Source organism: Corylus avellana, chromosome 11 (genome assembly GCF_965113065.1).
Source record: "Corylus avellana chromosome 11, dhCorAvel1.hap1.2, whole genome shotgun sequence".
NCBI classification, from domain to species: domain Eukaryota; kingdom Viridiplantae; phylum Streptophyta; class Magnoliopsida; order Fagales; family Betulaceae; genus Corylus; species Corylus avellana.
In genome coordinates this window covers 20,453,394-20,592,654 of record NC_142500.1, presented here as the reverse complement: position 1 = coordinate 20,592,654, position 139,261 = coordinate 20,453,394, and the positions used below count along the sequence as shown (strand labels likewise).

Here is a 139,261-nt window from a genome sequence, read left to right as displayed (position 1 = left end):
TAAGGGTCATCTACCTCTCTTCTTCAAGCTATTTAATGACAACAACCACAATGCTGGCAACAATATGTAGTGACATGATGTTCATGTTACTGGTTCTTACAGAGTTTAACAACAATACCACTCTACTTAAAGAAGCCAATATGCTAATAGTTTGGTCCACCCAAATGAGAAACAAGATTGTGCTAAGCCAATATTTGTCAAGCCCTTTATCACGTTGAAATTCATTTGGTTCCAGAATACAAGGGTGAAGCTTTGGTGGTTCCATATCAGCTCACAGAAAATATGATGAAACTTGCTCAAGATTATAAAATATAGCCAAGCAAAGGTCCAAGAACATTTCCAGCGATATGCTATGATGCGGAACTGCATGAAATTTTTATCATAGAAACAGTTGCAAATTTGAGTTTTGTCTTCTTAAGCACAGTTAACAAATATAAATTGAAAAGTGCCTGCCCCGGATTATACAGTCCATACCAGCTTCGCAAAGGCCATTGAATCAATAACATTCTTTATCACTGGCAATGGCAGATAGTGTCGAGATGTGTCTGCACCAATTTCATCTTCAAGTCAGCAAACATGAATTTAAAATTTCTCTTTCTTACTACAAAATGTCAATAAACAGAAGGAAGTGTCAAATCTACTTATTTCATGTTCTGATAACGTACCCCAACATTCAAATTTGTACATATGTATATCAACTAAGAAGAATACTGGCTTATTCAGAACACAATCTCGTAATAACATTGATTTTGAACCCTAATATTCCAAAAAGGTAAAAATGAAAGCATGTAGAAGGGGTGTGGGAAAGAACAAAAGATCACCTAGCATATGCGAATAACTAAGTGTGATTATAATTTCATGAAACAAAAGCGGATTATATACTAGAATAATTCAATTTGAGGCACACTGGCATTTGTAACTACAAGTCTACAAGCATCAAGTTGTGATTACTGAAATGAAAGTAGAGAAATTTAACGAAATGTTGGAATATTAATTAAATAATTAAATTCACAATTTTTTATAAGCCTAAGTTTTAGGAATATCTAGTGATTTATCTTGGTATCATAAGAGAGGTCTTAAATTCGAACTCTATCTCCATAATTCACAACTCATTTCAATTCAATATTTTGTGTGTTGGGCCTCACTTATTGATTAAAGTTTGAGCCCTCATGTGAAAGTGAGTGTTGGAGTATTAATTAAATGGTTAAATTCATCATTTCCTATAAACTTAAACAATGTGTCCAATGTTGAAAACTATCATATGCGATCAGTGTGTGAATTTGCCAAATATAATGAGGACTCAAAAGGCAAAAACCATACAAGTACACAAATGGAAACAAAGATACAAAACTGGCCAGAAGGAGGAATGATTCACTGCTGAGACTTGTATGCATTAAAACTGCAAGCCAAGCAACCCATCGCAAATAATAGTTACAGCACATGTTTTACAAGGACTTCCACTCTCGTAGCACAGATACTCCCAGAGTATATCCATCTAATCCTGGCCTAAGACATAAAATAATCCTTGATATGAAAAGTTTAATCTTTAAAATTTACAGGAGTCAAAGATTGTTGAATATGCACATTATAATCTTAAAAGAAGAAAGTAGAAAATAGGAATTAAATATTGTTAAATACAAAGATTATATTCTTAAGAAAATTAAAAATTTTTTTAAAAAAATAAAAAATAAAAAAAACAGATCAACAATCAGCAAATTTTGTAAGCTGGCAATTCAGGAGTACACAAGAGCATCTAACCTATTAAAAGCCCCCGATAAGAAAATCTTGGCTGATCAATAACAGTCCATGGGACCATAGGAACTTCAATTACGCTGGTTGTAAAGTTAAATTGGCATAATTGGCTGAATGTCTGCAATATGTCATCCATAAAATTAAAAAAATTTAAAAAAAAAAAAAAAAAAAAAAAAAAAAAAAAAAACTATTTTTACATATGGTCAATAATTAAACTTCAAAAGGAGCAACATTTTGGAGTGTCATTAACGACAGCACATAACCTCAAGCCCATGTAAAGCCCCATAAACTGTCTGTGCCTGCATCATTTCATAATATAACAGAGCTGATCAGAAAACCATACACCAATCAAAAGCTACAGACATGACCTATGCTACAATGTAATATATTGGCTTCCATGTGACATCAAGCACACGAACACATTTCAGAGCATCAGGCATTGACAAACAAATCATGGAATTTTAGTCATCTCATTTGAGGCTACTGAGCAGAGAACATATTTCCATGTTAGACAACAACACCTGTTATGGTGTCCAACTAAAATTTTCCCCCATTTATTTTGTGGAAAATTTAGAAACTATCACACAAGAATTGACAAATTAGAGGTGATTCACTTTATCAAGTATATTCAATGTGGAACAAAATGTCATGACTAGTTCTACAAAATTATTAGCTTAGCTTTCTAAATGAAAAAATGAGTATGCACGTTGACAATACAGATCTGTGGCCAAAATATGCAATATGTTTGAAGATTCTTTCAATAACTGTTAATTTTACATCTTGACATATTAGCTCAATGGGGGGAAATTTTATTTTGGTAACATAAATATTTTAAGCTTTTCTCCTATGTTGAAATGTATCAGCATGTATTTAGAGAGATATGAAATGGCACGGCATAATTGACAAAGAATGACTGATTATTGTCGCTTTCCCTTCTTAAAGAAAGGCACTCCTGTCAATATCCTTAATACATAGGTCAAGGTAATTCTCAATATGTTACAGCTTATCTCAAGAACTCTTTTTGTGAGTCTAATTAAATATGTTAAAAGGTCTAAAACAGAGTTCATTACACATTTTTAAGTGAGGAAGTCTCAAAAGTAGCATGAGAAAACTGCATAATTGTCAAGTTTTTAAGCAGGTGTCAAAAAAGGCTTATAATCATCAACAGCAATGCATATGAGAAATTAAACTTCATATGGAGCTAAGCAGCAGAAAAATGATTAGTTCCGCCCACTTCGAGATGCGCAAAAACAGGCTTCCCAGATGCAGGAACTGATAACTTGTACGACTCATCAATACCATATTGTAACTGCATGGAGAAGAAGAGCATATATTAAACAAGAAATTTCAACAAAGAAAATACGCTTGATGCATTTTAAATTATAAAGACAGGTAAACCAAAACTCAATGAAGCTATGGAAAGAGAGATGAACTTGGATTATGGAAGCTATAATTTGTCTCCCAAATTACTACCCAAAAGAGGAAAAACCAAACAAGTCGAGGAAGTTTGAACCACAAAAATTGTCCAAATTATTCTGATCACTTCCGCTCGAAAAGTTAATTGGGGTTGCTTGTTTTGGAGAAGAGAAAATAAAAGACAGAATCAAAAAAATTAAGACAAATTAGTGTTTTTATGTGGGTTTGCTTTATCGAGAACTTGTGTTCCAATGTTCTTGTACGAGCATTTGGCACGGGATAATGCCTTTTTCTGATTGCTTTCTCTCTCTTTATCTATTTCCTTGAAGTTGCAGATTTGGGCGTGACCATGATTTTCATTTCAATATACTCGTTTTAGATGAGAAATGTGATTAAGCAGGAAAAATAAATTAATCTGTTTGGCAAACTTTTCAAAATCAGTTTTGGCTTCTAAAAGGTCGAAAATTATTCTCAAATATCAGTTATTTAAACTAATTTTCAGATGTCGTTCTCACATTTAACACACATGTGGAGGCTCCTATTTATATGTAAAAATAAAAATAAAAAGACAGTGGGGTGGCCACTACAGGCCGCCTGACCTATGATGGCGGCATCGCGTGGCGGGTGGCCATCGTGTGCAGCCCAGTGGTATGCCGCTAGGGCCATTTAACAGCCCGTGGTAGTTGCTATGGCCGTCAGGCCGTCATATCACCACAACGGTGTAGAAAAAAATAATTACAACATGTTTTTCTTTTATTCTATAATATTATTTCTCAATTTTTTGTTTTTCAAAAATATGTGATCCCTACTAAAAATCAATTCTCAATTTATACGTTTTTCAAAAACTTTTTTTTTTAAATGTCCAAAATCCAAAATACTTCTCAAAGCTTACCAAATTTATAATTTGGATTGGGGTAATAGTTTGCTTTTGGGTGATACAAAATGTCATATCAGAATAAAATGAAAACAAAAAAAAAAAAAAAAAAAAAAAAAAAACACCTTAACAGAAAAAACATAGCTAGCAGTTCCACCAATTCATGAAAAGAAAAGAAACAGTACCTCATCATCCGGTGAGAAAACAAGGACATGGAGACCCTGAAGCAGAAGCGAAGTATCTGCAGCAGAAGAATTGCCATCGACAACATGAGCAACTTGGAGCACATGGAGCAGCCGTGAAAAGCCGTCCTTCAAAATCCCAGAAGCATCATTGTACTTGGTCCCCTCAGTCTTGAGCTCAAAATCCTTATTCATGTACAGACTCCCGTGTCCGTGGCTCACCGACTTGGGCATTGGCCATATCTTCACCCTATCAACCGCATCTACAGCAAGCACTTGGACCAACGACAACAACACAAACACCAGCACCATCTTCCCCATCACAAAACCCCTCTTCCTACACAAACCCACTAAAAGATATTAAGATCAGAATAGAAAAGTGAATATTGAATGTGCAAACTTCCACAATAGTGGCAGTTAGTAACAGCAGGTAGCTACCTTACCTAACCAGCTATATCATATATGAATGGAGTTGGGGAATGCGGGGTGGATGGGGTTTGGATGGGCAAGTGTTCAAGCTTCTCAAGCTTAAACAAAAAACGTGTGTGTCGGCATGTCTGTTGCGTTGATAATGGCTCAAATTGTCAATAAGTGTGAAGATAATTGCTAGAAAATATCAATATTTAAGTTAGTGGACTCAAGTCATATTTATTTATAAGAGGATAAGGTTAGTTTTAAAAGGAGTCAAAGAACAACTGGAATTTGATTTTTGGAGAAAACGTGTGTGGATAAACATGTGGGTTGCAATGCTTATCTTCATCATGAAAAGACTTTGTATTCATGATGGTTTCGTTTTCCCAGTAGCAATTGGATTAAAATTGTTCTCCTATTTTTGTGATTAGCCATTATAAAAGGACATGCAGTCCTTGGTTAAGTGGGGATCCGAAAATTCAAATTGGTGAGAGCACTTTGTGACATTTACAAAGTGTAGAGAGTTTCTCTTTACTGGGTATTTGAGAAGGACAGTTGAGTGGGGTGTACAAGGGGTTAAGGGCTTGGGTTTGGGATATTAAACTTGAGTGGTTCAGGCTTGTACCATTGTACTCAATATTTCTCAATAGTAAAGAAGGAGACCGGATCACGCCCCGTAGACGTAGGCATATTGCCGAACCACGTAAACTATTTGTGTATGTGTGTGATTGGTGTGTGTTCTCGTGTGTTTTTTTTCCAAACTTGTCTTTCGCATAAAGGGTTGGTGGGAAATTGGTAACCAATTAATTATCAATTTTCCCAACAATTGGTATCAGAGCTTGGTTGCGGATTTCTACTCGTTAAGAAGAAATGCAGTCCTTGAAGTTTGGGATTGAAAGGTTCGACGGAAGAATGAACTTTGGCTTGTGGCAAATACAAGTCAAGGACATCCAATCTAGGCTACACAAAACGTTGAGAGGAGCAGGTTTGGCAGATTGCTCCAAAAACGCTAATATTATTTCTCTCGTTACAGAGAGGGATGATGATGTTCTTTGATAAGGGCATGTACATCCTCTGGCATGACCGCTAAAAATGTCAGGATAATGGATGTGTTCTATTAGCGGGTCCACATTTGCATACGAGACATTGGTTTGGTTTTTTGATGTTGGGTATGTGGTGGAAAAGGGTGTCGATGGCTGATGAACTTCCGGGGGAACCAAACATGGAAGTTGCACCATATTTTTCAGCAGGATTTTTTCGACATGTGCCGAAAATGAAAATTCTTAGAATGGTTTAATTCTAAGTGCATGTGCTCTTTATGGTGGAGCATGATAATTCTTGTGGAATTATTACTGTTGGTGTAGACAGTGTTTTGTACCACATCCCAGGGCGTGGGGATGGGCATCGGTCAAGATGCGGACTTGAGGTCTCAAGTGGAGGTTGCCAAATTTTCGCCAAGGTGGAGATTGTTGATAATGGCTCAAATTGTCAGTAAGTGTGAAGATAATTGCTGGAAAATATCAATATTCAAGTTAGTGGGCTCAAGTCATATTTATCTATAAGAGGATAAGGTTAGTTTTAAAAGGAGTCAAAGAACAACTGGAATTTGATTTTTGGAGAAAACGTGTGTGGATAAACATGTGGGTTGCAATGCTTATCTTCATCATGAAAAGACTTTGTATTCATGATAGTTTCGTTTTCCCAGTAGCAATTGGATTAAAATTGTTCTCCTATTTTTGTGATTAGCCATTATAAAAGGACATGCAGTCCTTGGTTAAGTGGGGATCCGAAAATTCAAATTGGTGAGAGCACTTTGTGACATTTACAAAGTGTAGAGAGTTTTTCTTTACTGGGTATTTGAGAAGGACAGTTGAGTGGGGTGTACAAGGGGTTAAGGGCTTGGGTTTGGGATATTAAACTTGAGCGGTTCAGGCTTGTACCATTGTACTCAATATTTCTCAATAGTAAAGAAGAAGACCGGATCACGCCCCGTGGACGTAGGCATATTGCCGAACCACGTAAACTATTTGTGTATGTGTGTGATTGGTGTGTGTTCTCGTGTGTTTTTTTTCCAAACTTGTCTTTCGCATAAAGGGCTGGTGGAAAATTGATAACCAATTAATTATCAATTTTCCCAACATGTTGCGATTGTTTTTAATGCACACAACGATGGAGATCAAGACAGACTGTAAAGGCACCCGAGGTTGGGGTCTTGTTCTGTTGAGTGTTGTCCCTCTTTGGGTCCTATCTTCTGGTTTCCGTATTATTCTTACACTTGTCGAATTTCAATCAGGGCCGTCTGTCCTGGTCGGTCCCGTTTATTTTATGGGCCCCCTCTCCAAAATCACAAAAATACTATGTGCACGTGGCCCATGAAAAATGATAAAGAGCATTATCACTAATCCATGTGCAGGCACAGAAAACCTTACCCAGATCCCAGCGCTTACCTATTTTGATTCATGTAGAAGATTTGGCTTTGTATTTTATTGCATTAATATCTTTCTAAATAAGTGTCTGATTTCATCTCTTTCCTTTTTATTTTCATTCCTTATAAAACAATCGGTGTGAACCACGTCTTATAAAGAGAATGTTATTAATTCGAATCATTTTTCTTCTTTCTCTTGTGTAGACATGTCAAAAATAAATTAACATGGTACTTAGAAAAAAAAAAAAAAGTTAGCATGTCACTTCCTCATGAGTAATTTTATAAATATCACTTTAAAAATAAAGTGATTTTTAAAATTATTATTTAATTAAAATTCAATAGTAATTAATTATAAGCTCAATAATAATTTTAAAATTTACGTAATTTTTTTTTAGTGATAAAAGAAAGACATTAACATTAGTCTACTTATTCCATTTAATTTGAGAAAAAAGAAAGGAAAAGAGAGATATATTAATTTAACTATACTCTTAGCAAGAGATCCCGAAGTTGTTGGTAGGCCCAATACCAAAGCGGAGTATGGCCCGTATGGGGCCTTGGCCATATTATATAACAGCTAAAACAACTTGGTTGCATTGATCTACTCAAAGAACATGGTGCTTGATGACATATAAAGACTATTTGAGTTGGTTGAAATAAATTTAGAAAAATTACATTCATTGAAATATTGAATACCCTGTAAAATATGGTCACGGATTCATTTGGAAACATGGGAATATGGAAACATATATTATTTAAAGCACTTGTCCAACACAAACTCTGCCACCCAAATGGATGGATCGTGGAGAATTTGAATGATGTAACTCATATTTTGTTCCTTTCGGTGGAACAATTGCACTAATGTCTATATTATTATTATTATTATTATTACTGATGTGAATGCAATCTCACTCGTACCTAACTCTACCTACAAACGTCTTCGTATTTGACCAAAATTCACAAGAAAAAAAACTCCTTGGCCCTAAGTGGATGCAAAAGCCTGTTGCAGCTTCAATTGTCCAGTAATCAATCATTGCACTCTTCTTCGCCACCACCATCTCCTGCTAAAAGTCTCTGCCCAAATTTCATAAATCTAAAGCAATAATTACATCTTCTCTAATTTCCTTCTTTCTTTACCATTCACGAATGAAGTCCGTCATCAGCATTTAAAGTTCACAATAAATCCAAATCTCACTCCATGATTCATATGATGTGCTCCTGCTTATATATTATTCTCTCTTGTAACCTTAGCTTTTGTGTTATCTTCTTCTTTCCTTTCTTATTTTCTCTTTACAAAACTTGTCTTCTCTAGATTTTAACAGCAATTCCATTCTAAAAAGACGTGCTGATTTCGAAAAGTATATATATTTTTCAATTGTAAGTAAACAATTGGGCTGCAGGAATATACGGTACAAGCTAGGCCAAAAAGAGGAAAAAAAAAAAAAAAAAAAGAGGTGACTTGGCTCCCAACCACAAGGTGGCTAAACCGCTTATTCGCCATTTGAAGGTTGTTTGGCCACTCCTTATGGCAGGTCTAACCCCAACTAACAACAAAAATAAAATTGAGGGGTGGTTTTGGCCAAATTAGGAGTGGTCAAACACTTCCAAAGGCACGAGGTAGTTCAATTACCCTCAAATGGGTAATAAGAGGCAGTCAAACTATTCCCATTTTTTTTGTTCTCTTTTATTTTTTAAATAATATTAATAACTCATATAGGACAAGTGTCGCGTTTTGAAAGGCATTGAGATGGATCCCATTAATTTGATGGACAGAACATGAATGAAAGTACCATCTACGTTTACCGAATGTATATAAGTAATGAGAAATACTGCACATCTCAAATTTGTTTCCCAAAAGTTGGCTCCCAAATGATGTGTCACAATCTCATGAGTTTGTGACACACTTCTCAAAATAATAAATCTCATGAGATGGTGATACATTATTTGAAAATCAAATTTTGAAAAATAAATTTAAAATGTGTAACACTCCTCATAAGTAACACCGGTGATAGTTTTTGAAATTGAAGGGCCCATATAATAATGAGCTTGCCTACAAGTACCTCAAAGGCATTTAAGTTTTAACAATAGTTTTTTAAAGTGATGAGTTTCATGTGTCTTAGTTGTTACTTTTTATAAATGTGTAATATTAAAAATTATATTTTAAATTTTTTACCTTACAATGCTAATATGACAATTTTAACTAACTATTAAATTATTATTATATAGCATTACATTTACAAATTTTTGTCAAATATTGAATAGCCTGTTGACTCGTGTCATAAGAAGCAAACGCGAATGGCTGAGATGCGTCAACGTAACGGTGTCTGAGTATCATCAAGCGTTAAGACATGACCATCACGTTGTTAAATTTTTTATTTTTATTTAAAAAAAAAAAAAGAGTCACAACCACGTCTCTTCTCGTAACCTCTCGGCCAACTAACCAACCGGTCATCACTCTCTTGTCTGATTGTCTGAATATCTAAATCCCAAACTGAAAGTCGGAGCACAAACGCCAATAACACACTCTCGATTTCTTCGACCTTCTTTCTCTCGCTTCTACTGTCATGGATCCCCCGCTCATCGACCTAGACGACGACGTCTTGTGTACTACTAATTCTTCTTCCCCTCTCAACCCGTCTCCGCCGCCGCCGCCAACATACGTCGACCGGTATTTCCACTCATCCTCCTCGGACAACGAGGAAGACGACGAAACCCTATACGACTCCGTGTCTTCCAAGTCCATTGAATCCACCTCCAAGCGCCTTGACTACATGCTCCAATTCCTCGACCGCAAGCTCTCCAACGACGCCTCCAGCCCCCAAAACGAGCGCTCTTCTCTCCCCGAATTCGTCGCCAAGGGCGGTGGTACTGGGATCTTCAAGCTCCCCGTCCGCTCCGCCGTCCACCCGGGTCGTCCGCCCTGCCTGGAGCTCCGTCCCCACCCTCTTAGAGAATCCCAGATTGCCTGCTTCTTGAGAACCATTACGGCCACGGACTCCCAGTTGTGGGCCGCGAGCGAGAACGGGGTTAGGGTCTGGGACTTCAAGGACTTGTACGAGCCCGGAATTGGAGACCTCAAGACTGGGGATGAGTATACAGCGCCGTTTCGGGAGTCGGCGTCGACTTCGCCTGCCATGTGTTTGGTTGGGGATGAGGCGAGCGGAGTGGTGTGGAGTGGGCACCGGGATGGGAGGATCAGGGGCTGGAAGATGACGATGCTGGACCAGAACGGTGACCGGAGGAGGCGTTTTAAGGAGGGCCTGTCTTGGCAGGCTCATCGGGGGCCGGTCCTTTCGTTGGCCATCACGTCTTGTGGTATGTCTGTGCTCTGTTTGATTAATAGCCCGAGTGAATGTGCTTTTATTATAATTTATAAGAAATGAAATGATTGTATTGGAAATGTTAAATAGGGTAAGAACAGTAACAACTGTGGTGCAAGTGATTAATTTTTTTTTTTTTTTGATAAGTGTGGTGCAAGTGATTAATGTTCGCGCACAACCTACTGAAATAGTTTTAGATTTAACATATTAGAAGGAATTGGATAGTATGCGCCTTTCTTAATGCTAGATTAGAGATCGTTGTGCTTTCTGCTTCCCTCACTTTGTTTTTGTTTCGTCCAGGTGACATGTGGTCGGGTTTAGAAGGCGGTATTATTAAAATATGGCCATGGGAAGCAATTGAAAAAGCTCTTTCTCTAACAAATGAAGAAAGGCACATGGCCTCTCTGATGGTGGAGAGGTCATACATTGACCTGCGGAGCCAACTCAATGTAAACGGTTTCAGTAACATATTCACATCAGATGTTAAGTACTTGTTATCTGATAATTCTAGAGCAAAAGTGTGGAGTGCTGGTTATCAGTCGTTTGCCCTGTGGTATGTTTTAACTTTTAGCATTGTTCCTTTGTTTCAACCTCAATATAGCCCTTGTTTGCTTTTGGGTGTTTTGAATCATCTTTTTTTGTATTTTATCATTGCCAAAAAAAATAAGAGGAAACTGTTTATTGTGGGTTTACCGTAATTGAGTTTGATAAATTGGTTCACTGACTAACATGCTGGATTAAAAATCTACCATCACCATATGATTTCATCTATTAACTTTGGCCACTGTTGGGTTAATTCATAGCACACATGATGTACACTTATAGAGGCAATGATGGTCAGCTGAGATGGAAGAGCATTGATTACTGTCAATATGCCACTTAGCTATTAGCCCTTTACGTCAGTGTGGTGCGCACTCATTTTGTGATGCCATATGTGCATAAAATGAAGGGGATACATGAATGACTAAAGATGATGCTCCCTATGTATCTTTTTATAATTTGTATTTCATGCATTGCATTGGTTCATCTCTTTGAATTTGTTCAAATTTTATAGGTTTATGGATATAACTTATTCTAGGAGTTGTAATTTCACAGGAATGCTCGCACAAGGGAGTTGTTAAAAGTGTTCAATACAGACGGTCAGATTGAGAACCGAGTAGAATTTTCATCAGCACAAGATTTTTCAGTTGAATATATCTCTAGTTCTAAAAAAGAAAAGATGCAGAGTTCCTTTGGTTTCTTTCAGCGCTCACGCAATGCTATAATGGGAGCAGCAGATGCTGTACGCCGAGTTGCAGCAAAGGGGGCCTTTGGAGATGACAATCGGAGAACTGATGCACTGGTGTTGGCTATAGATGGAATCATTTGGACTGGGTGTACAAGTGGTTTACTTGTGCAGTGGGATGGCAATGGCAATCGTATACAAGAGTTTCAGTACCATTCTTTTGCTGTTCAATGTTTTTGTACATATGGGCCGCGAATATGGGTTGGTTATGCAAGTGGAACCGTCCAAGTACTGGACCTCGGTGGTACTCTGCTTGGAGGCTGGGTAGCTCACAGCAGTCCGGTGATAGAAATGACTATTGGAGCTGGTTATATTTTCACCTTGGCTAATCATGGTGGTATACGTGGATGGAACATCACATCTCCGGGACCTCTTGACAGCCCATTGTGTTCAGAATTGGCTGGCAAAGAATTTTTATACACAAGGATAGAAAATGTAAAGATATTGACTGGTACTTGGAATGTTGGACAGGGAAGAGCATCTCATGACTCCCTTATTTCCTGGCTAAGTTTTGTGGGCTCAGATGTTGGGATTGTTGTTGTTGGGTTGCAAGAAGTTGAAATGGGTGCTGGTGTTCTTGCAATGTCTGCAGCTAAAGAGACTGTAAGTATTTATTTTTTTCTCTTGCCAAGTAAGTTGAAAAAAGTGCAACTTGAACAGATTGCATATAGTCTACTCTTTTAACCTTAGGTCACATTGTGCGATATGGATTTGTTGTTAGAAAATATAGACTCTTAAACTCCATACTGTGTCAAAAGTTATCTTGAAACGCTCGTCAAATGTAGATTTTATAATGTTGGAGTATGGATACTTACAACTCAAGAAGCTTGGGTCAAGAATAAATGAATTTGCCAGGATAAAAGCAATACAGCTTTAATAGCTGATAAATAAGACAGTGTTTTGGCTATTTAGATATCATTAGAGAAGTTTTAGATTGCGTACCTATTTGGTTTGGGTTGGGAATGGGCGGGGAATGTTGTTACACACTAGAGATAGTGAGAGAAGATCCAATTTCATGCTTTGTTCAGAGGCATTATAAAGTGGAATTTGGACACGATTGTGTTACGATACCTTTTTTTTTTTTTAAAAAAAAAAAAAAAAAAGAGTAATACAGATTTGTGTTGCTATTCTTTGATAAAGACATCATGTTATGTTGTTATGGCAGACAACTTTTTTTTTTTTTTTTTTTTTTTCAAATTATGCTAATTTAAGGACCTTTAGATTAGTTTTCTTTGATTGGTTTTTTTTTTTTTTTTTTTTTTTTGGCGGCAAGGAATATTTCTTAAAAGTAAATGAAACATACACGACAAAGTGGGTGGCATCTACCCTGTTCAAAAGAAAAGGGCAGAAATAGAAAGAATGATTTATCTCCCTTGTTATCCAGGAAAATTATTCTTATTTTGAACAAAATGAATGGGTTATTGCATTAAATTTTTCTGTGAACTCTTCTTCATTTTTCCTTTTTGTACTATTTTGTGATCTTTGATGAACCTTTCAGTTGGTTCTTATCACCTCTTATTAACCTTTTCCCCCATCAACTGTAGGTTGGACTTGAAGGGAGTTCTGTCGGGCTGTGGTGGTTGGATATGATAGGCAAAACCCTGGATGAAGGATCAACATTTGAACGCGTTGGTTCTAGGCAGCTGGCAGGCTTGCTCATCGCTGTCTGGTGAGTATATGTCTTAGGAAGGCCTTAATTGAGTTCTGATGGAATTTTAGAAATTCAAAAATTAAGCTCTTTTCACATTTTATGGGGGGTTTTCATGTCTGATTTCAATGGTTTCATTTTGTTAAAAAATAATATTTGAAACGAGTTGATCGTGTTGTGTTCTTCATGTTAAATGAGGCTATCTTTTTTTCTTTACACTTGGTAATGATTAGGCCAATTCTGGTTAGCCTTGCCTCCTCTCTGGTGGGCCTGCTTATCTGCGTCCTGAAATTCAATATAAAACAATGGCCTAATTAAATTTCTATGTGCTGTTGAGCTTCTATGTAATGTATGTATATAGTTTGTCTTTCTGTTTCTTTTCTTAGGTGTCTACTTCTTTCTCTTTAATCTTATTTAAGGCCCTTGTCCTCATTGACTTTCTCATTTATGATTGTTGAAGTGTTGTATTTTAGGGTTAGAAACAATCTTAAAGCTCATGTCGGTGATGTAGATGCTGCAGCAGTTCCATGTGGCTTTGGGCGTGCAATTGGTAATAAGGTATCCCTCTCCTAGTCTGTTCTAGTGATTTTTACTTTGTAATACCTAGTAAATGAGTATGTTTCACTTTACTGTCATTTATGTCAGTAAAGCTCCCTATCCCACCCTTGTCACCACCCAAAAGAGGGCGAGGGAAAAAAACAAAGAAAAAATAAAGTCCCCTCAATCCTGATGATGCTAATACTTGAAAGAAATAGAAAAATAAAAATTTAAGATAACTGTAATATTTTTGACTTGGGATGACATCTGTTATCTTTAGCTTGGTGCTGTACCTATCATGTGGTCAAATTTTATTTATGGGATGAGCCGATGAGGAAATTAATGAAAGATCGGTTTTGAATTCTAGTTAATTACATTCTATGCTTTTTTTTGTTTCAAAAGTTGTGTTATCGTTTTAATAAACAGACTTCTTTTATCTGCTATTGAAAATGATGGAAGTGTTGCTAATTGGGTTCTGATATGAAGTGTCAGATAGCGATTCCTGCATCATTTTCCAATAGGTTTCAACTGTTCTCTAGGTTGCATGTGTCTACCTTTTATGCATAGACGTGTAAATGCAAAAACTAGATTCTTTAGTTCATCTGAAACCAGTTTCTTGTTCTTAATAACACGTCATTATTGACTATATATTATTGTTGGTTTTTCTGATGATTGATGTTAACATTGTCTGACTAGGGAGCTGTTGGTTTGAGGCTACGAGTGTATGACCGGATAATGTGCTTTGTTAACTGTCACTTCGCAGCACATTTAGAAGCAGTTAATCGGCGCAATGCAGATTTTGGTCATGTATATCAGACTATGACATTCAGCCGACCAACTCATCTTTTCAATGCTGTGGCTGGTACGGTGCTGTACCTGTTCTTGTTTTGCTCAGTTGCCTTCTCAATGTATTTAGTTTGGCTTGTTTATAGATCTGGCTTGCCATTGGTCCTTTCTGTTGCAGTTGGTTCTTCTTCTGCTGTTCAAATGCTTCGTGGCACAAATGTACGTAATTATATTGATTGCTAAAGCCACCATTTTAATCATTAGATTACTTCTTGTACAATTTTTTTTTTTTTTTTCCATTTTGCGTGATAAAGCATGATGTGTGTACAGGCTATTGGTGCGCAAACTGCTGAAGGGATGCCTGAGTTATCTGAGGCTGACTTGGTCATATTTCTTGGTGATTTCAATTATCGGCTTGATGGTGTCTCTTATGACGAAGCAAGGGACTTTATTTCTCAGAGATGCTTTGATTGGCTTAGAGAAAGGGATCAGCTCCGGGCGGAAATGAAATCTGGTAATGTCTTCCAAGGGATGAGTGAAGCAGTTATTACATTTCCACCCACATACAAGTTTGAAAGGCACCAAGCCGGTTTAGCAGGTTGGTTTTACTAGAACATGTATGCTTTTTTAGATTTAACTGTATTGGCCAGGGACCCAGGACCTTAAAAAGAGTGAGAAAAAAAGACTTCATTGCTTTATTGGTTTGGACTTGCATGCAGATTGAACGGGTTGGACTTATTTGGTAATAATTGAGTTGTTTATGACTCCAATAAGCAATTGTCCTACTTACAAAAGCTTTTTTTAACTACTTGCCTAAAATATTAGCCACTCTTAGAAACTTGGCTCCCGACATTTTTTTTTCTTCTAAAATGGTTAGTAGCTCCTGACCTGAAAGGGAAAAGATTTTTGAAGTGATTGGCATATGGAGTTGATTTCTTAGGTTATATTTTTATAAGGCTTTCTCAAAAGCTTCTGAAATCGTGTGTAAACTGTCTGTAGGGTATGATTCTGGTGAAAAGAAGCGCATTCCTGCCTGGTGTGACAGAATTTTATACCGTGATAGCCGCTCAGCTTTGGTATCTGAGTGCAGCTTAGAGTGTCCTGTAGTCTCTTCAATATTAAGGTAAGTTTTCCTAGCATGATTGCTTTCAGCACATTTATAGGGAGCAAATCACACCCACATATATTTTGTATATGATGTCTCAAATAATTTAACGGAATCTATATATTATTGTCAACTAGCCAAAAATATTCTTATGCAACCAACAAATATTTAATAGAAAACATTCTTTATAAATACTTAGCCAAAAATAAAAGATTATGCAACCCAATTTGTATATTTGTAAATATTATTAAAGAATTATAGAATAATATTTTAAGCAAACATTTGTTCTTCATAAATACTCAGCCAAAAATAAAAGATTATTCAACCCAATTTGTGTATTCATAAATAATATCAAAAAAAAAAAAAAATTAACCTTAATATTCTTTATAAAAATTTTAATAGAAAATGTTCTTCATAAATACTCAACCAAAAATAAAAGATTTTGTTACCTAATTCATGTATCTGTAGTATAAAAAATAATAGAAAAAAAGGGACTTGTCTCAATTTTAGCCAATTCTCTTTAAGGATTTGGCTAATATCAATTTTAGCCAATTCTCTTTAAGGATTTGGCTAATATATATATATATATGATTCCATTTTAGATTTTTAGATGGCATTTTCCCTAATGTCATTCTTGTCATAATTCATTTTGGATGGCAACTAAATCTTTTATAGGTCCATAAAATGCATAGGAGGGGAATGTGATCCAATAGTCTGACAAAAATAACCCTTTTGATTTTATATAAAGCTGTAAGGGTGTTGACTATTATATCTGGTGCATTTTGATCTCTGCACTTGTTCTCGTTCAATCTTCCTCTCTTTGTATATGTATGCAGCTTTCCACAAGTATAATTATATTAATACATCAGCTCGTTTCTTTATTCTTTTCCTTAGAAAAAAAAAAAAAAATTGCTACTAACCTCTCCTGTTCAATAGGTATGAGGCTTGCATGGATGTGACGGACAGTGATCATAAGCCTGTCCGCTGCATATTTAATGTTGATATTGCTCGAGTTGATGAGTCAATAAGGAGGCAAGAGCTTGGCGAGATTCTTGGATCAAATGAGAAAATTAAATATATGCTTGAAGAACTATGCAAAATCCCAGAAACTATTGTCAGTACAAACAACATAATCCTTCAAAACCAGGACATGTCTATTTTGCGTATTGCAAATAGGTGTGGGAAAAATGAGGCTTTATTTGAAATAATTTGTGAAGGTCAGTCTTCTATTAAGGAGGGTGGAGAAGCAGCAGATCATTGTCCAAGAGGTTCTTTTGGCTTTCCACGATGGCTCGAGGTGATTTCTTTTTCCTTGAATAAAAATTTCTACTGCCTTGAGCAGTTGAAACATGCTTCTTCCCGATGTTTCAATTTATGTCAGAAAAACATGGAACTTGAGAAACTTAAGATGTTCTGCTGGATCTAGATTCAAAATTGGGCTTATTTATTAATCTTGCATTTGACCCAGGTAACTCCACTAGCTGGCATAATCAGACCCAATAATATTGCAGAGGTATCAGTCCATCACGATGAATTCCAAACTCTGGAAGAGTTTGTTGATGGTGTTCCACAAAACTTTTGGTGTGAAGACAACAGAGACAAGGAAGTTATATTGGTGGTTAAGGTGCGGGGCTGCAAAACGACTGAGACGAGAAATCACCGTGTTCGTGTGCGACATTGCTTTACAGTCAAGACAAAAGGGATTGAGCCTGCACCCAACAGCTCGCAGCAAATCCAAGGAACCGTTCTTCAGCGGTCTGATAATCAACGCTTCAGCAGTTCTTATGATGTGGTTGATCACTTACGCAATTTGCATAGTCCTTAAAGTAGAAGATAAATAACATGCATTGGTCAATGGAAAAGACACAGACATTGGGTGATCCATCCAATTGGCTTAAGGGATCCTCCTGTGTCAAAATCGTCTAGTCATACAAATATACAATCATCTTGATGTAAATACTTGAGGTGCCTGGTTGCCTTTTCAATCTTTCATTCTTTTTTCCAGTTTATTTGTGTCCATAGCATTTTTATTCAGTTCACCTGGTGCCAATTTTTTTTCAACTGTCATCAGTTTGATATGTAAGGTCTCGGTGCAAGTTGTAATCTCTTGGACTGATTTTCTGGTTTAAAGTGCACAGAAAAAGCAAATACTTCAAGCAGAGGGAGGGGCGTGCATTTTTATTTGGCCCGTTCTGTTTATTTAGTGCGTGAAAAAATATGAGCAGTATTCATTTTTGGACAAGGATCTTCAGCAATTTTCTGTCCAAATTACTAGCAATTTGGTTAGCATGTCTAAGAGAGTCTAGATAAGACCTATTTGCCCAAGTAGTCGGAGTCCGACAATCTAAAATTTATTTAAACATGTGAGTCTTGTTGAAAGCAAACAAGCATCCAATTACAGAAGGATTTAAAAAATAAACACTTGAAAGACCATTAAATGTCCTGTTCATATAAATACTTTTACAACATTACATATCAGTCCATTAGTATGCCCTCCAAAGAAAAAACATAAATAACCTTCAAGGGCATCAGAGCTGAATGCCAAATAATAAAGAGAATAGCGTTTTGATCCAAGTTGACCTCCCATGACTTGAAAGACTTGGGAGATGGATGTAGTCGAAATACCAAATGGAAAGACAGAAGCATATGCTAAAAACTCCAAGATATATAGTATAGCTGCAGCCACTTCTGATTTTGATGTAATTATACTGAAATCAGACGTATATCCTCCTATAATGTCATTTGTTACAATCTCCTATATATGCGGATTTCTCTACATCTTATCCAAGCAGTGATTAAATTATATAAAAAGTATATTCCAATGATAAATATATTCGTGAAATTGCCAAAAAGAGAAAAGGGTTACCAATTAATGGTATGGGCCCTAACCCTAAGGATATTTTGGAATGAATATGCTTATAAGTATAGTGGCCTAGTTAGGGGCTAAATGTAGGTTTCACATCCTATCAACAAATATACTATGCATATACATTAAAAAATAAATAAATAAAGATAGATATTTTAATATGTTCTATTGGTAGAGCTCCTTTCCCATCAAGGCAGCGCCTTGAATTTCCAAAAGTGGCCTCCTTAGACTTAAAAAATGGTGTTTGTATCCCACAAATACAGCTTATGAATATTCCACTTACTCTCTTGTCGCACATTTGGACACCTAAAGAAAAAAACTTCAAAACATGTTATGATGAAGGAAATTAAGTTTGAGATGAACTTTTTGATAGGTCAAAGTGGGTTGGAGCACTCGGTCACTCTCCAAATGAGACAGAAAAGACGACAGAGGAATCTTGCAGGCTTGCTCACTTAATAGCACACCAGAGGTGGGAAACACCCTTGGGTCCACCTTTGCTCGTCTTAAACCATACAATATCATCATCTTCACTCCAAAACAGGGAAGCAACCTGATTGGCTTTCCCACTATATTTAATAATAAGATGCTCATGAAGTATCATCCCGGTCCAACCCTCATCAAACACTGCAAAGAAACCTCATGGAGGAGCAAATTCTATGAATTTGGTTGGAAGTTCCCAAGTAGAAAAAAAAAATCTATATATATATATATATATATATATATGTGGTCCTTTTTTGGCATCTGTCCAGCTGTATCATGCATATTAATTCTTGTTTGTGCTTCATATTAGGTAGTTCACAGTACTGCAATGATTAAATCAACAACTTTAATTGTCTCAATTTTTCATATGATCAATTACATGTTCAATTTCTCATTTGTCCACTTATATATGGTGTACTTATTGGCAGCAATTTATATCCGCATGTCGAAGTATAGATATAAAATTATATAAGTCAACTCTTACACGACTCACTTAATTAACTGAGTAAGACCTTTCAACCATAACTTGCAAATTTCATATTACGTTCATGACTCGTGTTAAAAATTGTCAATCCTAAATGTTACACATCAAGTTTGGGTCGTGTCGAGACATAGTATTAGACTATATAAGTTAACAAAAAACTCAACCTATTTTATTCAATGGGTCAGATGATCTCTCAACCCAAATCCCTTAATTTCATGTTGGATTCGCAGTTGGCAACCTTAGGACCTAGGTAAACCCATAGTAAAATTAACTAAATGCAGTTGCTCTTCAGATTTATTTATTTTCGAATTTCACCAATGTTATGCACCCTGAATTTTTCTTGATCAATTGATGGTTGCTCCCGGTACAATTTGGTATATATGATCTAGGCCTACCTAGGATGTACAAACTCATTGAGTTGGCACCAAAACCTGTCAATTGCTTGCTTGATCTGGAAGTTTCATTTATGATTTAGATCCTGGACAAACATCCTTTATCTTATCTAATTTTAATCCAGGACAAATCCAGATTAAATATTTTTCTCTCTCCCCCTGATCTCTCATAATATTTGCACGGTCTTGATTAAAAAAGCCATTTTGGTTATCGATCGATGCCGGAATGGATATAAGTAATTAAGCTTTCAGCTGCGGAAGAATGATACGTATAGCATTTCTCCGAATTTCAAATAAAAATTATAAAAAGTTACTACATAGATAGAAAAGTGGAAAGAATAATGACCATCAACTGTGAGAAAGAGAAGGATCTTTTCCAAATGGTGCCCTAACTGGATCGGAGCACCTGATGTTGTGTTTCACGTTTGCTTTGCCTGCATGAATCATGTACATAAACCTAAGTTAGAATCCAATTTCCATCACACATAATTTATATTATCATAGATCCACCATATATAGATCGTTATATATATATATAGCATGCCAATTTTTTTAGAACTGAGGAGATTAATATATAAGAAGATAAAAGCAAGCATGTAGGTGTAGCTGATGAAGGGTGTCTGAATTGTTACATAATTTATAGCATGGTTGCTTGAATGCTGGATCATCGGATGAAGCTGGAGGATCCTGGCCGAATATCATCTCGCAGCTCATGTCCTCAAAATCTGCAAATTGGAAGGACTGGCTACTTCATTTTGATTCTGATCAAATTAAGTTGCTAGCTGTTTAATATATATATATATATATATATATATATATAGTACTCATGATCAAAGATGGTCAAAGGTATATATATATGCTTCTCAACAATTGATTGGCACGTAGAAACGTGACGAGTTAAATGTTCTTGAGTGCTTTCGATCAGTGGGTGATTTCGATCGATGATTGTGGTGAATTAATAGGACATATATAAATCATAATTGAGGTTATAGAAGGATAATTGGTTTCATGGGAAATATATATAGCACTAATGATGAGTTTTTTGATTCACGATTAGGAATCTGATCATGAGCAAAAACATGTAATTCGTTTGTTATATTAATCTATGTGCTACAAATTCTCACCCAGCTTAATTGGATGGGTCTCCTTGCATTTTGTTTGCACCCTGGGTGGCTTCTACATGGGGCCCTCCATTGACTGAGCATGGCCTCCACTTTTTTAGTGCAGCTACTATTACAGTTCCAAGTGGAATTCTTTCCTTTTTCTTCATCTTAATTTGGTTTAGCAATTGCGATTTTACTTTAAGAGGAAATATAAGATATTTTTTAATTTGCTGCAGATGGCAATTAGTACTTTTCTATCTAATTAATTTCGATATATATTAACTAATAAATATTAATGCAGATGGGAAGCAAGCCGCATGATCTGAAATAAGTAGGTAGAAGCTGGTAGATGCGGATTCTTACTAGGGACCATGTTGAGTGGCATTCCTAGTGAATCCTTGACAAAGATTTGGGATGGCATCTTACAGAGATTAGTGCAAAGTCCCACACAATTGCTCTCCTCCAAAAACCTGCAATTAAAAAAAAAAAAAAAAAAAACATTATTAATTAGAGGAATATATACAGGGGTGATTTTGATATTAAAAACGAATTGGCCGGAATGGTGATATGATGATGGTGAAAGAGAAGAATACTGATCTGGGGGCCGGGGTGGCTGTGGCACAATCATTGGAGCATATACATTTATTGTTTTACATGGAAGTGTCTTAGGTTGGTGAAGTGCATGGGGGACGTCACAGTTCTTGGTTCAAAATATTTATTATAGTTCAAATACAAGGGTGAAGCTAAAGTTACCTGCATTTTTTTATGTGGACTACATTCATTTCTCTTCTTCCGTTGAGCTCCGATTCCCTCACCTTGTTTTGTACGTGAAAATTTATTAGCCGACTTCGGTTAGATTTGATGAACAATTTTGCATATATACATGCATATATAAGCATCTTAATTATTTGCAGATCATAGCTCTGCATGCATATATATATAATATATGAGTGGACATATATATATGTATATATATTTGAGTCCCAAACAGATGAAATTAATACTAGCTAACACTTTTAAAGCAATGCAAAGGCAACATTTTACAACAACAGACTGCTGTTTTTCATGATGGTGATGAATCACCCCTATATAATATATATACCTCAAACTAATTGCCACTTGCTATATGCATGTACTATAATTTGTGCCCTAAAGTGAGGGCAGGAGCGAATGTGACTGTGGAATGCAATATATGGTGGAATAAGAGGGGCTAATCGATCTGTCAATGTCTTCGGCCGGCCAGTCCAAGTCGACTCCTCGTCTATTCTAATTTCTATGCATTAACGTTCCTATTTAATTATGTCATGAAAATATCCGATTCAACAGTACTACTGTTAGTGTTGGAAATGCATGTCTATATATATGTGTGTGCGCGCGCGCGCTGTGTTTAAGGATGTTCAATTTACTGTAGTTTTATGCTTTCCCTATAAATTTATTAATTAAGCAATCGGCTATCAAAGTAATTTCACAAATAATTAAAGTACAACTCTATCCTTATATACCTCGCATGGTCCGACTAACCAAGCAAAAAACACAGTGGTGAAGACGGCAAAATATTCCCTTGCCAATTTAGATTGCGGTAGCACTGTCTTTATCTGCATGCCCTCGGTCACCAAAACATCAACAATTAATTAATCAGTAATTAAAAAAGAAAAAGGAAAAAAAGCACCATTATTTACAATCCAAGAAATGACTTATATATGTACGTGTGAAAGACACGGGTGGGGCTGGGTTCTTTCAAGCCTACACTTGTTGAAACTCAGTATTACTATCAAACAATGATATATTAATTAATACAAGGCATGCAGTTCTGGCTGTCGTTTTAGCTTTCCTGAGTTTTCTCTAGTCGTCGTGAAGAAAAATATGAAGCTAGCTAGCTAGAGTTGCACGCACGAATGAGAACAATTATATATATATATCTCTGTGTGTGTGTGTGAAAGAAATTAATGGAGGAAGTAAATGGACTTGCCAAAGAGAGGATTGGCCTTGGGAAGGCAATCTGGAGGGCTTGAATGACGATATCACGTTGTTGAATCGGATTAAAGTTGTGCGATGCTGTTTTAGCTGCCTCCACCAAGCTCTCATACCCACTCTTGCTGTTCCTCAATCCTGCATGTCAACTTTCATAATTTCTTTCTCCAGCTCCATAATGAATATATAGTAATGAAGAAGATGTATAAGTTTATATATATAAATATAGAAACCTGATGCTGCTTGAACACTCTGCGATAGATGGTTAATGGCAATTTTATCGAACCAGTTATCGTTATAGATCACGCTAGTCGTCGTCTTTGTTGCTTCTTGGGTTATGGTTTCCGTTGGGCTTGTGAGCACGGCAAGAGTAGGCGGGGAGCGTACCGGCGGCTTACAGGTGTAGCTCCGGTGAGCCAAAGATGAGAAAGGGCTGCTGGTATGCAGAACAAACTTTGCATCCATTTGTTTAGTTTTTGTAAGAGAGAGAGAGAGAGAGAGAGAGAGAGAGAAAGGAAGCCTGTGTCGATGAGTAGTGTTAATGGTATATATATATATATATATATATATGAATAATAATGGAAGTTATTGTTAGAGGAAATTAATAAGAACAAATAGTGCATGTAGAGAATTTAGCGAAAGGCCCATCTTAAAGATCCTCTTAGTTTGGAGTACGTCTTGCACACATCATCCCTGAAAAATATATATATATATATTAGTTTAGTGGGGAGCATTTTACAAGGTTGGTGGCTAACTGCCTCATCATGTAGTTAATACTTAAATAAATCTATACCATTTTCATATTCACTGCCTCCAACATGCACTAGTGTTGAACACTAAAGTTAGGCAAGAGTAATGCTATATAATACAATATATATGTTCAAAAAGATGCATTAAATGGATTTATTTTTTTCATTCTTTTTGCCAAGGAATTGACATAAATGTTTTTCAAACTAAAATGGAGATTCTATAAAATTGTCACGATCATGTGAGAAAGCACTTACTTTTATAATAATTTTACTAAAAAATCATGTATTTCTCACGTGCTTAATTAAGAACACATGACAATTTTATAGTTGTAAGAAAATTTTATGTCCCCAAGAAATATATAGATAGGTCAAGCTCCTCCATGGACAGAATTATTAGTAAATTTCTTTGAATACTTGACCATTAATTTCATTATTTAAATTGAGCACAAATATTCTTCTTTTTCTAGTTTAATTTGCACTTACTATAATAACATATAGTTCCATAGGAAACAGTTAAAATAAATAAACATTGTGATAGGTCTATGTATATATATGTATTGGTGTAGTTGATATATATCAAATATGTGAGAGGACTTTTGGTATCTCTATGATCTTCACTCAAAAAGATAAACATATATAATATGACTTTCACACCATGATATGTATTTTTGCCGACCTATCGAGAGTGCATCAATAAGTCCAATTTGTTTCGCCCTTGGGACCTCAATCAAGAGCGATAAGGATATATGGGCATATACCCACACTAAATTACACGAATGTGTGATTATTTATCTTCATTTCAAACTAGGAATTTTCTTTTCCCAACTTAGTTTTACCACTGTGTTTCCATATCTTTTTTCTCTTTTTTTTTTGGCCAACTACTTGTAGAAAGGGGAGATAAGGATAAGATTTTAGCTAATAAAGTAAGTGACCGCAGCCCGTGTGAATTTCAGATTGTGGGTGACATCCTAAACAGAAGTGACCATCCCTAAACACCCATTTAATTAAGCTCACCACCTGACCTGAGGCTGAAAGCACCCATATTACCTCGTTTAATTTCTTTATAGAAAGAGCAAAAAAAAAAAAAAAAAAAAACAACAGAAACCAGAAACAAATTTAAGGAAAGAGAACAAAACGGAAAATAGAGCAAAAAGCAGAGAATGGGCTGGAGATAATGTGACTTACATATTAAGAGGAAAATTGATTTCAGCCTCCACTGGCCACGCACATGTCATCCCCAAAAGCTTCACATCCCAAGGATTTCTGAAATGACGAGCCCAAGCACGAATAAAGCTACGGTGAGTTTGGAAAATCCTACCTCCTATCTGCACACGTGCGTCTATCCACAATGTAAGCTTGTCTCTTTGAGCGTGTGTGGGTGTGTGTGAGAGACAGAGAGAGAGCCACGCAAGTGAAGTTCCAAGTTCATTACAATTAAACAGATTAATTGACCAAAGAGAAAACCATTCACGTAGAAGGTCATATCAAAACATATATCTAAGATTATATAATTTATTTAATTAAATGAAAATTCATCAATTTTAATATACTAATTTTATTTTATGTTCAAGTCAAGTTTACCAATTGTATAAAAAATTATCAGTCTTGAAAATTAAATATTAAATATTAACTATTTAGTGGTTAATATCTATTCAACTATTTATTTTCTTTAAATATTATTTTTTATTGAAAAGAAAGAAAAAAAATGAGAGAGGGAAGGGAGAGAGAAAAAAGAGAATAAAAAGTTACATATAAAAAATTATATGTTGATGTTTACTATAACAAAATTTTAATTTTGGAGCAATTGTTGAAGACTAAAAATGGTTGATAATAATTAGGGTTAAATACTTAATACCTCTTAGAGTTTAGAAACTTTATTTTTACCTCCTGGGGTTTCATTTTTATCATAAGACCCTCCTAGAGTTTTGATAAATGACCAACTTAATCCATCCGTTACTTGACCGTTAATACCTCTTGGAGTTTAGAAACTTTATTTTTACCTCCTGGGGTTTCATTTTTATCACAAGACCCTCCTAGAGTTTTGATAAATGACCAACTTAATCCATCCGTTAGTTAACCGTTAAGACTAACATGTGAACCAATCAAATATTGACACGTGACACCAATTTAATTTTTTTTTAAAAAAAAAAATGTATTAAAAAAAAAAGGAAAAGAAAAACTTGTTGGTGACTTGCCATGTGTCAATATCTAATTAGTCCACGTGTCAGTCTTAACGGTCAATTAACGAATGGACTAAATTGATCTTTTATCAAAACCCTAGAGAGGTCTTGTGATAAAAATGAAACCCAGGAGGTAAAAATAAAATTCCTAAACCCCAGGGAAGTATGAAATATTTAACTCTAATAATTAAATATAACTATTATCAAGTACACTTTAGATCATCTGCTAATTAAAAACATCAAACTCTACTATCTTAATCTACTATTTCATATTACATAATATCAAGTTATTCAAGCATGTCAAAAATTACAAACCGTTAAAAAAAAAAAAAAAGACCGAAAACGTTTTGATTGCCACATTTGCCCTCCTTTCTCTGTAAAAATGCGAGTACAAGACTACTTTTTGGGTTGGAATGACAGAAATATACCAAGCAGCATAACATCAGCTACCTCATCACCGATCAAACAAATGAAACATCCTGAATTCATCATATTAGTTGCAGAAACCACATTACAGAACCATAGATATTAGTTAAAGATGGCTAAGAGACCATATTAAAAACAATTCAACAAACAACAGCACTCCTACCTTAAACAAAGATACCAGTTTAAAGAAGATGAACACAAAAGATCACCCTTATATACTAACCTACCTAGCTGATCTGAACAGACTTGTACGAGGAAATAAAGTCTACAGTCTACACTACCAAATAAGGAAATGAGTCACAAGTCAAACACGTTGTCCTACAGTTAACAGCCTTTGAGAAATCAGGTACAAACTGCCTAATCTTTGGAGGTTTTGTTGATAAGGGACTTGTGAATGTGAGGGATGACTCCACCTCCAGCAATGGTCCCCTTGATCAGTGTGTCAAGCTCCTCATCTCCCCTAATAGCAAGCTGCAGATGCCTGGGTGTGATTCTCTTCACCTTCAAATCTTTGCTTGCATTTCCAGCCAGCTCAAGCACCTCTGCTGTCAGATACTCGAGAATTGAAGCCAAGTAAACAGCAGCAGTGGCCCCAACTCGTCCATTCGCAGATATCCTTGCTTTCAGGTGCCGATGAATTCGTCCCACAGGAAACTACACAACCCCCATGCACAAGCATATCACAAGCACCGCGAACAAAATCAGAATCATAACCAGTCAGAAAAATATATATATATATATATATATATAATAAAATAAAATTTGAAGTCCCGATACAAATGTTGCAAAATAATTTGCGTTTCATTCGTTCTGGAAAATTCTTTGTGCAGTAAACACCAAATCAAAATGCAAGAACCACAAAAAATATACTAATGCCTGGTCCCAACCAATTTTAGACGCCTTTCATTGGAGTTAACAACAAGTACAAATTAGGGCTAACAACTTTTTACACAACTTGCTAATCCGATATAAATTCAATATATAATTAACAAATTAAAGTTAAAAAATCTAACTCATTTAATAAAATAATTAAATGAATCAAATTATGATTGACTTATATTATCATATACCCATACCTCAACAAACCCAACACGCAATATTTGAAACAACTCACAAGTACAACATAAACTAACAAAATTAACATGGTAATATTGAAGAATCTGGCACATTTAATTAAAGAAGTTGAATGATAATTAACTTATATAATCTTATACTTATATCTCAAAACAATCTAAACATGACCAAACACAAATTGTCACCCAATTACGCGATTTTAAGCTAAACAGATTTTAAAGCAGACCATAGCACTTTCTAAAATAAAACTAAATCCATCTCCTTGCCAAAAACGTCTTTCCCCAGTGTGCATAACTATCCCTCTTAAGAGCAAATACGTCGTCTCCATTTGATTCAAAATTAATTGTTACATGTTTTATATCGTGAAAAAATCTCCCTGAAATAGCATAAAAAGAGAACACACGCCACTCACTCGTGTGTAAATAATGAAAAAGGCACAAATGGCCTAACAAGTTTCTTAGATTTAGTGAGAACAATAACAAGAAATCAGAATTGTTACTGAGAAATATGCCAAAAAATAAAAGGGGAAGGCAAGTGGGGGTTGGGGGTTACCTGGATACCGGCACGAGATGACTTGGAGACGGGCGTCTTCTTGTTCTTGTCCTTGTCCTTGTCCTTGTCCTTGTTAGCCGCCGTGGTCTTCGCCGCCAATAGCCCCTTCCCTCCTTTTCCCGCCATTTCTCACCTATCATTTGTTTTTCATTTTCAAATTTCAGAATAATAACACACCAAATGACCAGAAGACAAACAAAAAATCCGTTAAAATTATTTAGAACAAAACTAGATCTGGTTTGACTTGTGGGTATAACAGATCTGGTTCATTTATCCCTACTAGGGAAATTCAAAACGAAAAGGAGATCGCCTGTCGGTGATTTTCGGGCTTTGGTGAGAGTTTTGTCACCATGTAACCCAACTGAAGCCTGAGAAACCCATCAATTGCAACGCAAAACTCCGATCTAAGACTCTAATAACAGAAGCTTCGATCATAAAACCCACTCACACAAAATCTTCAAAATACTAATTGAGAAAAAATTAAGAGAAACCGAATCTGAAAATTACCCACAAGTGCCAGGAAGCCCCATCAAACAAACAAATCTGACAAGGAGAGAGAGAGGTACCTGAGACGCGCGGAGTGTTAGAGAGCGAAGAGGAAGGAGGGCCTACAGAGAAAGAAAAATGAAAAGAGGTGGGAAAGCTTTGGGGGGGTTTTATTTGTATTTATTAAAGAGGGTATACAAGATTGGAATTTCGATTTTGATTTGAATGAGGTCAGACCAAAGGCGGTTTCTTTTGGGTGGGAAACCACATTTTCGGATTTCAAAATTTTCCCACCCCCGACATTTTTACCGTTTTTTTCCTTTCCTTTTTCTTCAGCCTTCAACGCCAAGTGTTTGTTATATATTATATTATAGCATCTACCAACTAGAAACTACGGCCAATGCTCTTCTTAAACGTGGGGGAATATGGGCTTGTTAAATGTGTTTATGAAAAGAATATTTTAATTGGGTATTTAAGTTTTCAATTTCAACAATAAGGTAATTTAGGTTCTTAAGCTTTCTTTTGAAATCTTAAGTCTTTCTATTATCCTTCATCTATTTGTCATCTTTTCTTTTTTTTACAGAACAAAAAGACAAAAATAATCTTTTTCTTTTTTTTAATAAAACAAAACACTCCTTAAAAAAAGAAACAAGTGATAACCAATGGTCAAGCCACCCCTTTGACCGAATAGAGATGGCCAAACCACATATAGCCATGGGCTGGAAGAATAGAGGCGTATTAAATGATGCAAAGCATAGAGCCAAAAAATGGGGTCGTCGTTACTTGGGGCCTCGATGTTTTAGAGGGTGAGAGTCGAGAGAGACAAGGAAAAAAAATATATAGATGGACCACAAGATCCGTGATACCGAAGGGAAGAAAAAAGGTAAGCAATGGGCAGCCCATGGAAAACATAATGGGCTTCTTTGTCTAAATATTGTGAATCCTCTGCATAAGACAAGAAACTTCTTTGTCTAAAATAGTGACCAAGCTTGTTAAACATGGATAGTGGAGACAGTTTCATCATCACCCTACCAATTTTCAATAATTTCTCATTCAACATTCTTTTGGACAGTTGATGAGAAAATCCATAAAGTCCACATATTCTGTGACGTATTTGGGATGATTATTTCGACTTGATTGTTCATATGTAATCAGATTTAATTTCGGTCAAGGCATTCTTAAGGGGTAGCTCAATTAACTGGTAATCACGCATCTTATGTGGACATGTCAAAAAACAAAAAAAAAACAAAAAATCGGCCAAGGCCCTATGAAAGTTATTATTAATATCGTTAACCTTGATTTTTTTTTTCCCAACCGTTTCTAAAGTTAATTTTGTGGAAACCTAGAACATAGTTTTTTTTTTTTTTTAACATGTCGACACAAGAAGGAGATGAGGATTCGAATTAGTGACCTTCGCTTTATAAATCGATTAAGCTATCCCTCGGAGACAATTCATAACATAATTGATATAAACAGATAAAATATAACTTTTACTGGTACCAAATATAAAAAAAAAGTAATATATAAATAAAGGAGAGATGGAATATAATGATGACATGCATTAATTTAGAGTAAAGTAAATGAATTTAAAACAAAGTTAGTCCAAAGTAAGGAGACACGTTTGGTAATAAATAGTTAGAAACGCGTGAAGCTTTCTTGCATTGCCAATGCGTAATTGAAGTGCTCAAAGAAAGTAGAGAAAGAAGAGGAAAAGTAAGTAAAAAGGTGTCTCACATTGAAGTGCTCAAACAAGGTAAAGCAGAGCTAGTGGAATATTTTAGGGGATTGTGTTTTAGATTAGATGGCTCATACTACTCACATTCATGTTTGGGTCCTTCATGTTTTAGAGAGAGATTTTTGAAACATGCAAAGAAAATCTGGCCTAACCCAACCCTTGGAGAACAAATCAACTTGTTTTCTTTTTTAAGAAGTCAAAAAAGCCAGTTACTATTTTTTTTTTTTTTTCGTTTGCAAGTAAAAAAGCCAGTTACTTTTGTGGCTTGGTAAAGCTGTTTATTTAGCTCTGTTTTTTTTTCTTTAAGAGTCACCCTGATGCATTTTTCTTTTTAAATAAAATAGTACATAAGAGGGCAAATCTCATTCATTATGCATTTTTAGAAGAGAAATACCATTTTAATCATAAATAAAAGCCTTTTTCAGAATCGGGTCGATTGCTAGTGACCTGAGTTTCAATTGCTTAGCAGTCCTTTTTCATTGTGATTGTCTTCCTGTTTTAGATTTTTTTCATTTTTTTATAAACTTCTTGTTGGAAGATTATACATCAATAACCCCTTACACTATATCTATATATAGTTATTAGTTAGGAATAGATACGGCTTTTAATTTGATTTGATTTGATTTTTTTTTGCCCGAGACATGACTTGTAAAAATACACTAAAACATGCTAAATTTCATTATTTTAGCCAGCAGAGTTGCAAACACCATGGGGACCTCCAACTTGAGCTCTACTGAAACTTTAAAGGGCTTGAGACGTTAACAAAGGATTTTCTTTTTCTTTCTCTTTTTTTTTTTAAATTTTTTTTTTAAAGTCTTAATTCTATAAGAGAGAAGATAAGGGCCCTCAAAATCATTCTTTTATCGACCTCAACTGTATTGACTTGACCTACACTTTTTTTGCTTTTTCATGTATATGGTAGGAGAGATTTGCATGAATGAGGGAAAAAGATGGGTGCATAAAATCTTTATGTTCATGGGCCTACACATCTCTAATCACACAGTGACCAGGTGAAATGAATGACTTGGATTTGTATGTTGGGTCTTCTGGGTAAACGGCATTGTTTGATGGCGCGTATCTGGGCCCCATTGATGGTACAAAACATTCATGTCCTTTTCCTTGGAGCCCACAAAAAAGAATCCGGCCCAACTCTGTGTGCCCGGGGGCCCATGTAACGAAAGATATCAATTGGGGTCCCCCCTGCAAAGAAGAGAGAGCCAATCGCCATAAACTGCATAAGAATTACACGTTTGAGTTCCTCCTCCTTTTTCATCTCTCATGACATTTGCATCTCTTGCCTATTATTTTCATGGGTGGTCAAGAACTAAGAGAAGAAAAAAAAAAAAAAAAAAAAATCATTTGAAATAAAGTTCCTTTTAATAGTCCCAAGCAAAAATCATACACCTTTGGAGGAATGTTCTTACAAATCTGTTGCACCGAATTCTTCCACTCCGGTATATTAAATTAATATATATTTTATATGCGTCTTTAAAATTATAATCATTTTTAAAAATTTATGACATATATCAGTTTAATAAAATTAGTCAAAATAATTTTTTTTTCTTAGCGTGAAAACTTTATCTCTATGCAATTGTTGAAGTAAGCCATATTCAAGATTTTTTTTTTCCCCTCTTTTTAGGGGAAGTGTCCTTTTCTAGTTAGGCATCTTTACCACCATATTTCTATGCATATTAACATTCTATTTGATAATCGTATTTCACTTTCTTACAATTGAATTTTATTTTCCATTCATAGGAATGATGAGACAAGGAAAAAGAGTTATGACTAAACTGCCCATAAACCTTGTAAAGAATTACAAAGCCAAATTGTGAAGCCATGAATTAGATGTTGCCAATAAGTTTCATCAACGTCTGGTGACAAAACCCCTATCCAATCAACAATAATTACTCATTAGAAAACTTTATTTATTTCTTTTTAATACAGCTTGAAATAAGAATCACATCTACGGATAACAACGGCAAATGAAATCCCAACAATATAATAAAAATGTTAGGATGATTACAGTTTAGTAGTTTGTTTGAATTAATAATGTATTTAAGATTCCCCTTGGATAACTCTCCTCAAACTTAACTTCTTTCTTCAATTGCAATTTGCAAGGCAAGGGACAATCTCTTTCTTTTATTTGGGTCCCGCTATCCGTTGAAAAAAGTATTAACACTTTTTTTTAATCTTAATTTAGAGCTAGCCATGATGTTATAATTAGAGCAAAAAAAGTTTTTAAGAGATAACTTAATCGGTTGGGACCATGCTTCATAAAGCGAAAATCACTAGTTCGAATCTCTTTCTCCATTTTGTGCGGACATGTAAAAAAATTTGAAAAAATTAAAGCAAAAAAAGCATCCGGTAATTTGAAAAAAAAATATTTTGTGAGTATAGTTCACTAATTAAATATAAAAATAAATATTTTTAAATCTCTAATATTCTGAATAACTAAAATTAAAGGGCAGATTAAGTGATTTAAAAAAGTGAAAATCTAAAAGTGAAAAATATAATTTTAATTAAATAAAGAAAAATATAATTTTGTTTAAATAAAGTGAAAAGTATATTTGTTGTGAATGGGAAGGAAGCTTTTTTTTGGGACTAGTGAGTCATTTTCCTGTCACATCGAGTAATTTCCTAAACTCTTCCTCTGTTTTTTTCCCGAGGTTATGACTTGGAGAAAAAGTAACCACTAAAGAGTGTTAGTGTGTACTGTGTGATGATGTAAATAATGTGAATCCAAAGAGGGGGTGGGAATGTCAATAGTGTGGGGGCCAAGGCCAACGCCAACGCCATCGACATCAAGTCGGTGGGAGATCTGCCTTATCTTATTTTACTTTAGGGCGTATTGGGCTTGACATTTTCCAAGGTCGTATATCATGTATTCATTTAATGGGGGACACTTGTTTCTACCCAAATACCATTTTATCATTAAAAAATACGAATCATTTGTCTACAATTTTATATAATCTTCAAATGAAAAAACCTTCAACGTAGAAAAATTTAAACTCTGTAGTCTCTAGCAATAAAATAAATAAATAAATAAAAAGAAAGAAAGAAAGAAAGAAAAAGATGTGTATGATATTGAAATTGTACAATTGGGATGCTTGACCATGTGACTACCGCTAATTATTTTCCCAAGTTCGGGGGGTTTAGGAATTGAACTTTATGCATATGCTACCCTTAATAGTTAATAGCCATGTCAACATACACTGCCCCACACACACATCCTTTAATTATTCCCGAAGATTAATTATTGTAATTTTTTTGTATAATTAAGTAATTATTGTAATTGGATGTCCTCAATCATTCATATGAGTTACTTATTTTAGAGAAATACCATTTTAGGTCAGTAATTACATTCAATTACTACCCTGTAAATGCATTTGTAGTTATCCATGCCATCAAACCCGCTATTGTACGAAATATTTGAACTTACCAGATGTAATGAGTTACCCCATGGTAAATAGTAAAGAGAAATGGGGATTCTGGACTGGATAAGTTAAAGCCAACCTTATTTTAAATTTTGAATAGGGTTATTTGTCCCTAGCTAACCCAATCCAACGGTTTACCTCACCACGTACTTGACAGGTGTCTGTATCGCATCACCCCAAGGACATAACGCCCCCCTCAACTTGGCGCCGCGTGGCTTTAATAAACGACACAATCAACCGCTTTCACTTCAAAAAATGAAAAATATTGAACTTTCCCAAATAGCCCTCCGTTGCTTTCTGCCTCAAATCAGTACACACCGAGTACTCAACGGTCATTGCCGAATCAAAACAAGACAAGAAAATAGTAATCACCTCTCACCCTCATTTTATCGATTGATGTATTTTGTTTTAAAAGTTTCTTTTATGTTATTCAATTAATAATAAAAAAATTAAAACAAGTCATTAGTATAATTGTATAAATAAATGTTATAGATAAATGTGAAAAAATAATTATTAAAAAATAAAATAAAAAAATAAAGTGTACTCAACTCAACATTCATCAAAACTTGGACCCCTCCGCAGCACATGATGCACATCCTTCTTCTAAAATTACCATATCGTCACTGCATCTGATTAGATAGTACACAAATAAGTTATAATAAGTATTAAATATTTTATTTTAACAAAGGGTAATAAACCTTATCACATCACTTGAGGTTACTTTGTAACTATTTTTGTGTGGTATGTAAAAACAGAAAAACTTTGTAAAGGGTAACAGGGGAAGTGAATTCCGGCCCCGGTTCTCAGATGACGATGCTTACCTTAGACCAAAAAAGCGATAGAAGTGATAGGACGACGCGACGCTGTGTCCAATTCTCCATTTTAGCTTCTCAAACACGACACTCTCGTCTCATCACTTTTTCGTTGGGTCTACAAAGGGACATTTTCGTCCAACCGGCCACTCCAACTACCTCATTCCCCCCAAGGGAATTTCCACTCACCACTCAAAGCTTGGAAGTTAGAGCGCACCAAATGACCATACAACCCTTATTGTCCACTAGCTTCCTGGACAAGATGTTGGCTCTAATTCAGTCTCATCATCCACCCCGTGGAGGGCAATTTCGTCCAATTCGAACCAGATTATGAAACTAACACAAACTTTACCCCTGCCTCCTCATGAGATGGTGGCTCTGAAAGAAGTGACAAACTTCCGTATCAAGACCGGGGCAAAAGAAATGCAGAGGGCCATTTTCGACATTCGAAGCCGGCCTAATCGTCACCACCCATAACGTGGCATCGTCTAACCCGCAACACGAAACGAACCGGCTTCATTCTCGACACGTACCCACCTCTTGCAGCTCGCAACGACCCGCCACGTCGGATATCCACGTGTCAAATCAGTCCTAGGCAGCCAGCATCCCTTATCCTTCCCTTTAAATTCCCCACACCATCCACTCTCCGCTCCTTGTCAGTTGTCACCTAGAGTATATACCATACACAATCGTAATTCTTCTCCCCTCTCTCTCAGTTCCGTTGCCGGCGATTACCTCGCTGGGAAATTCATGTTCTTCGCCGGGAAATGGTGGCTCCGACGGTCGATCGTTTTCCTCGTTACCTAAACGCAAACGTCACGTGCGGTCGCGTATTTCGGGAGCCATAACCGCATTTCGGAAAACCTTAAGCAAAAGCGACTTTTTTTTTTTTTTTTTGACTTAGCAGAGTTTCGAAGTTATTCCATACTTTGTCTCGCAAATTAGAGTCTATAAACTATATGATAACCGCTTTAGCTTAAACGCCTCGAATTTTGGTAAAAAAACCGCTTCGATTTTATAAGTTTCTTCGTCCTCAAATTTTGAATTCGAAGGCGAAGATCCGAGCTCGATCGATGAGTTGTAGGAGTTAGAGACTTGCGTATAGGTAGGCCGTTAAAACTTTTGGAAATGGAGGACAAAATGGTAAATTGAACATCGGAGGTGCTGCGGAGAACTTTCTCGTGATATTGATCACGCTGTTCATGCCTTTCCCAATGAAGATCCAGCCGATCGATTCTCACACGCCTGAAGACTGCAAGCCGGTGAAGCCGGTGGTGAAGTCGCGGTTCAAGCGGCTCTTTGAGCGCCAGTTCCTGAATGTTCTCAGGAATTCCGCCGCGGAGAAGGTCGGTGTCGAGGAGCCGCATTTTTACAAGGACGGCTGCAATGGCTCATCGGTCGAGTTTGAGCCGAGCTCCGTGTGCTTGGCCAAGATGGTGCAAAGCTTCATCGAAGAGAACAATGAGAAGCAATTTGGTGCGTCGAGGTGCGGCCGTAACCGCTGCAACTGTTTCAATCGGAACTCCACCGATAGCTCCGAAGACGATTTTGATTCTCACAACGACTCTAACTATTCTTGTTGCACGGAAGCTTGTGAAATACTAAAGGTAAAAAAGATAATTTAACTTCTAATTTTTGTTTTACGCGTTTTTGAAAAATTGTTTTTGTTTGTGGACACAGGGTCTGGTGCCGTGCGCAAGCGTATGTGAGAGGAATCTGCTAGCGGACACGGCTAAGATCGTAGATAAGAACAAGATCTGCAAGCGTAAAGACGAATTTTGCAGGAAGGTTGTCACTGATGGACTGTCGGCTCTGGGATACGACGCCTCGATCTGCAAATCTCACTGGGAAAAATCTCCCTCCTATCCCGCCGGTACTCTCTCGCTCTCTCTCTCTGAAATTATGTCTCTTTTCATCGCCAAAATATATGTTTCTTCGGTTTGGTTGCTAAGAAACATGTTGAAAATCTCGAAACGGAAAGGAACAATATCTGGTTCCTCTGCTTCCCTTCCGAGAATATTTCGGAAATGAAAAGAAAACCAAACCTGTTTTCTACCGGGAAAAACTTTTTCTATTTCTAAGTTTTAGGTGCATGTTTCTGTTTAATCTCTGTTTGCTTGCCGAGAAATCAACGAACATCAAAGGAAAGGAAATCCAAACGAGCACCAACATCCGAGTCTTTTCAATCAAGAATCTTTCATTCTACAATTTTCTCAGGAAATAATGTATCCTAATGTATTTATTTAGGAGAGTACGAATACATAGACGTGATAATGGAAGGAGATAGATTTCTGATCGATATCGACTTCAGATCAGAATTCGAAATCGTTCGATCAACAAAGGCCTACAAGGCGATCCTGCAGAGCCTTCCGTACATATTTGTCGGCAAGGCGGATCGTCTCCAAAGGATCATCACCATCGTCGCGGAGGCCGCAAAGCAGAGTCTCAAAAAGAAGGATATGCACATTCCACCGTGGAGAAAAGCGGAGTACGTCAAGGCCAAGTGGCTCTCTCCCCACCCGCGCTCCACGCCCACCTCACGGACGGCTGCCAATCATGAAAAGCCTTTGATGATCAGGACCAACCGTGAGCTCGCACCGAGTCGGGGAGAGGGAGACTCTGCGGATGAGACGGAGTTGGGCGAGCCCGTTTTCGCTCTGAGCGAAAGTTCTGGAGAGGAAGATAAGGCGACGGTGGGGAAAGAATGGAAGCCTCCGGAGGTTAAGCCTAAAGGTGCACTGGTTGGGGTTAGGATCGTCACTGGCCTGGCTTCAGTTATCGAAGATGACTGGCCGTGAGAGTTTTGAGTTGTTTTTTTTTTTTTGGAGAGATTTTTACAGATGGTATATGGTTATGACCACTTGATCCCTTTCTGTTTTTTAATGTAAGGGACGGATTTTACTAAACTCTTATCAATAAAATTCTAAAGGAATATAGACTATAGTTAGAGAGAAGAACCTCTGGCCTCACTCCTCAGAAGTTTTTTGTTCTTGATTTATACAATGAGAGTAATCTAATTTTGTTGTTCGTTCTCGCTAATTTCGTTTGAAGTTGAGATTCAATTTTCTCACTCCGTTAAAAGAGCAGTGAACCAATGGGCATCAGAGGAAAAGGAAAAAGGTAGAGGTGTTACTGCATCCGCTCGCGCAGGAATGGCGTACTTTTTTATCATCTTGTTGCTGGTTTTATATTCTTTGCTTGAAGGGGGAGGGGAGAAGGGACTTTGTGCATTCTGGAGCGGCTGTGAGGTGTGGGATAAGCAAGTTTCCTCTAAATGCTTTGAAAGTGTTTCAAGAGGAGAGAATAAAAAAGGCAAAATAGACAGATGTGTGTATTTTTTTCCCTCGGTGCTTTAGATGAGGTTATCTTGGCATAAAGAAGGCACAATTTAAATTTGAAGGAACGTATTACGATTATGCACCTGATTTCTCTAATCAATCCAGAAAGTCATGGTTTTGAATTTTGATCCCCACTAATTTAGGCATCGAGGTTATCTGCTCATCCAATAAGTCTTCAAACCGATTATCTTTTTCTCTCGCAGACGTCAAAAGCGTGCTCAACCTTGAATTCGGCAGAACTGATTTTAGCATATTCAATTAGGAACTTGGTTGGAATTTGAGGTTTGCACTTGTATGAAGTGTGTTTTCCGAAAAGAAAATATTCCAAGCATGCTCAAGAAGGGCTATTTAATATATATATATATATATATTAAAGGGTTTCAGTTGTCATAGAGGCAGCATCTCCCCCAAATGGGTCGCCGACGCAAAGCTGGCCGCTAGAGAATGTCGTAACCTTAAAATCTCTTGTTTGTTCTAATCCTTACCTATATAACTTGTATTATCGAAAAAAAGAATATATATATATATATAGTTCCTGCTAAGATGCGCCAGATTTGTCGTTTGTGTGCCTCCGCCTCGTACTAAACCGGGTCCACGTGATATCTGGGAAATTGCGAATTTAGATGCTGTCATTACTTTGTTTTAGTTTAGTTAGTTTTGTGTGTATTTTTCTCAGGTTACAATGATTGCATTGTAAAATTTGATTAAAATCCCTGAGCTACTTCTGTCCATTTCCCCTTAATTTAATTACCCATCTGAAAAATAAAAGGACACAAATTCTCTTTTAAGAAAAAAAATTTCTTGAACCTATTTGCAACATTCGGTATTTTTGAGTTTCTAAAAAATTAATATTTGAATTCTTAAAAAATTAATATTTAGATTTTTAAATTAGTGAAATGATAATAAATAACTGATAAATATTATAAAAAACATGTGAGAAATAATTTTTAGAGAATCTCATTAATATAAATAATAATAAAATAATATTTATACTTTAAAAATAATTAAAAATTAAAAATATTTTTTTAAAATTAAATGGTAGTCGGCCATCCATAGGAGATGGTCGAACCATCCCCGTTGACTTGGGCCGTGGAGGTGGTCCAGCCATTCCCAACAGCCAAACTAAAAAAAAATAAAAATTTTGTTTGGCCATTGAGGGGTGTCCAGACCACCCCAAGACTAGTCCAAACAGAATTGAGGTGGAAGAGAATGAGATCTGCGAGGAGACCGAGCTCCAGTGGAAGGTAGTCGGCAATATCAACCTGCGACCTCTCTTAGGGAGGCATCAGCACGAGATGGAACACAGTAGACGCCCAAGCTTGGAGGGCAATGGGTTTGAGAAAATGGCTGAAGGGGTGATTTCCAATCTTAGAGGGCAATGGGTTTGAGAAAATGGCTTTTGGCTGATTTCGAAGCCTTGGGTTCTCAAACCTCTGGTGGTACTCAAAGATAAAAATGGTGAGCTTAAACCAGCTTCAGCATCATATTGGTATTAAGATAAAATTTCAGATAATCTTTAGATCATCTTCTAACGGTGCTTTAGGATTCCCAAGTCTTCTCCCACTGTGATGTGTATGCCAAATAAAATTTATTTGGCTGTTGGGGGTGGCCGGACCACCACCAAGGACCATGGGGTGATCCGGCCACCCCTAGTTGGTCATTGGGGTGGCTTGCCACCAGCTAAAATGGGGTGGTCTAGCCACCCTTATAGTTAGATGAGTAGTTAGTCACTCATTTTTTTTATTAATTAATTAATTAATTATTTTTAATTTTAAATAATATTTTATAAATATTTTTTGTTTGTGGGACATGTGTCCTATTTATAGTTTTAGGATTCTAAAAAGAAATCTTAACTATGAACTGGATATCTTTCAGTCTATTATAGACTGGAGAGGATCCTATTCCGAGAGATAACACTCGTCACTTATTAGAATAAGTTGAAGAAAATTTCTTCCAAACTAATTTGAATGATCCAAAATAAAATGGTGGGGTTATAAAGTCGGTTATGGGAGCTAATCTTCATCATATTATATTAGAAAATATGTTAAGCTGTACAAGAAGCATGAGATTAACATATTACTTTGCCAATTGGACCATCCACCTACTTTGATTAACCCTCTTTGCCTCCCCCCCTCCCCTCTCTCTCTCTCTCTCTCTCCGTGGGCTTTTCCATGACACTGGAAATACTTGGCAAATATATATTGGAATGCAGAATTGCTAAAAGATTACACGTTGGATTAAGAGTACTTAGATTCTTTTAAAGATTTTTTGTACTTTGAAGCTTTCGTATTTCTCCCTTTTCATTCAAAATAAATGACTAGACTGATTCTAACTAAAAAGATAAATTTGTGGAAGTTTTTGCGGCCTAGAAAAAAGAAAAATAAATAAATACCGAGTAAAAACATTCACATTCAACTTAACAAATTTATTATTCATTTTTGCTATAAAAAAAATGACATTTTTCAATTTTAACTATGTAACTTTTCAAAATATTTACATTCAGCTCTTTATTTCAGTTATTCAATTTAAATATTATTTATCAATAATTTCTTTTTTTTTTTTTCTTTATAAGGAGAGAGAACACTAAATACCCTTCATGAATCAACAAGTATTGGCTAGTTCAACGTACAAAGACTAATCGGAGATGCTTCAAATTATTATGAGAAAATCGTTTAGAATAGAAGGTGGTTCATCCATGCACACTTATTTGGAGTATGACTTGTTACTTGCTACCCAGTTTTTTCTTTTCTTTTCTTCATCTTCTTCATTAATCTTTCCCTTGCCGTTGGCAGTCTTACCAATTCATATCTACTTTAAAAAAAAAAAAAAAAAAAAGAAACAAATAGATGAGAGCATTAGATAAACCTCAAGCCTACCTCAAAAATTTCAAACAATAATATCTAAGAAAATGACCATCCAAAGTAGCTTAAGTATTTAATAAAGAAAGCTTCTTCTTGTACAATACGTGTAGGGATCAGTTGAAAGTCTTCCATGTCTATTAATTTACTTTTCAAAACATTTTTGTAAGGCTACGCCTATACAAACGGATGAGAATATAATACCTAACATTACTAAAAAAAAAATAATTAAAAAATTAATGGAGATTCCAATATTAACCCAATGAAATAAATATAAGACATATACAGAGTGATAAAGTAAAAGAAATCAAGATTCTTTATTTTGGGTTGTCGGCACATTTCATGTCTATAATATAAGAATGTTTTCCATGTTTAATCACATGTTCCATGAACTTGAGATATAAAAAGAAAGGAATATAACTTTCACAAAGAAAAGTCAATAAACTAAACCTCACGCAGAAGATTCAAGATTGTAATGAAGCATGTGTTGGAATGTATATTTGCTTTTCCCAAAGTAGTCAGCTTTGAACTTAGTGGGCTGCTCAATTGCCATTGGGATTCTGCTATTTGGAAGGCCACCATGCCCATTGCAGAAATCAATGCTTTTGTCCACACCCCAACATCATTAAACATAAATCTACAAATCAGCTTTCCAGTTAATTATCGTATTAACACCTTTCCACAGGCCACGTCCGCTGTCTCCTCAGGGAGTAGACTACTCATAAATTCAATATTTTACAAACATATATACATATATAATTATATATTCCCCGTTCCCTAAGCCCAAAGGGTAAAAAATACGAGATAAAATCTAAATCAGTGTCATCCAAGTTCAGTTAGGTTACTTTGACCGTTCCAAATTAATTTATTTAATCTATAAATAAATAATGGATATATATAATTGTCAACAAACAATACCTCGTGTGACTTTATTATTATACCTTTACTTGTAACATAAAATAATTACCCTCTAATTGAGCCCAAATTGGGGATGTGCAACGTCAAGTTTCTCCTTAATTTGTTTGTTTTTTTTTTTTTTTTTTTCTTGTTCTTTTTAGATTTGATTTATATGATCATGTGTAACACTCCACCACCTTATTGACACACAATATTATCCGCTTTTAACTCTTCCGAATTAGACTTTTTAGAAGGTCACCCATTTTAATACTATTCTCACATAAGCACGTTTAACTATGAAATTCTGATAAGAACATGACCGTCATGGCTTTAAAACATGTTATTGCCATGAAATGTGTAAGTATACATATAAGCACATCTTTATTTCTATACATACGCGATGTGGAGTGGCAAATCATGATTGGCTAAAAATAAAGTAAAAGAAAGAAATAATTTGAAAGGCAAAAGGAAGGCATAGTATGACAAAATTTGTAGAGATGGAGAAGCCTAATCAAGCTTAATTTTGGATCCTAATAATATAAGCATGTTATAACTAATAAATCCACCCATTAAATCGCTAATCCGACCTCTCTAACAAATTGTCTCATTAATGATTGTTTTAGTACTATGAGATCCATGGGCCCTGGCCCAGGACGAGAGGGACCAGTCATGGCAGCTGACATCTCACTTTTAATGGTTTGCCTTTATGTATTTCGCCGTTGTCGGTGCAAAGGACACGAGTGTTGCGTTTCATGTCCGATGATCCAAACACACGACTCCTTAATTCCCAGATTGCTATGTATAATCTTGCGTGAGTTTGAGGACTAGCTACTGAAAATATTGGATTCCTTTGTTTTCAATCAAGAAAAGCAAACTGCATTTTGGCATTCTTGAAGCAAAAAGTAATACAAAAGCTATTGACAAAATATGATTATTTATTTAATTAATATTCTATATATATATATATATATATATATATATATTTTATTGGGGACTTGACAAGTGAAATATTTAAATAAAATAGGGTAAATTGAGGAGTCGGTTCGAACATATGATCTCTCCTCTAATACCTTATATCGTGTTAAACCATAACTTATCCCAAAGCTTAACTCACACATAAAAAAAAGTGTTAGGAATTAGAATATTAGTTAAAAGAAAAACTCTACTTACATCCAAAATTTGTAAAGTTAAGCAACCAAGATTTAAAACTTTGCGCAATTGTTACAAATACATTAGGATTTTCTTTTAAATTTTAACAAAGAAAGTAGAAATTCCCAAAACATATGCTCCAATTTTTTATTTATTTTTTAAAATAATTAGGATAATTTAGTGATTTTAAATATTTTATAAGGGGTTAATGGACATTTCATTCATTTACTGTACGATTTAACCTCAAACCCTAACGATAGTGGGGTCACAAGAAATATTATGGGATAAGTGAAGTTTCTCCTTAATTAAATTATTAATTTTATCATTTATTATTAACTTAAGCTCTAATACCATATTAAACCACTATCAATCCTTAAAATTTTAAGACAATAAAAAAAACAAATGTAATCATCTAATTAATATCATAATAATTAAAACGTACTTGAACCATTTATTGGAGGTAATAATTAGGAGTGTTGTAATTGTAAAGAAGTTAATGACATGGGCTCCGCCCCATTGGTGCGAATCAAACTCTGGCGTGGTCCAAACCAGAGACGGACATTACAGGTTGGGCCATGCGGCCTGACATATGAGTATATGAGTCTTCATGATTTGCCAGATCCATCTACATTTGCTGCCCACTTGCATTAATGCTATTTTGTTTAATTGTTTATACAACTATGTAAACCAGACTTCAAAATTCGACCCAAATTACCATGCGAACAAAATTGCAAGTAATATTCGAGCACTTTGAATCCCTTGAGAAAGATTAACCAGCAGGCCTGCACGGCTGCACCTCTAGACCTTCACATCAGAGAAAGCGTAGAGAGAGGGCAACTGGAATATTGAGTGCTCCATTACAATTAACATCGATCCCTTATTATCTCCTATCTATTTATTTTATGTGGGAAGGGTTCAAAAAGGACAAGCAATGGAAATGTTTGTTAAAGCATGTCACGCCCTCAAGCGATAGAGTGCAGGTCGAGTGCGCTTGAGCGCAATACTGGAGAAGTTTGAAGTTTAAGTGCTGCGTTCGAGCGCAAGCTCGAGCGCAGTACCAGAGAAGTTTGAAGCTCAAGTACGATCGAGCGCATGATCGATTGCAGTACCAAAGAAGAAAGTCGAGAATCAGGTTAGGCTGCGTTTGAGCGCAAGCCTGATGTGATCGAGTGCAGATGGGCGCACAAGGAAATCTCACAATTGCAGGAAAGCTGAAACTCAATATGGAAAGATTCTCTATATCCCTCAACCTCCTATGACGGTATGTAAATGAGGTTTGGGATCAACTAGCTGTGATCAAATCGTTTGTAAAAGGAAAGAAGGTCAACTATTGAAAGACTTGGAGACCAAGCAAGCCAATTAGAAGATCTCCTTTTCCTTGTTGTAAATTGATTTGATGAAGATTATGATTTTCTGTATTAGGGTTAGCCGTGTTCTATGTCTAGTTGTAGTAGTATATATGCTACACCAATGTAATTGTAAAATTATTAAGGAATTGAGGAACAACTTGGACTTAGTATAGGTCATTATCATATATCCTATTGGCAGTGGCCCAAAAGGTGAGCTGATATATATGCTATAGAGTTAGTACTATGGAGGATTTTTGAGGTGGTCCAAAAGCGAAAACATTCTAGTTGCTGAAGAATATCTTTTTTGGGGTTTTTTTTTTGGTTTGGTCAAATGCTTATTACCTCATGTGGTTTAACATTTATTTATTTATTATTATTATGTTATTTTCACTTTAATCAAATATTATTACCCCATATGGTTTAAAAAATTATTACCTCTTTAAACGAAATGGAGTTGCCAGCACAGGGAGTACTGGTTGGAGCCACGTCCACCAACTGGACGAGCACACGCAGGCTTTAATCAAATACAAGACTGGATTGAAGCAAAATGATGTGTAATATATATATATATATATATATCATGATGAAATGCTACAAGAATTGGGTAAATTTAGAAAGAAATAATTAAGCTCAAAATTAAATGAACCAAATATTTGTTCCTATATATACTGACTGGGATATATATATATATGGATTTAACGTAAACAAATAATTAATTAGGTTGAGATATGAGCTATTGTTTACAAGGCAAAACAACACTTTAAATCCACTAATAACAATTAAGTTCAAATAAGTTGCACCATGAAATGAGGGGAAACTAAATGAAAATGAAAAATGAAAAAGAAGCAAGTATTAATTTGTACCAAAACAGAGAAACCTTAGAGCATTCCCAGCAGCTTCCCTGTCATATTCCCTAAGTTTAGGGAACCAAACTACTTTTTGCTTCCCTATCTACATACACTCCACAATAGCTTCCCTTTATCGTTCCCTATATTAATTAAATATTATTTTTTACTTTTCTTCATTTTTTTTATTCTTTATTTTTATACTTTTTTAATGATTCTCTTTTAACACAGAGAGAATACAAAACTCTCCCTCCTCCTACTTCTCTTCCGATCAAACCCTAATTCCCCCTCCTGGCATTCCCACGTTCGTTCACAATTCCAGACCCCAATCCCCATAGCACTCCCTTCCCCCGCACACTCGCACCCCTGAGAAGCATCCTGAGCGTGCCGCTCACGCTCTCGATGTTCTCAACCCCATTCGTGCTCACTTTCTCCCTCCTCCTCTCCCTCCCAATCCTCTTCCTTCTGGCGCCGAGATTTCTCCCTCCGCGCCACCCTTCCATTCCTATTCCGCTCCCCGACGAGAAACATGATATGGCGCTGTTCGACCGCGCCGCCTCTCTCTCCAACCCCTCTACATTCTCCCACCTCTCTCAATCTCGAATTTTCTCTCTTTTCGGTCTCCTCTCTACCTTGTGTAGAACAGATGAAACTTGAGAGGTTGAAGAAGACGGAATTTTCGCAGAGAGAGCTTGTATTGAGCGGAGAGAGCTTGTATTGAGCGAGATGGGTGGCGTGTTGGACAGGAAAGAGAGAGCTTGCGTTGCGTTGAGGCTTGTGCTGACAGGAGAGAGAAAGATTTATTTTTCAATTTAATAAGCCTTAGGATTGCTACAGTGGAGCCCAATATATTGGGTTCCACTGTAGCATATGATGGTTTAAGGAACCATTTAGGGAATCTGCTGTGGGACGTTTTTTGTGATTTTTTGGACATATTCCCTAAACATAGGGAACAGACCCCCTTATAGGGAAGCTGCTGTGAATGCTCTTAGGCGGCTGAGACAATGAAATGAATCACTTGACTTTTCTTTATCAACAACAAACGCAAAAAGTCAATTTTTCCAACGCACGTACATCTTTAATTATCATGCGCGGAACACTAGATCAACTCATTCTTCCATCGAGGACCAACAACCCCACCAACCCCACCAAGCCAACTTATCCTTTTTTTTTTTTTTAAAAAAAAAAAACAAAATTATTATTTTTGTAGTGGCGCCTCCAATATGATCACATCTTTTTGGCAGGGTCGAAAACCTCGGCAAAACTTTTCATGTTCCTCAAGTCCACAGGAAACTCATGTATCTCATCGATCCACGGGTTTCTTTCCTCATGATCATCAACGTTCCTCAATGCTCTCCAAACTGCACTGCTACACTTGAACCCAGATCCAAATGCAATCTGCCACAAACGGTCACCCCTCTTGATCTTCCCTTTGGCCTCTCCGTACGACAGCGCATACCAAACGGAGGCGCTACAAGTGTTCCCAAACCTGTACAAGTTCATCCTCGAAGCTTCAACATCGGACGCATTAAATCCCATGTTTTTCTCAAACTCATCAAGCACTGGCTTCGTCCCTACATGGGGGAACACGTGCTCTATTGCTTTCTTAAAGTTTGGTGTGTAGGGTTTCACCTCCGCCACGTTGAAATATCTTATTACATAGTTTGTCAGGTATCGGATTTTTTCAGATAAGGGAAGGACCAGGGGACCCAGTGCGCGGATGTTGGCTTCGACGGCTCCGATGGCCACGGATAACAGCTCTCTGGAGACGGTTACGCCTCCGAATCCTTCGTCGTCCTCGCTTTCGTATATGCTCTGGTATGAGCTGTCAGAACTAGCTGTGTGGGTGTGGACGGAATGGAGGAGCTGGAACTTGGCCTTGCATTGATCGGACGGCTTGTTCGAGAGGAGGACGGCGGCCCCACCAACACGGAGTGGGAAATTCATTAGGAGCTTCGACTTTCCGTTGCCTCTGTAGATCATTTGCTGGGTGTTCTCTGGGCTGACCAGAAGGGCATAGGTGTTAGGGTGCGCCTGCATGTACCGGAAAATGACCATGTGATTAATTAAATATTAATTAAATATTAACAAATAAATTAACATGCAGTTCCAATTTCCAACCTAGCTCGCCTCATATATATATATATATGGCTCTAGGTGCATGCAATCTACGTAAATGACACCGTACATATATATATATTCATTAAAAAATGATTAAATTTTCTGATTAATTAAGCAGAAGAAGAAGAGGATCGGAAGAAGCAATTAATTACCTGGAGTAGGCCTTGGGCAAGGCCAATGGCTCGAAGTCCAGCACTGCAGCCCATGCTCGCAAAATTGTAGACCAAAACATGATCTCCAAGCTTGTACCTGTTTACTACCATGTCCGCAAGAGACGGCTCAACGTTAAGAATGGTACAAGTCGCTATCACAATCCCAATATCCTTAGGATTCACTCCGGTCTTCTCCAACAACGCATCCACCGCCCCAAACATGACGGACTCAACCTCCTTCCTTGTCTCCTCTAGGCTCAGATTCGGGGGATCCCTCATCAAATTGGAGGGCATGTATGTCTTTTCACCTAGCCCCGATCTCACCAAGCATTTCCTCATGAAGTCTATACTGTTCTCGTTGGAGTTCCCATAGATCCTGAAACGATCTAAGAACTTTTCTTTGCCGCACATCTGAGTGGCTGGCGGCTTGTAACATGCAAAATCTAACAAGAAAACTTTGCGTGAGCGCTTGGCCAGGAAAATACTTGATAACACAAATATTAGGGCTAGACAGAGAAGGGGTGCTATGAAGCTGAGATTGAGCTGGTTGATGCGCTCGGGAAGCTCATCCAAAATCATGTTAAAACTAAACATGGTGGCTGATATCGTTTACTTTTTTTTTCTTCTTCTTTGTAGGAGAATATTTTCTCTGAAAGCCAAAAACTTGGAGCTAGCTTTTATGGAGATAACAGGATACTGATCATGAAAGTGGAAGAAGATAAGCACTATCTCAAAGTTCTCTTTCAGAGCTAGCTCGATGCCTTCTAACCTCAACTAATTGTCTACAATTTAAAGGCCTTGTGTGGTTCTTCCTACCCCGCCCGCCATATGAGACCAGGTGTCGTCACTTGGAAAAAAAAAAAAAAAAAGACCAGCGTGCCGGGAGATAGCCAATCAGTGGCTCCCCGACAAACGAAAAATAATTAATAAATAATTTTCCATCTTCGCCAGCTATGACTCGTCCCATATTATCAATTAAATTTATTCGTTGTTGGGTTCGGAAATGTTGCTTTAACCTCTTCTCTGCACTTTGTTCGTGTATTATCCGTTTCCCTTTCTTTTTTTTTTGTCTTTAATTGAAATTGTTAACAACGCGGATAGAAATTTGAGCACGCCATATATATATAGATATTCAAACAACATGATTGGGTGGGACAAAAAAATTTATATATTCAAATGCTCGATATATCAGAAGAAAACAAAATTTTAGTTATTTGATCTCAACAATAAAATTATTAGTCCTTTTTACAGAAAAAGAATCTAATTAGGTTAGAATGGACTGTAGCACAGCTATTGTATTAATTGCGTCAACTTTTGATTTATATTATATGAAAGAATAATGCTAAAAATTATATTTTTATTTTAGAATATTAATGTGGTAGTCTTAGTTAATATTTTTATTTATCTTTGTTTAAAAAAGGGATTAAGTAAAATTGCTTCATCAGCATTATTAAATAATTGTTAAATAAAAATGTTGTATATGAAATTAATTTATATCAAGTTTTAAAGATAAGGACTATCCATTAATTAATTAATGTTGGGAAACTCCCCGTACTCCCACTTCACGCTTTCTAGCTGCAGTATTTTTTTGAATATTGGACTTTCGGGTATTATGGTGGGTCGACTTTCAAAATTATAATATTATTATTGAAATAAATTATATTATATTGTTGGAAACACACCGGCCTTCCTTCTCCACCTGGCACCTACCTTACTCTGCTTTCAATATTTTTGGATCGTTCATTAAATTATCAATTCCTAACTTTTGAAGAGTTTTGAAAAATGATTTTAATTTGGTTTATTTTTAATAGAGGATTTTCACCTAAACGAAAGTTTTGACTCGCAATTTCAGAATCAGGGCCGGCCATGAGCAACATGTGTATGACTGTATGAGGTAATCTTCCATTCGTTTGTGCGCAAACTGTACAGTTTAAGTGTGCAAACGTGTGATCCAATTGTTTCTTGTAAATTCAACACGTTCGGAACCACAAATTCTTATAGACCGTAATGAAACATGGTTGGTGATCGATGACGCAACATAAAGGATTTCAATAAAGGAAATGTCTTTTTCCACCGAAAGATATTACAGATTTTCATTAAGATATACATAGTAATTTATTTAGTATATGTATATATATACTACTTTTATCTTAAAAGATTCCTTTATAGTTCTTCTATAAAACAACTCTATTTTAATTTGTTGAGATGTGGGAAGTTCTTTTTTTTTTTTCTTTTTTTTTTTTTAATGATTTTTAGTGATTTAGCTCTTTAAAATGGACGTGGATGAAGAGGAACCCGTCAATTATTTTTAAGGGGACAATTTTGTCATTTTATTTTATTTTGAACAAAACTATCCTCTTAAAACAACTAAATAGATCCCTTTGAAATATCGAGAATCTTTCTCCCTTTAAAATAGCCAAAAAAAAAAAAAAAAACTAATTTGGGAAAGATACAAGAAATATTTTAAAATGTGTTGGTCCATCGCACTCGATCGATCATAATGTCTTGCGTTGATCTGCAGTATTTTAAGTTGGTAATTCCTATTCATGAACAGGTAAAAAAAAAAAAAAATTGGTTATACCCATCAATATACAGGAAAATGGTTAGAAAAAAAAAAAGGAGGGGGAGCTCCCCGACCACCTCCGAACAGTATATGGGAGAAACTGTTAATATGGATGATCAGAATCACAGATGATCACTAGACTTTTTTTTTTTTTTTTTTTTTTATTTTTGGGGTGGGACTGTTGATGGAGGTGGGTGGCTGGCCACCTCTTTTCTTTTAACTCTTTTGCTATTATTTTGTTAATATTGACTATGTAATTTGAGATATTAATTGCAAGACCGACAATAATCTAAGATATTGATCCCGTGTACCATACTTGCGATTGGTCCAAGGGAGTGCACACAAACCTAACTCGTCGTCGCAAGCGGGAGAAAAAAATTGGCTTTGTGAGAGAGAAAGAGAGAGAGAGAGCTGAGCGATGGTGTGGTTGGTAGAGGCATTGACCAATGTGCTGAAATCTCAAATTTTAAGAAATGGTGAGCTGGGTGGGTTGCTCTGAACTTTGACCAATAGTTCTAATAATGACTTTTGACGTTTGACAATGGTTGGTGGGATTCGGATCCCATTAAATATTTAGAGAAATTTTAATTTTTGAAATTTTAAATTCAAGTCATTTATTTTTATTTAAAAGTTATTATTATGTTATATGTCACACTATTAGTAAAATAATAAAATAATTATAATTATTAATATCATTAATATCATTAAAAATTTATTAATATTTTATTAGTAGTGAGACATGTGACAAGATAATAACTTTTGAATGAAAATAGATCTGAAATTTCATAAATTATAATTCCCCTAAGAATTCTAAGGTATTGGTATCCATGGTTGGTGGGGGGTTTTTCCTTTTTTGTTTTTTGTTTTTTTAGTAATAAAATGGTTGGTGAGTTTGAAAAGTCCAGTTAACAAATAATTAAATCAACACCAAATATCTATTTTTATAAATTAGCACCAAATAATTAAAATAAGTAGACTGATATAAGAAATTGAGTAAGGTTATATACACTTATTTATCTCACTGTTATTATATTTTGTTGACATCACTATCAATTAGCTATTAAATTAACATTTGTTTAACAAAAAATTAAGGACTAATTAATAATATCACCGTGAAATTATTATATTTTGTTGACATCACTATCACTAATAATGTCACCGTGACATTATTGAATTAACATTTTTTTTGGCTTTTTCATGTATATATGGCAGGAGACGACACTTGCTGCTTGCATGAATGAGGCCAGGGAAAAGATGGGTTTATGTTCATGGGCCTACAAATCTCTAATGATACTGTGGCCTGGTGAAAAGAGTGAGTTAGATTTGTATGTTGGGTCTTTTGGGTAAACGGTATTGTTTTATGGCATGTGTATGGGCTTAGTGAAGTGACTTTTAAAATTATTATTTAATTAAAATTTAATAATGATTAATTACAAGTAAAATGTGATTTTAAAAGCCACATCATTTTCAAAGTGATACAAGAATGACTTCTAGTATTAGTCTCTTACAAATTTGGTTGCATTGAATTCTTCCACTTTGGTATATTAAATTAATATATATTTTATATACACCTTTAAGATTATAATCATTTTTAAAAATTTATGACATATCAGTTTGATAAAATTAGTCAAAATATTTTTTTTCTTAAATTGTTAAAGTAAACCATATTCATTTTTATTTATTTATTATTTATTTTTTATGCTTTTCCTCTTTTTAGGGAAGTGTCCTTTTTCTGGTTTGTAATCGTATTTCACTTTCTTACAATTGAATTTTATTTTCCATTCATAGGAATGATATTGATGAAACAAAGAAAAGGAGTTATGAAAATTGTGAAGCCGTGAATTAGATGTTGAGTTGTAATTTTTTTTTTTTTTTTACATGTTCACATAATGGAAGGGGATGAAAGATTTAAATTAGTGATCTTCGCTTCATTAGGCATGGTTCACAGCCGATTGAACTACCCCTTAAGGACATATGTTGAGTTGTAACCGTGCCAATAAGTTTCATCAGGTGACAAAACCCATATCCAATCAACAATAATTACTCATTAGACAACTTTTTTTTTTTTTAATTTCTTTTTAATACAGCTTGAAATAAGAATCACATCTATAGATAACAACCCGATTGAAATCCCAACAATGCAATAAAATTATTAGGGTGATTACCGTTTAACAGTTTGTTTGAATTAATAATGTATTTAAGATTTGTAATGCTATAAGTTTTCTTAAAGTCATCACAAATATAATGTGACTTTTAAAATCACCAATAGATCAAAAGTCAATAAATCACATTTCAAATTCAATGATAATTTTAAAAGTCACATCATATTTGAGATGACTCTAAAAAAAATTTTAAAAAAATTTGTAGCATTATTCATTAAAGATTCCCCTTGGATAACTCTCCTCAAACTCAACTTCTTTCTTCAATTGCAATGCAAGGGACAAACTCTTTCTTTTATTTGGGTCCCGCTAGTCAAATGCTAAATTTGCAGTTTTGGCTTAGGTGCTAAATAATAATAATAATAATAATAATAGTAATATACATATATGTTGCAATAGTTTTAACATCAAAGAATTAAATTTAAACCTTTGAAAAAATCACAACATTTTTTTTTTTTTTTGTACTTTTACCACACACAAGTCAAATCCTATTTTAGCTAACCAGGATGTTACAATTGGAGCAAAACAACTAAACAAGTGCAACCGGTTTGGGTACCGCATGCATTAATGGGCCCTCCCTGTTGGATCAGGGTCCACGACAATTTTCAAGATATTGTCCACCCCCAATTTAGTAAAAGTGGGATCCCTGTTCTCTTAAATCACGAATAGTTTTCAAGCATTTTAGTAAATGTGGAACTCGATTCCCCCCCCCCCAAAAAAAAGTTGAACTCGTACGTGAAGCATGTGCTTTTGTCTTCTTCTTTTTTGTTGTTTAATTCTTTTTGTTGTTTTATTTTTTTTTATTTTTTATTTTTATGAACGAGTAATTTCGTTAAAACCAAACAAACAACACCCATGGCCATGGCTTGGCCCATTAGAAGTGCTACCCACATAATAATTAGAAGTGGTTCAGAAGTAGCAATCTTGAAACAGAACTGCCTACATAATAATTGAAAATGAGAAATGCAAGGAATATTAACTTTTTTATTAACATATGGGTATTAACATGATGTGAAGCTTATTTATTAGCGATGATCAAAATAATTAATAAAAAAAATTCTATAAATACTAATAAATAAACTCCACGTCATGTTAGTACCCATTTGTTAGTAAAAAAATTAGTACCCCTATCATTTCTCATTGAAAATAAATGTCATAGCAAGAAAAATGACCATGGAAATTGGTTGGATCAGAGCTGCCAAATAAAAGCTCCAACTCAATATTCTATGAGGGAGGTATTCAATAGGGAAAGCATGGTGGACACCAAAACATAAATTGCAACTAGATAGGGGTTCCAATGGCAGAAATAAGGTACCAACTATAAAAATCCGACCTACAAGTAGAGGAGAAGTCAATGATCTAACATGTGGGCAAAAATGAAGCTATGAAAGTGGCGGAGCGTGGTGAGAACACGCATGGGTGGGTGTTGTTGACAAAAATTGCAAAGGTTGGTGGAAATAAATGAGTGGCGCATGGGTCACTGGAAATGAAGTTGCAGAGGTTGCAGCGAAGTTGAATAGTTAAAGACTATCATTGAGTTTTCATTGTCATCCTCTTTGGTTGCTGCAAAGGTGTACAAAAGTCAAAAAAAAAAAAAAATCTACCTAAACCGATTTTGCGTTTAGAGAATAAATGAATCAGAAAGAGAAGGTCCATTTGAAAAAAAGAAAAAAAAAAATTATTGTCATCCTCTTCTGTTGTTACAGATAAAGAGTACATGAGTCGATCGATGCAAAAAAAATCTAATTTTTCATGTTCATCTCCTACAAGAAATCCATTGATCGAAGAAGCAACAAAAAAGTATTTCAATAAAGGAAATGTCTTTTTTCCATTGAAAGATGTTACAGATTTCCATCTGCGCTATGACCTGCAGTATTTCAAGTTGGTAATTCCTATTCATGAACGTACAGTTAAAAAATGTGTCATTCTCAATTTCCAATCAATATATAGGAAAAAGGTTAATTAGGAAAAAAAAAAGGTAGCCCCCCTCTCTTATCAGTTATTTGGAATTCTCCGACCACCTCCGAACAGTATATGGGAGTAGGCGTTACTGTTAATATGGATGGTCGGATGATAACTACACTTCTATTTTCAAATTTTTTGTGTGGGGGGGGGGTTGAGTACTGAGTTGATGGAGGTGGCTGGTCACCTCTTTATTTGAGATATTGATTGCAAGACCGACAATAATCTAAGATATTGAGAGGAATCTGATCCCATAGAGAGAGAGAAATTAAAACAGCGACATGCAATCGACCCTCCCTATTCCTTCAAATCTCGCAACGAATAATTTTCAAGCACTTTCCTTTAAATTGGAATTCGTGAAGCATGTGTTTTTATCTTTTGTTACAATCAAAACCCAATTTCTTTTTTCCTTTCTTTTTTTTTTTGGTAATTTAATCTAGCTCGATGAGACCTGGTTTAGAAATATTCGTGTAGCTTCTTTGTATTAAGTATCTCGGTTTTTTTCTTTTCTTTTCTTCCCCTTATCAATTCAAAAGAAAAAGGGTTGGAAAAAGATTACATCAAATAAAATACAAACAAATAGTGGATAACATAACAAAAGCTCCAAAGCAACCAAAAAATAATGTAATAAAACCTAAAACTATTGAAAATTGATCAAATAGATGGCTTGGCGCATTAGATTGAACTCTACAAGACGTAGTTCAGAAGTAGCAATCTTGTTGAAGGTAGTGCTCTCTAAGTAGTATAAGTACTGAAACAAGAAAAAAGCGATTGGTGCTAATATGGACATCTAATTGAGAAAGCTAGAGGGGTGTTGAACTCTCAAAATCATTGGAAAATTAATCACGTTAGGAAAACTTTAAATGGTATGGCTCACCTGCTTTATGGGGAAGTTTTAGCCATGAGGGAGGAATATGTTCTTATAGAGAAATTTCTCCATTATATGTTGGATATTATTTATGCTGAGCAGTACTCTTGAAGTGTAATCATATAGAAATTTGCTCCATTTCTTATAAAAAAAAGTAGAGACTTGAATAACAATTAGACTCAAATTCCTAATACTAACCAAACTACTATTACTTAATGACATTGGACTCTATTACATTTACAGAATATGTATTGGAGATTAAGTCCCCTTCTTCTGCTTTCACTCCTTAAGATTTTTACTTTTCTAGTTGCATAAAGATTTATGTATACCAGTTAAACCTATATTTCCCTCTTAGCTTGATTATATATCTATTTATCTACCTTTTTACTCTTTATTTCCTACGGAGAAAAGGGGAACAAGATTTATTAAGGCTATTCTAATACGGTGCAAACATCAAAAGACAAAAAAAGGGATTAAGGAATCATTTAATCATCAAAGTAATCATGCAAATTGTCTCAACATGGTTAAGTAGTTGCTCATTTAATAATTTAGTTAAAAAAAAATTGTGTCAATTCTAAATTTCTAATAGTGTCTCTGTATTTAATATTTATGCCATTTGTTTTCAAAACCCGCCATGTCCTTATCATTCAGTGGGCCATGTGGGCCGACAGAATTGGTTAATTTCCACGTACACCATATGTGATATGTTAAGCATTGGGTTAAGGCATTCCTAAATCCATCTATACAACATGTTTAGCACTGGGCTAGTGGGCCTGGCTATACAACATGCTTAGCACTGGGCTAGTAGGCCTAAGGCTTCTGGGGTTGAGATATCCCCCATTGGGCAGACTTGTAAGTTGTAACCATTATACCCACATTCCAATTATCATACATGCCTCATGCATCTTCTTTCATGATATGTTACCATTATTATTTCTGCAACTCATTATTATTCATGATATGTTACCATTTTTTTCCTTCTTCTTTATTTCTGCAACTCATTGTTATTTTTTAAACTCATTATTTGTTAATGCAAGATCTTTGGCAATGGCCTTTTCAACATCATCATCATCATTGATATATACTCCTAGGACCATGTCTATTTCATTTAAACGTGACCTCAACAAATCTCATTCTTAAAATAAATTATGATAAAAGAAATCATGAAAAAAAAAAAAAAACATAAAAAAACCTAAAAAGGGAGAGAGTGAAAATATGTCGTGATTTGAGGTTCAACGTTGGAAGTTCTTCAGTGTTCGAACACGAGATCTGCTCTGTTCGGCTTCCGTTGTAGGATTAGGAAGGCGTAGATGAACCATTCATATTTGACCACGTACACAAACGACGTCTGCATCGTTTCCTTATTTGACCACAATGTCTTCAAAAACAGGGGTGTCATGGTAAAACACTGCCTTGGGGGGGAATCCCATACTTTTCAACGCATAAACCTGTTCTCTGAGGGCCGAGGCTAATTGGCTTTGTTTATTGCTTTAGTTCTGGAATGGTTAAATTTGAATTTTTATGCTTGGTTATCACATGACAATCTTTGGATTGGCTTCGTTGTTGTTTTCGTGATCTTGGTGATAAATTTTCGCAACAGTTGGTTGGCATTTCGTATGTACGTTGTTACTTTTGGGAGCGAAATACGCTTTGATTTTTCCTTTTAAGAAAGAAGAAAAGCACTTTCAGTATGTTAATTAAGCAGCACCTATGTTCCATGTTAGTTCCATTTAGCTTGAACTTAAATGTGCTCTTTTGGGGTGTCTTTTCGGACTATAATAATAATAATTATTTTTAATTTAAAATCGTCTCTGGTGGTGTAAAATGAATCATATTGATGATTTGGTTTGAATGCGAGTATACAAAAGGTTAAATTGGTGTCAATGTGAAGTAGAACAATGTAGTGCTTGGAGTATGGGGGAGTTAGGCCATACTATGACCTTTTAGTTTAATTGAAGTTGCTGTAGAAAATGAATGATGACCCAGTAGGCTGGCACTTTCCAAGAGAAGTAGGTCCAGGGCTGGCTATTTTGGTCATTGAGAAGATCAAGAACATGGGAAGAATCTGGCCTATTTTAAACGTAAGTACTGATTGCTTGTGAAGGATTATATATAGAGGTCCAGTGATAGTAGCATACTTTGGTGAATGTCTGTGGTCTATAAAACTGAAAGTAAGTGTAGCTGTATCTGGATTAGAGCCCTAAGTGATATATATGCCTCTTGAACATCACACACGACATTCTCATTGCTGGTTTAGTGAAAATGTGTACTTATGCTTAATGTTGAAGATGCTTCTGAATTTCTCTTAGGAGAAGATCTAATGATGTCCTATTTATATTCTCCTAAGTCGAGGGCCTTTGGTCTGTATAAACTTGCACCCGGCCAGTCTTGGTTTTAGGTTAACTTAAATTTGGAAAACGTTTGACGGTGCATAAGAATTTATATTTTGTAGATATCCAATGGATTCGTGTAACACACTTGACTTAAAACAGCCCATAATTGGGAAATTACCGGTCCATAATTCCTATTCTGTTTAAGTTGTAAGATATATTTCACCTAATAACCCCTATGAGCTAAGGGAAAGAAAACAAAAATACAACTTTTGTGAGACCATCTCTTTTTTTTTTTTTTTTTTTTTTTTTTTGGGTACAAAATTTATATAGCTCATCATTCTTAGTCTTGTTTATTGCATCAGAGCATTGTCTTACTTGTTTTTTTCAAGGGCGCGCTTATCATGCTCTTTTTTTTTGCTTTGTTGTGCTGCTGATCATCGTTCACTTGATTTTATTTCTCTTTTTGTGTACCTTTTATTATTTTAGAAGCTAATGCAGTGTATTTGTTTTGGTACATACAGGTTTCCTATTGTGGAACCTGATCCTGGTCATACAAAACTTCGTCTTTCAAGGGAAGGACTGGATGTCATTGAGAGGATAACAACTCCTATTGCAGCTGTTGCTGTAAGCCTGAGATTCATCTTCCTGAGCATCTAGTACTCGGTGTTTATTTTCCTCTAAAATAAGATCCTAAGATCTATTCAAAATCTGCATTGTTTTCATTTTACTAAATGTTAGGAAACATATTTGAAAGACTAAACTCACTTGGGGTGACCATTTATGGGTTGATTGTTTGTATAGTGTTTACTTCATATTATGAAGGAACAATGTCTTTGGCATTTTCTTGAATCCTCTACACATGGTTGGTTTTCATAGAGCTAATTGATGTCTTTTATGTTTTTGTGTTCTGGTCCAACTCCACCTTATAATGAGTCAGTTAATAACTTGGAGATTTGGATGGAAAACTTAAGCTAGACACTCTTAAGTTTGGAAAAAGCCTAAACCTGTGGATCCCTGTATAACTTTTAGTTTTCATGAAGGAAACTCTTGTTGGCTCATAGCATTTTCCCTGAAATTCTTTCATGATATGTAGTAAAATTTTTCATGCCTATCACTAGTCTGTCCTGTAATGATAAGTGTGCATTAAATATATCTTTTGATCAGTGATACTCCCTTAAGAAAATGTATCCCAGTATATATATATATATATTTGTTTTCTTTTTCACCCATCTTAACTCTATCTTGATCATTGTATTGTCAGGTTATTGGGCCATATCGCTCCGGAAAATCCTTTTTGCTCAATCAACTTCTCTCCCTCTCATGTTATGAAGGTCTGACTTCATTGTATGCTGAACATGGCTTGATTGGTTTCAATGAATTAATGTCCTTTAATGTGTTTTTGCTTCTCAGGCTTCGGTGTTGGACACATGCGTGACACAAAAACAAAAGGTAAAGCTGGATGTGTTATTGATGTTGTGGATATGCCTAGCTGTTTTTGTAGATATCGTTTAAAATCTCTTTGTTTTCTATTTACAGGGATATGGGTTTGGGGAACCCTTGTAGAATTAGATATTGATGGAGTTAGAACTTCTGTCTTTTACCTTGATACAGAGGGATTTGAAAGTGTTGGGAAGTCTAATGTATATGATGACCGGTAATCTCCATCATACAATTTGGTTTTACTTGCTGGTTGGAATTCTTGTACATTTTGGGTTTATAATACTTGATTTTGCAGGATTTTTGCTCTGGCAAATGTTATGAGTTCTGTGCTCATCTATAACCTGCCTGAGACGGTTAGTTGCCTGACATCTACTTTTTCATCATTTGTTTTTAGTTTCTATTGCTTGGGATCCTGATTGTTGGGTGGCTTACTGAACTAGGTTCTTACTATGCTAAAATTAAAAGAGAAAAAAGTTAGCCAGAAATGTGGATACTAGTGTTGAGTTTCAAATTATGGCCACAAGACAATATTGAATGAAAAATTGTTGGATTCAAGTTGATATAAGTATTAGAGCCTCTTAGGTTTTTGTAGGGCTGGTTAACATGTGAAATTTATGGTTTATTCTTAAGGACGAAATTTGGGATTAAAGATGAGATAAGTTGGATGGTCATTTCCTGGATTTTATATGTTAAAGCAGAAATATGGTTCCCAATGTGAATACAATAAACTGTCTTGGATGTGGGCAGCTACAAAAGAATGAAAAATAATATGATAGAGAGAGAGAAAAAAACTCTTGCTTTGCAGGGCACGGGCCCCATGATTGAAAACGAAAATCCAAATAAAGAATATTCCTGATTTATCACATCATTGTGTTTTAGGCAGTTCATTTTAGGTTTTTGAGATGCCAATTAATACAAAAAGAAACATATGATCCACTACTTCATTTACTTGGTTCCTGCAAATGACTCTTGTTCAAGTCCACACTTCACTATTGCCATGTCTCAATTGGCTTGGCTTATTGGGGGCCATTGTAACTCTTTTTTTTTGTCCCATTGTGTGCTTAGATTCGTGAAGCTGATATCTCTCGTCTGTCATTTGCTGTTGAGCTTGCTGAAGAATTTTATGGGAGGTATACACCTCTATGAGTTCTTTATTAAGAAATTTATGTTATTACAATATGTAAATTAGGCCTATTTATACCGAATATTGGTCTGAAACACCCGATTTTTATTTCTGAGATTAACTTGTTTTCTGGTCTGACTTTATGGCAAACATCACGTGGTAAACAGAGTTACAATGGTCTGTATTAGGGTTAGCCGTGCTCTATGTCTAACCTTTTGGCAAAAAAAAATTTGTTAAGTTGATTTTCATATGTTGAGCTTGTTTCTTGAGCACCGTAGCAACTAACCAATTCATTAGGTAAAATGGCTGCCAAAATAAAATTTTGGCAAAAAAAAATACTTAAGTTGGTAGCTAATATATATAAACAATTTTTTAAGCTAAAATAAAGAAAGAAATTTGTTAAGCTGAATGTCTAACGCTTTCACGACACCAGCCAAAAGGAATACCACAATTAATGATATATGTCTGACTTTATGGCAAACATCATTTCCTTGAATTCTCATTTCAAGGAAATTAAAACACCAACTCCTCCTTTTTCTCCTCTCCCTCTCTCTCTCTCTCTCTCTCTCTCTCCAGCGACGCCGTGCATTCCAGAAAAATTATTCCCATCAAGCTAAGAACTGGATTTTGGTGGGTTTCACTCCTCAAATCGGCTAAGAACTTCTCCCGGTGCTCTCTCTTTCTCTCTCTCTCCGGCGGAAGTAGAGATAAAAACCGGAGCCCAACCCGACGCCGGAGCCCAACCTCTCTCTAAAAAGACGCCGGATCCCAACCCGAGGCCGGAGACCAGACCTCTCCGGTGCTCCGGTTCTCTCTCTGGTGACAGCTGAGATGCCGGTTCCAGTTCTCCTTCTCACTGGCGAAGAAAAAAAAAATTATTGTTTTAGTGTCAAATAATTGCTTAAATGTCTGATTTTTTTTTTTTTTTTTTTACATTATAAATTGCTTCTTTAAACGAAGATGATTAGTGACCAAATAATTACAAGCTACTTTTTGAGGTTGTGTTGGCAGCACATTGTAATTCTTGCAATTGAAATAATGGACAGAAGAGACATTGAAGTTCTGATTGTTTTCAAAATCTTTGGTTGATCTAAATGGCAGGGCATAAGCCTCCAAACAAGAATATGTCAAATTAATCTTGTGGTGTCCCTCGGCAATATTGATGTTCAAAAACATTGATGTTCAAAAAACCAATCAGATGTAGTCACATTGAACTACATTCATCCATATATTGTGTATTAAACCTCACAAAAAATATCTTGTGTATTACAACCTCACAAAAAATTCCAAACCACACAAATCACAAAAAATATCTTTGTGTATGACAACCTCACAAAAAATACTACACCACACAAATCACAATAACTTCAAGGAGTTCCATATGTGTTGATGTTATTTGCACCAATATTAATTGTAGTAGATGAATATCCAGGATCTTGAGACATGGCAAATGTAGTGGTAGATGGGTACTCCATAGTTGGCAAAGAGCACTGTAAATAATTCATAAATAAATAAAATTAGATAACAGACAAAAATTAACTTGATGGAGGATATGTTATAAAAAAAAAAATAATACCTTTTCTAAACTTTGTTCATTTATCAACCCCAAGTTAGTTGGCCTCAAATTGGTATTCAAAATATCCTTATAGAAAATAAGATTTTCATTAAATCAAAATGCATTTTCATGTAAATTATTGTAAATAAAAAAAGATTATAAAAATATCTTGCTTGCTTATTTGAAGGACAATTAATTCTCACATGTCTGGTCTTCCTGCAAATGGAACATGTCCTTTTCTTGATTGCTTGATTTTCTTTTGGATTTTTTTTGTCTTAAAGATTTGGATTTTCCTCTACAACTAACATGCGGAAGATCTTGCAAAGTGAATGAAAGGTTTGATAGTACTTGGTTGTTGAAGACATGACCCTCGACACTTCTTACATCAGCATCATTTATATCTTTATCACAATCATCATGCATTATCAGAAGCTGATATCTCTCGTCTGTCATTTGCTGTTGAGCTTGCTGAAGAATTTTATGGGAGGTATACACCTCTATGAGTTCTTTATTAAGAAATTTATGTTATTACAATATGTAAATTAGGCCTATTTATACTGAATATTGGTCTGAAACACCCGATTTTTATTACTGAGATTAACTTGTTTTCTGGTCTGACTTTATGGCAAACATCACGTGGTAAACAGAGTTACAATGGTCTGTATTAGGGTTAGCCGTGCTCTATGTCTAGTTGTAGTAGTATATATACTGCACGAATGTAATTGTAAAATTATTAAGGAATTGAGGAATAACTTGGACTTAGTATAGGTCATTATCATATATCCTATTGGCAGTAGGCGGCTGAGACAATGAAATGAATCACTTGACTTATCTTTACCCACAACAAACGCCAAAAGTCCATTTTCGAAGTACGTACAACTTTAATTATCATGCGCACATAATACTAGATCAATTCATTCTTCCATTGTCTCTAAAAGGTCGTTAAAGCGATAGTTAAAGTGACTAAGATCATGCCTAACGAAGCAGAGGTCACTAGTTCAAATTCTTCACTCCTCTTGTGTGGACGTGAAAAAAAAAAAAAAAAAAAGAAGAAGAAGAAAGAAAATTCATTCTTCCATCGTGGACCAACAAACCCCCCCACCCCCCAACCTTATACTGTTTTTTTTTTCACATCTTTTTGGCAGGGTCGAAAGCCTCGGCAAAACTTTTCATGTTCCTCAAGTCCACAGGAAATTCATGTATCTCATCGATCCACGGGTTTCTTTCCTCATCATCATCAACATTCCTCAATGCTCTCCAAACTGCACTGCTACACTTGAACCCAGATCCAAATGCAATCTGCCACAAACGGTCACCCCTCTTGATCTTCCCTTTGGCCTCTCCGTACGACAGCGCATACCAAACGGAGGCACTACAAGTGTTCCCAAACCTGTACAAGTTCATCCTCGAAGCTTCAACATCGGACGCATTAAATCCCATGTTTGTCTCAAACTCATCCAGCACTGGCTTCGTCCCTACATGGGGGAACACGTGCTCTATTGCTTTCTTTAAGTTTGGTGTGTAGGGTTTCACCTCCGCCATGTTGAAATATCTTATTACATAGTTTGTCAGGTATCGGATTTTTTCAGATAAGGGAAGGACCAGGGGACCCAGTGCGCGGATGTTGGCTTCGACGGCTCCGATGGCCACGGATAACAGCTCTCTGGAGACGGTTACGCCTCCGAATCCTTCATCGTCCTCGCTTTCGTATATGCTCTGGTATGAGCTGTCAGAACTGGCTGTGTGGGTGTGGACGGAATGGAGGAGCTGGAACTTGGCCTTGCATTGATCGGACGGCTTGTTCGAGAGGAGGACGGCGGCCCCACCAACACGGAGTGGGAAATTCATTAGGAGCTTCGACTTTCCGTTGCCTCTGTAGATCATTTGCTGGGTGTTCTCTGGGCTGACCAGAAGGGCATAGGTGTTAGGGTGCGCCTGCATGTACCGGAAAATGACCATGTGATTAATTAAATATTAATTAAATATTAACAAATAAATTAACATGCAGTTCCAATTTCCAACCTAGCTCGCCTCATATATATATATATATGGCTCTAGGTGCATGCAATCTACGTAAATGACACCGTACATATATATATATATTCATTAAAAAATGATTAAATTTTCTGATTAATTAAGCAGAAGAAGAAGAGGATCGGAAGAAGCAATTAATTACCTGGAGTAGGCCTTGGGCAAGGCCAATGGCTCGAAGTCCAGCACTGCAGCCCATGCTCGCAAAATTGTAGACCAAAACATGATCTCCAAGCTTGTACCTGTTTACTACCATGTCCGCAAGAGACGGCTCAACGTTAAGAATGGTACAAGTCGCTATCACAATCCCAATATCCTTAGGATTCACTCCGGTCTTCTCCAACAACGCATCCACCGCCCCAAACATGACGGACTCAACCTCCTTCCTTGTCTCCTCTAGGCTCAGATTCGGGGGATCCCTCATCAAATTGGAGGGCATGTATGTCTTTTCACCTAGCCCCGATCTCACCAAGCATTTCCTCATGAAGTCTATACTGGCCTCGTTGGAGTTCCCATAGATCCTGAAACGATCTAAGAACTTTTCTTTGCCGCACATCTGAGTGGCTGGCGGCTTGTAACATGCAAAATCTAACAAGAAAACTTTGCGTGAGCGCTTGGCCAGGAAAATACTTGATAACACAAATATAAGGGCTAGGCAGAGAAGGGGTGCTATGAAGCTGAGATTGAGCTGGTTGATGCGCTCGGGAAGCTCATCCAAAATCATGTTAAAACTAAACATGGTGGCAGATATCGTTTACAATTTATTTTTTTTTCTTCTTCTTTGTAGGAGAATATTTTCTCTGAAAGCCAAAAACTTGGAGCTAGCTTTTATGGAGATAACAGGATACTGATCATGAAAGTGGAAGAAGATAAGCCCTATCTCAAAGTTCTCTCTCAGAGCTAGCTCGATGCCTTCTAACCTCAACTAATTGTCTACAATTTAAAGGCCTTGCATGTGTGCGTGGTTCTTCCTACCCCGCCCACCATATTATCAATTAAATTTATTCGTTGTTGGGTTCGGAAATGTTCGTGTCCGCACTTTGTTCGTGTATTATCCGTTTCCCTTTCTTTGTTTTTTTTTCTTTTTTTCTGTCTTTAATTGAAATTGTTAACAAACGCCGACAGAAATTTGAGCACGCCATATATATATAGATATTCAAACAACATGATTAGGTGGTACAAAAAAATTTATATATTCAAATGCTCGATCTCAACAATAAAATTATTATTATTATTATTTTTATTTTTAATAGAGGATTTTCACCTAAACGAAAGTTTTGACTCGCAATTTCAGAATCAGGGCCGGCCATGAGCTACATGTGTATGAGGTAATCTTCTATTCGTTTGTGCGCAAACTGTATAATTTAAGTGTGCAAACGTGTGATCCAATTGTTGCTTGTAAATTCAACACGTACGTACGCAGACGATAATTAAACATGGTTGGTGATCGATGACGCATAATACGGATTTCTATGAAGGAAATGTCTTTTTCCCATTGAAAGATATTGCAGGGAAATGTCCTTTTCCCATTGAAAGATATTGCAGATTTTTTTATTGGAGGACAAAAATGCCTTATTTATACCAAAGCCCTATAAAAGTTATCCTCTTTATCTAATACTACTTTTATCTTAAAAGATTCATTTACAGTTCTTTCTATAAAACAACTCTATTTTGCTGTGATACGGGAAGTTCTTTTTTTAAAAAAATATGATTTTTAGTGATTTGGCTCTTTAAAATGGACGTGGATGAAGAGGAATTTGTCAATTATTTTTAAGGGGTTATTTTGTTATTTTATTTTATTTTGAACAAAAATATCCTCTTAAAACAACTAAATAGATCCCCTTTGAAATATGGAGAATCCTTCTCCCTTTAAAATAGCCAAAAAAAAAAAAAAAAAAAAAACTAATTTGAGAAAGATACAAGAAATATTTTAAAATGTGTTGGTCCATCGCACTCGATCGATCATAATGTCTTGCGTTGACCTGCAGTATTTTAAGTTGGTAATTCCTATTCATGGACAGTTAAAAAATGTGTCATACCCATCAATATACAAGAAAATGGTTAAAAAAGAAAAAAGAAAAAGAGAGGTATCCCACCGTTCTTATCAGTTATTTGGAGCTCCCCGACCACCTCCGAACAGTATATGGGAGAAACTGTTAATATGGATGATCAGAATCACGGATGATAACTAGACTTTTATTTTCAATTTTTATTTTTATTTTTTATTTTTGGGGTGAGACTGTTAATGAAGGTGGGTAGGTAGCCACGCCACCTCTTTTCTTTTAACTCTTTTGCTATTAAATCAACACCAAATACCTATTTTTATAAATTAGCACCAAATAATTCAAATAAGTAGACTGATATAAGAAATTGAGTAAGGTTATATACACCCATTTATCTCACTATTATTATATTTTGTTGAAGTCACTATCACTAATAATGTCACCGTGACATTATTGAATTAACATTTTTTTTGGCTTTTTCATGTATATATGGTACGAGCCGACAGTTGCTGCTTGCATGAATGAGGGCCCGGAAAGATAGGTTTCTATTCATTGGGCTACACATCTCTAATCATACAGTGGCCTGGTGAAAAGAGTGAGTTGGATTTGTATGTTGGGTCTTTTGGGTTAACGGCATTGTTTTATGGCATGTGTATGGTTAAGTGAAGTGATTTTTAAAATTATTATTTAATTAAAATTTAATAATAATCGATTACAAGTTAAAGATGATTTTAAAAATCATATCATTTTCAAAATGATATAAGAGTGACTTCTAATATTACTCTCTTACAAATTTGGTTGCACCGAATTCTTCCACTCCAGTATATTAAATTAATATATATTTTATATGCATCTTTAAGATTATAATCATTTTTAAAAATTTATGACATATATCAATTTAATAAAATTAGTCAAAATAATTTTTTTTCTTAAATTGTTAAAGTAAACCATATTCAAGAATTTTTTATTATTATTATTCTTTTCCTCTTTTTAGGGAAGTGTCTTTTTATGGTTTGTAATCGTATTTCACTTTCTTACAATTGAATTTTATTTTCCATTCATAGGAATGATATTGATGGGACAAAGAAAAGGAGTTATGAAAATTGTGAAGCCATGAATTAGATGTTGAGTTGTAATTTTTTTTTTTTTTTTTTATTACATGTCCACACAAGGAAAGGGAGGAGAGATTCGAACTAATGACCTCCACTACATTAAGCGTGGTCTACAGCAGATTGAACTACCCCTTAGGGACAGATGTTGAGTTGTAGCTGTGCCAATAAGTTTCATCAGGTCACAAAACCCCTATCCAATCAACAATAATTACTCATTAGACAACTTTTTTTTATTTCTTTCTAATACCGCCTGAAATAAGAATCACATCTATAGATAACAACCACAATTGAAATCCCAACCCTTTGTCGGCAGTTACTAGGTTGCTTCCAGCAAATTATACTCGGGGAGAGGGTCGGCTTACCCCAGAGATGTTCGTGGACAAGTTGGTCCATTGCAACTACGCGGTAAGGTTTTTTTTTTTTTTTTTTTTTTTTTAAAAAAAATGTCTTTACTGTTTTTAACACGATTTCTCTTCCTATAGAGCTCTACTCTTGTCGCGAGTTGGTACAAGGAATTTTAGGAGGGTCAGCGCGAGTACGCTGACAAAAGGGTTGAGTTGCGGGACTTAGTTCAGAAGCTAAGCCAGAAGCAAGAGGCCTCTAGCTTTCAAGACCCCAGTTCCAAGGTGTAGAATCTCTGTCGTCTGCTAGCAAGGAAGGAGGACGAGTTTTTAGAGACCAAACATGGACTCAGTGAATCGAAGTTGGCTAACGCTCATCTTCAGACGCGCCTTGCTGTTGCCGAGCTGGATGGCCGTGAGCTGGCGACCTGGGTTACGGAGGCAGAGTCTACTGCAGCCCGGTTAGTTACAGAGAATGCGAAGATCATTGAGGAGCTTTTATGAGGTTCGGGTTTCCGATGAGGGCTTTTGGAAACTTTTCGAGACGCTTGAGGCTCAAATATCTCAGTCGGAAGATGCCAGTGAGAAGCTTGTAAATGATTTGGAGGCGTCCCGATTCAGGTGCGATCGATTTCGCCAAGGGTACCGCTATTGGAAAGCTAAAGCGGTTCGTTATCTTGCGGAGTTGTCATTTGTTCCTTGACTCTGGGACCTGTTGTGGGCCCGCATATTCCATTGGGGTTTTGAGAATCACCGGTACCTCACTATCCGCAGAGATCATTTTGGCATCGACCCTCTTACAATGAAGTCGAATTTCTTAGAGATGTCAGCCGCCGCTGTTGACAAAATGGTTGACGCAGGCCGGGAGTTGTTTCCTGATGCCCTGAAAGTTAATATGCATGGGTTCCGCTCGGAAGTGAATCTACCCCCAGAGCCTTCCGTCCTTTCTTCGAAAGCTGTTCCAGGGGCGCTTTACCTCTATCAACCTTCCTCTTCAATACCGGCGGGTCTGTCACAGGCCCGGGATTCGATGAAATTGGCCTTGACCATGGGAACCCAACGGCTTGGAGGCTGGGCGTGATTCCTTCGAAGCAGATGTCACATTCGCAGGCGGCTTCCCCAAAGAGGAGACATTCTTATGCGCTCGACTCTTCTTGCTCGGAGCCCGAGCAGGTGACTTCGGAACCATTCCCTGGCGTTTCCCGAGAGTGAAGTTGGGAAGGCTCTGCATGCTCTTTCGTTGGGGATAGCATGCAGCGTCAGATGCATCCGATAGTTCTCCAGATGCTCGGTTAGATTCGCTTTCGTTATGACCAGATCCCGGATCTTCCTCTCGGCCATCATAACCATCTCGACATGCTCAACTATAAAAGGCCTCATTCCAAAGGTATGATGGACCATGAATTGGCATACTAAACTTATACATATACTAACTTAAGCATTGGAGGAGGAACCGCCAGCCAACACCCAACGCAACCTCTTAACGTGTGCTTCGTTTTGCAAATTTGCCACACGACTTACAGAAAGATTGCTCACAAAAGGTACAGCTCGAAGATTCAAATCCCCTTGGATTCACCATGTCGAAAACTACATCAACAGATAACAACTGCGATTGAAATCCCAACAATATAATAAAATTATTAGGATAACTACAATTTAACATGGGTTTATCCCGCTAAGTCAAATGTTAAATTTGCAATTTTGGCTTAAGTGCTAAATAATAATAATAATAATAATAATAATAATATACATATATGTTGCAATAGTTTTAACATCAAAAAATTAAATTTAAACCTTTGAAAAAGTCACAACATTTTTTTTGTATTTTTACCACACACAAGTCAAATCCTATTTTAGCTAACCAGGATGTTACATTTGGAGCCAAAAAAGTGCAACCGGTTTGGATACCACATGCATTAATGGGCCCTCCCTGTTGGTTCAGGATCCATGACAATTTTAAGCTATGTTTGCCAAGAGAAGGGCACGGCACTGTAGCTGGAACGGCACTGTTCTAGCTACAGTGCCATTTGACATGTACAGTGCTAAAAATTGACTTTGTAATTTTTTTTTTAAAACCAAAATATTAAAATTGCTGCACGCTGCCAAAAATTGCTGCACGCTGCACATTAAATTTTTTTTTAAAGCAAAATATTAAAAAAAAAAAAAAAAAAAATAAGGAGGAGAACGATGGGGTGGTTCCAGCCACCCTTTGGCCAAAATGGGGTGGCCGGACCACCCCATTTTTGGCCAAGGGGGTGGCTGGAGCCACCCCCAGGCCGATCTGGGGGTGGTTCGACCACCCCCATGGCCAAGGGGTGGTCCGGCCACCCCCTTGGCAAAAAAAAAACAAATAAAAGGAAATGGGTGCATTTTGGGGTGGGCGGACCACCCCCAAGGGGCTGGGGTAGTTTCGGCCACCCCATACGGCCGGTGTGGGGTGGCCGAAACCACCCCAGCCCCTTGGGGGTGGTCCGGCCACCCCTAAATGCACCCAGTCCCCTTTTTTTTTTTTTGGCCAAGGGGGTGGCCGGACCACCCCCTTGGCCATGGGGGTGGTTCAACCACCCCCAGATCGGCCAGGAGCTGGCTCCAGCCACCCCCTTGGCCAAAAATGGGGTGGTCTGGCCACCTCATTTTTGGCTAGGGGTGGCTGGAACCACCCCATCGTTCTCCTCTTTTTTTTTTTTTTAATATTTTACTGAAAAAAAAAAGGAAAAAAAAATTATATAGTCAATTTTTAATACTGTATATGTCAGATGACACTATAACTAAAATAGTACCGTTCCAGCTACAACGCCGCCCTTCTTTGACAAACGTAGCTTTAAAGAAATTGTCCACCCCCAATTTTGTAAAAGTGGGATCCATGTTCTCTCAAATCACGAATAGTTTTCGTACTTTAGTAAAAGTGAAACTCGTTTCCCAAAAAATAAAGTAGAAGCATGTGCGTGAAGCCAGTGCTTTTGTCTTCTTTTTGTTGTTGTTTAATTCTTTTCTTTGTGGCTCTGTTTGCCAACGGTGCCAAGAGGCTAGGGACCGCACTGTAGCTGGAACGGTACTGTTCCAGCTACAGTGCAATTTTTTAAAAAATTTGTTTTTCTTTTCTTTAAAAAAAAAAAGGAAAAATATTAAAAAAATTCTTAAAAAATAAAAAAAAACAAAGGGAGAAAGAGATCGGTGTTGACCAAAATGGGGTGACATTTTTTTTTAAAGAAAAAAAAAACTAATTTTTTAAAGGATTATACTGTAGTTAAAACAGTCGCGTTTTAGTTACAGTGCGGTTTCTAGCCTCTTGGCACTGTTGGCAAACAGAGCCAACAAACAGCACCCGTGAGCCATGGCTTGGCCCATTAAAAGTACTACCGACATAATCATTTGAAAGAAATTACCCACCCCCAATTTTGTAAAAGTGGGATCCATGTTCTCTAAAATCATGAATAGTTTTCAAGCACTTTCGTAAAAGTGGAACTCATTTCCCAAAAAATAAAGTACAACTTCTGCGTGAAGCATGTGCTTTTGTCTTCTTTTTTTTGTTGTTTAATTCTTTTCTTTTTTTTGAACGAGTAATCTCATTAAAACCAAACAAACAGCACCACGTGAGCCATGGCTTGGCCCATTAGAAGTACTACATACATAATAATTAGAAGTGGTCCAGAAGTAGCAATCTTGAAACAGAACTGTCTACATAATAATTGAAAATGAAAAATACAAAGAATATTAACTTTTTTTATTAATATATGAGTACTAACATAATGTAAAGTTTATTTATTAGTGATAATTAAAACAATTAATAAAAAAAAAATGCTACAAATACCAATAATTAAGCTTCACATCACGTTAACATCCATTTGTTAGTAAAAAAATTAATACCCTTATCATTTCTCATTGAAAATAAATATCATAGCAGGAAAAATGACCGTTGAAATTGGTTGGATCATAGCTGATAAATAAAAGCTCCAACTCAATATTCTATGAGGGAGGTATTCAATAGGAAAAGCATCGTGGACACCAAAACATAAATTGCTGGGTTCTCAAATGGCAAAAATAAGGTACCAACTATAAAAATCCGACGTACAAGTAGAGGAGAAGTCAATGATCTAACACATGATCTAATTTTTCATGTTCATCTCCTACAAGAAATCCATTGATCGAAGACGCAACAAAAAAGTAATTCAATAAAGGAAATGTCTTTTTTCCATTGAAAGATGTTACAGATTTCCATTAAGATATATGCCGCACATACAAAGTAATTTATTTGGTATATGTATACTACTTTTATTTTTAAAGATTCATTTATAGTTCTTTCTATAACATCACTATTTTGTTAAGGTTGTTGGGGAGGTTTTTTTTTTTAATGTTTTTATGATTTTTAGTAATTTGGTTTACTAAAATAGCAAAAAATAATAATAATAATAATAAAAAATAATTTTACGAGCCTGCTAAAAATATTCTAAAATATGTTGGTCCATCTGCGCTATGACCTGCAGTATTTCAAGTTGGTAATTCCTATTCATGAACGAACAGATAAAAAATGTGTCATTCCCAATTTCCCATCAATATACAGGAAAAAGGTTAATTAGGAAAAAAAAAAAAAAAAAAAAACGTTAGACCCCTGTCCTTATCAGTTATTTGGAGTTATCCGACCACCTCCGAACAGTATATGGAGTAGGCGTTACCATCAAACTGTTAATGTGGATGGTCTCGGATGATAACTACACTAGTATTTTCAATTTTTTTGTTTGTTTGGGGTGAGTACTGTTGATGGAGGTGGCTGGCCGCTTCTTTTCTTTTTCACTTTTCACTTTTTACTTTTTTGGTTAAATATTGACCATGTGATTTGAGGTATTAATTGCAAGACCAACGATAATATGAGACATTGCGAAGGAATCTGATAATCTAGCCTTGTTTGGTAAAAGGGTTAGAGTTGGCCTAGACACTATTTATCACTATTTTTCAAAAAAATTAACATCAAAATATTCTAATTTTTTTATTTTTTATATCAAATCATTCACTTTTTATTATTATTCAAATAAAAAAATTATTACAAAATAAAATTTTTTCACTTTTTCATACCACTTTTTCATTTTTTTTATACCAAACATTCTTATTTTTTTTTCACATCAATCTACGTCAACTACAATATCTAAGCCAACCCATTTACCAAACACTACCAAAGAGAGAGAGAGAGAAATTAAAACAGCAGGCGGATTGGCTACTACATGCAATATATGGACCCTCCCTATCCTCTCAAATCTCGGCAACGAATAGTTTTCAAGCACTTTCCTTTAAATTGGAACTCGTGATTCGTGAAGCATGTGCTTTTATCTTTTATTATAGTCAAAACCCAATTTCTTTTTTTTTAATTTAATCTAGCTCGATGTGACCTTGTTTAGAAATATTCGTGTAGCTTCTTTGTATTAAGTATCTCTGTTTTTTTCTGTTCTTTTCTTCCCCTTATCAATTCAAAAGAAAAAGGGTTGCAAAAATATTACATCAAATAAAATACAAACAAATAGTGGATAACATAACAAAAGCTCCAAAAAAAAAAACCAAAAAATAATGTAATAAAGCCTAAAACTATTGAAAATTGATCAAATAGATGGCTTGGCCCATTAGATTGGGCTCTATAAGACGTGGTTTAGAAGTAGCAATCTTGAAAGTGGTGCTCTCCAAGTAGTATAAGTACTGAAACAAGAAATTAGTGATTGGTTCTAATATGAACATCTAATTGAGGAAGCTAGAGAGGTGATGAACTCTCAACATCACTGGAAGGTTAATCATGTTAGGAGAACTCTAAATGATGTGACTCACCTGCTTTGCAAGGAAGCTTTAACCATGAGGGAAATTTCTCCATTATATGTTGGATATTATTTATGCTAAGCAGTATTCTTGAAGTATTATCATATAGAAATTCACACGATTTCTTAAAAAAAAAAATAATGAAAAAAAGAGAGTAGAGACTTAAATGACAATTAGACTCTAATTCCTAATACTAACCAAACTACTATTACTTAATGACATTGGACTCTATTACATTTACAGAAAATGTATCGGAGATTAAGTCCCCTTATTCTGCTTTCACTCCTTAAGATTTTTACTTTTCTAGTTGCATAAAGATTTATGTATACCAATTAAACCTATATTTCCCTCTTAGCTTGATTATATATCTATTTATCTATCTTTTTACTCTTTATTTCCTACGGAGACAAGGGGAACAAGATTTATTAAGGCTATTCTAATACGGGGCAAACATCAAAAGACAAAAAAAGGGATTAAGGAATCATTTAATCATCAAAGTAATCATACAAATTGTGTCAACATGGTTAAGTAGTTGCTCATTTAATAATTTAGTTAAAAAAATTGTGTCAATTCTAATAGTGTCTCTGTATTTATGCCATTTGTTTTCAAAACGCTCCATGTCCTTATCATTCAGTGGGCCATGTCGGCCGACAGAATTGGTTAATTTCCATGTACACCATATGTGATATGTTAAGCATTGGGTTAAGGCATTCCTAAATCCATCAATACTGGGCTAGTGGGCCTAAGGCTTCTGGGGTTGAGATATCCCCCATTGGGCTATACAACATGTTTAGGACTGGGCCAATGGGCCTAAGGCTTCTGGTGTTGAGATATCCCATATTGGGCTATACAACATGTTTAGCACTGGGCCAATGGGCCTAACCGCCTAAGGCTTCTGGGATTGAGATATCCCCCATTGGGCAGACTTGTAAGTTGTAACCATTATACCCACATTCCAATTATGAAACATGGCTCATGCACTTCTTTCATGATCTGTTACCATTATTATTTCTGCAACTCATTATTATTTTTTAAACTCATTATTTGTTAATGCAAGATCTTTGGCAGTGGCCTTTTCAACATCATCATTGATATATACTCCTAGGACCTAGGACCATGTCTATTTCATTTAAACGTGACCTCAACAAATCTCATTCTTAAAATAAATTATGATAAAAGAATTCATGTAATTGTGGAAGAAAAGAAAAGAAAAGAAAAAAAAAAAACATAAAAAAGGAGAGAAAGTAAAAATATGTCGTGATTTGAATTTTGAGGTTCAACGTTGGAAGTTCAGTGTTCGAACACGAGATCTGCTCTGTTCGGCTTCCGTTGTAGGATTTTGAAGGCGTAGATGAACCATTCATATTTGACCACGTACACAAACGACGTATTCATCGTTTCCTTATTTGACCACAATGTCCCTCCAAGTACCTAAGATGCCCCTAAACTCTCTCTCTCTTACTTCTTCAAACACAGGGCTGTCATGGTAAAACACTTCCTTGGGGAGGAATCGCATACTTTTCAACGCAAAACCTGTTCTCTGCGCCTTCCTCTGTAGAGGCAAAACCACCCTTATGTCAATGCACGATTCTTAACGTACACCCTTCCCTGCGGTTTCCTTGGATCCGATTCCATTCCTCTTCATGTCATGTCTCCAAGACCCATTGCTTCTCTTCATCTTCGCCTTCTTCCCTTGATTGGTTCGTTTTTACGGTTGTGTACATCCGCCTCTCAATCTAGCGCATTCCGGAGATAACGCTCACTGTGCTTCCTTCTACAATGGAGATTTCTTGTCGGCTCTTGGTCTTTTCGACCTTTCTTTGCTTTTTGGCCTCTGGGTCTTTCTCTGTTGAGATTTTTCACCAAGCGTAAGTAATTTTTAATGGTTTCTCATAGCTTTTTGGATTTGAATCTGAGGGCCGGGGCTAATTGGCTTTGTTTATTGCTTTAGTTCTGGAATGGTTAAATTTGAATTTTTATGCTTGGTTGTCACATGACAATCTTTGGATTGGCTTCGTTATTGTTTTCGTGATCTTGGTGATAAATTTTCGCAGCAGTTGGTTGGCATTTCGTATGTACGTTGTTACTTTTGGGAGCGAAATACGCTTTGATTTTTCCTTTAAGAAAGAAGAAAAGCACTTTCAGTATGTTAATTAAGCAGCACCTATGTTCCATGTTAGTTTCATTTAGCTTGAACTTAAATGTGCTCTTTTGGGTGTCTTTTCTGACTATAATAATAATAATTATTTTTAATTTAAAATCGTCTCTGGTGGTGTAAAATGAATCATATTGATGATTTGGTTTGAATGCGAGTATACAAAAGGTTAAATTGGTGTCAATGTGAAGTAGAACAATGTAGTGCTTGGAGTATGGGGGAGTTAGGCCATACTATGAGCTTTTAGTTTAATTGAAGTTGCTGCAGAAAATGAATGATGACCCAGTAGGCTGGCACTTTCCAAGAGAAGTAGGTCCAGGGCTGGCTATTTTGGTCATTGAGAAGATCAAGAACATGGGAAGAATCTGGCCTATTTTAAACGTAAGAACTGATTGCTTGTGAAGGATTATATATAGAGGTCCAGTGATAGTAGCATACTTTGGTGAATGTCTGTGGTCTATAAAACTGAAAGTAAATGTAGCTGTATCTGGATTAGACCCCTAAGTGATATATATGCCTCTTGAACATCACACACGACATTCTCATTGCTGGTTTAGTGAAAATGTGTACTTATGCTTAATGTTGAAGATGCTTCTGAATTTCTCTTAGGAGAAGATTCAATGATGTCCTATTTATATTCTCCTAAGTCGAGGGCCTTTGGTCTGTATAAACTTGCACCCAGTCTTGGTTTTAGGTGTAACTTAAATTTGGAAAACGTTTGGCGGTGCATAAGAATTTATATTTTGTAGATATCCAATGGATTCGTGTAACACACTTGACTTAAAACAGCCCATAATTGGGAAATTACCGGTCCATAATTCCTATTCTGTTTAAGTTGTAAGATATATTTCACCTAATAACCCCTCTGGGCTAAGGGAAAGAAAACAAAAATACAACTTTTGTGGGACCATCTCTTCTTTTTTTTTGGTACAAAATTTATATAGCTCATCATTCTTTTTTTTTTGTTTGATGTCGGGGAACCTCTCCAAGGCAGGGCCCTTCGGACCCACCCCTGCAGAGTAAACCTCGTCCCATGTACCTTACCCTCGGAAGTTTATATAGCTCATCATTCTTAGTCTTGTTTATTAAATCAGAGCATTGTCTTACTTGTTTTTTTCAAGGGCGCGCTTATCATGCACTCTTTTCTTGCTTTGTTGTGCTGCTGATCATCGTTCACTTGATTTTATTTCTCTTTTTGCATACCTTTTATTATTTTAGAAGCTAATGCAGTGTATTTGTTTTGGTACATACAGGTTTCCTATTGTGGAACCTGATCCTGGTCATACAAAACTTCGTCTTTCAAGGGAAGGACTGGATGTCATTGAGAGGATAACAACTCCTATTGCAGCTGTTGCTGTAAGCCTGAGATTCATCTTCCTGAGCATCTAGTACTCGGTGTTTATTTTCCTCTAAAATAAGATCCTAAGATTTATTCAAAATCTGCATTGTTTTCATTTTACTAAATGTTAGGAACCATATTTGAAAGACTAAACACACTTGGGGTGACCATTTAATTTTATGTGTTGATTGTTTGTGTATTGTTTACTTCATATTATGAAGGAACAATGTCTTTGGCATTTTCTTGAATCCTCTACACATGGTTGGTTTCCATAGAGCTAATTGATGTCTTTTATGTTTTTAGGTTCTGGTCCAACTCCACCTTATAATGAGTCAGTTAATAACTTGGAGATTTGGATGGAAAACTTAAGCTAGACACTCTTAAGTTTGGAAAACGCCTAAACCTGTGGATCCCTGTATAACTTTTAGTTTTCATGAAGGAAACTCTTGTTGGCTCATAGCATTTTCCCTGAAATTCTTTCATGCTATGGAGTAAAATTTTTCATGCCTATCATTAGTCTGTCCTGTAATGATAAGTGTGCATTAAATATATCTTTTGATCAATGATACTCGCTTAAGAAAATGTATCCCAGTATATATATATATTTGTTTTCTTTTTCACCCATCTTAACTCTATCTTGATCATTGTATTGTCAGGTTATTGGGCCATATCGCTCCGGAAAATCTTTTTTGCTCAATCAACTTCTCTCCCTCTCATGTTTTGAAGGTCTGACTTCATTGTATGCTCAACATGGCTTGATTGGTTTCAATGAATTAATGTCCTTTAATGTGTTTTTGCTTCTCAGGCTTCGGTGTTGGACACATGCGTGACACAAAAACAAAAGGTAAAGCTGGATGTGTTATCGATGTTGTGGATATGCCTAACTGTTTTTGTAGATATCATTTAAAATCTCTTTGTTTTCTATTTACAGGAATATGGGTTTGGGGAACCCCTGTAGAATTAGATATTGATGGAGTTAGAACTTCTGTCTTTTACCTTGATACAGAGGGATTTGAAAGTGTTGGGAAGTCTAATGTATATGATGACCGGTAATCTCCATCATACAATTTGGTTTTGCTTGCTGGTTGGAATTCTAGTACATTTTGGGTTTATAATACCTGATTTTGTAGGATTTTTGCTCTGGCAAATGTTATGAGTTCTGTGCTCATCTATAACCTGCCTGAGACGGTTAGTTGCCTGACATCTACTTTTTCATCATTTTTTTTAGTTTCTATTGCTTGGGATCCTGATTGTTGGGTGGCTTACTCAACTAGGTTCTTACTATGCTAAAATTAAAAGAGAAAAAAGTTAGCCAGAAATGTGGATACTAGTGTTGAGTTTCAAATTATGGCCACAAGAAAATATTGAATGAAAAATTGTTGGATTCAAGTTGATATAAATATTAGAGCCTCTTAGGTTTTTGTAGGGCTGGTTAACATGTGAAATTTATGGTTTATTCTTAAGGACAAAATCTGGGATTGAAGATGAGATAAGTTGGATGGTCATTTCCTGGATTTTATATGTTAAAGCAGAAATATGATTCCAAATGTGAATACAATAAACTGTCTTGGATGTGGGCAGCTACAAAAGAATGAAAAATAATATGATAGAGAGAGAGAAAAAAACACTTGCTTTGCAGGGCACGGGCCCCATGATTGAAAACGAAGATCCAAATAAAGAATATTCCTGATTTATCACATCATTGTGTAAGGCAGTCCTTTTTAGGTTTTTGAGATGCCAATTAATACAAAAAGAAACATATGAGCAACTACTTCATTTACTTGGTTCCTGCAAATGACTGTTGTTCAAGTCCACACTTCACTATTGCCACGTCTCAATTGGCTTGGTTTATTGGGGGCCATTGTAACTCTTTTTTTTTTGTCCCATTGTGTGCTTAGATTCGTGAAGCTGATATCTCTCGTCTGTCATTTGCTGTGGAGCTTGCTGAAGAATTTTATGGGAGGTATACACCTCTATGAGTTCTTTATTAAGCAATTTATGTTATTACAATATGTAAATTAGGCCTATTTATACTGAATATTGGTCTGAAACACCCGATTTTTATTACTGAGATTAACTTGTTTTCTGGTCTGACTTTATGACAAACATCACGTGGTAAACAGAGTGAAGGTAATATTTGAGATCTTGTTTTGTTATTTTTATTATCAATTTTCTTACGATTAATTTATTATAAACTTGCGCATTTTGAATGGCTGGATGTTTGTGTAGGGGCAAGATGTTGCCTTTGAACCTTCTAAGCTTTTGTGGCTTATCCAGCGTGATTTTCTACGTAAGTTTAGATATTCTTTCCTAGGATATGTTTTTGTTGTAGTAGTAATAAAGGAAGCCCCCTTGTATCAAGATTTTTCTTTGGACCCAGTCATATTTTTCCTTTGCTTTCAAGAGTATGCTGTGAAATAGAAGATGGCAAGTTTTTGACTTGGGGAGATGTCCTAGGCATGATGCCTCACTTGTTGAAGTTAGAAACTGACATCTTTGTTGGTGTTTTACAGTAGGAAAGTCTGTGCAAGAAATGGTGAATGAAGCTCTTCGACATATCCCCAATGATGATGGTAAGTTTTCCCCTATTTGCACCCATTATGAATGAGTTCTACTACTGTACCTCTATTGCAGTTTTATAACAAAGTTTTGATATTGGGGAATTTTCCATAATTGCAGGGGACAAAAATATTGAGCTGGTAATTTATCTTCATGATGCTGCTTTGTCAATTATCAGCAGAATATGACAATTCTGGAATTTTCAAGTTGATTCTTTTTGTAACTTCGTTAGGTTAATCAAATCCGGGATTCATTGGCTATTATGGGTGATAACAGCACGGCGTTTAGCTTACCACAAGTACGTGTTTCCTTCATTTCTTAATAATCTCTTCCAGTGCTTCCCCCTTTCTCTTGCTGTTTCAATTGCTATTGTATCCTAAGTATGATTTAGATGGCTGGGGTGATAAGCCGTGTTGGCTTCCTAAACTTAATATGAGCATCTAGTATGCCATAAGGGCATTTCAAATGTGTGAAGTACCCTTGTTGTACATGATATGGCAGGGAAACAGCGATTTGTATGTGTTAGATATGAGCTGTATATGCCTTTTGTCAGACTCATGCACATTAAATGTGTCTGGCAAAGGAAGAGAGGATTTCATCTATAATTTGCTTGATATTTTCTTGGGTGTCTTCTTCCTATTTTCATAATGTTCACAGTTAGTTCGAGAGAAGTTGAGTCACATGAGTATCAGTATTGAACTCAGTAGTCATACAGGAAATTATTTACCTTTTACTTTACGGTAGAGGAGAAAAATTGATTTTCCTGGTGCTCTGGTAAATTTTTTGCAACTCTTGTTCATTAATGTATTAGGGCAACTAAGTTTTTAAACATTGGCATTCTTCACATACACGACTAATCCATATCTTGGTTAATTTATTCTAACAACCAATCTGAAGTAGCTGGCTTGTGACCTTTATTGTCATAGATATTAGAAATGACCACAGTATGCAAAGACTTTATGGGGAAACCGAATTAGCTGGCTTGTGACCTTTATTTTCGGGCCATCAGAAATTAGTTTCTAAATTCTGTTTCTGAGAAGTCAAATACATTTTTCTTTCAGTGGTTTTTATTTCCTAAACTGCAAAAAGAAAAAACCGTTTTGATGTTGTTAGAAATTCAACTGCTTCTTGAGAATAACTCTTTGGAAACAATTTTGAGAACGTGTTAGGGAACATGTTTAAATGAAGTCAACATGCTCTATCTCTACTCTTACATTGCACATTTCTAAAACATAATTGAGTTTCAGTAGACAAAGTGATGTTCCAGAAGTTTTTATTTTCTCATTTGCGGTCAATATGGCTATTGGATCAGTTTATATGTGGGGTTGTTGGCAGTGATCTTCATTAGGTCCATGTCTACCTTGACCTTGGGGAAGCATAAATGGTGTTCTGAAGAATGTTCTTCCCTTATTTTTGGAAGTCACATACATGCACATAACTTTTTTTTTAGATAACTGCAAGTGTATTATGTAGCCTGTCACCATAACTATACGTGTTGTTATGTAGCATGTCACTTACAGCAATTTTATACGTATCAAATTATTTTTTGTGTGTTTGTGCTTATAATGCTAGTGCGCATGTATGTTTGTGTGCCTGAGAAATGGGTTTTTAAAGTTTGCTTTAGGTAGAGCTCTTTCTAATATACGCGCAAGCGTGCATGAATATATATATATATCTGTGTGTGAGAGAGAGAGAGAGGTTTTTAAAGTGTGCATTAAGTCTCTCCTCTTTCTAATAAAACTTCTTATTAGTACTTATTGAAAAACAAAATAGAGCTTGGTTTTTAGGGTATGCACCTTAAATTTTATATGTTGGTTTTGCTGTAGATCCAGGCTATTTATTGGCAAATACAAACACTTGCTGTTAAACTCTTTGCCATAGCTGATCTTATTGACCTGTAATGTGAACTTTTGAACAGCCTCATCTGCAACGAACAAAGCTTTGTGACATGAAGGATGCTGAACTTGATCCGATATATGTTAAGAAGCGGGAACAATTGAAAGAGCTTGTTGCTGGTATTATCCGTCCGAAGATTGTTCAGGGTAAAACTCTAAATGGAAAGGAGTTTGTATCTTTCCTGGAGCAGGTACTTCTCTTTAGTCTCAAGATTTGGGTTTAACACCATCAATTCTCCAACTCTAAACTTCTGATGTCTTGAGTTGGAGACTTGGAAATTTAATATGTTTAAACCTTAGACTAGTTTTCATGACTTTTTTGGCTCTTTTTTTCTTTTTCTTGTTAGGTGCTTCTCTTGTATACTTTATGTTTGGGTATGCCTTTTGATTTTATTGAATTTCGATTACTTAACTTAGACTAGTTCTGTCTCTTCCCCTTGAGCAGCACAGATTTTGCAAACCCCATTCATTTGCAAACAAATTGGGGTTGATGGTGAGATCATGGGTTCAATCTTCCATGTTGCCTTTGTTGTATACACTTGTAAAAGAAATAAAAGATCATAACTAATAATAAATGTGAACAAGATTTCTCAGGTTTGGAATGATGTGCATTGTTTGTGACTATCCCCTTTAACTATATGTACTTTGATTTTTAAACTTTAGATACTTGAAGCCTTGAATAAAGGGGAGATCCCATCAACAGGCTCTCTTGTGGAGGTTTTCAATAAAGGTATTCTTGAGCGGTGTATGAAGCTATACAGTGAAAATATGGCCAAATTGCATTTACCTCACACTGAGCAAGATCTGCAAGATGCCCATGAGAGGTCTAGAGAGGTAGCAATGCAAGTCTTTGATGAGCAGCATTTTGGCCGACATCATGCGAACAAATCAGTCATGCAACTGGATGAGGAAATACAAAAGGTATGGATTGGGCCGTTTAGTATCATGAATGTGTTACGTGATCCATTGACATTATTGGACTGCAGTGTGGAATGGATGAAAGATGTCTATATACTGGCTTCTTGTGAAACTTGATTGAGCAAGTACACAAAGTGGCTTATCTTTTTGATGATAAGCCACTCTTGTTTGTTTTTCTCTTTCTAGTTAGGTAATTTTTTTTGTATACTTTCAATGTACTTAGCAATGCCTTACGCTTTTAATAAGATGGGATTATTACTTATCAAAAAACAAAAAAAACAAAACAAAGTGCCTTATGTATCCAGTCCCCCAAAAGAAAAGTTCAATTTTATTTGCAGTGCCAATTGCTAAGTAACTGGTTCTTTTTAAGTCTTTGGTAGTGTATTGTTAGTTATCCTTTTATTTCTGTTTCATGATCATGCTATTGGTAATAAACTATCTCTAGGGTGGTCCAGCCACTTGTGCTGTGTTACTACTGCATTTCAGGGTTAGATGCAATACCCTGTCTTTCATAATATTGTAGGCACTCTTCATTTCCATGTATAACGTACTAAGTTTGCGATGATTCAAAATCACATCCTTATTTAAACAGCAAATTTTGTCTAGGTGTATAAAAATATTATTATGGCAAATGAATACCAATCCTCAAAACTCTGCGAGGGACTGTATACCAGATGCGAGGACAAAATGGACCAGCTTCAAGTTCTCAAGCTTCCTTCCATGGCAAAATTCAATGCAGGTTTCCTTCAGTGCAACCAAAGTTTTGAGCGCGAGTGTGTTGGACCTTCAAAAACAAACTATGAGCAACGCATGATGAAGGTTAGGCATAATCCTCAGATTTTATTTTCTTGTTCTTTCAGTTTGTTTCTTCCGCAATTTTTTGTTTTAGTTGTTGAACATCAAAAGTCAAGTTTGATGTTCGAGTGATGGGGAAATAGGGAAGCGCATATGAAACTCTAATTCTGTTTTATCTGGCGTTTTCCCATCCTCACAGGTGGTGTTTATTAACAAAATAATAATCCAAATGGAGAAATCACATATAAGATGGAGTTGTTGCTAATGATGATAGGAATACAAGATAGTAGACGTTTATTCTAGTTGGTACGGGAAATGAAAATCTTGTTTCTGTTACTCTATTTTCTTCCATAAGGTGTCCATATCTGCTGAACTTTACACATGAATAATGTGCCATGTAAATCTGCAGATGTTGGGGAAGTCGCGATCTCTATTTATTAAGGAGTACAACCACAGGCTCTTTAATTGGTTGGTGGCATTCTCCCTTGTTATGGTAGTCGTGGGCCGGTTTATCATCAAGTTTATTTTGATAGAAATTGGGGCGTGGATACTCTTTATCTTCCTAGAGACATACACAAGGATGTTTTGGTCGGCAGAGTCACTTTACTACAACCCAGGTTGGCATTTCATAGTGGCCACTTGGGAAATGCTTGTTTACAGCCCTATTCTGGATTTGGACAGGTAGTAAAATATTTTATTCTTTTGCACCTCTAAAATTCAATCAAGTTTTAATATCTTGTGTTTAATATTGTTTTTAAACCTTAACAAAGCAAACCTGGGTGACATTGTTGCTGTCTCACGCCGTGGCTATGTGTTTTGACCCCAAAGAGACTGAATTTACTTGTAGAGCAACTTGTTTACCATCTTTATAAGCAAACATTTTCTTCCAACTTTTTAGCAAAAGACATCCATTTATTTGTTTTCTGTTGTTTGGAACAGATGGGCTATTCCCGTCGGTTTAATGCTGGCGATATTGATACTATATTGCCGTTGTTACGGGCGGAGAAAACACGGGCAACGTTGGCTATTACCTTTGTACAACAATCAAAGAAGTGGCCCGAATCGACCAAGATCAGATTAAAAGTACAGCGGCCACATGCTCAAGCCTCTAGTATGCTCCTGTTCTATCGTCTTCTCGGGCGAGCTTTTCTGTTTTTTTATACATGAAGCCCGCCAATATATTCTTTGGGTCTTTGATGCCGATTATACTGCAGAACTGTGAAGAAGCGAAAGATCGTTGGCCGCTCTGATAATTGTCTGTAACTGTTGCATTTCCCAAGTGGTTTGCATTCCAGTTCATTATTTCATATCTATTATTTCACAGATGTTTCTGTTAAATTAGAATGTAATACATGGGAAGGAGAAAGAAAGAAGAAAAGAGAAGAAAAAGTTGTTTCAAATGAGTAACTTGCTTTGAATTCTTTTGATCATTGATTGGTTCTCAGATGAATTACATGATGACACAAGATGTCTTTTCTTCTTTTACTCGGATCTCACTGATCTACGTACATTGTTGAAAGCTCACAGCTGCCTGACAATCATGAATCAAAGTTGGAATCTTCATGAATTGTTTTCTGGAAAATGGAAATCAATCCGTTGGAAATTAGCAAATTAATGAGCAAATGGCAAAACAAGTGACATGGCTCCGTGTAATTGGACCATACGATACAAAGTGATAGGGGTGTACAAATGGAGTAGTTATAACCGTTCAATAATTGTTAACCACTAATCCCATAATTGCTTTATAAGTAGTTATAGAAAACCCTTAATTGCTTAAGGTGAGACAATTAGGGATTTTAGGGATAGAGGTAGGCGGTTAATAATTGTTAACCGCCTACCCTTATATATAATATTTATATTATATATTCAAATTCAATATAATGTTTTGGTGTTTTTGGATTAATTTTAAGTTTGTAATAGTTTAGATTTGTATTTGGAATTCTTAATGTTGGTATTTATTTGGATTTGAAATGTTGGTTTTTTAAGCAAATTACCGTTGCATACTGCAATTCAACAAAGCAAGAAAAAATAGGCTGCAACAAATAAAAGAAGGCCTGGGCCTAGTACATGCATGTTGTATGTATATTATACACAACCTCTAGTCTTTAGGGGTAATGTTGGATCAAATATTTTAACAAGCGTGTATATATATATATATATAACCTTATTATTTAAAATAAGCTAAAAAAAAAAACAAAGAGAGCCCAAAACACTATCAAAAACCTATATATAAAAAGTGATTATTAACGGTTAATAATTAGCGGATAGTGATTATTGGTTTTAATAATCGTCAATTATAAAATAATCGCTAATCGCTAGTTAAAAAAATAACCGCTAATTGTTTAATCAGAGCAATTATTGTTATTAAAATCTAAGAATCGCTTGCTATTAAATAATCCTTGCCATTAATGGTTTTAGCCAAAATCCACTAATGGAAGGTTTTTTACACTCCTACAATTTGATAACAACATTTGTTGTAAACGGCGTCACTTTCTTCCTTGACCGCGCACGACGTCGTCGAAATCACTGGCTCTTCCGTCCTCTCTGCGAATTGAAGCCACAGACGCTTCACCTGCAAAACCTAACTCACCCAAGGTTTTAGCCAAAAGAAAATGGACACGCATTCTTCGCACCTCACCGCACCGAATCGCTCACGTAGCTCGCAGTCACCATCTCCGTCCCACTCGTCCGCCACCTCGTCCATCCACAAGCGAAAGCTCGCGCCCGATGACCACGCGCCCCCATTTCCGCCCTCCTCCTTCTCCGCCGACACTCGCGACGGCGCTTTGACATCCAACGACGACCTCGAGAGCATCTCCGCCCGCGGACGTGGTGCCGACGACTCCGACTCCGAAGAGGACTCCGAGGAAGCTGCTGCAGCCGCCGCTGACGACTCCGACGATGACTCCTCCGCCATGCGCACCTTCACGGCCGCCCGGCTCGACTCTACCACCACTGGAGGCGGCTCCGGGGGCTCGGCGCGCATTACGAAGCTCAAGACGGAGAATCTGAACCCTTCGACTGTGAAGATCGAGAACTCGGAGTGCGGGAAGGACGGTGGGGCCCAGGGCGCCGGTACAGTGGGACCCGGCGCCGCTGCCGCCGGGGGCTCGATGGCGGGGATCGTGGTGAAAGAGGATGCCACGAAGATATTCACGGAGAATATACAGACCAGTGGAGCTTATAGTGCCAGGGAAGAGAGTTTGAAGAGGGAGGTAAAAGGCTCAGAGGCTCTCTCTTTGAATTTATTTGTTTGATAAAATCCAGCAAGGATTGATTGATTGAAACCAAGTCTTCCCGGTGAATTTTTGCTTGTTTGGTTAGAAATGGTATAGAAATGTAGTGAGATTAATATAGCGATGCTGGAATGTTGCAGGAGGAGGCAGGAAGGCTCAAGTTTGTGTGCCATTCAAATGATGATATTGATGAGCATATGGTTTGGTATTCTATTTCTCTTTCCCTCACCATTCATGTTAGAATCTTTCCTTCTATGCATTTTAAACTCAAGTCTTTAGGCGTTAACCAATGCCAAAAAGTACTGGCTCTACCAGTTTCCGGGGTTTTGTAAGAATTATATGTTTTTGGTTTTGGTTTCTCCAGGTTGATAGGATTGAAGAATATTTTTGCAAGGCAATTACCCAACATGCCCAAGGAGTACATTGTCCGTCTTGTTATGGATAGGTAATACAATGAAATTGTTTTAATCAACCAATAACCATGCACAAATGCACACATTCAGAGTCCAAACATGGGTGAATAGAGTGAGGGGAGCTTTGGGGAGTTGGTGTGCCTGGCACCCTACTTCTGAAATGTACTTTGAGATAGACACCATTGTGTGCAGACATATTTGCCTGTTTTATATCATTTATATTTTTCATGTTTTTGACTTTCTACCCAATTCTTATGCTTTTAGACTGCCACTATAGTTGCTATCACCTCGGAAGTCGTTAAAGTTAAAGTAAAAATTTGTATAAGCTAAATATAAATTTCGAATTAAGGTATCCATACATTGCAAGAAATGAACTTAGAAGTTGAAAACTTGCCAACTTCTCTTCTAGTCTGGGATTTATGTTTTTTCCCCCTCAATTTATTGTGATAAATAGTGGTTAATATGTATATATTTTGTTTCTAATTATTTGCATGCTTTTCACGCTTGATTTCTACAGAAGCCATAAATCCGTAATGGTTATCCGGCGTAATCTGGTTGTTGGTGGTATCACATATCGCCCATATGCCAGGTAAGGTTCATGTTAGTGACATCCTTATGTTTATCTGTTTGTTTGTCGTTTCACCTTCAGGTGTCACTTACACATTGAATTTTCTATATAGTCGCTCTATAACCACTTTACATTTGTTGTGTTGTTATTCTTTTTCCGCATAATGCTTAAGCTGAGCTTATGTTTCCATTTTTCTATCAATATGAGCGGTTACTCATTTCAATGAACAAGCGTAGAATTGTGGAGCACTTTATATTGTACATTTTAATTTATGCCTTCCTGTTTCTTTTCCATAGTTATATGTGCTTCCTTCTTCTTTTCTAATTTCAATTCACTCCCTAAAGTTCTCTGTGTTTAATTACCTTGGCTTCCTATGTCTGTCTGCAGTTCAAGGAAGAAATGCATTTATGTTGGAACAACTTTTTGTTGCAATATGGTCATACTTGTCATGTGACAAGTGAATGGTTTGGGCTTGGTATTATGAGGCAATTTTAGATTCTCAGGAGCTTGACTTCTTTGGCTTCAGACCAATCCTAAGTTTACTTTTAATCGATGGATCTGGAATTCCTTTCTTTTTCCTTACCTTTGTGTTCCACTTTGATTTAGTGTGTAGGAGCTAGTAAAAACTCTGCAGTTATTCAACATGATTATTTGTGTTATTGTTTGTTACATGAAACATCTTTTACCCTCTCTAATGAGACTCATTTTCTCTGTAAATCACAGCCAAAGGTTTGGGGAGATAGCTTTTTGTGCAATCACAGCTGATGAACAAGTAAAAGGTTATGGCACCAGGCTGATGAATCATTTAAAACAGCATGCCCGTGACATGGATGGGCTAACCCATTTTCTGACATATGCTGACAATAATGCTGTGGGCTATTTTATCAAACAGGTATCGTTCTCTATTTTTTGTGTGGTTCTCCTAGTGCATCAGGGTTTTTATTGCTTGTTTAACTAACAGTGGCACAACTGTGTTGCTTAATAAAAAATGTTTGGCTGTCTCTAGAGACAGCATTGCATGAGAATCTGCTGCAGAAAGTTTTTTTGTTTGGGTAAAGTAAAATGAGGGAAGTTAAAGAAGTAGAAAGTTTCCTCAATGGTTGTTTTTCAGGTATAAATTTCCATCCAAATACTTGGAGATAGGTCAAGTTAATTTCAAAGGGGTGCTACATTTGCAATAAGATTAGATAGTCCTTCATTATGTCTGTCATTTTGCTGGTTAGTATTGGTTGGATTATTGATGCAAATCGCAGGTCCCCTGGAAGTGCGATCGAGCGCACGTGTACCTGCGATCGAGCGCACTTCCAGACACTTGCGCACCAAGCCCCTGGTTGTGCGATTGATTGCTCCTGTAGTTGCGATCGAGCGCACTCGGGCATATTTGTTCCGCAAATAGACATTAGAGACACTTATCTTAGTTTTAATCTTTTGTTTAAACTAGGTTTCTTTGTTAGTTTGTTATTCTATCTTATCTTTCAGTCTTTCATTTTGAATTAGGTTCTTTGTTAGTCTTCTTTCATAGACTTCTAAACCAACTTTATTTCATTGTTATTTTAGGGCTAGGAGTCTTGGGCTATAAATATATGCTTATAGCCTTTAACAATTCAGTTTATGATTATTATTGAGTTTTGTTAAATAAGAATACTCAAAGTTGAATTTCTTTGTGTTTTTTCCTTAAACCCTAGATAAGCTCTAGTTTTTAAGAAGATTTCTTAGATTTTTGTGATAGTCTCACAATCTTAGGAATATTTATCCCTTCTACTCGCTGTTTTTCTTGTTAACCACAATCCTACGCTGCATCAATTATTCATTTATCTGACTTCATGTTCTCTTAAACTGTTCAATACTACTCCTTTATCATCTTATTTATTATCTTCATAATGGCTCCTTTAGGAGTTTTGGATTCATCCTCGGTGTTAATGTTTTGGCATATTTGTATTTTTTCATATTTCTCTAGGGTTAATTATACTTTTCTATCCAAAACTATCAGGTTGTAATGTTCCCCTCAAACTTCCAACTTGGGCTATTAATCCATAATTTAGAAGAATTATTGCAATTTGATCCTTCCCGTTGAAATTAGTACCAAAAATGAGAAGATGACTGAAACACCCCTTAATACAAATGGTGATATGGCTTTTCTTTTGGCATCTGTGATCTCCCTCTCTCTATCATTTCTTTCTGACCCCTACACCGTCCCCACCTACAAACCGCCGTCCATTACCAGCTCCACAACTCAAAAATAACCCCCATAACCAAATTTAATTGTACAAAATCAGCAGAATTCGCATTTCACTATTATTTTATTGGGTAATTCAGTTATTGTTTTTGTACTAGTTTGGACAGTGAGGGGAACATTACAAGATTTCTTCCAAATTAGGGAGTCAATCGCTCAAATTAAAAGTTTGGTGAGGACATTGATACAAGGGTGATAGTTTGGAATGGTACTCTGTAATTTGCCTATTTTTTATTTATCCTTCTCTTAACTGGATAGGATTTGGTTCTATAGAATGATTTGAATTTTACTTTTTTACCTGTAGGGTTTTACTAAAGAGATCCACTTGGAGAAAGATCGATGGCAAGGGTAGGTTTAATGACATCTCTAGGCTTAAGACTGTCAAGATTATTTTCACTTCTAGGTCCTTTTAGAAGCCTTTAAAAAACCTATTTATTCATTTGACTCCTGTGAAAATCTTCTTCCTATATTCCATTAATCCAGACATTACGATCTATTTGTTTCTAGTCTATTTATGAGAATTTGATTAGCATCCCAGGTATATAAAAGACTATGATGGAGGAATCCTTATGGAGTGCAAAATTGATCAAAAGCTTCCATACACTGATTTATCAACTATGATTCGCCGTCAGAGGCAGGTAAGAAAAATATCTGCTTAGTCACAGATATTTTGGGTTTGCATAATTAAAGTGTATGAGTTGGTTTTTGACATGGTAAGTCATGATAAGAATTCATAGAGAAAAATATATTCTTCCTTTGCTCCAAACTATATTGAGTATTATTTTTTTTCTTTCACTTGAACATTTACCTCATTATCTGCCCCTACAAAATATGTTACTTTTACACTTTCTTTTCTTTTTCCTTTTTTGGCTAAAGACCTTGTGTTGTAAATTTTTGAACTGCGTTTGAGGAGAAAAAATTGCTGAACTACTTCGAAATACCCTCACTTTTATGCAGTTTTTGGAATGTGCTACTGCACCTCCTTTGTCTCAAGCTCCTTTTAGCTCTACTTGGTTCTTCTTCCCTTCCCGTTGAACTGTAGGAATTTTTTGTTTTTTTTTTTTTTTAAGTTTTAACATAGTAAAGTTGCATCATGGGACTACTGTTTAATTTTTGAATATTTCATTCTCAAGTTGGTCAAATATTTTTTCAAACTCGGAATGCAAATTAGAAGGGAAACTTAATCATATGCACCCTCCATCGCCTTACAAGTTTTTTTGAATAATTTATCTCTTAAAAGTTACTAATGTCATCATTGTTTCATATCGAAAGTGTGGCTTCTGAGTTCCTTGCGTCTTTTTTTCTTTCCTTTTTATTATGTGTACTTTCTGATCTCATCATATTGACTCTGACTATAATCTGCATTGTTATTGTTATGATAGGCAATTGATGAAAAAATTAGAGAGCTCTCGAACTGTCACATTGTGTATCCTGGAATTGATTTTCAGAAGGTATATACTATAGTTTCTTGATGTTCTGAGATCTCTAATTAATACATACTATATGCGTGTTATGGTATTCTTGTTTAACGCTATAGATTCCGTGTTGGTAGTTTCGACTGAATTCAGATTGCATGAAATTCTCATAGTAGATCAGACTTTTACATATTTAAGCACCTTCATGTAGTTAGTGCATGATCAAGGTCAAATAGCCATTTTCATGATAAATTTGTATTCATATATCTAAATTCAAACTTTTTTCCTAATGTAGACTTCAAGCTAGTATAAAACCATTTCTCATAAAATTTGTTGGATTCCCTCGATGCGAAAGAAGTTTGAGGTGAAGTCATATTATCAAGTAAGGGTTAATTCGGCTCCGGTGGTTGGTCCTTGGAGGAGTATTTGGAAGAGTAAAGCTCCTCCGAGAGTGGCTTTTTTTGTGTGGACAGTGGTGCTGGGGAAAATATTAACATTGGACAATTTACGTAAAAAAAACATTATAGTGATGGAGTGATGTTGTATGTGCAAGCATAGTGGTGAATCAATTGATCATTTATTATTGCATTGTGAGGTTGCTATAGAGCTATGGAACATGGTTTTTCAGTTGTTTGGTGTTACGTGGGTGATGCCGGGTAGGATGAAGGATTGTTTGGGAAGTTGGAGAGGACAAAGGGGTAATTGTACAGTTCTGTAAATTTGGAGAATGGCTCCTTTATGTGTAATGTGGTGCTTATGGAGAGAAATGAATGCACAGAGTTTTGAGGACTGGGATCTTGGACTTATAGAGTTGAAGAAAAAGGTGATCCAAACACTGTTCTCATGGAGAGTAATGTGGCATTCGTCACAAGCTTCAACGCTTGCGGAATTTCTAGACTTATGTGCTTCATTTTCAGCTTAATAGCTATTGCATATGTGAGCTCTATTGTATACTTCCATTGTACTTGGGTTGCGCCCCTTTGCGCTTTTATATAAATTGATACTACCTATAAAAAATAAAAAAAAAATGAAAACATTTCTCATAAAACTATTGAATGATTCGAAAATTTTCAATTTTGTTTCTAAACTAAATGAATTAGTCACACCTCTTACTTTGATTCTATCTTAAATTAGACACACAGAGAGATAATCTAAAGCATCTAGATGCATGTCAGTGGCAATCTTGAACCACAGACAATATTGGCATACCTCCTTGTTTTTCATTTTTTTTTTTTTTTTTTTTTTTTTCAAGTGTTGTATTGTGCTTCTCTTTATTTCCAAAATTAGTATGTTAACATAATGTATGATGTGTCTAATTGTGATGGAGAACTTATTTGTTCAGAAGGAAGCTGGTATTCCCAAGAAAATCATCAAAGTTGAGGATATCCCTGGATTGAGTAAGTTTTATAATTCCTCCTCATTGGTTAGCATATGCTTCTTTATTGTTTGGTACTTAATGGAAATTCAGTGCACTGGATGGCATTTATAGTTCTGGTGGTTTGATTCATAGCTTAATTATCTACTCTTCACAAGTTCAAATAATCAACATCATGTTTTCCAAGTGAAAGATCGGGTGAAGATCATTTTTGTCTCTCTATGATGAATTTATTTGATTTTATTTTTGAACAGGGCCTCATGAACCTTCCCCTTTTAAGGGGGAACTTTTACTTGGTCAAACAATTGGGATCCCCCTTATCGGTCAAGAATTGATAGGTTTTTAGTCTCTCTGAATGGGAAGCTAAGCCTTGTTTGGCTTGGCACGTTTTTTGTTTTGTTTTCAAATTCATATTTTTTGATTTTGTAAACAGATTTGGTACAAATTCACAAATTCAAAATTTTGCCCAATGTTCTAAAAATCACGTTTCTCTTTGAAAACCAAACAACACATCTGCATCGGTTTCTTAAAAAATCCAAAACAAGAATGAAATTTGGCCCATCCAAACAAGGCAAGTTTCCTGATTTATATTAGAAAAGGTTGCCTAGACTATGCTTAGACCATTTCCCCATTCTCCTTGATTGTGGTGCTATTCAGAGTGGCAAAAGATCTTTTAAGTTTGAGATTATGTGGTTTAAGTACGAAAGCTTTGTGGACAAGATGAGGCAGTAGTGGACTTCTTATCATATTCAAGGATCGTCAAGCTTCATTTTGGCTCATAAACTTAAGGCCTTTAAAGCTGTTTTAAGAGTCTAGAATTATCAGGTGTTTGGTAACGTGGGGACCCATAAAAAACTGTTTTGGATTAGTTATGTGTTCTTGATGGTTTGGAGGAAGAGAGAGCTTTATATGATGAAGAGAAATTGAGGAAAGTCAAGTTATTAGTGATTTGGGAAAAAACTAAATTATTGGGGGGCATAAGTTGGGTTGCTAGTGCCTTATGAAGTGCTATCTTCAGTTGTGTTGGGCTGTCTTGGGTTATGCCTAGACGAGTAGTAGACTTGTTTTCTTGTTGGAGAGGGTTATATGGTAGTCCTTAGAGTGTAGGTGTGTGGAAGATGGTGCCATCATGCCTTTTGTGATATCTTTGGAGGGAAAGAAATGATACAAGTTTTGTGAATTGGGAGAGGATGGTGGTGGAACTTAAGCCTTTTTCCTTCAAGACTCTTTACCTTTGGACAGCTGCATTTGTCTATCCTAATTTGTTAAGTTTTCATGATTTTCTTGATCTTTTTTCTCCTTTTAGCTAGGTGCTTCCCTTGTAAATTTCCTATGTACCTGGATTATATATATATATATAAAGTTTTATGTTAAATGCTCCATGTGGAGGTAGCTCTTTTTCCTTTCCATTTTTACTAGTATACAGATCTGTGTGGATCTATTTATCATATATAGCCCATTAAAGTAAACATTTTCTAAGGTTGGAATGTCATATATTACTTGTATAAAACCTTCCTAATAAATGTTAAATAGGTTGTTGTAATTGTGTTCTTGGCCTTGTTACTATACCAAGGAGATGTGTAATTTGATTCACTTCAAAACATAATTTCTATTTGAATTGAAACCAAATTTTTCTGGTGCATGATCTGCTGTACTTGGTAACATAAATGTGCAAGTAATGGTCTTACTAATTTGACTTTTTGATATGAACTTTACAATTTGTGAGTCTAGATGGTACTTGAGTTTGTGTTTTTGCATTTGTTTCATGAAGTTCCAGTACGTATTGGAAGTTTGCAATCTATTTGATAACAGGGGAGGCTGGGTGGACTCCTGATCAGTGGGGCCATTCACGGTTTAGAACTTTAAGTGCCTCTACAGACAGTGCCACAAATCAAAAACATTTGACTGTATTCATGCGCTCGCTTCTGAAGGCAAGTTTCTAAGATCTTTTTCTTAACTTTTTATTCTTAAACATGTAATACTTTCATTAAAAGAAGAGTTCGTTCATGGAAGCTCTAGAGATTGATTTCAACAGATCTTGCAACTTCCATAAAAATTGATGGTCAGATATTTTTTGGAAATCTTTGAGTCATGTTGAAAAAAAATAAATAAATAAAACAGAAAAACATGGTTGCATAGAAATGGCTTTTATATGGAGTTTTCTCTATGATATGTAGGACCCACGACATCTCAGGCTGACATGTGCGAAGTTGTCTTTTGTGCTTTCAGTATGGATAGAAAAGTTGCCGAACTTCCCATAGAATTCAAAACTGAAAGCACATTTGCACATTGCCAATTTTTTTGAACATCCCATTGTCCGACTATATTTTCCTTGTCATGTGGAATCTTACCCAATAATGTTTTTTTAAGCAGTCGATGCATGACCATGTTGATGCTTGGCCATTCAAGGAACCAGTTGATGCACGAGATGTCCCTGATTATTATGATATCATCAAAGATCCAATGGGTAACAACTATCACATTTATATGCTTTTTCCTTACAAATTGTCATACGTTTTTCCATAGAACTCTTAACACTGTTTTGCTTGCAAACTGTCATACGGTTTTTTGAACATTTCCTTGTTACCTATTTGAAACGAGGGGCACTTCTGGTCCTATGGGTGCCTGAAACAATATTTTCTTCTCCATGCTGCCACATCCTTAGAGTTGATTATATCATGTGAGGTTATAGTTACTACTAGTACTACATTAAAGTTGATATTCATGTGAGGTTATTCTATATGAACCACTTAGAGAGCTGTTTCTAATGTTAAAATGGATAATTAAATGTCTTCAAACTTGTAATGAGGCCAATTGTCCCTTAAAAATTATCCACATTTCACCGAGAAGGGTAATCAAGGTTTTTAAGTTCTTTGATGTAATAGTGGAAATTGATGCCACTGAGTCCTTCCGAAACCAGTTATTCACTGAATAAATAACGTTACCCTAGTATATTAGTTGAAAAATCTATTAAAGAAGTTATCTTGTGCATTTTTGTCAAATTTGTGATGGTTTAGTTTTCAATGTACTGTAGATTTGAAGACGATGTCGAAGAGGGTAGAGTCTGAGCAATATTATGTAACGTTTGAGATGTTTGTGGCGGATGTTAAAAGGATGTTTGCCAATGCAAAAACCTACAACTCTCCCGAGACCATTTATTACAAATGTGCAACCAGGCATAGTGCTCCAATTCCTATGCTCATCTTTCCCATTGTTTTTTAAAACCTCATTATTCTTACTTTGAGAGATATTGTGCAGGTTGGAAAGCCACTTTCAAAGCAAAGTTCAATCAGGTCTCCAATCTGGTCCAAAAAATCAGCAGTGACGAATTCAATATAGGTAGTGTCGATTCTTCCGCTCTGCCTCCTGAGTCCTCTCCCCCATTCATTGTAATCTTTTCGAAGAAGGTGTCTGCTTGGTAGATCATGTCATGGGTAAGGCTGATTGTTATAATTCGGTGATGTTCACGCAAAATATATTGTATTTGTTGTACGAGCCTTAAAGAAATAATGTAACTTGATTGAACATCATTTTCTGATCTATCAACCCTTTTTTTTTTAAAAAAAAAAAATCTTTGCCTTCTTTGGTCAGGTTGATCATCAATGCATTGACCTAGGAAACAGTGGAGGTGATACCACCAATAAGATGGTAGGAATGATGGAAGAAAAACTGTTCCACATTATTATTTAGTTCACGGAAAGGGTGGGCTCTAGAAAACCTAAATCTTGGTAGTAATTACAAAGATGCAGCTGAAATAAATACCCATAAATGAATATGAACTACTTGTTCTGCGGGCAGCCCCCTCAAATCTAAAAATAGTTAAGGAGCACGGGGAGGGTACTATGGTCAATTCTGTTTGTTATTGTTTGGAGCTGTATGAGAAAGTTCAGGGTCCCAACCAGGCATTGTTCCATGCGAAGTAGCATCTGGGGAAATTTGCTTCTGCACTTGTTGCACTCTAGCTCTGCACTGCATCGAAGACATTTCAGCCACTCTGTTTCCCCCAATATCTTTCTGCGGATTTCCAATAAGAGGAATTGGAGGGTTGCTGGGGAAACTGTCGTCCAGTCTCTGACTCTGATGATGAGGAATAGCATTGACAACAGTTGGAACTTGTTGGCGAAAGAAGTGGTTGGATTTTGGTGGAATTGGTAATGCTGCAGCATTTGTAGATGCATTCATCGGGCTGCTTACAAGTGGCATTCCCATGCTAGGTACAGTGGCCATCGCTAGATTCATTGCCGGTAAACCTGTCACTCGCTTAACGGTTTCCTCAGCCATCTTCACCTGGGAAAACATTCAAATGCAATGTTAACCGTATTATCTGCGAGTGCAATATTTGTATAAACAATAATGGCAATTTATGGCAAATCTATCCTATTATATGAAACAAGAATTTCTCTTGGTTTCCTCTACCTTCCAATTCCAACCCCATTTTAAAACTGATTGATACCCAATAAAATAACATCCCTCATAGATCAAACTTTTATAAACAAAGTCGGTAAAAAAAGGTTAAATGGTAAAAATTCATATTCTAAAATAGATCTCCCATATTCCCCCATTTAGCCACCATATACATAGTTCCCTCGAGTACTCAAATATGTCCCAACCATTAATTTTACCCATATACTGATTGAAAAAAAAAAAAAGGGGAATAGAGAATGGGATCTCCACCCCGTGCAGAGCACATGGTGGATTTTCAAATTAGAGGGTAGGGCAATTTTACACATGAGACGCTCATACTACCAACACTCAACATCTTGGGCAAAACTTGTGGTTAGTAACATAAGATACGTGGGTGTCAAAACACGGCAACCTTGATGCAACATGGCAGTTGACATCAAAAGAGAATATTTTAGTATCCGTTTTACGAAAAATGTAATGACACATACATAATGCTAAAAACATCATTTAGGCACATAAACAGATTAACGTGCACTAGAGAACAAATCACACATATCCATGGTGTTATCCAACACAATTAGCGAATTATGCAATCTGCCAACGAGATGCTCCCAGGCAATAATACTATGAAAACAAAACAGAAATATCTTTAACCCTAGAATATAAATGGAGCCCATCTAACACAACCATAAAAAAGGGGCTGCCCTGCTGGAAAGACGAGAAATATATGTAGTCGCCAACTTTTTTCTTTTAACCACCCTGAGGCATGAATCAGAACCATTTCTACATTTTGGCCCTCACCTAACTGGCTTATCCAGTAACTTTAACCAACTTGGAGGAGAAGTTTGTGATTACGAGCACAAAGGAAATTGAGATGAACACAAGAAAATTGTGTTCTTAACTGAAAAAATTGCACCATGAAGAGTTATCAATTAGATTAATTTTGTAGATAGCGATAAAGATTCATATGCACACACATTCAGCTGTGGAGTATATCGACACACTTCGGTGAGGAGAATACACGTAGCATGCTAAAACTGCAACATTTTTCCATTTTGCAGATCACCAATTTAATCTTTTTACTCATCAATATGAGGTTTTTTATTTTCTTAATCTTTCATCTATACCGTATGATAAGTGTCAAGCATGGTCCAACTACTTAACTCAAAGGACCAACAAACTGTACAATTTTCACAAGGAAACAAATGACCATGCGAACTACCCTGAAATGTAAATCATCATGCTGATTATTGCAGAGCATATGAGAGTCCATTTAATTTGTCATGAGGATTTAGGATGAACCTGTGTCATTGTGTCCAGGATCAGAATTAAGACCACGAAAATGATGTTGTTCCAAGTTGATACAAAAGTAAAATAGATGCTTTCCCTTAAGCTACAGAAGAAATTGCGTACACATTCAATCTCCACAGGATGCTCAAACATGCAGATAATATTTTAAAAACTATACATGGATCTGATGTTCTTAAACTTATGGTCATACAATAATGTAATCTCTTTTATACTCATTTGAAACTAGAACTAAAAAAAAAAAAAAGTCACTTTCAACAAGAACAAGATATAAACTGACCCTAAGAGATATGCGAGCAGCAAAACAATTGCACAATTAGAAGATAATAGTGGTTTACCTTTGCTCTCAAAGTCTCAATATCAGCTTTTAAAATTCTGTTGTCAACACCAGAACCTTCGTACTTTTGATTCACCTCAGTAAGACGCTTCAACAATGTAGAGTGTTCAACCCTAAGATGACCAACCTGTATGAAACCACATAATCTTAAAGAGATAAATACAAAAGGAAAATGATGAAGAAAGTATTAGTGTTAAGAAAAAAATAAACCAATACCTGTGTCTCAAGTTCATTCATATGTGCTTGTTTTCTTCTTCTAGAGCGTCTAGCTGATTCTCGGTTCGAACGCATCCTGATCCAACCATCAAAGTGTCAATTGAAATACTGCTATATTTTTTCTAACAAATTAAAAAATAAATAAATAAAAAAAATCTTCTTTTGGAAAGCATCAAATAAGACACAACCCAAGTACATAGGTCATATAAAAAAGGAGTCACCCCAAAGAAAAAGAAAGCACAAATAATTACAAACCAAAAGAGTCATGAATTATGAAGCAAAACCCATTTGAAGAAAACATTTAGATAATCTAATGTGATCTCTCTCATTGGCTTCTTTGTACCTACAAAAGCCCTTCTAAATGTACCAAGAGGGTAATATTAGCTAGGAATGAAGAGATCTTTTCTTTCTTTCTTTTTTTTTTCCTTTCTTTCTTTCTTTTTGGATAAATAGAAATGACACTTTTGGGGGATGCAGCATCAGAAACGGAGGATTATCTGACACCATTGTTGCCCTTCCTAAGGACCATTTAGGTGATGAGGATCTCTCTGTTTCTTCTGGGCAATGGTGTTGAAAGGAAGGGGGGAGTTTCGTTAGGTTTGAATATTTCTTCTCTGACTTCACTGTCAGAGCAATTCAGGGGGTTGGTCTTGGTGTGGCTGAGTTGTGGCGGGCTAATAAGGGCAAAGGAATTGGGTTGGATGGATTCCAGGGAGGATATTGCCAATCTGCTGGGAGCTAAAGATTCCGTTGCATTGGCTGGGCAAGTTGGGAGTTACGTGGACAGTAATGGTAGGCCTTGTTCGGATTATGCCCCCAGGAGGGAACCCTTTGTGTGTGAGCCTCTGGTATGCTGTGCCCCTGAAGAGTTAGTCAATCCTGAGTGTTCTGGGTCATCAGCTTCAAGCCAGTCTTGCAGAAGGTGGATGATTTTTGTCACTGTGTTGGTTTATCTTGTGATGGGTTTAAAGGGGATCTAATGCAGCTACTACCAGCCATTGAAGCGAGTCATAACCAGGGAGAGTGGGTTTCCAACTCCAAATCAGCCATCGTAGGAAAAAGAGAGTTAAAAAGACTGTCTTGTTCGATTAACTATGATTCGACAGGTGGTAGCTCTAGCAGAAGCAGGGTAAAGAGGAGGGGTATCTCAGTCGTCCTATGAAGCCAAAGTTATAATCCTGGAATGTTGAGGTTTATTCTCACTTTCCTCGTGAAAGATTGGGCAAAGCCCGCTTCGACCCAGCTATGGTGGTGCTTAAGGACTTCATTTTTGAGCAGGGCATAATGGATATTCTCCCAGTAAGTAGGAGGTTCCTTCCTTTACGTGGTCAAATAATAGAGACCCACCCTCTCAGTCTAGAATTAATAGATTCTTTATCTCCCCTAATTTGGAAGCCCAATTTCCTTATTTGACTCAGAAGAGGTTGCCTAGACTATGCTCGGATCATTTCCCTATCCTTTTTGATTGCGAAGGTGTTCATGGAGGTAGAAAGTATTTTAAGTTCGAGAACATGTGGTTAAAATCAGAGGGTTTCATTGACAGGGTGAAACAGTGGTGGATCTCTTGTCTTTTTCAGGGTTCTTTGAGTTTCATTTTGGCTCGCAAAGTTAAGGCTTTGAAAGTTGATTTAAGAGTATTTGGCAACATAGAGAAAAAGAAAAAACTTCTTTTGGACGATTTATGGGTTCTCGAGGGTTTGGAAGAGGGAGAATTTTAAGTGAGAAGGCGAATTTGAGGAAAGGGATTATTGATTTGGAGATGATAACTCTCTTGGAAGAGGTGAGTTGAAGGCAAAAATCGATGGTGTTGTGGTTAAAAGAGGATGACAAATGCACAAAGTTCTTCCATCAAGTGGCCAACTTGAATAGGACGAATAATTCCATTGAACAGTTGGTGGCTAATGATACAGTCTCTCCAGATCAGTCTAAGATAAGAGACCACATTGTGCAATTCTATGATAACTTCTTATGGTCTCTCATTCCAGATCAAGTGATCACTCATATGACTATTAGTTACAACAAAATAGGGAAGAAAATGAAAAATTCGAGCGCATAAACACAATAAAATAAAAAACAAAGGTACCTAAAACTTTTAAGAACCATGTGAAACCAAAACAGGATATAAGTAACTAAAGAAACAATTTGCAGTTACCTCCTAGCACGTTTTTCATCAGAAGGACCCATGTTATCGGTGGTTTCCATGTCTCCCTCAAGGTCATCATCATCTGAATCCTCTCTTGATGATCCGCTAGTTGATTGTCTAACTTGTACTCCTGATTTTACCTGCAAAGTTGGTAATGCTGGAATGCCAAGTGGTCCACCATCAGCCTGACTTTGTGCCATAGAGAAATTATGGCCAGTACCTACAGTGTTTATAATTCAAATTTGACATTGCATGTCACCCATACACACCACCCATGCACGCATGAGTGCACACAAAACACATAGGGGATGCTAAGAAGTGGAAAAGGCAGTTTAGGTTAATGTTCATGATGCCATGCAACATCCATTGAACTTACAGACTATGAAAAATGAAGGGCAAAGAAAGCAGAGATACTAAGTGACCAATAACATCTCATCTGAATTGTTCATAGCTGAGATAGAAATGATCACACAATGTTGCAATCACTAGGAACTATGATAGAAACAAAATTAAGTATTGATGTATGCCGACTTAGTTAATGCAAAAGATTTTAACAATTATTTGAGCAAGTATTCAGCTCAACAGAGCCTAAATTTTCAACGTAATGTACTCTAGCTAAATTTAGTTTCTAAATGTGGGTATTGGCCTCTAGTATGCCAGTGACCCATTACCAAAACACAATCAGCCATCCGTCTCTTAAAAGAAAGAAAGAAAGAAAAGAATGATAATGAAAGTGAATAGCATGTAATCCATTTTTCTATAACCATATAGCTCTAGCTCAAATGACACTTTCTTCTCCCATAAAAACAAGGTAGAAGATGAGGTTGTGGGATCAAAATCCACTATATATGTAGTTTACCAATAATAACAATAATCTAATCTAATATATAAAAGCAGAAACCAAGAGAAAGGAAATCATAGAACGCTAAAATTTTGACAATTGTCGTAGCCAAAATTGTGACAAATGGCATGAGTTTGGATATACAAATATAAGAAAAATATTTCACCAATGCAACGAAATGGCAGATGCACTACAATTAAAGCAACTTCAGGACAGGAAAGGCAAGCTATAGCCGAGATTGTGAAATAGTTCTTACAGGTTGATATATATATATATATATATATATATATATATATATATATATATATATATATTTCAATTTGTACTCTACATGCATATATTTTCTTTGATAAAATTTGCAACTTCAGGACTAAGATAATGATTGTTTTTTTTTTTTTGGATTTTTAGTGGGCTAATGGAAGATTATGTTTTTGTTGGACTTTTGACTTTTGTATTTTGTAGTGTTAATTTGGATTAGCATTATTCATACTTTGTGCCTTTTGTTGCAGTTTAATGAAAAAAATTATAGTGTTATGGTTTTTTTTTTTTTTTTTTTTTTGATAAGTTGTAGTGTTATGGTTTATTAGCAATTATTGTTATTATATTCCAAGTGTCTTTATCTTGCTCAGCATAAACACATGTATCCGATATGTTTTATATGACTATATCACAATTATATAGTTTTGCATATAGCAATTGTTTTGAAACGACAATATACTCCATGTTACAACAATTAATATTGTTTTTCGCTTTCTTAAAACTTCCCTTTGGCTTGAATAAAGTTTGGAAGCCATATAATTAGTTAGTTTCGTGTTCACTAATTATACGAATGATAAAATTGATCTCAACTATTGTGGTAGTTTTTTGTTTATCAAATTATTGATTCTCAAATATAATAGTTAAGAAATAAAACTACCACTGGATTTATCCACCATAGCAAAACAAAAAATTACTTTCAGACAAAATTAGGAAGCAAAATCCATAATTTGATAAACAAAAAACCTTTATCCTGAGCTTGAGATCCCAACTGCGATGGCTTTGACCCCTGCGATTGACTCTCTGCTACATTACCATTCTCTTCAGTGCTTGAACATGATCCCTGCAAACACAATTTCCAAAACGCAATCAATTTTTTTTCTTTTAAACAAAAAAAAAATAGATTTCATATATATATATATTTAGAGAGAGACCCGTTGAGCAACGACGGCGCAAGCCATATGGAGCTTGCTCTTAAGGAGGGCGCGGTACTCCTCGGGATCAGCCGGAGCCGTCGGATACGGATGATTCAACCGCTGCTGACGATAATAATTGTGCTTATCATTATCCAGGACCTCCACCTCGTCGGTGGTGGCCGAGGAATCGGCGATCGTCGACGGGGGCACAGAAATCGCCGTCGCAGGCGGGAAGTTCTCCTCGATGTATTGCTGCAGGAACCACTCCGAGTCGCTCCGATTCATCGCCGTGGTGGTCGAACCCGACGACGACCACAACGGATCGCCCATTTCCTCGACAGAGAACACTGTGTTCATCGGTCCGTACCAATTTTCACGCTTTTTGTCTGTTTCTTTTTTCATTTATGATTCGCTCGCTTTGTCTCTGTTTCTCAGCTGCCTTTTGTATGGCGGTATGGATCTCCTACATTTTCTTATTTATATGGACTCCATCCATAAGCTATCATCAACCTTTCTTTATATATTTAACGCTCAGGATTATGCCACACCATCAATCTTACATCTTATTTTCTTTCAGATTTCTGCCACATCATCGATCTATGATTTTCTTTTCTAAATCCTCATCAAATTGTGTTTATCACAGGTGTTTTGATCCCATTGGTTTGTTGGAGCAGGGTCCACCTAGGTAGGTCCGTTGGGGAAAGCATGATCTTTTAGATTCTTTTTGAGCTGTCTCAACAGCGTGGACCAGTTGGGAACTTGGGTATTGGACAGTTGTGAATTACACGTCAATGGACTGTAATCGAGTCCCTTCAATGTTAATTTTCCTGGTAGTTTAGTACCAGGAAAATTTTGGAGATTGACATTGACACGCAACACTAATCTCCTTTTAGTGTGATTTGCTTATGTGTTCGATTTGATTGGTAGGCACAAAGGACCTGGTTTTCGCCAAGTCCTTATAAAAGTTATCCTCCTCCATTTAACATTTGGGTTACTGATTTTGGTAATGAGAAAGTCAGTAAATTGTTTTAGTATTTATTGTCTAATTTATAAATCATTGTGATTTACAGTCTACATATAATTACAAACTAGTGTAACACATTATGTTAATTATTTAAAAATAATTATAAGAAAAGTTTACTAGGGGTCAAAATAAGTCGTTGTATTGTGTCACTCTATATACCCTTATTTTGTCTTTGAAAAATTTCAAATCTAATTGAAGTTTATGTTTTAGTGTCCACTCAGCTATTCTTATGAGTACCATTCTTAACTGACATCGTGGTCCAGCTTCTCTTTAGCTACTATGATCCAACATTCTTTAGTGTTTGTTCCCTTATTGTAAAGCATCATTTCGTGTGCTACAATTGTTGTACATAAGTAGTTTTGTTTATGGAACATTACCTTTGCAAATCGCCATTTGTGGTCACTGTAGTTCGACAAATGGGTTAAATCATTTAGTTGACCTATTCCCAATAATTTTAAGTTTTATTGCATTGATTTTGAATTGTGTTGGGGCTTTTGTTTGAATTGTCCCCCCTATGTTTTTATTTCTTATACTTATATTGTAATCTCCAATTTTTCCTTACCTAAATTGAATAGTCTAAAGAAAAAGCTGTAGTATCCTGAGCATTTTCCTCTTGGTATTATGAAAGAGTTTGGTTGCGATAAATTTCTCTTGTGAACTCCCAATACATTGTTTTGCTGGTAACATGTAATTTAGAATTTTGGCGGTTCTCTCTTTTTTAATTTTTTAATGAGTGCTCAAACCTTCACCCTGAAGTAAACAACAAGATACATATCAATGGAGTGATCCCAAAATACTGATGGGATGCTGCCCATTTTGCTAGCATCTTATATATATATAAGAAAGATGAGAGTTTGCAGGTACTTGCCAATTAGGTATTGAGTCCAATTACCCATCTAGATTCATTTCATTCTCTCAAGAAAGGGATCTAGTATTAGATCCAAGATCCAGTATTAAAACTTTCAAACTCTCATCTTTCTTATATATATATATATATATATATATATATATATATATATATATATATGAGAGTTTGAAGGTTTTAATACTGGATCTTGGATCTAATACTAGATCCCTTTCTTGAGAGAATGAAATGAATCTAGATGGGTAATTGGACTCAATACCTAATTGGCAAGTACATTTATTGTGGGAGCATTAGTAAGCCAGTTCAAAGAGTTATGCTACTTCCCAGAAAGCTCTGCAACTCTTTTCTCTATGTCACTTATTGTCACATAGAAGTCTCAGGCACAGGTGCTTTGTGCAGAAGCTGGGTTCTTCACTATTATGGATGCAGTTCTACAGCATAACCCCAAAATTAAACACTACGAATTTATGATTGATCTTCTAGGCCAAGTAAGTTTCCTAACAGAAGCATACTATCTTTGGTAGAATCTTCTGAACCGGGCCCAAGTGAGGTTGTCTTCATGCATGCAGAACCCCATTCAAAAATTCAGTAAAAAAAGGGGGGCGGGGTCGGGGGTTTAAGAGCATGAAAATCTATTTATTGCATGACAATCATGTCACAATGTTGAACAACTATGTATTCTTATTTTCTAATGCATATCAAAGTTGGCATCAAAAGTTACAAGCTTGATTTTATCCAATCAAAATTGTGCTCAATCAAGTGCAGCTTTAAGGGATTTGGTGAAAGTTTCTAGTTCCTTCAAACCTTCCTCAGGGGATTTCGCTTCAGCCAGCACCTTCACCATGGCACTCCCAACAATCACGCCATCAGCTCCCCATCCCGCTACCTGCAATAGAATTTACAATTGACCAATACATGCATAAATGGCAGGAAGCATACCAGTCTGTACAAGCACTCAAAAATGTATATGTTGAAAACAAACCTGTTTCACATGCTCAGGATTCGATATGCCAAAGCCAACTGCTACAGGCTTGGCTGTTGCCTGCCATATAAAATTGCATGAAGGTCATGTACAGAAATTACTCATCATCAACCTAAGGCTTTTAGTTAAAGGGTTATCATGCTAATTGCAGATGGTTGTCTCAGGTCACTACCCAAAAAAAGAGTTCAGACATGCTTCATATCAATGGTATTTGGTACACCTCAGGTCCCCAAGCATCTCAACAGATGGCAGAGTTATACTTGGATGATATTTACATTCTGAAGTACATTGATTACATGGTATTAATGTCCTTAGATGTAATTAATGACCAGTCAGGTAAAGCTATATGAGAAGACAACTCATTTGAAGTGGAACTCTAGAATGTGTCCCAATTTGTCCAAGTCAAAAAGGTTTTTGAAATTAACTTATTAAAATGACCTACTACCGATACACCCAGCACAACTAGATTTCAGACGTATATTTCTTGCATATATTCCATCTGAAGGCATATAGCTGATCCCCTCCACCAGTTGCAATGATTCATTTTTCAAAAAAAAATATATATATATTCTTCGGGCAGGACTTGAACCTCATTCAAATGCGGAAATGAGAGTTCTATATATCAAATGTTGAAATAGGATTAAGAAGACAAACCTCTTTAATTTCCTGAAGAAGAGTTTGAACACGATTACTCACGGATGCACGGGCACCAGTGACCCCAACCGAGCTTACCTATAATTCAAATTAATCAACAGTTAACTCTTATATGCAGCGTAAATTTTCACCTCAAAATGAAATGAGAAAGTAAAACAATTTATTTTCCTCCCACTGTCCTAAAACGATTGATGCAAGAACTAAGATAACTTCTTCAAATATAAGAAAGTATGCATTGCTTTCATGAAAGAACAAGAAGAAATTAAGTTCTTGGTTTGGATATATATAGTGAAAAATACATGAACACACAAAATTCATTGCACAATAATATAATGCAAAGTTAAACTACGTAAGTTAGAAATTTTCTAATGACGCATGTATCCACTTTCTTAAATAATAAAGATGAATTACACTAGCACTGCTAAGAGCTACTCAAGAGTCAGGAAAACAGACCTACGAAGATTCTAAAATATCTAGAACAGATGATTTAGTTTCTGTGTCTCCTTGAAGTTTGACAGAGGCCAAAATCAAGAAGGGGAATGTCTAACATAATAAATCTGTAGCACTATAACTTTACAAGTTTGTAGGCTATTATTTTGATGCATCTCAAAAACAAGGGAAGTATACCAAGCCAGCAAAAGCAATACCCCACCAAGAATAGAGGTGGGGACTTCCACTTTTGAAAATGCAAATTCATTGTAAACAAAATGCGATCTCTCTGGCATAAACAGACACTGCTGAGAGAAAATTCTAAATATGTAACTTGAATCTAATTACCCACAGTGCAAGAATAGCAAAGATGCCAATAACTTCATTGTTTGCAGTACATTGGAAAAACAATTCCAGCAGAATGGGATAAATCAAACCAAACATGAAAATTTGTAATAACAGCATCTTTTTCGGTGATAATGCAAACAGAAAATTAAAAAATAGTTAAAACATATGTCCAATTTAGAGGCATACTTTTGGCTGGCACATCCAAGGAGCAAATCAATTAAATGGAAAAAAGAAAGAAAGAAAGAAAGAAACAGGGTGAGGAGCATCAACTATATAAAATGATCTTACGAGGTACACAAATCCTTCTGCAGGCACATCCAAGGAGCAAATCAATTAAATGGAAAAAAAAAAAGAAAAAAAAGAAAGAAACAGGGTGAGGAACATCAACTATAGAAAATGATCTTACGAGGTACACAAATCCTTCTGCAGCTTCAACAATTGCTCTCATTCGATCCGTTGGAGTAGTGGGTGTCGTGAGCAGTACCTTATCCACACCATTAGACATATCCATTAACAAGCTATCAACAACATAAATAATTTTAAGAAGGAATTGCATAGCTAGTCTGAAGGAAAAAAAAAATTAACAATTTAGCAAATGAGGCATAGTTAACAAGCTATAGCTCAAATGGCACTTTGTTACTTGTAAATATATGATAGAACATGAGGTTGTGGGTTCAAAATCCATTTGGCGCATGGGTAAGTTACTAATAAAAAAGAAAAACAATTTTGTACATGAGGTCAACAAAAACTAATGACTTGGAATTTTAAGACACAGATTATTCAACCCACGTTTAGCCTTAAGAAATCCAGAATCAAGAAACAGGGGAAAAGAATATATGAGACTGAGAGGTAGACATACCAATTCAATCCCATTCTTTTTTGCTTCCTTCCTCAGAATTTCAGTTTCCTCTAGAGGAACATCTGGGACCACAAGCCCTGCAAGCAAATGCACAATGGCGGGTTTTTATACAACACATCCGGATTCACAAAGGAAATAAGATGGGGGGCAAGAAAATTTGAGGGGGAAGAAGAAATCGAGGCATAAAAAAATGCGTTGACTTATAGGCATTTTCCCTATTTACTTCGGTTTGATAAAGGTATCAAGACATAGCATGCTGAGTGCATGGGCTGTTTTTCTTACACTAACTCAAAAAATTGTGATCATTATCTTATAACCAATTGTTCCTACGAAACAAATTCAAGTAGTAGAACCTATTCAGGTGAAGCCTATGATAACTATTCTTAGAAGAAATGAAGATCAATATATTCAATTAGTGGTTAACAACCCAATTTTGGGTCAGTATGTTCTAAAAATATCTGAGTATAACTCTAACTGAAAGTAGAACATTTCGGGAGTTCAAATTGTAAAGATGGAGGAAATGCCTAAAGGTTTTCCTTTGGGTTATTTGAGAGTTATCCAACTCGAGTTATGAGAATGAGGAATACAATTTTTTTTTTTTTTTGGAATGACAATTGGTGTCTTTATGTTCTTGTCATTCCTATTGGTTCCAGCCTGATTATCCCTAAACCCAATGTAAATTTTTCTATTTTAACTTGCTCTCCTATCGTGATTGAATGAGAATGATTGACTTGAGGGGGTATGGATGGCTGTATTTCTTGGAGCGAACTCTAGGTGAATCAGACCCTTTCGCTATTGTTCTTGAGAATTGACCGGTACTTTTAGTAATTCTTACAAAATACATACAAAGCACATAAGTACTGAGAAAAGAAACTATTATGAGTTAGAAATTTACGTCAAAGCATAGAAATATATGATTGTCCCAACACAGATGGATGCTCTTACACGCACACATTGAGATAGATGATCTCAAAAGGAATATGAACTACAAATCCTGACATGAGTTATTACACAATTCCCTAAGCTGGTCTTGCTCAAGAGACGTTAAGAAAAACATGAAGCATAGAAATAAGGAGTAAGCCTCATTAGCCCGACAATTGAATTTCACTCTTGTGAGGAATTCCAATTTGGTGTCATCTTTTGAATCAACCAAAGCTTAGCAGCTAAAAGCCAAAGGTGACGGTTGTAACCAAAATCATTCAAATTTATCAGCAAAATTTTTTCATAAGTTGTAATATGCTATCTTATTCAAGGACATCGATCGGTTTTTCACTGAAGTTATAGTAGAGAGGAAGTCTGGATAAGCAGCACCCAAATGGTCAGGATTGACTCTATGGAGTTGTCTCTAGAATCAATTTATAGTAGGGGCACAAGTGCGTCATACGCTAGCATTTGGGTAAATGAAAAGGCATTGTGAAAAAAAAAAACTCAAAGTTTCAGCAAAGCATAAATTATACCTTGTACTCCAACGTCTTTTATGGTGATCATGAACTTCTCAACACCACGCTTGAGAATTGGGTTGTAATACGAAAATAATGCAATTGGACAAGATAATTGGGGAACCACCTGTCAAGACAATGATGGAAACATGATGAGAACACTTATTTTTTTTCTTTGAATTCACAATATGATAAAATTAGGAAAAGAAGCAGCCACTAAGAGCGTTTACCTACATGCGTGTACTATTATAGAGCACCACTTGAAAGAAAAAAGAAAAAAGAAAAATCAAGAAAGAGTATACCAGTGTCGTCACAAGAAACATGTAAATTTGGGTTTGGGATGGCAATACATTTTTATAGTAATATATGCATAGTAGAGATGGGTGAAGGTACATAGCTCATCCATCTCCTAGAAAGCTTCTGAATATTGAGTTTTTACAAATAAGAAAGTTGGTATGCCCTAAGTCGCCAGACAAATGCCTGAGATTTGGTTGTTTTGCCTAATATAACGCACTCACACAAAGAAAAACTACAAGAACGAAATAGAGCCCATCGTTGTATCTAGATCAGATGCTGACAGAAAGATGGCATAGCATTGCATAATGGTCCTACCTCCTTCAGCATTGAAAGAATCGCATTGAAATTGGTCCCTCTTGCCAAGGAACGTGTAGCTGCAGCCTGAAAAAAACAGATCAATAAGAGAAGTGGACACATAAATTAAAGAACAAAAGATACAACTATAAGACCTGGATAACTGGACCATCTGCCAAAGGATCAGAGTACGGCACACCCAGCTCAATTATGTCTGAGCCACAGGAGTCAAGCACCTTCAATGCTTCTGCTGTGGTTGAAAGGTCAGGATCACCAGCAGTGATGTATGGAATTAATGCCACCTTCACACATGAACAAGCTCATTAGAAAAAATTAATAAATAGAGAATCTTGTATGTTGAACACCTGATAATAGCTGACCCAAATGATATGTAAGTGAAATTATTAGCATTCAGGAATCAGAGAAATAATTGCATCTGATTTCACAATTCAGGTAGCTGTCAAAATTTGCAGTCAGGAAGCTTAGCATACAAGATATTGCAGGATAATTTAAAAATAGAAATCATTTACTGCCGAGAAATTTAGGAATGCTTCAAATGATGGCATGGAACTTGAATAAGGATGTTTTTCCTAATTCAATCTGAGGTGTAAGCCCTAAAAGTTCCATCTTCTTTTGTTCGTTATGAAAAACATAGAAAAATCAAGTCGGTTGCAAGCCTGCAACTTTTCTTTCCTATTTATTTTTTATTGGTAATTTAGACACACACCCAGTGGGTCTTAAAACCAGGACCTTATTTTCCACCCAATTTTAAGAGGGGAGGAGGTGCCTTTTGAGTAGCCATTTGAGCTATAGCTCATTGACCAGTAGCAAGACTGCAGCTTCTGACCTAAAACATAAAATTATCCACCAGAAACTGCCAGAAGACTTTACAAAATCCCAGTTCATGAACCGGATAATCATTTTACTTACTGAAAAGCATTATAGAGTGAATAACTCGCAAAGATAAATGCATGTGCCCCGTGCTCTATAACTAATGTTGGGCAACTAAAAACTCATAGAATTGAAGGTTTTACACTAAACCCAAAAATTCTTAAGAGAAGCACGAAACATTTGCTAAAGATCTTAAGATTGAGTGAGTAAAATCACCCTATAAGTAGGATTTTCGAGCTTGCCGAAGGCCGCATTGTGATGCAACAAGCTCTTCTATGATACATATAATAAACAAAATGCCAACAACCCATTTGAAACAGAGAGTAACCCATGAAAAAATTGAGAAGGAAATTGAAACGTAATAGACAAATCAGAAAGTGAAAGATGTGGAAATGAGATAAAAATGAAATGGCTTCCATACTTTTCCTTGGTTTTTCAACCTTGTGAAAGTCTCAGATAGCCCAACGGTTGGGGCAGTGCTGAGGGCAGCCATTGGAGTGAATCTTCTTACTGGGACTGCTAATCTCTGAGAGGGAAAGCGGAGAAAAGAATGGGCTTCAGTGTTCTTCTTCAATAGAAAGGTGGGGGTTGGTGACTTGAAAGCAATTGCCATGGAACAAGGGTTTTGGGAGTATGAATGAATATTCGTATGGGTTTAAGCACTCAGAATGGGATTTTCACAAGTACAACGATGGGTTTACTTTATAATCGTACCTGGTGATGTGATGGGCTCTTCATGGGGTTGGTCCTATAGTATCTGGGCCTTCAATTTTGTAATCAATTTGCGTATCTTTTCTTGGTTTTTTGTTTCCTTATTTTGCAGAGGACAACTACGATTGGTGTCCTTTTTACCTATTCATGTAATTTACCAAATTTACTTTGGGAAAATAATAATAATAATAATAATTGTTGGGTGTCCTTTATTTTTTTTAAAGAGTTTGGTTTACCTCTGGTAAAAAAATTATTTGAGATTTTTATCGGAAAAATAAACGGTAGAGATTGCAAGATTGAAAATATTCCGATTATTTTTCATTTGAGACAATCTCTACCCGTTATTTTTGTACAAAAAGATATATATGATTTTTTTACTATGCAAAAATAACCGAGGACAATGATTTTAGATATGTTTTTTTGCTTTTTGGTGTTAAATATGAAAATAGTGTGTGTTTTGAGTTGTTTATTAATGCTTTTATTTTTTTGCTAAAAAAATCAATAATTCTTAAAAGCATTACCAACCGAGCCCACTAGCATCATTGGTGTCAGTTTGTTTCTATTTTTGTCTCTTTTTTTTTTTCTTTTCTTTTAAACAAAGGGTATCCTAAGTAATGTCATGCATATTCATGGTCATATCCATTAATAAGGAAATCGGATAAATATTATTGTCACACCTACTATTTTCCCTTTAAATCTAAAAAAATTTCCTATGGTCCCCAACCTATAATGTTGTCGATAGTTGATTATGGAACTTCAAAACCAAAATTTAATTATGAGATCATCACAGATTTTAGTTTGTCTTAGAATCTAAAACCTTATTTATTTATTTATTTTTAAATGAATGTAATCATTTAACATATATTCTGCCAAATGGCAATTCTTCTTAGTTCAAGATATGTGGCCCTGAAATTAGTTATAATAAAGTTCGTTAATGATGCTGTTTTCTATTTTCAAGTCAAAGATATCAACTTAATGACATCAGCACTAGTAAACAAAACAAAAATAAATAAATAAAGAGGAATGATAGGGACCCAACTTTTTTGCCCAACAAAAGTCCAACTTTTGCCTTATTTATTTTTTAAAAATAAAATAAAATGAAAAATGAAAAAAATGTTTGAAGCAACCCTATCTATTTTTTGTCTTTCTTTTATTTGGTATTTTTTTAAAAATGAAAATTGGTATTTTTTTCATAATAATGTCATTTTTTTCAAGAAAATGTCATTATTATGAAGAAAAATACTATTTTTCATTTTTTTAAAAAATACTAAATAAAAGAAAGGCAAAAAATAGATAGGGTTGCTTCAGACATTTTTTCCATTTTTCATTTTGTTTTTTTTAGAAAAAAAATAAAGGGTAAAAGTTAGACTTTTGTTGGGCAAAAAAGTTGGGCCTTTAGCATTTATCATAAATAAATAACAACAACAACAAAAGCTGATTTTTTTAATTTTTAATTTTTTAATTTTTTTTTTTTATGTTTGTGACATTCCAATAGTTATATGGTATTCATATAATTGAAAAACACTCAAAATAAATAAGATTAATGGCTCTCTTTTTTTACATTTATTTATGAATGCTTCATTCCTACGATTGTCTAAAATTTTACAATATCAGCAGTCATTTCTTGCACATGCCTTATGTCTATTCTTTTTGACTTAACGTATATGTGTAAGGACTTTTTGCACATTATTGGTGCAGACTGAGTTTGAAGTCCGAAGAAACAAGTTGCGGTTGTGCTGGCAGTGGCAGATGATGATGCGATTGCGAAACAAACCTGAGATTGTGTTGGAAACAACGAAGGAGGCAATTGGTGATCAGGATCAGCCGTTGTGGCATCCATCCAATACTTTCTAAACTTAAAACAATATTCGACAATGGTGTTTATTTAATTAGCAGGTTGATCGAATATATAAATATCAAAATGTGCCCGTGAGTCTGTGACCCCGTGATATTATGCACCAATCAATCATGGTCTCGTGAGGTTTGTTGTTGGTGTACGCGGCCAAATTGACTCATCGATTATCTTCCTTTTCCTTAAATATGCCTTAATGATGGTCACACGACGATCATCTACATTTTAATGTCATTGCATTTAATATGTAAATTATGCCGTATTATTTTAATTTTTTTTTAATAATATGCTAACATATTTATCACATCATATCGAATATATATATATATATATAGACACAACAACATTAAATATTGATCATAAAATTGTTTATCTCCATTGAGTTTTTTTTTTTAAGTCCACTTGTAATGGAGAGAATCATATTCTAAAACAAGAAGCAAACCACCCATCTATGATTGCATAATGAAGAGAGCAAATGTTATAACAACTGATTCAAAAGCCTTAGAAACTCCGAATCTAACATAATATTCTTTTGATTTTGACCAGTAATGTTTTTTATTTTTTTTAACAAACGTAGTCATATGGCCTCACTAGCCAACACTTAATTCGGTTTAAATATAAATTAATTAGAGACCAAGCGCTATCTCTCTCTCTCTCTCTCTCTATATATATATATATATATATTAAGTTAAAAGAAAAGTAATAAAAAATTTAAAACCAAGGGGTGCCTAACACTTATTCATCCCTGGCATCAGTAGTTAAAAATGATCCATACTAAACTCAAGTAAAACTAGATATTGCATAATTAACATTAAGTATCTCTAATAAGTCTCTAACCCAATCTATCACTAACTTGAATTGCTTGGTTAGTGTCACTATCCCACTTAAGTGTTTCTTGTCATCTTTTGACTGCATATATATTTTTAAATCATTTTGAGTCTTCCAAATTCAAAAGCTTTAAATATCTTTTTTTTTTTTTTGTTTAAAAAAAAAAAACATTCGTTAGCTAAAGTAGGCGGACTTTATTGGACCAATGAACGCAGCTGAGCATCTGAGTGGCAGTCGGCACGGCTTGGCAGGTGGAGTGCTTCAAAACGACGCCGTTACCTCCCAAGCAAAATTTAGCAGCGAGTCAAGGAAGCAAAGAAAAGGGCTAGACATGTAATATTGTAGAAACAGAGGCCCTTTTAGATAAAGTAGCAGAATTTTAAGCAGGATAAAGCCACCCCCCCTCTTTTCGTCTCCTTCAGTACACACCGAGCAGAAAAAGCAAAGCAAAGCAAAGCCAAAGACTCTGAAACTTCTCTCTCTCCCCCTCTCTCTCTCTCTCTGTTTGCATAGGTTGATGCTCTTTGAAACCCCTGACACGTCAGAAAGACTCACGTCCACTCGGCCGATTCCGTTCCAACTCAGTTCGTACGCCTAGCTCGCTCATGGCGAACAACCACCCGTCGTCCGAGGCCACCTCCAACGACGATTTCTTCGACCAGATTCTCGGCATCCCGTCCTTCGCGTCGGCCGATACTGGCTTACCCGGAGGCCACGACACCGGCTTGCCCTCCGGCGCGTCGCCGCATATGATGCTCCAGCTCGGCTCCGGCGACGCCTCCGGCGGCTTCCACGGGCAGGTCTTCCCGCTAGGGCTGAGCTTGGAGCAGGGAAAGGGAGGGTTCCTGAAGCCCGAGGAGGCCTCCGGGAGTGGCGGTAAGCGCTTTCGCGACGACCTCGTTGACGGTAGAGCTGCTTCTATGAAAAATGTAAGATACTTTCTTTTGCCTTTTAAAAGCTGCTTGGTTGATGGGAAACTGGCGGAATTTGACTAGAAAAGTGGATTTTCTTTAATATGTACTACTCTTTCTGGCGTTTTTGAGTCATGAAAGGGTGGTAATTGAAACAAAGCTGAATGGTTGTATATGAAGTCTATGGTTAAAAATTGTAATATTTCACTTCTTTTCCTAAATTTTCTCAGCAAGCAACTGGTCATAGTTTCTTCTTTCTTTATGGGTCGCTTGTTTTTTTAGTGGAATGATAATTTGTTGTACTCAGAGAAGAGAAGGACTGTCGGGGATAAATTTTGTGAATTTGAGTTGTTGTTTTGTTTAATAGCTGGGGAGACAAGAAGAAGAAAAAGACACTGGGAACCTTATTGTGGGTTGGGTTTGTAGTAACTGTGTGAGATGCAAGTTTTATATTGGACAAGAAGTAAAAAACAAGGTTGCATGTGAGGGCGTCTGTCGTTTTTTTTTTTTTTTTTCAAAGAAAAGGGAAGTCAGAAATATTATACAAAAGCATAATGAAGTCTAGAAGCAATGTAAAAAATAATGGTTTGTGGGTGTGATTTCAGAGCAGGATTCTAATTATGGTGGCCATGATTGATAGTAGACAGTAATTAATAAATGGTTTTGTCGGTACAGCAAGTAGGAGTCCGATAGTGGAAATAGTTCTTTTCTTGTAAGAAGTAAGACCATATTCACGAGATTTGTGAACTTCTTTGTAGCTTCTTAATAAGGTTTTAGGATAATTTCAAGTGGCTTCCTGATTCTTATTGACTTCAAAGATGGGTATAGTTTTGTAGAGTTTGGAGTGTTTGGCCAATTGTCCTCTAGATCCTCGCTTTGAGAAGTATCCAACAAAATATTTAACTTAGAAGTTTGTTATCTTGGAAGTCTAATTCACTTCCTCGAAAGGAGAGGGAAAGAAGAAAGAGAAAGAAAAAAAGAAGTAAATAAACAAGGTATACGCTAAGTAAGGTTTTCTTTTGTATACTTCCTGTGTATTTAAGGGGACCCTACGCATTTAATGATATTTGTCAATTACTTATAAAAAAAATAAAAATAAAAAGAAGCAAAGAAAGAAGGCAATGAAGGGTTATTGTAATTCAAAACTGGTTCAATCTATGTGTTACTGTAATTTAGCAGCAGTGAAACTTGAGCCATTTAATTTTGCATTTCAGCACTGGGATGCTTCAGTCTCTCTCCGTCCTTCAGATTTCTTTTTTGTTTCTTTTTAGGTGTGTTAGTAGAAGTGGGGTGGAGATGCAGGTGGAGTTGGTTAGTTTACTCTTGTAAGTGTTGTCTGTGGTCATGAAATCGTGATCCTTCGCAGGTTTTCCATGGCCAACCAATGCCCACCACTGTTGCTGCAGCACCACATCCACCAGCAATGCGCCCAAGGGTGCGGGCTAGACGAGGTCAGGCCACGGATCCACACAGCATAGCTGAGCGGGTAAGCTTGATATTCAATGTTTATAAAGACACAAACATTGCTGCTAATCATGGTAACTTAACCACTTATTTTGGAGCCACCACTTGTATTCTTGGGTTTAATCTATTTTTAAGGTCTTTCTTCTTTCCCTGTCAAGTCAGCATTGATTTTCACCTTTCTGGTGCAGTTACGAAGAGAAAGAATAGCCGAAAGAATCAGGGCATTGCAGGAATTGGTTCCTAGCGTCAATAAGGTCAGTAACTTGCTTTTATGCTCTTCATCGCTCATGCTGGAACTCTATCCTCATGGAAAAGAAAGGGGAGCTGTTCTCATGCTTGCAAAATTAAATGAGGAGAGAGAATATAAAGGAAAAGAAGTTGGGACCTACAATTGCTCTCTAAAATATGGCTTTTGAGTGTTTCCATGATTGTTTTACCCAAAAAAATGTCAGTTGGTACAGTTTGTGCATGTATGACAATATTGTGGGATGTGTTTCACTTATTTTTACGAGAGGAAAGGTTTGGATTATATTTTAGCGGGTATGAGATTTAGTGCTCCATCTTAATTAAGGTAGCTATCTTGTTACCCATAAAAGGTATAAATGTTTGTTGGTCACATGTACATGTTTTGTAGCATGAAATCTGGTTAATATGTATATACAATTCATACGAAGTACCAATATGCATTACTGAAACTCAAAAATTAAGGATCTTAGTCATTCTTAATTTAGAGCAACTTGGTCTTTTGAAACTGTCATTTTGTTGTATATTCTCTTTGCAACTTCATGGAAGTTTGTCAAGTAAAATATTAAGTGGATTACACTGCTGCTACGTGATTTTCCTTGATGGTTAAAGATGGATAAATGGAATTGGGTGGGGGGAGGTGACAGTGCATATCACGGGAACAACCACTGCAGAGTATTATTATCTTGCACTTGAAAATCCCAGCATTTCCTGATTGTTTGTTTCATTCAACTCGTGTTGCACTTGAAGTTACTAGTATAACAACAATATTGATAATACATTGGGCTTTCCCCCTGGGAATAATGGGGGTAGAGTGAGGTTGTATGTTCAAAACCTAAAAGTGGATTTGTTTGCCTATCAACGAAAAAGAAGTGGGGATTTCTTCGGATGATGTTATACCTTCTTAGTCTGAATATATAAAGGATGTTGAAGCGATGGTTGAAAAGCTGGTTTTTGGTTTATTATGTGGGCTGAGGACTTCTTCTGATGTGAAGTAGTCAACTGAAAGTTTATTTCATTGATCATGACATTCAACTCTTCTTTTTTTGTTTAAATAGAGATAAATATTTTTTTCCTGTAGACGGATAGAGCCGCCATGCTCGATGAAATTGTGGATTATGTGAAGTTCCTAAGGCTTCAAGTAAAGGTAAAGTAATCTGTGCTCCTTACATTTTCCCATTTTTCTTATGTAGCTGTCTAGCTGATGACTGACTTATATCAGGCCCAAGTGATGTTGATGTCCTAAAGCAAAGGTTTCATATCTCTTAATACATGTAGCTTGCTAACTAGACAAAACAAGCTTCAGAGATTATGCTATGACTTCCTTTTAAGTACTCTTTTCTCTGGTGAAAATTGTTTGAATTTTTATTTTATTTTATTCCTTGTTCTAATTCTGATTCAAGCATCATCTGAAATTATGTTGTGTTAGAATCTTATTTACTTTCCTGACCAATGACGTTTATTTTCAATGCATATTTCACTTATGCCAGACATTTTACAATGCTTATCTATTTGATACTATCTTTATAAAGTGGTGGCTTTTCACTCTAATAACACATAGGAGATGTGATTGACCCATTTCCTTGACACCTTGTCATTTGAAATGTGTCATTTAACTTTCCCTGACGTTTCCTAAGTTTTGGGTTAAGATAGACAAAATATGAAGACAACAGGCACTCTCAGACAGCCAAAATTATTTCCATCAACAACAGGTGCTACAATCTTAATTTCCCAAAGGATTTTTGTGCTCTAGTTATTATTGCACACTCACACACTATCTTTTGAGTCCATGGTCATGGGCTTACAAGAAATGGCCCATTTAGTTTCTACAAATGCACAAGGTTGGATTGTTTGAAGTCCTTGGACTTACCCAGTAACAACAAAAAAAAAAAGAAAAGAAAAAAGGAAGAAGTCCTTGGAGGTCTAAATTCATAGAAACATTAATTTTCACTGTTGTATACTGCACACAAAGGAAGATTACTTCCTCTTCAAAGGCAGATTTGAACAGCCCAGTATGCCTTTAAAATAAACATTGCATGATTAATAATAGCGTTTGGGTCAATTTTGTTTAAACAATGTAATTGGAGGGTGGAGTTTTCAATGATTAATTAGGTAGTGTACGCCCCTATAGTTGAAAAGGAGCATTGGCTAATTGTGACCCTATGAATTTGTTCTTTTAATAATAGTCTATTTATCTACTTTACAGGTTTTGAGCATGAGTAGACTGGGCGGAGCTGGTGCAGTGGCACCACTTGTAACAGACATCCCACTATCATCAGTTGAGGTTATAAATATGAACATTTATGTAGTGTTTGTGGGTTTCTTAATCATTTTTTCTCGTGCCCTTAGCGGACACTTGCTTCTTTTCTTTGCATCATAGGAAGAGGGAAGTGATGGTGGAAGAAACCAACCGGCATGGGAGAAGTGGTCGAACGATGGGACGGAACGACAGGTGGCTAAGCTTATGGAAGAAAACGTAGGGGCAGCCATGCAGTTCCTTCAATCAAAGGCTCTTTGCATCATGCCCATCTCATTGGCATCGGCCATTTACCAGACACAGCCACCAGACACCTCTAGTATTGTCAAGCCTGAAAGCAATCCCCCTTCATAGACCTCAGGAAATGGGTACACTTCCCTCCCATTGGGTCCCGTTGGAAACTGATTATATGCTCCTTGGTCCCCACACCCACAAATTTAGTTGTTCCCCTGGGTTCAAATTGCAATCAAAGTCAGATGCCATAGTTGTTACTTTTTTCCATCCTTTTAGCTTTTGTCAAAACAGGGTTTGATGTCAATGCCCTAAAAAATGCAAGCAGGCCCTCCATGTCTTGCCAGGTTCCGAGTAAAGGTGAAAGAATTGTCAAAGCTCACTTGATATGCTCTTCTTTTGTGTAAAAATCAATGGTGGGGGGGATAGTGGAATATGATGGAAGCACTTTTGTAGTGGGGCTCTCATTTTTGGTAGTGGGTTGTGGGACCTTCTCAGAAGGAGATAGAGTAGTATGTTTCATTTGTATATCTGTTACTCATATAAAGCGCGGAATTGCGTTTATGTGTTTCACGCACTCCTCCCTTTTTTCTTCTTCTTCTTCTCATTGTGTAGAACGCCACCTAACTTTCTAAGCAACATGCCCAAGCCTAAATAAAGGTGAGATTAAAACGAGAGGACAGTTTTCTTTCAAATTTGGATTAGGTTGAGATTTTTTTCAATGATATCTATACTTAAATTATATTAAAAATGCATATAAGAATTATATGCTTTATTAAAAATGTTAGTGAGAAATATAAATGCATATGGGAATTACATGTTCTAAGAACATATATTTGAAGATGCTTAATTATATTTTTATCTTATTTTGTTGATGTGACCATACTAATTAGTCCTTAGATGAATCATCATTAAAAATAAAAGATAAAATCGAAAATGCGTTATCCAATCTTGCACCAATCAGTCTTATCTTTCATGTAACATCATATAATTGCATAAGGATAAGGTACTTGAGCTGCAAGGGGCCATGTTCTGAGCACAATGTTACAAGTATTCCTACAAGAAGTTTGACAGCGAAAGAACGGGGTCTCGTGGATGTGCAAAGTGTCATGCAAGTGTAAATTATTGTTTGGTACTATTTATTTTTAATGGATTACATTCAAAGCCCATTTTGAAGCTGCAAATGCCAACCTAAGCCCATCCATGGTCTAAAACGGGCTCCTGGTGTACCCAATATCAAATTGTCGGATTTAGGAAGAAAAAAAACAAAAAAAAGCCCCGCCGACCCTTGTAAGATATGATGATATCTCCGATGTGCATCAGCGCAAGGAAGAGCTCACAAAAACACCCCACGCCCGCCACGCCCTTTGGCGCGCAGAGAGTCAGGCTCACAGTCACACAGAGCAGAGCGAGTGTAATACATAGATAGATTCGAGAATGGCACTCAATCACACACCAGCTACAACAACGCTGAGGAACTTCCTCTGCACGGTAATACCCAAAAACCCTCTCAAAACCCTCCAAATCCCTTCTCTATCCCCATTTTCATCTTCGAGGCCCAACACTTGGTTGAAATGCTCGCTCGATTCCAATTACAACTACAACAGCAACAGCAACAGCAACAACAACAACAACAGCTACCAGGTGGCGTATACTCGGCCGGCGGAGATCCCGTGGAGGAAGGAGCACTGCAACACGGTGCAACTCATCGGCATCGTGGGCACCCCCGTCGAGATGAAGCACTTGCCCTCCGGCAAAGCCCTCGCCTGGACCCGCCTCGCCGTCAAGAAGTCCTCCACCCTCACCTCCTGGTAATTTTATTATCCCACCCTCGCCGTCATGTTAATTTTGTGTACTTCAAAATGGTGTGGTTGAGGTTGTGAGTTATAGACTATATGAAATTGGGGGTGGTATTTTGTAAGTTTTCGGGATTCCACTTGGTGGGTTTCTTGAGAAAAGTTTCAAACTTTATAGTTTGGGGCACAAAAGCAATGAGAAAGGGAGAGTGTCCAATTAGGGAATGGGGGGATATGATAAAACTTGGTAAGTGAATGAAACTAATGTCAGATTTGCCAATTGAAAAGGAAAGGAAATGAGCCAGTGAATGCAATTTTCCATGCTGAAAATGTATATAACTTTGTGAACATTTTTTTTTTTAACTGCTCCAAGTCCCGTCTTATCCCATTTGAATGATAATATTTGCTTCCTGGTTTAAAAGAGAAATATAGACCAGCAACTCTTAAAAGACTCTGTTATACATTATCGTCTTTTGCATTTGTGTCTGTGTTTGTGTCGGCCACATATTCTTGCCAGATGATGTCTGTTGATCCGGTTTAAGGCTTAAGATGTGGCAAATTCATCTATGCACAAATACTATATAAGTGGCTCAGTGATAATCTTGTATTTAAACCATTTATCTTTCTTGAAAATGACATTTATGTTATTCAGGATCAATTTGACGTTTTGGGAAGAGCTGGCGCATATTGCTTTTCAGCATGTAGAGAAAGGCAACCAGATATACATCTCTGGTCGTCTGGTCTCGGATACAGTTGAGAGTGATGATGGAAAACAGCAGACCTACTACAAGGTTTTTTATTTAATTTAGTTTTATTTTTATCAATAATCATGTGGTTCCCCTTTTTTACAGTCAGCTCATCTCTAGTCGATTATGATTGTTTTAGATCATTTGCAGGTAGTTGTTCAGCAACTTAATTTTGTCGAAAGGAGCCTCTCATCTTTGCCCTTGTATGATCATGACTCAAGCTCCTTGATGGCAGGCAAGACGTTCTTAATTTGAGAAGAGTTTTGTTTGTGTTTGAAATGTTCGTGTTATTTGTTAACTATATTTGTTTGCAGGTAAAAAATTCGGAAATAATGCTGCAAGTAATATGGGTTCTATAGAAGAATCATGGCAAGCTTTCTTTGCTAATCCAGTGGAATGGTGGGATAATAGGAAGAACAAGGTACTCATTTTGGTCTCCTTGTAGAACTAGACAGTTTATGTATTACACCGTGATGCTGTTTCTATGGAGTTTAAATGTTCTCAATTAGGAGGATTAGATAGCTTTGTGCATGTGCACAGGCTGATAACCTAGGATGTAATAACGAGAATAATGCATATGCTTTGCTTCTATAAGGGTCTAGATTCAACATCTTATGATGTAATCTGCACAATAATTTATGTAAATGAATGAAAAGTATTACTGCTGAATAGCTATACAAAAAAAAAGTATAATAGATGAATAAATAGCACTCATACTAGATCTTTTCTTGGCTAGAAAAAGTACATATAAGTTAATATTTTTGTTGCTACCTAATGGCATAATTCTTTAGCAATTATGAAAATTTACTGACTTGATTTAAATGTTATATTAATATAGTTCTTTCTACAAAATAATACAATAGAAAAGTTCTCTGGGAGTATCACATGCAGACCTGAATTTTTAGTATCATTCCAACTAATTTCTTCTTCATGTTTGCTGCAAAAACATATGATGAACCCTCAAATTTCAATGTGATCGTGCTTTTGCAATTTACAGAAGAACCCAAAATATCCCGATTTCAAGCACAAAGATACTGGAGAAGCTTTATGGGTAGAAGGCAGGTACAATCCCCCATGGGTGAAGTCCCAACTGGCAATACTGGATACAAGAATGGGGTCTCTTTATAGTCAGGACGCTGGGTTAGATGCAAACTTAATTTCTGCTGATAAATTTATCTCATTCTAAGTGCTTACGATGCTGATCTTTCGGTATTGATGCCAATGGAGTAGTTTCTCTGTATATTTTTGTCATTTCACCTGATGCTCATAAAGATGTGAAGATGTTCAGAGAATTTGTCGTAGAGTTTGCAGACTATAATATGGATTTTACATGATGTGCCAATTATTAATCGCTCTATATTTACTTGGCTTCATGGTTACCTGGAACTTGATAAACAATTATTTGTTACATAATAGGAAATTTTGTCTTGAGATATTAATATTCCTTATAAAGATTATGATTTATTCACTATTATAGAATCTATATGATATGGTTCTGGCTACTAGAATTAGGGCCCAAATCCAGCCAGCCTAAACTTGGTGCGACTTTTTCTGTTTTGTTCAAATGTTATCTCTTGGACTATTGATGGAACTCTTCTTTCCTGGCTTCAGTCTACCTAATTTTTGTTACAAGTCATGATGTATCCACTGCCTTGTATATAGACATTTTATTTATCTTTAGAACAAGGGGACCAACGGGATTTGTACACTGGACCTCTACTGGAAGATGAGTATGGAACATTTAAAACTTGGGGCATTCCCATGTTTTGCAAATGAGCAACGCTACTCTTCACGTCCATTTTCCATCGTTTGATGCTGTGTGTTTTAAGTGGCATTTTTTTGTATTTTTTTTAAGTGACCGACATGAAAAGTCATTTAATACACGTCATGTCAACCGATGTCAAATTGGTGTGAAGAGTATCTTTACTCTTTGCAATTAGTTAATGCATAAATCAGAATACTCTGTAGTCTCCCTCCTGTCTTTGTCTCGATGCAACTTCAAATATGAAACTTTAATTTGAGTGTTGTCCTTTTATGAGTGTTGTCCTTTTAAGTGCATGAAAATTGCAGTACCACTACTTGAAGAAGTGAAAGGGGGTTACAAGGGAAACGCAGTAGAACTTTGGTTGTTGGTTTATGATGTTTACCGTTTACTTGAAAAAAATGGATTGATTGATCTCCCATTTCGGTTATCGCAAGCAACTGGATTGCTTTTCAACTTGGAAAGTGGAGTTATTGTCAAACTCTGTAGGATTACAAAGTTGGATCAATTTTCAGATTCTGTTGAGCAAAATGCCATTTAATTCGATTGTTCATCAGTCATAAACTTTTTAAAAGGAATTGTTGGGGAAAGTGTTGGCGTCATAAGGGGACAATGTCACCTTTAAAAACCAATTTTAGTACTAAACAGAATTATCTCCATTTAAAGTGAAATTAAGAGAAATATTATTATGATCCATATTAAATTTTATAATAATAATCAGTAAATGATTCATCCTAAACATCACATCAAGTATTAAAATTATAAATCTTACATCCCTATTTCGTTTAAATTTCTGTTAATATGAGATAACTCAATCCTATTTTAAATGCCACTATTTTACAATTTGAAAGCTAATTACTTTTCAACTTAAGCCATTTCTGAAGAGACTCTCTTGTAGCTGTTCAAGCAATCAACATTCCTACTAGCATTCTTCAATGGAAGATTGAGCCTATAGTTGGAGTTGGAGACATTCTAAGCCAACTTTGTCATTTTCCTTCTTGAAAAGCTTTCAAAGTCAGCAAAAGCTAATTGTCGTGCTTACTTAGCTGCTAAATGGGCGGCCTTTCATCAATTTTTTGGTTTATTTCCTTGTTTTTCTCCTCTATATTCTAAGCTGTCCCTTTCCCTACCCCTGTATATAGCTTAAAAAAGAAAAAAAAAGAAGCCATTATTACCTGGTGCGCTGGGATCAAATCTATTCAAGTAATGCTATCATTTCACTTTTTTCTTTTCTACTTCAAGACCTAGCACCTCCACATTATATATATATATATATATATGCTCTCCATCTCCTGTTGGAGTCTCACTCAACCTTCACATGGGATGGTCAGGGTCACCTGATTTGATGACTACGATCACTATATAGATGAAATTTAGTGTTCGCAGACACCAAATTTAGATTCAAGGGTGGTGCAACCACCTCCAGATATTTGGTTGGCCTAGCCGACCAACCCTTAAGGAGGTAGTCAGTCACTCATGAGAAAGGCTGGACAATAGTTTTTGGTTGGCATGTTAGTACCACATCATACTATCACGTTAGGAAGTATAAGAGTTGAGAGTAAAATGAGAATATTTCTAACATTTTCCAATCTCTACCTATGAGAGAGGCTTTAGGGTTGCAGCAGGAGTGCACGTGCATTCCCGCGTTAGAGAATGTAAGAGGTGGGAATAAAATTGGCGCGTTTGTAAGATATTATGGTCTATGGTCTATATAGGTGGCTAACACAACATGATAAAGCGGTCCCTTCATCTTGCTGTGTAGTAGTAACCCACTTACCCTACTTATATTCTACGTGACGTGCAGAAGGGTCCATATTAGGTTTCCAATAGCCAATTAACTTGTTGTTTTGGTCAATAGGCAGCAGTAACCAATAACCCTACACACACTAGTTGCCCAATATGGTCGTCACGCGTCAATACAATTTTAGACAAAAGACCATATAGCAATGTAGCAGTTTTCATAAATTGTCTTACAATTTTATCGTTTAACCCCTTCCTCTTTATCAATGTCTTTGAATAGTTTGGTGGTTGTTAGTTGGTCCATCATTGCCACCAATCAGGCAATCATAATTCAACTCTAGTCAATCTTTCCACCCTATGCCTTTCTCAATGGAATAGGACTATGGGAGTTATAGAATTTATATTCGTGTTAATTTTGAAAGAATAAAGAGTCCGTCTCTAAATCATTCTAGAGTCAGTCTTTTGTTACATATTCCGTTTATTTAAATTCTTCTCTATTCTATTAAAATAATTTAAAAAAAATTCTCTATTCATTTTTAATAATAGGGTGAGAAAGGAGAAATTAATGAATAAAGAAAAATAGGCAAGAAAAGAGAAAGTAATTAAAAATTTAAACATTCATCTACGGTACTACCTTGTATTTGGGTAAGCATTGTAAATGAATATAGATAAAATGCAACATGCATTTGATTTAGGGAATGGAACGAAAATATTTTGTAGGAATTTGATTAGCCATTTTATATAGAAATCCAAAATGCATAACTTTAGATAATCAATCAAGTCACATAGCACCTATTCTTCCTGTAGATGAGTAGTGGGAAGCTCTTAGCATGAAGATTAATGAAGCTTCCTATTCTGATCCAACCAAAGAAAAAAAAAAGGGTGTCTAGTAATATATCATAAAATTAAATTATTATTTTCCCACTTCTGCAGAAACTATCTGATAGGATAATGCTGATACATCTTAATAATGGAACCAACAAAATTGGAACACCTTCTGGGAGCACTGCTATGAATAGGGCTGAGGATGGGGCGACCACTGGGAAGCAATTGAAGGAATGTATCAGCCAACATCTGCCCTAGTTGAACCTGGGCTTGCGTGGTGATGTGCAGACCATCCGGTTCAAGCGGCAGACCCTTGGCATCAACGGTTCGGAGGTCCAAAAGGTCAATTCCCAGCTGAGCTTCTCTGACAATGTCCACAAAAGGTCCAGAGCCTGATGCCAGAGCCACCTACCGAGAAACTACCAACGTTAATAATTCAACAATTTTAAAATGCAACTTGCTCTTTTATTATTTGGTTTTGTCATATGTTAAATTTATCAAACACTTGCGCCAACTCCTGACTCACCGTTTCTTGTGTTGTCACCCAACAATTGTTAAAAAATTATTCTTACTAAATTGCTGCAGGCAGTCAGAATATGTTATTATCTTTGTCTGTTCGCCAAAAAAAAACATTAACCAATACAAAATACTCCAACAAACCATATTTAGTAATTCTTGAATTCTTTCTTCTGTATTGAGGATCATCAATAAGCAAGACAAATTTACAATTTTCTATATATTACTTCTTCCAAGTGGTGTATATAAAAAGAAAATATTTATGTCACATAACTTAGACCATCTAGCTTGTAATAATATGACTCAATCCATTTGCAGTTTGCAGGGATGAGGACTGGGGAAACAGGGGAAAAATAAAATAGAAGACAAAATATTATACGTACCTGGATTATTGGGAGCATTGGAGACTTCAAGTCTTCTCGGACGTCAGAGAAAAAGCTCTCCAATTTAGCCTGATATGAATCGGCAGCTTCTTTAGTCACTGTGTCTGCCTCGCCTTGATACCAGAGAAGCGCCTGAATTGTGCCGCCATCTTGCAGCGCAGCCTGAGCCCTCCTCAGCAAGCTTTTGTAGAGGGAAGTCCCTCTGCCCCACTCGCTTATCGAAGTCCCTCCGATCGCGCAGGGGACCAGACCAATGACCCCAAAAGTGGGGTCTTTGGACAAGACAGCGTTGGCGAAAGCCATGCCCGGTCCGACCCCATTGGTCTTGTTGGCATCGATGTCGGCGTGGAGGGGCTCCTGGGCTAGAACCCAAGTGAGGTTTGCACTGAGCCGGAGAATGGAGTGGTTGGGCTGGCACTCGGGAGGGACGATGCCGTCCCAGACGCCGTTAACCACGCCTCCACGTCCGGCCATGTTGCTTTGTCCGGCTAAGATGAATATGTTTTTGGGTTGGAGTTGTTGGGGCCTCACCGAGCTGGCGTGAGCCAGAAGGGCTAGGAAGTGGAAAAACAGGGGCAGCATATCCCTCCCTTTACTCTCCCACTTTGCAGCTCAATGTGGCAGAAAAAAGTATAAAGTGGGAGGTTCCTCCTCTTTGTCTCTTTAGCCACGTTGAAAGCAAAGTATAAATTTACGTAAATTTATTATGACATTAAATGAATTGGTTGTTACAAACTATTTATAACCCACTAATTAATTCCTTTTTTCTTTTTTCTTTTTAATTTAACTCTCCGTTATGTTGTGATTTAGTTTTCTAGAATGATGATACTTAACTCTAATTGTAACTTACAAGTATTTATGTTTATAGAAGGTTGCTTTATAATTCTTGAAGTGGAGTAGAATAAATGATATATTTAAATATTATGTGACATAGAATGGAAGTTGTAAGGCGAGTTTATTTTATGAAAAATGCTATTTAACACTCCCGTGTCAATTTCTCAGCATTTTTTTTGTTCTTTCGTTTAAAAAAAACAAGTAAATGTGAATGTGTTACGTAGACAAAAATGCTAAGAGATGAACACTTGAGAACACTGAATAGCATTTCTCGTGAAGGATCTTCTATCTCATTTAAACCGGATGAATAACTCGAGATAAAGCTATGAAGAATATGTTAAAGTATTAATTAAATATATATATTTTTTATTATACATTCAAATGTAAATATTTGAAACACCTTTGTATTGCTATCTTCTGTAACAGCATCCATTATATATACAAAGTCTTACCTCTATCACGTTAATTCTATAACATGGATCACTAATTACATCAATGTGGCCCTTGAGAACTAGAATTAGGATTCTCTTCATTAGATGTATGAAATCTAATTTAAATCATAGAAAAAAAAAAAAAAAACATATATATTTGACTTAAAATGGTGAAGATCCTGTTCCAAATGATCTATTTTTGGAGTTCTGAAGGTTCATTCGTTTTGGTGGAGATGATAAATCCAATAAGAATTGGTTTGGCTGTCCATTTAGACAACATACAGGCCCTCCACTTCCCTTCTTATGTAGAGTGTGTTCCTCGCATATGTTGGTTTCTATCAAATCTGTGTCTCATCTGCAACTTGTGCATAGGTCTTCAATCCACTTCATTGGTTATTCGAAATACTCATTGCGCACCTTTTGGGCTGCTTGTTAGCTTTGGACTGGGCCCCGCTCCTACTTCATATGCGCCATGTATGTAATTTCCTTCACTTTTGGGTGCATCTGCCTCGAGTAATTGTGTAATCTCCAAGCCCACTTCAGTTTCTGGGGCTCAAGCCTCAAGGGATTTAGTGAGTTACTGGCTCCTAGCAGAATCCACGCATGCCAAACTAGCTTACAGAATTGGCAGGAAATGAAAATCCAATTTTGTTCAAAGGAGCGAGTCTGTGATAGGTGGGCTTCCTTAAATTGGTATTCTCGTTAGTGGGAGAATTTTTGTTTGCCCCATTAACGGTGGTCTACCCAGCTCTGGTTGGGTCCATAAGGCGCGTCTGGCACAGGCTCTTCAAGCCCAAACACCTCTAGACCCTCCACTACCAAAGAGCCCATAAGGACAAAGGCCTCGATGGCCTATCAACATAGATCAGGGCCAATGACTTGGAAGAAGCCCATTGATCAAGCCCAAGACCATTCCTAATCTAAAGTCAAATGCACCTATATGCCTTGATAGGATGCTCTATATTCACTTAAGGACAGAGTTTTTCTCTAAACTAATTGAAAACATTTCTTTCAACTTAATTTATAAAAGTAATATGTTATATGAACAATATGTGATAAAATGTGGTATATAGTCTTTCTCTTTTATTAAATGAGATAAACTTCATGTTAGAATATTAACTAAATAATTACATTCATTCTTTTTTATCGGTCTAATAAGCTTTTGAGGCAACCGGTGATCATGATTTAACATGGTATAAGAACAAAGGTTTTTAATTCAATCCTTATATCTATGATTCACTTCGCATTTGAATTAAAAGAGAGAGATGGAGTATTAGAATAGTAATTAAGGAGTAATGCTATATATATCCTACAATGTTGATGCAAGCCAATTTTCTCTGTTTTACTTAAAAAATCATATCTTTTTATTATGATATCGGCTTGAGACAAACTTGGTGGTGTTGAAAAGCTACTTCATAGATCTACAAAGTCATGTTTCATGATGCTTGCTCTAAGAAATGTCCTACTGAGACTTCACATTTGTCATCAAATGTTGAAATAATAGTTTTAACCAATCATTGAATTTTTTTTACCAATGACTAATTTAATAGTTGATTGAGACTCTCACCTCAGCACTGTGGAATAAAAAATATAGTTTCTAACATTACTCTTAATTAAATGATTAAATCCATGGGAACCTATAAACTTTAGCTTTTGAAAATGTGAATGCCTTATATACCAAAGTAGAACAAAATTCTGTTAAAACAAAACGCTCAATATATAAAAGATGTGTTATTCGGAAGAACTATATATGAGCGTTGGATAATTAGTGTAGTTTGTTTGATTTGTCGCCAATATATATCTTGTGTTGTAAGTATGATCAGGGTTAAGCTCATGGGTATCTTTACCGCACGTATTAGACGTCATTTTTAGATCTTGATTGCACATATTATATTTACCATCTAAAATCAAAATTAACTCAGATCGAATTGATCAGATATATATATATATATATATATATATATATAGAGAGAAACAATAACATGTAATTTGCTTCTAATTTCCACTCGAAGAACGTACACATAAATTTACAGAAAATTGGTGTATTTATAGCCTTTCTATAATCTTATAATAAAACATAATTAATAACCATATCGTGGGACAAAATGAAACATTTTATCCTCTGTACAGTTGGATCTCAATTGCTATATTTTCTTTCTTAGCTTAATTTGATTTCTAATTGACTTTTTGAAGATGTACCAAAAGATTAAAACCGATCGAAGAGGCTGAAACCAGCACCAACAAAATCATGTAATCTGACGACCAATCTGTCGGTGACCAAACGATTAATCAAATTAAGTGATCACCATGTCTTTTTTTTCTTCTTCTGCTTAACTGGGCTTCTGTCGGTTGTCATAGACAACCCAAGCTACTAGTTTCTGATCCTTTCATGATTCTCAACTTCTTACAGGAGGAAATGAACATGCTGCGCGCATCAATAAGAAACAGCTTTTTGTCAGCTTTGGCTCTTCATAAATATATATATATATATAAAGGCTTAATTATAGAGATGAAGAGATCAGGAGAGATCGAGAACTTACTCCCATGGAACATCTCCAACCAGCATCCAATCACCTTCTTTGTCTTCATAAGTAGGAACATATTCAGATCCATCGTATCCTTCCCTTTCTGAATACTCACCTGAAATATAAATGTACCAAAATAGCCATAATTAAATACTGCAGCTGCAAATATATATCATCATCATGGTAATTAATCACCATCAATTAATTAGTTAGAGGAATGTAAATAATATTGGTATGTACCTATGGTGAACTTGAACATATGTTCCAAGGCCTTGAGGAGTTCTGGGTAGCTCTTGTAAAGCTTGAGATCAACCTTCCTTAGATAAGGAGCTCCATCCATGCTTACTTTCACGTACATCCCTGCACCATCTGCCTCATCACTTTTCTTTGCTTGGAAACTATTTCTCCTGAAAGATCGAATTGGTGGCCACCCCACCACTTGTGCCCTGCAGCCATCATTAACCAAAACAAATTTCACGTTAGTTTATATATATATATATATATAACTTTACACAAAAGAATTAGGACATAAGCAAATCCCATCCCAACCAAGGGATGGGATTTAATGATAAGTTATTTGGTTTCGGTGTCTCATAAAACATTAATTTTAATTAAGGTCCGATTCCTAAACAATTTTTTGGTAGAGCTTTACACGGCGTCTTAAATATCAAATTGGGGCGGAGCCCCGAATGCCCAAGTTCAAAAAAAAAAAAAACCAAGAGATGACTTAATTACTTGGGTGGAGGGGCAGTATCTCGGCCACCATTTCCAGCATCGGAGACGATGGAATTGTTGCTCTTAGACCTTGAGTCCTCCGCCACATCCGGTGAAGCTCTCTTATTAGTCCTCACACCAGGAGACGATTGTTTCTCAAGCCCATCACTCCCTGGCAACCCTAATCGTAGCTCAGTCGCCTCAAGATTTAGATCATCGCCCCCATAATTCACTGCCCTTTCCATTTCGTTCTGCTACACGTTGTACAGTTGATCAACAAACCCTAAATAGCCGATCGTCAACGATGAAATTATGGTATACGTAGTACCACCTTGACTAAGTCTTTTGCTCAAAGAAAGGAAAATGTTGGTGAACTTAATTGTGATGCCCAATTTCTGAAACTTGTGAAAAGAATTTTATAGAGTGATTAGTGAGGGACAGTATCTAGGTAACTTTATTCTCTTGGTGCATGAATTTCCCACATGTGAAACGGAAAGTATGACTCGCCCTGTCGCACGCGCTTGGCAAACGACCAATCAGAGGAGGACAACGTGGGTTTCCCAAGTACGTGAGCTGGATAAAGCGAGTGGGGAAGGTTGTGGGTGTTTCTTAGACAGCCTGAGATATGGTTGCTGGTGAGACGAGGGACACCGTGGAGTTAGGTGTTCAATGGGAGGGGGACAAGGGAGGGACAAGCACAGCCGACGGAATTGAAGAGTGGACCGGGAATGGACGGCTCAGATGGGATTTGAGGACTGGATCCGGGAGCGTTGGATCACGAGGATGGAAAGGGACAGCCCATGTGACAGGAGGGGGTCCCACGTGGATGTCTTTGATTGGCAATGCACGCCATGTGGGTTGAGATGAGTGGGGAACCTTTGTAAATTTGATTATTAGTCTCTGGGTGCATGACATGTGGGATTTCATGTGGCATGGTCGATCACCTCATCATCCCAATTTAGGCTATTTATCATCATCATCATCTATCTCTCTCTCTCTCTCTCTTTTTAAAATTTTCTGAATAATTAAATATCCTGCTTTATTTTAATATATCCTTTGTTCGACAGGAGAGTCTCCTTTATATTTGAGAGTTGACATTCATAAATGATTAGATAAAATATGATGTTCAATTATAATTTTAATTAAAATAAAATACACATTATCAAAGAAGATTGTAAATGGATTTTTCATCGTTAAAATCCATGTAGCCGGCCACTTTAGGAAGATATGAATCGTTGAGGGCCGTTGTTGGTAAAAATAAACTGAATTAAAATGAGAGGTAAAATACGGGAATAAAGTTTGAACTTTAAATTTTGTTCTGATGTCATGTTAAATCATTCTTTGTTCCACTGCCTATGAATCACCGACGACTTGAATATGCCTGTGTTTTTGCAGCATGATTTTCCTTTATCTACTTTTGTTTTTCTTAAATCCTAAATGTATAGATAAACACATACCATTTCCCTTTCCTTTAGAGGTGGTTGGGCAACATTTATCACCAGCATGCATCAAAAGCTCCATATATAGCCAACTATCTGATTGCAAAATACATCTTGAGGCCTGGATTTGAGAATACTTAATGCTGAATGGGTATGTGTCAACAAAATCATAATTAATAAGCTTTGTTACAAACTTGTGGTACCGCAGTTTGATTGTTACTTGGGAGAGTTCCATCCACAAACCTGGAGTTGGCTGTGACATCAACTAATCAATGAGTTTCAACTTTCAAATTTGGGATGGCATTTTTGCATGAAATCTTTGTGCAATGGTCGCGTTAGCATAAGTAACACTATCAATGTGGGAATATCATACTTATTGTAATCAACAACATCATTAATTTCTTCACAATGTACAAGATTTGAGACACTTATATAAATTATGGAATAAATGAAGGATGGAACTATTTTAACAACCAATTTCATTGTGTCCACAGCCTTTTAAATAAATATTTAGGCCATTTCTTTTAATGGGAATTCCATTTTTTCTTCACTTAACATCCTTGTCTCTACTTACTTTAGACTCACATCCCATCCACCTTACCTGTAAAGTTTTTTTTCTCTTGTGTCACCTAGCTACTATTAGATCTTCCCTTTCTTAATTCCACATCTATAAATAGTTTCTCTAAGATCCATAACCAACAACCAAGAGAACAAATCAAGAGTAATTAGTTGCCTGTATTACATGCTTTAATGTGTGAGAATAGATGAGTCCTACGTACAATTTGTTCGAGCTATCCAGACACATGTTCAAACTGTTTGAACCCCACTAGCCCTATCATATTAACTGTTCGTACTGCATGCCCTATAAATAGCTAATTGCACTCAATTGAAATCCAAGTCAATATATATTCATCCCACATATCAACAATTTGCTTGCCTAACTTTTAGCTTTTCATAATAGTCCCTGTCGATAATGGGGCAGCTTAGTTTGCCGGTGCTTGTGTACCTAGCTAGCTAGACTCCATGCAACTTGTGTCTATTTTCTGACTATATCCCAAAAAATATCCACAAACCATAGATGGTAGAACACACCAAAAAACAACTCATAGGTGGTATAGGGTGATAGGCATACAAAAAAAAAAAAGAGCAATAGACAAATATAAGTGTCACTATAGAGGCACCATTCTTGTAATAAAACCACAGGCATTCTTTTGTGAACCCAGCTCACTCATCTTGAATGGACCATAGACACAAGGGGCCACAACATTTTTTTTCCCAACTACATTGAATCAAAGCATTGATAGTTTTCATTGTCTGTCTATGCCAGTTTCACTTCTATGCATAAACCCTTTACCCTTCCTCACCCCACGCCCATGGTATTGTGGATCCTACGTACCTTGTTCCAAGGAAACCCCACATTTTGGAAGCTAACTTAAAGATGAATTATTACAAGCTGCCTCTCAACATTTTTCGCTATTTTTATTAGAACCCAAATATTGGAAAATTTCAAGCTGGATAATTAATTATAGATTGTTTACTAATTTTTATTAGTTAGTTGATGAATAAAGCCTAAGCCCTAGATTCAAATCATAAGAGGGTGCGTTTTAAAAAATACACAATTTTAAAAATCATTAAACTATGAGTTTAAATGTCGAATTGCGATTTTACTAAATGATTACCTATGTTTCGTTAACTATATTTTGGGATCACTATTTTTGAAACCGAGCCTAAAAAAAAAAAAAAAAAAAAAAAAAGTTCTTTTTCTGAACTCCTACAGATAATTATGATTCGATTCGATTTTCATTTGTTTATAAACATAATATATACTATTTCCAAGAAGTTTTTTAATCCTCTCTAAAAAGCAAATAAAGAAGGTTCAACGAAGAAGTCAATTGATAGGGCTCACAGCTTTACGCGTATTAAACGCAAAAGAAGTGAAGGTGATGGGAATGGAATACAAGCATCATATTCAAACCCAACTATACACACGTGTGAGTGTTAAATGTTGATGGTGAAACGTGGGCCTCAAACCACACGTGGGCGGGGCAAAAGTTTTTAGACTTTTGGACTACTTGGGATATGCAGAAGCCCAAAACCAGAAGAGCACCACCCCACCCCCTCCCCTCCCCCACCTTCCTTTCCTTCTTGTTTCCTATGCTTGGTTCCTTGCGTGATACATTAGTTCTGGTCGGGCCACCCATGCTCATGCCATGCTGCCCATGCATGTCCCTTCTTATACAATGCCATCATACATGCCATCATTCGTGTTCGTGCATTGGGTTCAAATTGTAAAAGGTCTTATTCCGTTTCTACTGGTGCAGCACAAATTCTGAAAAGCCCAAGTGGGCCAAGTCGTCTAAAACCAATCCAACAACTCACTATGTTGATTTCATTAGGCACTAAAAAATAAGTAATGAACTATTTTGGCGGCATATCCACACTGGCTGGGCCACTGTCATTAAAAATGTGTTGCTTTCATTTAATCATAGCATAATTGCTACAGTATTTAGTAGTTACAAGGTTTTTTTTTTTTTTTTTGAAAAATCCAATTCGATTTGACGTGTCGTGAAGCCCACGTGCAGTTGAGTAGTCGTTGAGATTGACCACGTAGGTGTCCTCTATGGGCTAGAATTAATCTTATTCTTTAGGATAAAATGGTATATATGCTCATGAGGCCAAACTCAACCCTTGGATGAGTTTGGATGAGTTGTATAGCTCACCATTTATGCGGACTGTTTGGGCCCCTTGTTTCGCGGGGGAACAATCTCTGGCCCATATTGACACCTAAATTGGAATATCCGGCGGCAACACGACACTCAAAATTGCGCTCCGTACCACAAATGGCCGACTCAGAGCTTGCTCGTCGATCCGGAGAGTATGTTGAGGATGATAAGCTTCAATAAATTCTCACCTTTACGTAAATGCCAATTTTAAAATTCAAAAAATGAAATTCACCATTCGTGTGATCATAGGATCGGATCTAGCTCTTTTATCATAAATTTAGTATCAACCATGAAATAATTTCTCTTTATTTCACCTAATTCAAATCACTAGTTGGTTAGAATTGTTACTTTAATATTATGAGATAGTTGTGAGAAAATATATATATATATATATATAACATTAATTACTTGCGCTAAAAACCATATTTTTATTGGAGAGCTATATATATCTCACAATTATGACATCAATAGTCCTAACAACTTTAATTTTTTTTGTTTAACTTGCATTGCGGCAGCCGCTATTCATGCGGTACATGTTCACGTGAAATATTGTACGCTAGAACCCAATCAGCTAGCAAGTTGCCTGTCAATTAATGTCATGAGCTGGAGGAAATGAGGAATGAATGAATGGAAGTTCTAAACATATTGCATGAACTATGAAGGAAGTTTAACATAACATCTGCTATAAACAGCATCTGAATAGATCGGACCCAAATGAATTTTTTTTCCAATATGTACACGGAAATTTGTTAAGAGATGGCAGTAACTTTTTTTAACTCTTCTTTTATTATTTTTTTACTGACTTTCTTGCAATTTTGATGCATGAGAAATCGCGCGCTAACTTTCTGATAGAGTTTTGGATAACAGCTTGCTGCAGCCAGAAGCAGTGCGCGCTTTTTGGTTATATCGAGCACAACGACAGCGTCTGCATGCAGTGAGATTCACAAAAGGGATCCGCTCTTGAATCACTAAAGTTAGAGTTGGGCAGAAAACAATCAATCATCAAACTTTCGGCAGAAAGAGTTTAGAGCACCTAGAATCTACAATTTGTTTAACATTTTCTCTAGCTTTGAGTTCTCTCCTGAGCCTAACACTTGAGACCATTTGACCTACAGTTTCTTCATTTGTTTATATCACCACCGTCCAATAATACAATATATACCAATATCTCTGATCGATAATCATTGAAATATTATTTATTTCTAACAGCAAAAAAGATGGAAAACAAAAAATAAATGATCATTGGATAATAATGATCTCTGACAATTTTGATAAATAATATATATAGTGTTTTTATTATTATTATTTTTTTCTCTCTGGGGAGGGGGGGGGGGGGGGGGGGGGGGGGTGTTGAGATGGGCATGATGCCAAAGACCAAAGTTGTGAGATTTTTACAATTGTAATCTTAGTACTCAAAAGAAGTTGTAGATCTTCATTGGAGAAGATCTCTAAGCCGGCCGCTGACTGGGTATATATGGTAGTAATTAAAGAAGACATGCATAATATATATGTGGGAGGGTTTGAGGGGACCTCTTTTAGATGGATTAAATCCATGTAGTTGCACACGTCGACATGGGTTGAGCAGAAAATAAAAAAATAAAATAAAAAAAGGGAAGGTGAGTGGAATGCCTGCAGCGGCGCACATGGAAAAGGGTTTGACACCTAGGTGACACACCCCCAACAAGTTCACATGGCCACTTATTGGGCCCCCACACACACCCTAGCCAATGAATCTCAGCACATGCCTTTCTTACACTTGGGTCCCCCACCTTCACTCTTTTAATTTACCCATTTATCATTTTTAGAACGGGTTACGTAATTTAAGAAGTTGGAGTGTTAGCTAGCTTCATGCATGTTAATTTGCTTGACTTGTCAACTCTTTGAGGGTTAATCTTGACATGATTTTATAAATTAAATGGGTCTGATTTCTCAATTTTAACACAATTTATTTAAATAAATGGATGACACGATACAATCCGTTTGATAAACAGGTTGTGTTGAGTTTGCCCGACACGACCTTACCCACTCACATAACCCATTTAATAAATACGTCGTGTTATTTGACTCGTTATTTGAAAACCAACTCAAATAAACGAATAATTGGCCCGTTTAACCCATCCACCCATTAAGGTTTATATATATATATATATATATATATATATATATATATATATATATACTCGTCAAACAGGTCATCCATGGATTAAGCGAGTTGATCCCAAATTGATTCATTTATTAAACGGGCTCATTCCGAGTTAGCAATCAAACTTTAGCTAATACATTAATTTCGTATTGAGTTCGTGTCGAATTTATAAATTGTGTAAAGAATTATCATCCTTAATTCTTAATTTTTAAGTAACCGACATAAAGAGTGAAATTTATAATAAACATGTCACATCATCCACTATAGCACTACTTGTCTATAAACTGTACGTTCTCCATTAAATTTTGTTGACGTCGGCGTATGTGAGACGTATCCATTAGGAAATCCGTGGACGAAATGTTAAAAGTTTTCCAACCTTCCAATTTGGTTGCCCCAAAAGGGGGGATAAATTTTGGAAATTGTACGTGAAGGTGGCAAGCAACCATGAGTGCTTGCAAGTTTTAGAGCAACATCGACACACAAGAGAGTGCATGCGTATCGAGTTGAAGTGTGTGGGTGTCATCTTCATGATCTCTCTGCTTTTGTTCCCACAAATTGTATTGGGCAATGGCCTGGGACTGGGAGCTACCAATATTCTGTAGCACACATCATATATGGGAACACCCCAACATTTACTTTTTTGCATGTTTCTCTACCACTACCTGCTACTGTATACGGAAGTCTTTCTTGTAATAATTATATCATATGCATCATGCAAAGAGCTATACCTATATAAAAGAATTTTTTTTTAAAAAAAAAAAATCAAGTGAAAATGAACGGTGGAGATCATGTGATGATCGGGATCGAGAAAATTCTGGTTCATTTTTCGCTGAAGACAATCTCTACCATTTATTTTTTAGGATCTTAATTGAGTGATTTTTTTATTAATGGAGATTAGCCAAACTCTATGATATAATATGCTGTACATGTAGACAGTGAAGCATGTATTAGTGGGAGATTGAAAAAGAAAAATAAAAAAGGCAAATTCTTCTTGGTGGGGACCCGACAAGATGCATTTTGAGTATGATGATTAGGAATTGCAATCTCTCTGTAAGCATGTCCAGAGACAAATTAAGTATATATAAAAAAAAAAAGTCAGAAAAGATCTGGACTTGATATTTCAGTGCAATGTTGTCTTCTAGAATTAATTATGGATTAAAGACTTCAAATTTTCAATTGGTAGTATTAGTAATTAGGGCACAGGTGAAAGTTATCAAACTCATATATATATATATATATGGGGTTAATTAGGTGTCGATCGGTTGCATTAATTAATCCAATAAATTACTGTACATGCACGCAATATATATATTTGATTATGGAGATGTAGACATACTCTCTCCCTCCAAATAACTCACAAATTAATTTGACATTAATTCACTGATTCCATGATGCTTTGTTAAGAAACTATAACTTCTTCAATGACATATATAGAAAGATATCCTAATTAATGTCGGTTACCATATATATAATTTGTAATGAATATGAAATAATAATGAAAAGTACTTGTCTCCTTGAATCGCTAAATATCCATTATTCCAATCAAATTCATTGCTCCCCTAACATTAGATCACCGATTTTCTTGACCTTCGAGCACTGAGCTAGAGTCAACTAAATAACTTACTGATAAACAAGCAAAAGCACCTTGAGTTTAATTTAGTACAAACTCTTATATTTTGTGAAGATTTGCACTATCAATTACATGATTAATTGAGTAGAAATTTTGTTCCCGATCGAGCACAAAAATAATTAAACTCTTTTCTTTCTCCTTTTGGCTATATGGGAAATTATTTGCCAAGTTGTTCCAACTCAGCAACATAGCCTCCAAGTATCTAGCTCATTTGTTGATGAAATATTCATGGCATATATATGGCCCAAACATCATTAAAAAAGTATACCTACTGCAAATAGCTGATTATACATATATATGGACCACGCAATATGGTATTCTCTATACAAGATGAATTTGAGATCGTACGTTAGCTAGTGTTGGTGCATGCTTTATGATTGAATTAAGAGTCCACATCCAAAATCTACCACCATTAAAGAAAAATTATATATACTGATTATTAGCTAGGGATCGATGATCGTATGATTTTGTAACTTGGAAAAGAGTTGATTAATTAGAACAAAAATTCTAATATGCATCATACCATTTATATTTATATATGGTTGGTCTGAATAATATTGTGAAAGATCATCCAGGAAAAGTGTTATTAAAACAGCTCTAAACGTACAATTTTTTTTTTTTTTTTCAATTATGTCCAAAAAATCACATGGTGCTAGCAGCCTAGCAGGAGGGAAAA

The 139,261-nt window shown here is 36.1% G+C and overlaps 16 protein-coding genes across 23 annotated transcripts in view; 7 read left to right on the top strand and 9 right to left on the bottom strand.

The window, feature by feature from the left end:
• The window catches only part of HEXO3 (beta-hexosaminidase 3), a 13,188-nt gene extending 8,405 nt beyond the window's left edge, over positions 1 to 4,783 (bottom strand). The window contains exons 1-6 of one of the 4 annotated variants that reach the window (XM_088511679.1): positions 4,663 to 4,783; positions 4,228 to 4,574; positions 2,987 to 3,061; positions 2,016 to 2,051; positions 1,759 to 1,870; positions 475 to 545 (exon numbers count right to left, since the gene is read on the bottom strand). In XM_088511679.1, the coding sequence (XP_088367805.1) occupies positions 475 to 545; positions 1,759 to 1,870; positions 2,016 to 2,051; positions 2,987 to 3,061; positions 4,228 to 4,545 (612 nt within the window). In that variant the 5' untranslated portion in view covers positions 4,546 to 4,574; positions 4,663 to 4,783. The remainder of the gene's footprint in view (positions 1 to 474; positions 546 to 1,758; positions 1,871 to 2,015; positions 2,052 to 2,986; positions 3,062 to 4,227; positions 4,575 to 4,662) is intronic. The other 3 variants (XM_059575906.2, XM_088511680.1, XM_059575905.2) reach the window with 3 other exon arrangements.
• Positions 4,784 to 9,481: 4,698 nt separating this feature from the next.
• FRA3 (Endonuclease/exonuclease/phosphatase family protein) lies at positions 9,482 to 17,888 on the top strand. Of its 2 annotated transcripts, XM_059576007.2 has the most exons (11): positions 9,484 to 10,372; positions 10,678 to 10,930; positions 11,473 to 12,265; positions 13,207 to 13,331; positions 13,784 to 13,868; positions 14,544 to 14,709; positions 14,812 to 14,852; positions 14,964 to 15,231; positions 15,633 to 15,756; positions 16,675 to 17,035; positions 17,207 to 17,888. In XM_059576007.2, exons 1-11 carry the CDS (start codon positions 9,622 to 9,624, stop codon positions 17,561 to 17,563), a joined length of 3,324 nt encoding a protein of 1,107 aa, XP_059431990.2. In that variant the 5' UTR covers positions 9,484 to 9,621; the 3' UTR covers positions 17,564 to 17,888. The 2 variants fall into 2 exon arrangements, with proteins under 2 accessions (XP_059431989.2, XP_059431990.2); XM_059576006.2 differs by having other exon boundaries at positions 9,482 to 10,372; positions 14,544 to 14,852.
• Positions 17,889 to 20,212: 2,324 nt separating this feature from the next.
• Positions 20,213 to 25,150, bottom strand: D27 (beta-carotene isomerase D27-like protein). 3 transcript variants are annotated; one of them, XM_059577330.2, is made up of 8 exons: positions 24,969 to 25,150; positions 23,268 to 23,727; positions 23,033 to 23,172; positions 22,566 to 22,658; positions 21,817 to 21,878; positions 21,427 to 21,533; positions 20,593 to 20,685; positions 20,213 to 20,394 (listed from the first exon to the last, which is right to left on the bottom strand). In XM_059577330.2, exons 2-8 carry the CDS (start codon positions 23,497 to 23,499, stop codon positions 20,309 to 20,311), a joined length of 813 nt encoding a protein of 270 aa, XP_059433313.1. In that variant the 5' UTR covers positions 23,500 to 23,727; positions 24,969 to 25,150; the 3' UTR covers positions 20,213 to 20,308. The 3 variants fall into 3 exon arrangements, with proteins under 3 accessions (XP_059433313.1, XP_059433314.1, XP_059433315.1); XM_059577331.2 differs by having other exon boundaries at positions 21,490 to 21,533; XM_059577332.2 differs by lacking the exon at positions 20,213 to 20,394 and having other exon boundaries at positions 20,620 to 20,701.
• Positions 25,151 to 26,426: 1,276 nt separating this feature from the next.
• HTA11 (histone H2A 11) lies at positions 26,427 to 28,769 on the bottom strand. The gene is made up of 3 exons (XM_059576218.2): positions 28,582 to 28,769; positions 28,016 to 28,148; positions 26,427 to 27,043 (listed from the first exon to the last, which is right to left on the bottom strand). Exons 2-3 carry the CDS (start codon positions 28,139 to 28,141, stop codon positions 26,747 to 26,749), a joined length of 423 nt encoding a protein of 140 aa, XP_059432201.2. The 5' UTR covers positions 28,142 to 28,148; positions 28,582 to 28,769; the 3' UTR covers positions 26,427 to 26,746.
• A 6,351-nt stretch (positions 28,770 to 35,120) lies between these two features.
• Positions 35,121 to 37,388, top strand: LOC132166727 (uncharacterized). Its single transcript, XM_059577598.2, has 3 exons — positions 35,121 to 36,089; positions 36,163 to 36,355; positions 36,730 to 37,388. The coding sequence occupies exons 1-3, from the start codon at positions 35,685 to 35,687 to the stop codon at positions 37,278 to 37,280; spliced, it is 1,149 nt and encodes a 382-aa protein (XP_059433581.2). The 5' UTR covers positions 35,121 to 35,684; the 3' UTR covers positions 37,281 to 37,388.
• An 8,718-nt stretch (positions 37,389 to 46,106) lies between these two features.
• LOC132165807 (3-ketoacyl-CoA synthase 2) lies at positions 46,107 to 47,949 on the bottom strand. Its single transcript, XM_059576493.2, has 2 exons — positions 47,192 to 47,949; positions 46,107 to 46,952 (listed from the first exon to the last, which is right to left on the bottom strand). The coding sequence occupies exons 1-2, from the start codon at positions 47,783 to 47,785 to the stop codon at positions 46,146 to 46,148; spliced, it is 1,401 nt and encodes a 466-aa protein (XP_059432476.1). The 5' UTR covers positions 47,786 to 47,949; the 3' UTR covers positions 46,107 to 46,145.
• An 8,851-nt stretch (positions 47,950 to 56,800) lies between these two features.
• LOC132165778 (uncharacterized) lies at positions 56,801 to 60,579 on the top strand. Its single transcript, XM_088511981.1, has 8 exons — positions 56,801 to 56,824; positions 57,598 to 57,700; positions 58,338 to 58,407; positions 58,487 to 58,525; positions 58,613 to 58,730; positions 58,812 to 58,869; positions 59,582 to 59,646; positions 60,149 to 60,579. Exons 4-8 carry the CDS (start codon positions 58,504 to 58,506, stop codon positions 60,294 to 60,296), a joined length of 411 nt encoding a protein of 136 aa, XP_088368107.1. The 5' UTR covers positions 56,801 to 56,824; positions 57,598 to 57,700; positions 58,338 to 58,407; positions 58,487 to 58,503; the 3' UTR covers positions 60,297 to 60,579.
• Positions 60,580 to 62,051: 1,472 nt separating this feature from the next.
• Positions 62,052 to 64,207, bottom strand: LOC132166713 (3-ketoacyl-CoA synthase 2-like). Its single transcript, XM_059577582.2, has 2 exons — positions 63,371 to 64,207; positions 62,052 to 63,129 (listed from the first exon to the last, which is right to left on the bottom strand). The coding sequence occupies exons 1-2, from the start codon at positions 63,962 to 63,964 to the stop codon at positions 62,323 to 62,325; spliced, it is 1,401 nt and encodes a 466-aa protein (XP_059433565.2). The 5' UTR covers positions 63,965 to 64,207; the 3' UTR covers positions 62,052 to 62,322.
• A 9,737-nt stretch (positions 64,208 to 73,944) lies between these two features.
• LOC132166458 (uncharacterized) lies at positions 73,945 to 83,568 on the top strand. The gene is given in 18 exon segments (XM_088511990.1): positions 73,945 to 74,345; positions 75,886 to 75,988; positions 76,628 to 76,697; positions 76,777 to 76,815; positions 76,903 to 77,020; positions 77,102 to 77,159; positions 77,870 to 77,934; positions 78,037 to 78,064; positions 78,066 to 78,101; positions 78,201 to 78,261; positions 78,485 to 78,544; positions 78,651 to 78,670; positions 78,763 to 78,828; positions 80,449 to 80,616; positions 81,089 to 81,346; positions 81,950 to 82,162; positions 82,548 to 82,819; positions 83,078 to 83,568. Coding segments are annotated over 18 exon segments (1,866 nt in total). The 5' UTR covers positions 73,945 to 74,256; the 3' UTR covers positions 83,220 to 83,568.
• Positions 83,569 to 84,620: 1,052 nt separating this feature from the next.
• Positions 84,621 to 94,839, top strand: HAG1 (histone acetyltransferase of the GNAT family 1). Its single transcript, XM_059576723.2, has 13 exons — positions 84,621 to 85,353; positions 85,515 to 85,579; positions 85,739 to 85,819; positions 86,305 to 86,376; positions 87,079 to 87,247; positions 88,893 to 88,936; positions 89,127 to 89,226; positions 89,971 to 90,039; positions 91,346 to 91,400; positions 93,191 to 93,309; positions 93,752 to 93,845; positions 94,413 to 94,554; positions 94,637 to 94,839. Exons 1-13 carry the CDS (start codon positions 84,751 to 84,753, stop codon positions 94,701 to 94,703), a joined length of 1,680 nt encoding a protein of 559 aa, XP_059432706.1. The 5' UTR covers positions 84,621 to 84,750; the 3' UTR covers positions 94,704 to 94,839.
• Positions 94,840 to 95,038: 199 nt separating this feature from the next.
• On the bottom strand, positions 95,039 to 102,222 carry BZIP25 (basic leucine zipper 25). 2 transcript variants are annotated; one of them, XM_059576725.2, is made up of 6 exons: positions 101,818 to 102,222; positions 101,630 to 101,726; positions 99,796 to 100,006; positions 97,644 to 97,719; positions 97,429 to 97,554; positions 95,039 to 95,665 (listed from the first exon to the last, which is right to left on the bottom strand). In XM_059576725.2, the coding sequence occupies exons 1-6, from the start codon at positions 102,199 to 102,201 to the stop codon at positions 95,225 to 95,227; spliced, it is 1,335 nt and encodes a 444-aa protein (XP_059432708.1). In that variant the 5' UTR covers positions 102,202 to 102,222; the 3' UTR covers positions 95,039 to 95,224. The 2 variants fall into 2 exon arrangements, with proteins under 2 accessions (XP_059432708.1, XP_059432709.1); XM_059576726.2 differs by having other exon boundaries at positions 99,796 to 99,943.
• A 2,087-nt stretch (positions 102,223 to 104,309) lies between these two features.
• On the bottom strand, positions 104,310 to 110,645 carry TSA1 (tryptophan synthase alpha chain). The gene is made up of 9 exons (XM_059576412.2): positions 110,303 to 110,645; positions 109,146 to 109,292; positions 109,012 to 109,077; positions 108,418 to 108,526; positions 106,961 to 107,037; positions 106,508 to 106,585; positions 105,325 to 105,402; positions 104,671 to 104,730; positions 104,310 to 104,574 (listed from the first exon to the last, which is right to left on the bottom strand). The coding sequence occupies exons 1-9, from the start codon at positions 110,492 to 110,494 to the stop codon at positions 104,440 to 104,442; spliced, it is 942 nt and encodes a 313-aa protein (XP_059432395.1). The 5' UTR covers positions 110,495 to 110,645; the 3' UTR covers positions 104,310 to 104,439.
• Positions 110,646 to 113,699: 3,054 nt separating this feature from the next.
• Positions 113,700 to 118,974, top strand: LOC132165762 (basic helix-loop-helix (bHLH) DNA-binding superfamily protein). Its single transcript, XM_059576442.2, has 6 exons — positions 113,700 to 114,201; positions 115,550 to 115,669; positions 115,836 to 115,901; positions 116,972 to 117,037; positions 118,097 to 118,174; positions 118,271 to 118,974. The coding sequence occupies exons 1-6, from the start codon at positions 113,878 to 113,880 to the stop codon at positions 118,499 to 118,501; spliced, it is 885 nt and encodes a 294-aa protein (XP_059432425.1). The 5' UTR covers positions 113,700 to 113,877; the 3' UTR covers positions 118,502 to 118,974.
• A 681-nt stretch (positions 118,975 to 119,655) lies between these two features.
• Positions 119,656 to 122,287, top strand: LOC132165989 (protein OSB1, mitochondrial). Its single transcript, XM_059576721.2, has 5 exons — positions 119,656 to 120,189; positions 120,827 to 120,965; positions 121,071 to 121,155; positions 121,235 to 121,341; positions 121,918 to 122,287. Exons 1-5 carry the CDS (start codon positions 119,816 to 119,818, stop codon positions 122,104 to 122,106), a joined length of 894 nt encoding a protein of 297 aa, XP_059432704.2. The 5' UTR covers positions 119,656 to 119,815; the 3' UTR covers positions 122,107 to 122,287.
• A 2,863-nt stretch (positions 122,288 to 125,150) lies between these two features.
• Positions 125,151 to 126,784, bottom strand: LOC132166149 (putative carbohydrate esterase At4g34215). The gene is made up of 2 exons (XM_059576922.2): positions 126,147 to 126,784; positions 125,151 to 125,655 (listed from the first exon to the last, which is right to left on the bottom strand). The coding sequence occupies exons 1-2, from the start codon at positions 126,726 to 126,728 to the stop codon at positions 125,359 to 125,361; spliced, it is 879 nt and encodes a 292-aa protein (XP_059432905.2). The 5' UTR covers positions 126,729 to 126,784; the 3' UTR covers positions 125,151 to 125,358.
• A 2,600-nt stretch (positions 126,785 to 129,384) lies between these two features.
• On the bottom strand, positions 129,385 to 131,054 carry LOC132165587 (auxin-induced protein 22D). The gene is made up of 4 exons (XM_059576214.2): positions 130,672 to 131,054; positions 130,177 to 130,382; positions 129,952 to 130,051; positions 129,385 to 129,836 (listed from the first exon to the last, which is right to left on the bottom strand). The coding sequence occupies exons 1-4, from the start codon at positions 130,893 to 130,895 to the stop codon at positions 129,764 to 129,766; spliced, it is 603 nt and encodes a 200-aa protein (XP_059432197.1). The 5' UTR covers positions 130,896 to 131,054; the 3' UTR covers positions 129,385 to 129,763.
• Between the last annotated feature and the right edge of the window lie 8,207 nt (positions 131,055 to 139,261).

What these genes read in the sequence shown, in the direction of transcription:
- FRA3 (XM_059576006.2), top strand. Translation starts at nt 9,622, where the DNA reads ATGGATCCCCCGCTCATCGACCTAGACGACGACGTCTTGTGTACTACT. An exon ending in TGTCTGCAGCTAAAGAGACT is followed by an intron (nt 12,266 to 13,206) that starts GTAAGTATTTAT and finishes CATCAACTGTAG; the next exon opens with GTTGGACTTGAAGGGAGTTC. An exon ending in GGCGTGCAATTGGTAATAAG is followed by an intron (nt 13,869 to 14,543) that starts GTATCCCTCTCC and finishes TTGTCTGACTAG; the next exon opens with GGAGCTGTTGGTTTGAGGCT.
- D27 (XM_059577330.2), bottom strand. Translation starts at nt 23,499, where the DNA reads ATGGATGCAAAGTTTGTTCTGCATACCAGCAGCCCTTTCTCATCTTTG. An exon ending in GAGTGTTCAAGCAGCATCAG is followed by an intron (nt 23,173 to 23,267) that starts GTTTCTATATTT and finishes GTTGACATGCAG; the next exon opens with GATTGAGGAACAGCAAGAGT. An exon ending in GTCCACATAAAAAAATGCAG is followed by an intron (nt 21,534 to 21,816) that starts GTAACTTTAGCT and finishes TTTTAATTGCAG; the next exon opens with GTTTTTGGAGGAGAGCAATT.
- HTA11 (XM_059576218.2), bottom strand. Translation starts at nt 28,141, where the DNA reads ATGGCGGGAAAAGGAGGGAAGGGGCTATTGGCGGCGAAGACCACGGCG. An exon ending in CATCTCGTGCCGGTATCCAG is followed by an intron (nt 27,044 to 28,015) that starts GTAACCCCCAAC and finishes GGGGTTGTGTAG; the next exon opens with TTTCCTGTGGGACGAATTCA.
- LOC132166727 (XM_059577598.2), top strand. Translation starts at nt 35,685, where the DNA reads ATGCCTTTCCCAATGAAGATCCAGCCGATCGATTCTCACACGCCTGAA. An exon ending in AAGCTTGTGAAATACTAAAG is followed by an intron (nt 36,090 to 36,162) that starts GTAAAAAAGATA and finishes TTGTGGACACAG; the next exon opens with GGTCTGGTGCCGTGCGCAAG. An exon ending in ATCTCCCTCCTATCCCGCCG is followed by an intron (nt 36,356 to 36,729) that starts GTACTCTCTCGC and finishes GTATTTATTTAG; the next exon opens with GAGAGTACGAATACATAGAC.
- LOC132165807 (XM_059576493.2), bottom strand. Translation starts at nt 47,785, where the DNA reads ATGTTTAGTTTTAACATGATTTTGGATGAGCTTCCCGAGCGCATCAAC. An exon ending in TTGCCCAAGGCCTACTCCAG is followed by an intron (nt 46,953 to 47,191) that starts GTAATTAATTGC and finishes CGGTACATGCAG; the next exon opens with GCGCACCCTAACACCTATGC.
- LOC132165778 (XM_088511981.1), top strand. Translation starts at nt 58,504, where the DNA reads ATGCGTGACACAAAAACAAAAG. An exon ending in GCGTGACACAAAAACAAAAG is followed by an intron (nt 58,526 to 58,612) that starts GTAAAGCTGGAT and finishes TTCTATTTACAG; the next exon opens with GGATATGGGTTTGGGGAACC. An exon ending in TCTAATGTATATGATGACCG is followed by an intron (nt 58,731 to 58,811) that starts GTAATCTCCATC and finishes TTGATTTTGCAG; the next exon opens with GATTTTTGCTCTGGCAAATG.
- LOC132166713 (XM_059577582.2), bottom strand. Translation starts at nt 63,964, where the DNA reads ATGTTTAGTTTTAACATGATTTTGGATGAGCTTCCCGAGCGCATCAAC. An exon ending in TTGCCCAAGGCCTACTCCAG is followed by an intron (nt 63,130 to 63,370) that starts GTAATTAATTGC and finishes CGGTACATGCAG; the next exon opens with GCGCACCCTAACACCTATGC.
- HAG1 (XM_059576723.2), top strand. Translation starts at nt 84,751, where the DNA reads ATGGACACGCATTCTTCGCACCTCACCGCACCGAATCGCTCACGTAGC. An exon ending in AAGAGAGTTTGAAGAGGGAG is followed by an intron (nt 85,354 to 85,514) that starts GTAAAAGGCTCA and finishes GGAATGTTGCAG; the next exon opens with GAGGAGGCAGGAAGGCTCAA. An exon ending in GAGAAAGATCGATGGCAAGG is followed by an intron (nt 88,937 to 89,126) that starts GTAGGTTTAATG and finishes TTAGCATCCCAG; the next exon opens with GTATATAAAAGACTATGATG.
- BZIP25 (XM_059576725.2), bottom strand. Translation starts at nt 102,201, where the DNA reads ATGAAAAAAGAAACAGACAAAAAGCGTGAAAATTGGTACGGACCGATG. An exon ending in ATCTCAAGCTCAGGATAAAG is followed by an intron (nt 100,007 to 101,629) that starts GTTTTTTGTTTA and finishes TAAACACTGTAG; the next exon opens with GTACTGGCCATAATTTCTCT. An exon ending in GATGAAAAACGTGCTAGGAG is followed by an intron (nt 97,720 to 99,795) that starts GTAACTGCAAAT and finishes TGGTTGGATCAG; the next exon opens with GATGCGTTCGAACCGAGAAT.
- TSA1 (XM_059576412.2), bottom strand. Translation starts at nt 110,494, where the DNA reads ATGGCAATTGCTTTCAAGTCACCAACCCCCACCTTTCTATTGAAGAAG. An exon ending in TTCTTCAGGAAATTAAAGAG is followed by an intron (nt 104,731 to 105,324) that starts GTTTGTCTTCTT and finishes TTTATATGGCAG; the next exon opens with GCAACAGCCAAGCCTGTAGC. An exon ending in ATCCTGAGCATGTGAAACAG is followed by an intron (nt 104,575 to 104,670) that starts GTTTGTTTTCAA and finishes ATTCTATTGCAG; the next exon opens with GTAGCGGGATGGGGAGCTGA.
- LOC132165762 (XM_059576442.2), top strand. Translation starts at nt 113,878, where the DNA reads ATGGCGAACAACCACCCGTCGTCCGAGGCCACCTCCAACGACGATTTC. An exon ending in CACACAGCATAGCTGAGCGG is followed by an intron (nt 115,670 to 115,835) that starts GTAAGCTTGATA and finishes TTTCTGGTGCAG; the next exon opens with TTACGAAGAGAAAGAATAGC. An exon ending in TGGTTCCTAGCGTCAATAAG is followed by an intron (nt 115,902 to 116,971) that starts GTCAGTAACTTG and finishes TTTTTCCTGTAG; the next exon opens with ACGGATAGAGCCGCCATGCT.
- LOC132165989 (XM_059576721.2), top strand. Translation starts at nt 119,816, where the DNA reads ATGGCACTCAATCACACACCAGCTACAACAACGCTGAGGAACTTCCTC. An exon ending in CTCAAGCTCCTTGATGGCAG is followed by an intron (nt 121,156 to 121,234) that starts GCAAGACGTTCT and finishes ATTTGTTTGCAG; the next exon opens with GTAAAAAATTCGGAAATAAT. An exon ending in GGGATAATAGGAAGAACAAG is followed by an intron (nt 121,342 to 121,917) that starts GTACTCATTTTG and finishes TGCAATTTACAG; the next exon opens with AAGAACCCAAAATATCCCGA.
- LOC132166149 (XM_059576922.2), bottom strand. Translation starts at nt 126,728, where the DNA reads ATGCTGCCCCTGTTTTTCCACTTCCTAGCCCTTCTGGCTCACGCCAGC. An exon ending in CAATGCTCCCAATAATCCAG is followed by an intron (nt 125,656 to 126,146) that starts GTACGTATAATA and finishes GTTTCTCGGTAG; the next exon opens with GTGGCTCTGGCATCAGGCTC.
- LOC132165587 (XM_059576214.2), bottom strand. Translation starts at nt 130,895, where the DNA reads ATGGAAAGGGCAGTGAATTATGGGGGCGATGATCTAAATCTTGAGGCG. An exon ending in GATACTGCCCCTCCACCCAA is followed by an intron (nt 130,383 to 130,671) that starts GTAATTAAGTCA and finishes TGATGGCTGCAG; the next exon opens with GGCACAAGTGGTGGGGTGGC. An exon ending in TATGTTCAAGTTCACCATAG is followed by an intron (nt 130,052 to 130,176) that starts GTACATACCAAT and finishes TTTATATTTCAG; the next exon opens with GTGAGTATTCAGAAAGGGAA.